General features: G+C 38.6%; 3 protein-coding genes and 1 long non-coding RNA gene across 7 annotated transcripts in view; 3 read left to right on the forward strand and 1 right to left on the reverse strand.

Annotated features, from left to right (window-relative positions):
- ocrl (OCRL inositol polyphosphate-5-phosphatase) overlaps window positions 1-17,830 on the forward strand; it is a 20,840-nt gene extending 3,010 nt beyond the window's left edge. Inside the window, exons 3-24 of one of the 4 annotated variants that reach the window (XM_082177966.1) lie at window positions 1,361-1,452; window positions 1,733-1,771; window positions 2,195-2,308; window positions 3,946-4,095; window positions 4,194-4,434; window positions 4,514-4,672; window positions 4,759-4,860; window positions 5,754-5,868; window positions 6,039-6,155; window positions 6,394-6,575; window positions 6,692-6,803; window positions 8,351-8,460; window positions 8,602-8,737; window positions 8,813-8,923; window positions 9,466-9,631; window positions 10,127-10,362; window positions 10,945-10,968; window positions 12,745-12,861; window positions 12,949-13,033; window positions 13,447-13,574; window positions 14,620-14,731; window positions 15,427-17,830. In XM_082177966.1, the coding sequence (XP_082034092.1) occupies window positions 1,361-1,452; window positions 1,733-1,771; window positions 2,195-2,308; window positions 3,946-4,095; window positions 4,194-4,434; window positions 4,514-4,672; window positions 4,759-4,860; window positions 5,754-5,868; window positions 6,039-6,155; window positions 6,394-6,575; window positions 6,692-6,803; window positions 8,351-8,460; window positions 8,602-8,737; window positions 8,813-8,923; window positions 9,466-9,631; window positions 10,127-10,362; window positions 10,945-10,968; window positions 12,745-12,861; window positions 12,949-13,033; window positions 13,447-13,574; window positions 14,620-14,731; window positions 15,427-15,551 (2,773 nt within the window). In that variant the 3' untranslated portion in view covers window positions 15,552-17,830. Of the gene's footprint in view, window positions 1-1,360; window positions 1,453-1,732; window positions 1,772-2,194; window positions 2,309-3,945; window positions 4,096-4,193; window positions 4,435-4,510; window positions 4,673-4,758; window positions 4,861-5,753; window positions 5,869-6,038; window positions 6,156-6,393; window positions 6,576-6,691; window positions 6,804-8,350; window positions 8,461-8,601; window positions 8,738-8,812; window positions 8,924-9,465; window positions 9,632-10,126; window positions 10,363-10,944; window positions 10,969-12,744; window positions 12,862-12,948; window positions 13,034-13,446; window positions 13,575-14,619; window positions 14,732-15,426 lie in introns of all 4 variants that reach the window. The other 3 variants (XM_082177965.1, XM_082177968.1, XM_082177967.1) reach the window with 3 other exon arrangements.
- A 149-nt stretch (window positions 17,831-17,979) lies between these two features.
- On the forward strand, window positions 17,980-31,136 carry vimr2 (vimentin-related 2). Its single transcript, XM_082177980.1, has 10 exons — window positions 17,980-18,291; window positions 19,265-19,406; window positions 19,701-19,862; window positions 20,029-20,148; window positions 21,807-21,902; window positions 22,435-22,572; window positions 24,385-24,507; window positions 27,268-27,378; window positions 27,451-27,575; window positions 29,915-31,136. Exons 1-10 carry the CDS (start codon window positions 18,191-18,193, stop codon window positions 29,955-29,957), a joined length of 1,161 nt encoding a protein of 386 aa, XP_082034106.1. The 5' UTR covers window positions 17,980-18,190; the 3' UTR covers window positions 29,958-31,136.
- A 22,244-nt stretch (window positions 31,137-53,380) lies between these two features.
- Window positions 53,381-76,428, reverse strand: apln (apelin). The gene is made up of 3 exons (XM_082177981.1): window positions 76,015-76,428; window positions 62,910-63,082; window positions 53,381-57,497 (listed from the first exon to the last, which is right to left on the reverse strand). The coding sequence occupies exons 1-2, from the start codon at window positions 76,079-76,081 to the stop codon at window positions 62,916-62,918; spliced, it is 234 nt and encodes a 77-aa protein (XP_082034107.1). The 5' UTR covers window positions 76,082-76,428; the 3' UTR covers window positions 53,381-57,497; window positions 62,910-62,915.
- A 367-nt stretch (window positions 76,429-76,795) lies between these two features.
- Window positions 76,796-103,624, forward strand: LOC309504732. Its single transcript, XR_014208153.1, has 7 exons — window positions 76,796-79,274; window positions 87,119-87,154; window positions 87,319-87,526; window positions 91,003-92,432; window positions 94,825-94,956; window positions 95,375-95,494; window positions 103,053-103,624. It is a non-coding gene; the product is annotated as an uncharacterized lncRNA (long non-coding RNA).
- Window positions 103,625-124,763: the final 21,139 nt, after the last annotated feature.

Below are 124,763 nucleotides of genomic sequence, written 5' to 3' on the forward strand. Positions count from 1 at the left end.
CAACAAAAACAATGTGATTCTCAGAATCTATCCAGAATCGTGCAGCTCTATATTACAGTATGTTCCATTTAGCCTGACAGACCTTTGGGGTGGATTTTTGAGCTACATTGTCAATTGAACTTTGATGTGGCAACGAGTGCCATGGTTTAACCTCAGAAAGGAAGGAGATATTTTTGGCATGAGCAGATTATAACCATCATCACTACATTAGGCTATTATTTGTATTGATTGAATATGAGATTGCTTAGTAAGTCTAGGCCAAATTTCCCTTGTTCATGAGTGCTGTGTTTCCTGGCAACAGCATCCATTACAGCAATTATCGTCTTCTGAGACTGAGAGAGAGCGGGCTCACTGGCAGCACAGAGGGGTTCTAGTCTTGCCTCCATGTGTTTGCATGGCATACTCAGGCAGGGAAATCTGAAGGTTTTTCCAATAATCCACTGTAATTTAATTTCCCATTGAGTGAAATGGAGGCAAGACCATAAGAGGAACCTGATGCCCTGGGGTTGGCACTGTTATTGTCAGAGAGTGAAATATGGTCTGCAATTAGCCCTCCTCTGTATTTAGCTGCATTTCTATAAGCTTCCCTCCACCCTCTGTATTCTGAAGCTTTGTTTTTGATGAGATAAGATTATGCTGGACCATAGTGTGTGGAAATATGAGAGCTGCATTACCGTTTAAAAGTTTAGGGTCAGTACGATTTTCTCATGTTTTTGACAGAATTCTCTTTTGCTCACCAAGGCTGCATTTATTTGAGCACAAATACAGTAAAAACTGTGATATTGTGTAATATTATTGCAATTTAAAATAATTGTTTTCTATTGTTGTATATTTTGAAATGTAATAATTCCTATGAATTTTCAGCATCATTACTCCAGTCAGTGTCACATGATCCTTCAGAAATCATTCTAAAATGATGATTTGCTGCTCAGGAAACATTTCTTATTATCGTCAATGTTGAAAACATTGTCAATGTTAGAAACTGTGATACAATTTATTTCCGAAGTTCACAAGAACAGCATTTATTTGAAGTGGAAATCTTTTGTAACATTTTAAATGTATTCACTGTCACTTTTGATAAATTTTAATTCCTTAAAAAAAAAAAAAAATTCTTTACAAAAAAGATATTACTGACCCCAAACATTTGAACGGTAGTGTATCATTCTCAGTGTGCTGTACGCTAAACTTATTAAGCCATCAGAAATGGTGTTATCACCCTGTTTTTGAGTTTGTTTCTTTCAAAAACCTAAATGTATGAACCGACTATGTTAATATCCTGGAGCAATAAGTACAAGGAAATCTTATGAGATGGGTTATTTGCTCTTGTAGGACTTTTCATGAATGAGTCTCTTGTTGTTAGGTTGGATATTTTGGAAAACCCTGAAGCAATTGTATTAAGCCAAGTGCCCCAGCTGTCCATCCCCATCAATAACCATTTTCAGTTAGTTCGAGGTAAGTTTCTAATGACTATTTATAGTTTACAGAAGGACTTTGTAATAGTGTAAATACATTTGCTCTCTTCTCACTATAATATTTTTCACCTTTGGTCTCTGTGAGTGAGGCTTAGAAAACAAGCACTGTGTTTGCATGATAAAATCTCTCTCCCATGATCAAATATTTGAAAACCATTTGTCACCATAGACAGCAGCTATGTTTTATATATCCTGGTACAGTCCCCTGAAAACCTGTATAACATACCTCTCTCTGACTTTCTTTCATTTTTCCCTTTTAGAGGCTGAAGAAGCGCTTCTCATTGACATCTCGATAAACAGTAAGTTTTTTTTTTTATGAGCCAGCTTTTGTAAAATGAATTTCTTTCCTTCTTGACCCTTTTACCAAGTGTTAATGTAGTGTTTTTGAACTATTACATCAGCATAGGATATCATTTTAGTGCATCATTTTTCAAATAAATGTTACATAATTTTCAGTTGAATCATATCTATCTGGCCATAAGCAGTGTATAGTAGCAGCGTTCAGCTTAAGCAGCTTATTGCTACTTTTATCCATTTAATTTTCTTTTTATAAACTGTATGAAATTGCAAAAGATTATATGCACTGTCATTTATATGATTTGTAAATGGGAGGTTTCTTAATGCATACTGCTTTAATAAACTTAAGAAAAATGCTTTTGAAAAAGAATCAAATGTACAGCTGTGATGTTTGGATGTGAGAAAGTGACACTGTTCCTCAACAGCAACGGTACGGATTCGTCTTCGAGGCGAGCGAATGCCAGAGATTCTGCTTGAGCTGCAAGATGACGCGCACACTCAGTCTTTCTTACAACATGTGACGAAGGCCAAACAGCAAGGTGATATACCTCATTTGCCCTCCACAGGATGCTTCCACAAACATCAAGCCACATTTCTTATTTATTAACTACTCTAATCATTTATTTACCAGGGTAACCAACACCCAGTTTTATATGTTTGTCAGTAATGAATGCTTCTTGGAAGAATTTGACCTCAGTGTCGGCCAGAAAGTTTGACAGATATACATTTTTGGTGTTGGTTTACTTTAGTTTACATTGTTACAGCCACAATCGGGTCAAAGGTTAGACCACCTGCTGCATGATTTCTCTGATTTGTTTCCACACACCTTGTAATATTCAGCTCAGGGTATGTTTGTCCTTCAAACTCTTACCTTAGAGGCATAGGCTTCATTTCCTGATATCGTCCATTGGCCGATGTATCATGTTTGAGAGTGTGCTGAAGTCTACTTAAAGCTGGAATACACTACAGGGCTTTTAAAATCTGAAAAGTTTCTAAAACACTTGACATCATACACTTGCCAACTTTGTAAATGGCTATAGAGAAAGACTGGATGTCACACACTAAATGACTGATGATCACACACTACCAGACTTTAATGTCGCTCCAAAACACAACAAACTTGCTCTGAACTAAATGTGCTAGTTGCAAGGAAATGCATGACAGAAAACAAACATGGATGTGCAGGATTTGACTGCAGTAGTTGTAGCGACTTCTGAGTTGCAAAAAAAAAGGAAGAAACATCAAAATGGATTTGGATGAACTCTTGGGTGTAGACGCAGTCAGTATGACCTGTACAAATTGCGACACAAGTTTGAGACGAGTGTTATTAAGCCTATTATAAGTCGTATTACAATATGTCTGCTAAAATCACCTCAAAATATCATGTTTGATATCCTCTGACTGGATGGAATAGTCTGCTCATCTGTGCTCATACACTATTCGATTTACTGTGAAATCTGTCAGGTTAGAATGACAAATATTGAGGATGAAATAATCACTGGATTTTGACAGATTAGTGACATCAAATGTTTTTGTTTTTTTGAGGGAGCAGGTTATCTAGACATTAATGGGCAGAATGTATGCATGTTCTCGGAGTTTGTCTGTGACTCAAAGTCTGCAGACTGGTATTGACTTTAATTAACTAGCGTCCAGACTGCAAATTTAGGCATAAATCTAGTCAATAGTGGTGTATTCCAGCCTTCCAGCCAGGATACTTTATGCAATACTCTGAAATTATTAATTACTGAAGGTAAGACAACTCAAAAACATCATGTATAAAAAAAAATGTCAGTCAAAGATTTTCGTATTCATGACTTAATTTTTTTTTTTAAACAGATCATATCCAGACCAGGGAAACATTTAAAATAGAAAACCATAAAAACCTGCTTTTCTTGTTTTGGTTTTCGTTTCATTTTAGTTTATTCTGACATGTTGATTTTTAAAAAATGCATATCCCTCTGAGGTCACTTTGTGTACGGTACTCTGAATGTACAGATTTAGGGTCTTGCATCAAAGAGTTTGCCTGTACCTGAGCTTTACTGTTAAATATTATAAGTAGAGCTGCCTGTACTAAAATGATAATATTAAACCTTCATCAAACTACCACTGCTAAATATGTTTTGAAGGCCCCTTTCAATTTATATGTTAACATCACTGTTAAATGGTCCACCTTTAGCTGAGAGGAGGAGTTCACTGCCTAGGAAGATGGAGCCTGTTGTACCTATTCCAGTCAAAGACTGCATTCCTGTTCCACCTCAAAGAGGAACCTCCAAATCCACCTCAAACAACATCAACAACAGTGCTTTAGCAAAGTCCTCAAACACAGGTATGGAATTATTATTTTTTTTACATTGGGTTACATGGCCAGATGCACCAAAGACCGTGAACGTTCTGTAACTACTCTGTTCCTCTCTATGTTTATAGACTCCGCCCTCTCGCTTGCAACAGATTTTGGTTTTGAAGAAAATTTTAACCATTGTATAAAAGTGGAAGAGAAGAAGAACCAACAAAATCGTATGGTTGCACAACGAGAGCCGCCACCTCCACCAGTGCCCCCTCTTCCCCCTCGAAAAGGCACATACAAGCCATCGACTAACCTCACGGCAGGCCTGACTGCTAAAGAAAGGCCACCCTCTGCACTGAATGCCACACCTGTCAGAAATGAGTGAGTGCTCCTGGTTTTAAATGCAGAAGCCTTGTACATTTTCAACTTTGTTAAAGCTCTGTGTTGTTTTTTGTAGCAGATTTCAGTCTGTAGACCGCTCCGTTTCCTGGTCTGACAGCCCATCCAACTACACCATGAGACAGACCATGATGAGCAGCCAGTCAGGGTCAAGGGAAGGCCTGCTTAAGTATCGCCTCAGCAAGAAAGAGAAAGAATATGTGGACATTAAGAACTTTCGGTGAGTGTCACATGCCTGGAAACATAATGTCAATAATTTTGTTTTGACTGATTCCAGGTGTTTGAGTAAGTCACTGTATTTTACAGGTTCTTCTTGGGCACTTGGAATGTGAACGGTCAGTCCCCTGACAGCAGTCTTGAGCCCTGGCTGTGCTGTGATCCAGAACCTCCAGATGTCTACGCACTGGGGTGAGTGGCAAAGCAATAGCCCCTCCCTCCAAAATAATGAATCTGAAACATTAGCTGCGTTCCATTACCCTTCAAATTGCGAATTGAAAATACGGCAATGGAAAGTGCAAAAATTCCCATATATCGCAAAATAAGTTTTTACGCTCGCATGAGGTGTTTTTTTTGCAAAACTGCAATGGAAACAGTTTTTTCGCATTTACAGGTCACCTGCTGTACGTAAAAGTCAATCATTCTATAAAGAAGGCACGATATGTTTGGACAGAAGACGAGACAGAGTTCTTTATTAAACTCATAAAAGACAAAAGAATTACAGGAATACTGGATTCTAAACAACAGAGAAATGTCACTATTTATCAAGACCTCGGAGCAGATTGGAGGGTGGAACACCCAGAAACACCTCACATGTGGACTCTCCCAAGTATAAGGGGATTTCCCTGCCATTAATTCTTGAATAACAAGCCAACGTCTCCTTCGATTGAAAATATGGCTTGTGGCTGCAATTATACATAAACTTACTAAAATCCGTCACCATGATTTTTGGAATGACTTATCGCGAGAGAATTCTTTTTTAGTTTTTGTCACATAACATCGGTTAATGGAAACGTTACTATTTCGCAATCGTTTTTTTATCAACATTCAGAAAATATCGCAAAGTTTTTGCGCAAGTCTGTAATGAAAACCAGAGGCTATTGTTAGATCTGGAAATGCATGTGCAGCATGCAAATGGAGCCATGTTTGGGAAACCCCATTTTTTGGCAGTTTTGTGACAAGCATTAATGTATTTCACCCTTAATAGATCATTTGACATTATACATTGTCCATTAATTGGTTTAATTGATTAAGGTCATAGTGCTTTATGCTTTGTCTAATTATTTTCTTGTGTTTTTTGTCAGATTTCAGGAGCTGGACCTGAGCACAGAGGCATTTTTCTATATGGACTCATCCAAAGAACAGTTATGGGTTGATGCAGTAGAGAAAAGCCTTCACCATAAAGCCAGATACATACAGGTGAGTGAACGACAGCTGATTTATGCTATTCAGCGTTTAAAATGCAAAGAACAGTCTTATCATTCCTGTGGCACCCTGAAAGTAGCATTTGGCAGTCAACTGGAGAAAGTATGTGCAGCTCGCTTTCATTGTTTGTGGACTTTTCATGAAGTTCTGTATGCTGTCTTCAGGTCCGTATCATTCGCCTAGTGGGAATGATGTTGGTGGTGTATGTCAACAAGGTGCACAAAGATCACATTAGAGAGGTGGCTTCTGAGTCTGTGGGAACTGGCCTCATGAATAAAATGGTATGTTTGCATTTGTTAAAATAGGAAGTGGTTTGTCAAAACTGGAAGTCATTTTAGCCTATCTTTTGGCATAGAATGCATATCTTTTGTTGTTGTATTTGTATTATATATGGTGTAAATCTTAGAGTGGTATTGATTACACAAATGACAGAAATTACCACAAATCGAATGATTTATTAGTAGTTCAATCTCGGTTACCTGATAAGATTAACCTACTTTTATTACTCCATTACTATAGGGAAATAAAGGAGGAGTGGCTGTGCGTTTTGTGTTTCACAATACCAGCTTCTGCTTCGTGAACTCTCACTTGGCGGCTCATGTGGATGACTTTGAGAGGCGGAACCAGGACTACAAAGACATCTGTGCCCGCATGAGTTTCCACCTGCTGGAATACCCCCCTCTCAATATAGTGAAACATGAGTGAGTGTCACTGTCATCCAGTGTAGCCATTGTGAACCCATGATTAGATAACTATATTTTAAGCTAATATTGTACTTATATTTAAATGCTTCAATGCTTATGATTTCTCCTCTAAGTGTGGTGATTTGGCTTGGAGATCTTAACTACAGACTATGTTTGAATGATACCATGGAAGTGAAGAGACTTATTGCTGAGAATGAATTACGGAGGCTTCAGGAGTATGATCAGGTGAGACCTGGGGATGATGCCTCTTTATTATAATATAATATTTTATCCTTTATTCATATATATATATATATATATATATATATATATACAAAATACGGGTATACACTCGCTGGCTACTTTATTAGTACAATAATTCAACTGCTCATTAACGCAGGTATCTAATCAGCCAATAGCATAGCAGAAACTCAATGCATTTAAGCATGTGGAGAAGAATAGAATAGAATGTCCCGAAATAGAGAAAATATCCAGTTTTGTGGGTGAATTTGCTTTGTTAATGCCAGAGATCAGAGGAGAATGGTCAGACTGGTTGGAGCTGATAGAAAGGTAACAGAAATACAAAAATACACTCGTTACAACCAAGGTTTGCAGAAGAGGAATTCTGAACACACAAAATGTCAAACCATAAGGCAGATGTGCTACAGCAGCAGGAGACAAACCGGGTGCCACTTTATCAGCTTCACACAGGCTCACCAAAATTGGACAATAGAACATTAGAGCAACAGTGCCTGGTCTGATGAGTCTCGATTTCTACTACGACATTCAGATAGTAGGGTCAGAATTTGGCATAAATAACATGAAAGCATGGATTCATTCTGCCTTGTATCAACAGTTCAGGCTGCTGCTGGTGGTGTGGGATATTTTCCTGGAGCAGTTTGGGCCCCTTAGTACCAATTGAGCATTATTTAAATGCCACAGCCTACCTGAGTATTGTTGCTGACAATGTCCATCCCTTTATGACCACAGTGTACCCATCTTCTGATGGCTACTTCCAGCAGGACAAAGTGCCATGTCCCAAAGTTCAAATCATCTCAAACTGGTTTCTTGATCATGACAATGAGTTCACTAAACTCAAATGGCCTCCACAGGCACTGGATCTCAAACCTTTGTGCTCAATTTGATTGTGTGGTGGAACCTTTGTGTGGTGGAACTGGAGATTTGCATCATGAATGTGCAGCCTACAAATCTGGAGCAACTGCGTGATACTATCATGTCAACGGACAATCAAAATCTCTGAGGAATGTTTCTAGCACTGTGTTGAATCTATGCCATGAAGAATTAAGGCAGTTCTGAAGGCAAAATGGGGTCCAACCCGGTACTAACAAGGTGTTCCTAATAAAGTGGCCAGTTGTGATAAATAGTATTATTAGCACAACAATTTGAGTCTAAAGTTCTGAATAGAAAAAGCTTTTTATATATTTAATTTATATACATATTTGAATTATAAATATGTAATGTTTATATGCATATAAATGTATAAAATTCTGAAAAATTGTTTTTTTCAATCCACAACATTTCAATCAAACTATAATGTTATTAATATTATTTTATTAACATTTTTTAATGAAAAAACACAAAGATATTTTCCACTAGTGTTCTCTTTTACTAATGCACCCCACTGTATTTATCTGTTTTTTTGTTATTCTTTGTTGCTTCCTCTTCTTTTTCCTGTGTGTGTATGTGGCAGTTCTTTAAGTGGTAGCCAAATATAGACTTCCATTTTTGCTCTGAAAGCACACTTAATTGTATCTTCTGTTTCACTTTGCCAGCTGAATATCCAGAGAAAGACTAAACGTGCCTTCGCTGATTTCATGGAAGGGGATATTACTTTCATCCCAACTTACAAATATGATGCTAAATCCGATGGATGGGACTCAAGGTAAAGTTTTTGGACATCAGGACATCTTCCTTTATACATCATTGTTTGAAGATCACTTGCTGTTAAAATGCTCTTAAAGTAAAAAAAAAAATGAAAATGTCACGTCATAATTTGGTTTTGTTCTCTGGGGTGCGTTGACAGTGGGAAATGTCGAGTACCTGCCTGGTGCGACCGTATCCTCTGGAGGGGGAGCAACGTAAAGCAACTTCACTACCGCAGTCACATGGACCTAAAGACCAGTGACCACAAACCTGTCAGCTCTGTCTTTAGTGTCGGGGTGAGGATAACTCCATTCATCATGCTCCAATAAAGGAGTTGAGACCATCACATTAATTGTATGTGTGTGCTGCAGGTGAAAATGGTGATAGAGCAGCGCTACAAGAAGGTGTTTGAAGAAATTGTGCGGGACATGGACAGAATGGAAAATGACTTTCTGCCCTCTTTGTCCCTAACCCGACGGGAGGTAAGTAATGACAGGGAGACAGACAGGTCAGTGTATCCTCTGACAAACTGCATTGATCCTCTGGCCTGCCTCCATTCTCTCTGAGATCCCACCATATATCAGTGGAGGGTCGATAATGTTTGCACAATCTTAGCACTTCTCTGGACTGTGAGTGGATTATAGGCTAATCACATGTGCAATTGCTTGTAGACTGAATGCACTGGGGCAGTGTCTTTAAAATAGAAAAGACTATAAAAATAAACTGATCAGCATCACCTGGAATCACTTCATCAGTGCATACTAAGGGTATTATTTGTAATACCCATGCAAATACTAATACCATGCAAAAGTTGGGGTCAGTGTGTAGATTTGTTTTTGTTTTTAAAGGATGCATTAAATTGATCCAAAGTTACAGTTAAGACATTTATTATGTTATAAAAGATTGAAAGATTTCTATTTTAAACTGACATCTTTTCATCTTTTCTTCTGGTAGTATATGTTTACAGCTTCATACACTACCATTCAAACACATTTTCATATTATCTCTGTTCTTTATTCCATAGTTCACCTTTGAGAATGTGAAGTTCCGTCAGCTGCAGCGTCAGAGTTTTCTCATCACTAATGATGGACAAGTTGCTTGCACCTTTGCCTTCATTCCCAAACTTAATGACACTCAATACTGTAAGCCCTGGCTACGTGCTGAGCCCAACGAAGGGGTACTAGACCCTAGTGAGTATCTCATTTCAGTCCTGTATTTTTGTCATAAAAAAGAATTACACATTCTTTTAATGTTTGATAATGTCTTTCTTTACTTCCTGATTATCAAGATACAATAAGACACTATAGTTGGGCAGTATGTAATTTCATTTGTTGTATTTTTTTGAAAATATATCCCATTTTGATAATAAATATACCTAATTTGTATCCACATTGTACATTCACAAAGGACCACAACATTTTACTGGGAAATATTTGGCCAAAATAATTTTGGAGTGTATTTTAAAACTTTAATTTTAGTTTTGGAGAAAGAATTCTAATGCATCACAAATTTAAACAATTATGGATAATTTTGCCAAATTATGAAAATAGAAGAAATAAAAGGATGTTTTCTGTGAAGAAATGTCATGTCAACTGCCCAATATGATGTCATCTGAATTTGTTAATTTATGATGCAGACTGCGCCCATCTACCAGACTGTCTCAAATATTCCTGTTTTTTATATAGATGAGACAATGGAGATCTTCCTAGAGGTGTATGTCAGTAAAGATTCTGTAACACTACTAAACTCTGGTGAGGATAAAATCGAGGACATTCTGGTGCTTCATCTGGACCGGGGAAAAGACTACTTCATCACTTTCTCTGGAAACTATCTGCCCAGCTGTTTTGGCACATCTCTGGAGACTCTGTGCCGTATGAAGAAGCCCATCCGTGAGATCCCCATCACCAAACTCATCGATCTGGTGAGGCACAGGCCACAGCTGCAGTTGGTTAGATGGATTATTATCACAGGATACATGGCTAAGTAAAGATTAGTGGCTGCCATTACAAAAACGAAAGTCGTCTTCTCACTTTCTTGGCAGTGGAAAGTAATGACAGACAGTGGAGAGGAATTTTGTCCCCAGATTTTAGATAAGGAAATACCTTCAGGGTTGACATGATTCTGACATGAGGCTACAAGGAAGAAGTCATGTACAAAGAGAATTTTTTGATGAGATACAGCTTGTTCAGGAGCAGTTTGTCATCATGCAAATGTTCTGTGTTGTTCATCACTGTTCCATTCTCCACTATATTCTCAAAATAGAATTAGTTTTTAATTTAGAGAGTAGTCAATCATCTTTAGTAATTTTATGTTTCTATCTCTGCTGTTCACTGATCACTGTTGATAGCTGAAAGCTGCTTATTTGTAATTATGCAATACTGTCTCTGTCTTCTCAGTGATTACGCAATGTTTCTCTATTGTCTCATCTCTCCTCCCTACTTTACTCCTTTCTGCTCTGACCACTCCTTTCCGACCAATCATTCTGGGTCTGCATGATTCTCAGGGAGAGGATAGCTGCATGGAAAAGGTAAAGTTCCTCTTCATGCACAGAAAAGACTCATTAGATCATGCAATAGGAAAGCTGCTATTATCAGGGCCTACATGTATGATTGAGGGTGACTGTCCTGTTTTTAAATGTTTGTCCCAGTGTGACAGCCTTTGGTGCTTGCCGGTTCACACAGGTCAGCTTGCTGCAGTCACTCTGCAGGTTCAGGCTAATGAATGCCACTGAGGCTTGAATCTCTCAGCTTGTATTCTCCCCCTCCTTTCCCCACCCAACTCACTGCTCACCAGCCAACGATATTAGATAAGCAGGGAGAGGAAGCAGCTCACAGCATGGTGAAACCAGCCTCACAAATCAGTGTTTGTAATTTGGAGTCAGCCGTTCTTCACAGTTGTTTTTGACTCTGATCTTGCTTCTGTGGCTCAGCATGAGTTGCATTCCTGCTAATTGCATGAGTCCCCTTATATTGTTTAGCGGTCTTGGGGCTGTCACTGTTCTCCACATAACACGTTTCTGTGTGTGTATGAGAGAGGAATGTTATTTGTGGCCCCTTTTCAAAGACAACGTGGCTGAATTTATGCCTGTTATGTTCTTTAAAGTGCCCCTTTTTTGATTTTAAAGGTTTTTCATTTTGTTTTGGAGGTCTACTACAAAAGGTTTACATGCCTCCAATGTCGATAAACACAAGTTTGATCATACATTGCAGCATCACCTGTTTTCTCACAGTGTCTGAAACTGTTTGATAAAAGATTCCGTCTCTCTAAACCCCTTTTTTCCGAGAGCCTACTCTGCTCTGATTGGTCAGATGGCCCAGTCTGTTGTGATTGGTCTATCGCTTTACAATATCTGAATATAACACACTCATTACAATATCTGAATTTCAGCCCCGGAGGCTTCCTCAGCCCTTGATAAACAGTGATACAAACCCTGTCCCAAATGGAACCCTTATCCAGAGGTACCCAATCCTGTTCTTGGAGATCTACCGAAAGTTCAGCTCCAACCCTGCTCAAACACAACTGAAGAAGCTAATTAAGATCTTCAGGAACACTTGATAATTACAGACAGGTGTGTTAGTTCAAGGTTGGATCTGAACTCTGCAGGTAGGTAGATCTCCAGGAACAGAATTGGCCACCCTTACCCTAAGCCCTTGTGATCTTCCTCCGAGTCCACACGTTTAGATTGAAAAAAAAATGAAAAGCAGCGAAGAGCATCATCATTGCATCTCGTGCGCCATTGATAAGGCTGCCTGCCTGATGCACGCCTAACATTTGAATGTTTTTGCTGTCAAATGTGGATATTTTATTTTTTATTCTATTAATATTTGGAATTAATTTTAATTTAACAGGCCTAGCAGCCAATGAAGACCATAGGCTGGCATTATGCTAATATGAGATTGGCATTATGCTAAAAACAGGAATTACTTACAACTTGTTACAGCATGTTCAGAATCGGTTCTTTGTTTTGGGAAACAATAACCCCATTTATCGTGCTTTGATCTTTGAAACTTTGCAGACCTTTTACATTCACTAGCAGCTATATTACAGACTACATGAAATGTAATATCCGAAAATTTTTAATGGGGGACTTTAAACAAAGTGATCATGATGATAATAATGTCTGATAATCTGCATATTTAAAGGCACTTTCCAAACATTGGATCTAGTGCTTTAAAAAAAGAATAATAATGAGGCCCCAAAGTGTACTGAATTGTGCAGAGTGCTACAAGATATTTTATATCGCGCTTCTGGAATTTAATACAGAATTAAATATAGCTTTTAAGACAATTCTCAATTTTCTCAGGAGAAATCCCGGATGTATTCCTTGTTGGACAATTCTGGAACAGAGGATAAACCTCTGAAGATTCCCAAAGAGGTCTGGTTGCTTGTTAATCACCTCTACACCAAGGCCTGCCAGCAGGTAAACAAAATAAAGCATGAATGCACCAATGATTAGCCATAACATCTCAAATTACTAATTAGATTATTTTCTTTTTCTTTATTAAAGGAGGACCTTTTCCAGACCCCTGGCCTGCAAGACGAGCTACAAAGTATTATTGACTGCTTGGACACCAGCATTCCTGAATCCATCCGTATCCTTTCCCACAAAAAAAATAAAAATGTTTATATATAGAAAGAGCTAGAGATTTTCCCAGCAGATTGATTACTAGTGGATTGTCTGGACAAATCTCTTTCAGGGCTCTCAGAGTTACTTAGCATAGAAATGCTAATGCCTGTCACTTCAGTGAATGTGACCGAGTGGCTCCCTTTAAAACTGCTCTGACTGGCTGGACTCTCCCACACAATTCTTCCCTGTGCTACCGAGAGACTGAGAATGTGCCTTCTGTCTTACTGTAATGCTCCTTGAAATATCCCTAGAGACACTGTGTTCTTTCTTTCTTTTCTCTCCCTGTCTTTTCCTTTTTCTCACTGCCATATGTTTTCTTCCTGTAGCTAAAATGTGCATTCTCACTGTTCACCGTGGTTCTCCTTGACTGCTGGTTAGCTGGCTGTAATCACTCAGTTGCTGAAGCACTATTGATCTTCTTGGAGGCTCTTCCTGAACCTGTGCTGTGTTATGAACTCTATCAGCGCTGTCTTGAATGCTCTCATGACAGCCGCCTCTGCAAACAGGTACAAATTATATTTGTAGTGTCCTGACAATATAGTTCATATGCTATTTGTGGTAGTAGGGCTTGGTATCTATCTATATTCTTGATTCAGTTCGTATTTACAAGTTCTCAATTTGATTTTGTGTTCAATGTGATTAGATTCCGATTAATTTGGGTATATTTCAGTTACAATGTACATTTTGCTTAAATGAAAGGAATTGTCTCTCAGCTATTGATGTAAATTAGATGGAACCTTCTAAGTTGGTACATACAAAAACATTATTTCAAAAAATTAAGAACAGGGGTCTAAACTATGCAGTTCAATTGCTATTTATTTATAATAATCAACACGAGATGCAAAGAAACAAAAATTCAACTTTAAATTGCATTTATTATTTTATAAAACTGTTAATATAATGTGCAAATATTATAAATATTACAAACTCATGAACATATAAATTCCCATGAAAAAACCTGAAATGGGTCGATGTACTGCTGTTCATAAGTTTGGGGGCAGTATATATATTTTTTTCAGCAAGGATGAATTAAATTGATCAAAAGTGACAGAAAGACATTTATAATGTTTCTGTTACAAATAAATGCTGTCATTTAACATTCTATTGAAAGAAAACAATTCTATTAAATTATAAAAAATTCAGCTTTGTCATCACATATGTTAAAATAGACAGAAGTTATTTTAAATTGTAATAATATTTCACAGTATTATGTTTTTTACGTTTTTTTTTTAAATCAAATAAATGCAGCCTTTTTGAGAAACAGATACTTTTTTCAAAAACATTATAAAAATCCTACTGACCCCAAACTTTTGAACAGTAGTGTATGTATAGGGCAGTGTATATATACGTACAGTATTAACTATCCAACCATATTTATACATAATACACAAGATCATTCAAATGATTAATCAAAACTATTTTAAATGTTGATCATGGAATTATATCTAAAATGCTCATATCACATTGAAAAATCTAAGTTAAAATTTTTATTTTAAACCTAGAAGTAAACAAAGTTTAAGAATTAATTGTTTGTTTTCCTCTAAACAACAGCTAATATCTCAGCTCCCACGAGCCCATCGCAATGTGTTCCGCTACCTGATGGCCTTCTTGAGAGAATTACTCAAACACTCTTTTGACAACAACCTGAACGCCAACCTCCTAGGTGAGTCTGACTTGAGACCCTTTCACACGGGAATGTGATGCAATGGGAGACGGGCAAAAAGTAGCAAAACGCTTTCACTGGCGTTGCTCGAGCACCCAAAATCCTGCCTCTTCCACAAGCACATCTCTTTGCGTTTTATCTTTTTTGTGAGCGGCAGCGCAGCTGTATAGGCTTTAACCAATTATTGAACAGATTTTTTAACAACCAATCAATCATTGAACATTTCACTGAGCTCATATCAGACTGTTCAAAACATGATGGAGAAGATCGTTTTAAATGTAGTGGAATTTCCCAATCAAAAATATCATACAGAGATATAAACGAAAAAATAAAATCCAAGTTGTTTTGCCAGAAAAAAAAGCTAACTGTGTCTGACATGAAAACTATGCTAGTCATATTCCCATGAAGTGATAAATAACACAAACACACCATTTTTGTTATGTTTAATCTATTTAGTTTTTAGTAAATACAAATGTTACCTTGTCGATTGTAAATATGGCAACGTTCACTCTGAGACCGCGACGCGAGCACCGCCACAACTGCACAAAGCGCTTCCACTATGAGAGAAAGCAGCAGCCAGATGGCGATTCCACCACTTGCCATGTCCCGTGTGAAATGGCCTTTATTCTATTGGCAGCAGATTGCAAACATTCAGGTGCGTTACTGTTGTATTGTTTCTTGTACCTCTTGTCCAGCTACTCTCTTCGCAAGCCTCCTCATTCGGCCTCCTCCCAACCTTGCTGGCAAACAGACACCACACGATCGTCAGAAAGCCAATGACTTCATACTGGGGTTCCTGATGGGAGGCGATGAAGACTGAGGGAGAGGACTGCAGAATGAGGTGTAAATGAAGGAATGAAGCAAAAAAGACTCTTGAGGTGTGTTTGTGGCTGGTCTTCTGGGAGATAAATGGGGCCCCCCTGCACTAAGATGGCTAACAGCCTCCATGATGAAAGTTTGGCACTGTTGGATAGTTCTGTTTTGCACAGACATTGCCCATTGGTTACGCTACGCTGTTCTTCTGTTGCTGCTTCAGAGGAATAGATGTCAGTTTATCTCTGCTCCCTGAATGTGTTGTTCTGGGAGTATTTATAACTACACTTTAACCCTTACAAACCTCATCTTTTTGACTAGCATCCATAATCCTACGTGCAGCCCCAGTTTCTCTGGTTTTGACCTCTGGATCAATGCTGTAATGCCAAATCCGATATTCCCGACCATATTTGACTGAATGCGACTTATTGTTACTCAAAAGAAGGTCTTTGTTACACTAAAGGAAAGTCATGTATTGGAGATTGTATTGACTGCTGCTGCCAGTTTAAACGCTCCCTCAGAGCCCAGAGCACATTTTTCCACCTGTCTCACGCTTCCTTTTCTCCTTCGAAAAATGACCTTCACAAAGAAATGTTTCTGACAAGGTGACTTAGACAATCGACTACCTTTCAGAGTGGAGAAGTCTGGACTATGATCTTTACTCACAGTTCTATCTGAATCATGATGAATCAGCGGACTTTGTCCATTGTGGTGTGCACGTTATTTATGTTTTCCAGTCTCATACATCCTTGTTGTCCTCAGCATTTGGGCATTTGTATGTCCTCCACAGATGAATATCTGTTATCCTTCAGAATAGACTCTTCAGTCTGTTTTGATTGCACATCCAAACCCATAATCCTTAGTCATCTTCAATAATAGCAATGAGCGTCAACATCAGATGTGGTTGTCTTTATCAGATCTGGACTCTGGGGCTGATACTTTTATTCTTTTGAGGTCTTATTCTTTTACAGATCTTCTCTGGATCCTGTTGTGCTACAGAGACGTTAACATTTTAACTGATGTGGTCACTGGATCTTTTATTGTTCTGTCATGTCCTGTAATGATGATGCAAACGTGGTCCTTCTATATGTATGCTGTGTGTTATACTAACCCAGACTGGGATAATTTTGTGTATGTTTATAGTCTTTGTGTCCTTTGTTGGTGTTGTTTCATGTTACATTTACACTTTATATTTCCATGAAGTGACTTACTGGCATATGTTTCTCTCTCTTGAACTCATAGTACATATTGGGATTCTGTTGATCTTATTTGTGAGTGCCGACTGAAATTCTGCTGGTTTTTACTCCTGACGCCAGTCAGTCTGGTTTTGTTGAACAGTGTGTGAAGAGGAAGTCTCTTCTGCTATACCAGCATTAATCATCACCCCAATGCTAAAATATTATTGTAACACAAACCACTAAAGCTGTTTCTCCACGTAATGCGTGTGACATGTTGCCCCTGTCCACTTGCGATATTTCCTCAGAATCTCACAGGAAATGTTTTGTGTGAGTCTTGCAAATTGGAAAAAGAGTTGTAATCAGTTTCCGACCTACTCTGTGTCCTGCCTTCCTTTACTTTTAGACATAAATATGCAAAAATGGTTGCTTTAGGGGCACAACAGCTTGTCACTGGGACAGTGCTTTTAAAGGGATGACTTTGTATCTTATCTACCCCTAAAAGGTGCATATTAGTACCTTAGAGTAGTCATACATTATGTATCTTTAAGGTACTGCTGTTAACGTTTTAGGGCTAAATAAGGTACAAAAATGTCCTTTGGGCGCTGCCCTAGTAACAAGCTTGTACAATTTTTTGCACTTTTCTTTTTCTGATAGTGTTAAACTCTAAGTAGTGATGTTCTGTGAATGATATTGTCTGTGGCTCAATGTCCTTCAACGATCCACTCTCAAATCTCAGTCTAAATCACTTCACTTCATCTGCTGCCATATTTACAAGCTTGTGTCTTTGTCTGAGCTTTCTTGTTGGGTTTATGTTTTCTAATTTCTGCTTTGGAGAGGGCCACCATAGAACTCGGCTGAAATCACTTTTTTCAATGCCAATAGATGATGTTTCTGGGAGGACCTCATTGCAGATGGCCATTATACAGATTTCTGGTGTTCTGTGATCACCACCCCATCTGTTTGTTTATTTCTGTGTCTTGTCTTTCTTTCCATTCAGTTTTTGGAATGATCCTGGTACTTTGCAGCTGGGTACTTGCACATACTTTGTTTTATTTTTGGGGGGTGGGACATCTAATTTATTCAATAAAATAAAGACATTATGAACCTATTATTGGGATTTCCTGAATTCTTTTTTAGCTAATGTCGATTACTATTGCTCAACCTTATTACTGGAGTTTGTTCAAATAATACTAAGTAATACTAGTGCAAGCTCTTCAGACCTGACCTGTCACTGTCCCGTCTGCACTTGTGTAACTGCTCTCTGAAGGAGCGGCCTGCAATCATGTTGCAGTGGCTGAATTGTTTCTGTTCCATGTGAAAGGTTGATCTTCTGACACTGTTCCCCTAGTTAGTCTACTTTGTGTTCGGTGAGAGATCCCACAAGCGTGTGTGACATTCTCACCCCCGATGTCTATATAGACCCCCGGCTTGTGCGGTTGTCATCATCTTTTGCTTTCCTGCTGCTGTCATGGCCCTGCTGAGAGTGTCATCGTACCGTAAGCTGTTTGAGGAGGAGCAGTGGAGCCAGGCTGCAGGACGCTGTGGAGTCCAGGCCCGCTCCGCTGCCAGGTCAGTGCTTTTAGATCTGAGAGCCTTACACATATTGCTGGTACATTTGAAATTAATGTATTGTAATCAGCATAGAGTTGCTATTTTGGCATTTCAAAGCATTCTTCCATATAAAAATGTATTGGCTAAACATCTACAAAATCAAGATTGTTGGCCGAGTAAAATTTTCATTTTGCTTTGTTTCTTAGAGAAATTATTTATGATTCACATCTGGAGTGGTTATCATTATTATTGTATGAAAAAGTTTTGGGTCAGTAAGTCTCTTATGCTCACCAATGCTGCTTTTATTTATTTAAAAAAAAAAAAACTCTAATATTGTGAAATATTACAATTTAAAAGCTGGTTTCTATTTGAATATATTTTCAGGAAAGTCATTCCTCTAGTCTTAGTGTCACATGATCTTTCAGAAATCATTCTAATATGCTGATTTGCTTCTCAAGAAACATTTCTTACTATCAATGTTGAAAGCAGTTGTGCTGCTTAGTATTTTTGTGGAAACCGTGATACAAGTTCTTCTTTCTAGGATTCTTTAAGCATTTATTTGAAATGTAATTTTTTTTTTCTTCGTCTCACTTTGACCAATTGAATGCAAAATGTTTTAATTAAAGTATAAATTAAAAACAAATAAACACTTACTGACCCTTAACTTTTGAACTGTGGTGTGTATATACTGTATATTTCTCAGTTTCCTAAAATATTTGACACTGATAAAATATTTACTCATTTAACTCTTTTTTTATTTTTATTTTTTATTGTTTTAACTGTACCATGTTGTCACACTAGGAGTTCTGTGTGAATGATTTGAATCATTTAAACTATGACTTCACTCTTTATTCTTTGAATTATAAATACACTGCATAAATGTGTTATTAGTTAAGCTCTTTTGTGTACTTCCTCTTTTCCTTTAATATTGTTTGCTTAGAAAATAAACATGCCATTTCAGACATTGGAAAGCTTTCAGTCTGTTTGACAGGGGTAGAGTGCCTGTGAGTGAATGTCCTGAGCTGGATTTTGCTGCAGCTCGTGCCCTAAACAAGGAGGGTGTGGCTCGATTTGTCAGTGAGCGCTCTGTCATCGCTGCCCTCAACGATCGCCTGGCCGGCCTCATCAATGTGGTGAGACATGAAAATGTTCACACTCACACCCAAGGTTCTGCTGGGTAACAACCAGCTGTGCTCATGCTGAATCTAATGGTCTCCCTGTGTGTGGCCCAATTATCATATTTCCATGATGATGTTTAATGGGGTCAGTCATTTGCCAGAGGGTGTGAAGAAAATCATATTAAGGCCATGAAGATGCTGTCACGGTGTCCTCTACTGCATAGTGTAATATGATACAACATTTTGAGCATAAGCCATTACTCGCATGTCCTCTACTCTCATACGTTACCTTATGTGTGGCTGAGGTAGGTTTGGTCTCTAGAGGAGGAGAATGAATCTCTCGAGGCTGAAATCATTGAGCTGGAAGAGAGACTAGAGTCAGAGCAGATCACCACCACCACCACCGTCAGCATCAGCAGCCCTGCCGACTACAGCCTGGAGGCTGTGATAGAGAGGCTACGGAAAGAAAAGGTACCACTCAGAAACTCTTGCCTGAGTGGTGATGGATATTTATGCTTTACTTGATAACATTACATTGATTTAAGCTGTGTGTGTTTTCTCCTCAAGTGTCAGTTTCTTTAACACAATCTATTCTGTTGATTCTTTCCTTGCTGCTTACTGGTTGTTTACCTCTTAGGAGGAGATTTTATGTAACACAGAGGAGCTGAAGGGTGAGCTGCGGTGTCTGCAGATGAAATATGATCAGGTGGTTGAGCACAAGACTCTCATCCTGCAAGAGCGAGAAGATGTTTCTTTGGTAATGAAAAATGCCATGAAAACTGCTGATGTTATTTGATATGTGATACACTGAGCCACATTTAAAGATAGATATAGAAAAATATACATTTTACATTAACAAGTTTTTCAAACAGAACATATCCAATCAAGTGTTAATTTACTATTATTTATATACTATTATAGAATATTTATATACTTTTGTCAAATATTTTGAATTAGCTTTTTTTTGTATATTTTCAGTTTTCATTTTAATTTACAATTACTAAAAACTATTTTTAAGTTTTAGTTAACAATAAGCTTAACCATAAACACTGATCCAATCAAAATATACAAAAGTTTTTTGTCTTAAATAAGAAAAGTGTATCCTTCATTTTATGATAGGATGGTTTCTCAAGTTTAAAATAAATGTCACATGCCTTGTTTGATATTTTGTTATCTAATGTAATGAAATTCATACATTAAGTGTGGCTTAAGTGTATCCAAATACTTTTTGGATGTCACAATGCAGTATTGAACAGTAAGTAGTCATTTAACAGATAAGCAAAACAGAAACTGAATCACCATGCCACCTCCCCACCAGATTCAAATCTCTGCATTCATAGTGTAGAATATATAACTTTAGTGAAATTCTACACTTTCCCCACCACTAGATGGCAGTGTTAGCCTGTGCTGTGGGTGGGGTGTTCTGACTCCAGTGGTGTTTGTGAAAGTCCCTGGAGTGGCACAGCACAGCTGCTGCTCCCAGATCCGCTCTGGAGAGTCCTGATTACAGGCCCCGCTGACTCCCGGCCAGCGGCCATTCTGAAACCCGAACTGCTTTCTGTAGAAACCACTCCGTCACCCCACAGATGTCAGAGCACATCTCCAGTAAAAGAGCAGATGTGGGAAAGCTTTCACCGTGCCTAATAATTCACTCATTCAGCCTCTCATATCTCGTAGATGCAACAGAGCAGGGCTTAGCGCTCAGGCTGGGCTGAGATGAGAATAAAACAGGAAGAGATCCAAAGAGGTAGTTATGATGGAGCCACAAGTATAATATAGTTGCAGTTGCAGAAGTTAATATACTTTAGAGATATAAGCATGACGTTCAATATACAGTTTTGTATTGTCACTAGTTTAATTTCACTAAACTGGTTTTAACAATAGCAGTGGTTATATGAAAAAAAACTGGCATGAGAATGTATGATTTTAAGCACCAGTGCTGCATCTGGCTGGAATGTGTCCACCGTAGTGAAGTTCAGCCCTACGGTGGTGTGGAATAGAGGAAGCAAATCGGCATCGAAATGCTGTCTAGACTCTCCCGTACTGGGCTTGTGTTCAAGCTGAGATAACGGGAACAACGGCCACTGTGCCAATTCTGGGCTCCGGGGAAGCTTGTGTGTGTGCTGTGCGCGTCCTCTGCCGCCCAGACCCATCGTCACACTGCAGCATTCACATGCAAATGCTTTCATTCTGAGTAATTGAATTCATCGCCAATTAATCAGGCACTTAAGATACCCAGATGAGCCAAATAAAATCGGGGACGTTAGGCTACGTACTGTATGTGGATCTCCTCTCCCCTGCATTGCAGTCTTTGCCAGGGCACAACCTGGTGGCACTGAGGATGCTCGTGATAGAAGATGTAGAGGGTAAGTGCATTGTGTTTGAATTGACCTTTATTTCCGCTTCTCCACTCAGGAGGTGGATGTAATTACCACTGACTGCCTAGCCCTTCGAGAGCAAGTGGCCATCTATGAGGAGCAGCTGGCCGCCATGGAGAGGCAGCACCAAATGGTAAGGCCTATGGTAAGGTAAGGTAATGCAGAATGTGTTAGAATTGTTGCAGAATTGTTACTTCTTATTTGAAATCGGAAAATTTTGGCACGGGCTTGTGGGGTTTTTGCTATTTAAGGTGTCTCCTCTGATCGTAAGGGGAACAGGTTTAGGGGAACGGAGACTGACAGGAAACACGGTTCCTCAAACACAGAATGAAAGAATGTAGTACACGGGGAGTCTGCGGGTACGCAATGGCTGGAAACAGGGAAATATCTGTTGACCTCCCTCTGGGACGTGCGGTATAACTCACTCCTTGCGTATGAAATGAAAACAGAAGTTCTTCTTGTTTTATTAACTGCTATTATTATCTTGATACATCTGCCGCTCTCTCATTATTCATGTTGACGAGAACAAGCTGAGACTCAGACTCAATCTCCTTTTCATGAACACTTCATTGGGGCCAGATTAATGAACAGCTGCCCTATCTTGCGCAGGCAGATATTGTTACCTGAGTAGAAACCAAAAGCCATGATATTGCGTTTGTTCACAGAGACTGGAGAACCTGAGTGAGCCCAGGCCTCTGGATGAAGGTTCTCCCGCTGTATCCATGCAGTTCCCAACCTTTGATATCACTCCAGCCATCATGGACATCAAGGAGTACTACAGCGAGCTGGCTGAGAGTCTCACGGTGAATTACACACCAGTATATACTCCAGTGGTCTATACAAGCTAAATTGACAGCTTTGGTGGCATTTAGCCTACTGTTCAAAAGTGTCGGTTCAGTAAGATTTTTTTTTATAAATTATTAAGAAATACATTATTTTATTCGACAAAGATGCATTAAATTGATTAAAAGTGACAGTAAAGACAGTTATAATGTTACAGAAGATTCCTATTTCAAATAAATGTTGTTCTTTTGAACTTTCTATTCATCAAAGAATCCTGAAAAAATTGTATCATGGTTTCCACAAAAAGAAGCATCACATCTATTTCTAACATTGATAATAATCAGAAATGTTTCTTGAACAGCAAATCATCATATTATAATGATTTCTGAAGAGATCATGTGACACTAAGACTGGAGTAATTTAGCTTTGCCATCACAGGAATAAATTGCAGTTCAAAATATATTAAAATAGAAAACTGTTAAATTGCAATAATATTTTACAATATTACTGTTTTACTTTATTTTTGATCAAATAAATGCAGCCTTGGTGTCGTCTTTCAGAAACATGAAAAATTCTTAAGACGCCAAACTTTTGAATGGTAGTTAATGTTGATTGCCATAGAAAATAATACAAAAATAGATTAATAGTTAGAGAAAGGCAGTTACAATAAAAGTAAATGAAATGTGCAATGTAATGTTAAAAAAGTCTAAATTCTACATTTTTGCAGTGGGACTATTATTTTATTTTATGTCAGTTATTTTATAATTGTTTTCTGCTGTAATCAACATTGTGCCACATGCTGTCAATTGAGTTTGTATCAACTTGAAACATTCATTTTGAAGGATCTGGTCCCACACTCTCAAAAAAATTACTATTCTGTGGGACAGAAAGGAGAAATGTAGCATAATGTTCATGCTGCTCTTTTCCATATTATGAAAGTGAATGGGGATGGACACTATCCAGCACTGAGAAGGAACAAAAAAGTTCAATATTCCCTATAAATGAGGACAGAATTGTCTTTTTGGGTGAACTAACCTCTTAACACAACTTGTGCTTGTGCTTGTATTTTCCTTCCTCTTTCACACTTTACTTCAGGGGCAGTTTTGTGGGACAGAGAGCTCTGTCCACATCTAGCACAGAGCACTATTGTCCCCTCTGTGTCGTTTGAGGAGTGAGGGCTCCCTAAAGGTCATCCTACAGCACCAGTGCCCTCTGACCCTGTTTGCCCCAGGAGTGGCTGCTCTTGACTGGGGTCGCGGTGGTAATCAGAGCTCTGGAGCCCTTCCCAGGCTCCTATGCAGAATGGGTCTGGAGAGGAGAAGAGAGCATTTCTACACCAGGACACTGGAGAGCCTCTATTGGCTCAACAGTCTTCTAGTGTGTGTTTGTGTGTGGGTGTAAGATAAGCAGGCCAATAACAACTCCTGCTAGTGTGCTAGTAGTCGTACATACACAAAAACCAGTTCGCACACACACAAACACATCCTTTACCACCATTCCCTGTTTTCATTTGGTCTGCTTTTCTATTCATTGCTCTCTCAGGTGGTCTCAGAACCATAAACTGGTGCTTTGTTTCATTAGCACCGCACAAGGTCCAATTGTCTCACTCACAATTGATATTGATTGGGATTTAGGGGGAACAGTAATTTGAGGCTGATTTTTGACTGGTTGCACCTGCTCACCTGATGGGCCTTCATTTGCTCTTCTTTCTTCTGGGAATAATCAGTGATTCATCTTCACTGCCTGCTCTCTATAGAACTCTGCTTCATGGGTGGTAACTCTTCTTTAGAGATGCAAGAAACCTGAATCTCTAAACCTTTCCTGCATTTTAGTTTGAGTCCGCTGCCGCCGTTGATGCTGCAGGAAAGGGGAAGGAGGAGCAGCTGGCTAGGTTGACTGGAGGGAAAGTGAAGGACATCTCCAAAGAGACTGACGTGAATGTCCTCAAGAACTTGGTGAGTGAGTTTCCTCTCAATGACACAATTGAGCTCTGACCCATCAAAAGACACTCCAGCACTCCAGACTGCCATTAAAATGGTTGCAAATGAGGCCTAAAACAAAACTTTTTTGACAATAATTAAAAATTTAGTTTACATTGTCTATAAAATGTATCCAGTTTAATGATATTGTCTCATTAAAGTGCACAACACTGTTTTCTGTAATAACAAACACTGTATGAGTTGCAATGAAATTATTTTTATGAATTATTATGAAATGTCTCGAACTCACTCTTGAGTTAGTAGTTCAAATCAGACCCACTCGGTGAATCGATCAGATAAGTTACTGAGTTCACAAAAGACTCCCTCACTGAACTGCTAGTCATTATTTCAGTGATGATAGATTCTAAATGAACTGGGAACAATGTAAAAACTTTTAAATATTTCTCTAAAAGTATCATTGGTGTTTCACAATGCCATGTCCTCAGTCAGACTGACAGCGGTGGAATAAAGGAAGAGGACTCCTGCTGCCCAGAGTGTTTATTCTAAGAGATTGAACCAGGAGGATGTGAGGAGTGTATAGTCTATAACAGTGTTTATCTCTCTCACCGTCTTCCATTATGAACAATACATTTCACAGTCTGCCAACGCACTCTCTCCCCCAATCATAAACTTCATAAACTTCACACATTCCTGCAGTGCCTCGGGAGACAGCAAATCGTACTGAGCCGTAGTAATAAAATCTCACCTGTCAGCCTCCCTCACCGGCATGAAGAGAAACTTTAGGTTGAAAAAGAAAAGAGGCAGGGAAGAAAAAAGTGACTGATGCATTAGCGTACAGGGAAATCATTCAGGATTTATGTTTGAAATGATTAGGAGCCGCTTGCTGACTTAGTTTGCATCCTGAAGAGCAAGGAAATCATTGGTCAGCCACAACTCACACCTTTACATTTGAGAAAACAATCAGGGTGGTTAGGTTCTAATTATTGTGGTTGTGGTCGTAGTCCCTCTCTTAAAATAAACCGACCGTCTCTAACCACACTGCTCACTCTCATAACACAGGATTCTGTTCGCTGATCAGTGATGGACAGTCTGAACTGCTTCATCTTGCTTCCTCCCTTCATACTACATTCTCTTTTAGTTTGCTCTCCTCATTTCTCCTCTATCAGTTGTGTTTCCTACAGTAGCTTGTGTCAGAAAGCTTTGCAGGTAGGATAAGGAGTAGGAAGGCATCAATGCACATTTGAATCCAGTTTTTATGGTTATGTCATCTCTACTAAAATGCCTTCAAACAGTCAGTTTTTGAAAGCAGCATAAATGTCTCCTTCACAGTCTATGATATCCAATTCCTTGTTAGCAGTTCAGTGGTTGGTGGAAAGAATAATGACATCTAAAAGAGCAGTTGATTTAATTTCCAGAGTGAAATATGCATTGTTGTCAATAAATATTTTTATTTAGGAAGCTCACTTGAATTTGTTTTAGATAATGACTTGACGAGTGATTGACGATTTAGATAATTGTGACCCTGGATCACAAAACCAGTCACAAGTCGCACGGGTGTATTTTTGGCAATGGCCAACAATACATTGTATGGGTCAAAATTATTGATTTTTCTTTTATTCCAAAAATCATTAGGCTATTAAGTAAAGATCACGTTCCATGAAGATATTTAGTAAATTTCCTACCGTAAATATATAAAACATTTATTTTTGTGAGTGGATGCAGCACAATCGCAAACATAAATGGACAACTTTAAAGGCGATTTTCTCAATGTTTCGAATCTCGGCCAAATATTGTCATATCATAACAAACCATACATTAATGGAAAGCTTATATATTCAGATTTCATGTGATCTCAATTTAAAAAAAATTGACCCATATTTTGTGGTCCAGGTTCACAATTGTGTTGTCTTGGAAGACTATTTGAAGGGTCATTGACAAATAAGTGTCTCGGGTAAAGAAAAGGAACAATCTTTTGAAATTCTAATTTTAAGGCAACCAACCAGACCGCCTTACTCTTAATCGAGACCCAAAGCAGAGTAACAACCACTTTCATCGGTTGACGTATCATCAGCTTGTTAATAACAGAGCTCGGAGCCTCCCAGGATCTACCTGAAAGAGAAACAGAGCGTGCAATCTCCATCCATCTCTGACAGCTGACTGTTTAACTTACCTGATTACAGTAATTACTCACAGCAGGGCCGCTCGTGCACAGAGGTGTGGCTGACAGTTCTCTGTGTTGTGTTTGTTGAAAGGTGAATATGCAAAGTGAAATGTCAACAGTTTTCAGACATGCTCGCACAATTACTAATTTAAGACCAAAATAGGCATTAATTACAACATCATGTTTTGTTAAGCACAGCTCTTTGTTGTTATACATTGTGTATCAGCATCTTCATGTTTATGCACAGTGTCTTTGGACATACAATTTTTGTCCACATTGCAGTCATCAAAACAATGAAATAAATAGAATTATTGAAATTGCATGGTGACAAATCAAAACTATCCTTCAAATTGTATAAATCACAGCTCTGCACACTCTGGACAATCACACCAACTTCACATGATGCCATCTAAGGTGCTTTTTAAAGGGTATTGAAGGACCTCTCATATATGCTGGACACTTACTGGATGGTTTTCCTCTTTGGTGCAAATGCATACATTGATACATTATTTTAAGCATAAGCATTTAGATTAAAATGCTATTAAAGATCAGAAATACACATTCAGTCAGCTTTGCCCAAATGTTTGACTGGTGCTGTATATGTGTAATTGTAGATTGCAGAGCTGCAGAAAGAGGTGGCAGAGCTGGAGAAGCGTGAAGATGAGTTGGAGGCTGAAATAGAATCCAAGAAAGCCAAATACCTGGAGGAGATAGAAGAGCTGGAGGTACAAGCACTCGCTGTTCATATTTTTCTGCAGCAGCTCTCAGCATCTCACCAGTGTGTTGTTTCTGTCCAGAATTACATTTGTCAGCTGGAGGACGAGGAGGCTGATCTTCAGTTCCAGATGAAGGATCAAAGTGGGGACTATGAAGAACTGCTAAATCAGAAGATGAATCTAGACATTGAGATTGCTGCTTACAGGTGATACATGTTATCATCACTATCACTATTGCTCATACATGATACACTACCTTTGAAAGGTTTGGGGTTGGTACAATTTTTTTTAATGTTTTTAAAAGAAGTCTCTTATGCTCACCAAGACGCATTTATTTGATCTAAAACAGCAATATTGTGAAATATTATTATAATTATAATTTATTCCATTGATGGCAAAGCTGAATTTCCAGCAGCCATTACTCCAGTCTTCAGCGTTACATTATCCTTCACAAAGCTGAAAACAGTTTAATATATTTGTGAAAACCGTGATACAGTTTTTTAGGATTCTAGTTCGAAAGAACAGCTTTTATTTGAAATGGAAACATTTTTATAACGTTACAAATGCTTTTACTGTCACTTTTGAAAACGTAATTAATAAAAAGGAAAAAAATGTAAATCTTACTTACCCCAAACTTTGGAATGGTAGTGTAAATCTTGCAGCTTGTTGCAGAGAGGTGTGCTGTAACTTTTCTAAGTGATCAGACTGAAGATTTTACCCTGGTGGTTGATAAAATGGACAAACCAGAGTATCATAGATGTTTGAGGGTGGGCTCTTTTAGACATGAATCACTAAACAACAACTTAAACCAACCTTAGCAAAAGCCCTGTCAATCAACCCTAGCATTGTGACCGTTTTTAGTATAAAACAGTATTAGTATAAAATGTTAAATATGACAATAATGGAGGTAAGACCAAAAATAAATTGAAAGAAAGAAAATAAAAATAAATCATAAAATATAAACAATAATAATCCCCGCTCTTTTAAATGCATTTTTACAGGTAATAAAGGATATATGTGTTAAATTATGTCATTGCACTGCAGAGTAAATGACTGTGACACAATGAACTATTCCTGAGGCCAAGATGGGTCACAGGAAGCGCATCCCCTTACAGTCGCAGAAAGCATGAAGTAATTTCCTTCTTCCCTAAACGCGTGTCTTTTCATGGCATCACCGGATTGGGATGTGTGTGGCATGATGACGCATGCACAAGGCATCCCTTGAAATGCCCCTAAAATAGAGGTTCCTGGCCTTTGAGGTTCAGGAAGCGACCAACTTACAAACAAAGGCTCATTAAAATGGACAGAGGGAGCTGGTTTTGTCTTAGTCGACAGGCCATGCAGCTGTTATCCTAACTCTGTGCCTTCTGCATATGTACATCATTTTTATCAATTATAAACTAGATTTATATTACAGCTGCTTTCTCTTCCTTCATGAATAAGAGATGAAGGCTTGGCTTGTATGTTCTTGCAGACTTTAGAGAGCTGTCTGCTCGACAAACCCCTAATGACACCATGCTGCCTTCTCAATTGCCATTTGGCTTGGGAAAAATCCCAAATGCAGTTTTTGCCAAATGCCGAGCATCTCTGATGCCACATTCAGCATCATTATCAGTTCAAAACAGTACAGACTGCACATCATTCATTCCAGCATCTGTGCCGGCCTCTCGACAGACATTTTACCATGGTATACAGTTGCTTAAGATTATCCTTAGATCAGGGCTACATTGAACCCTGTGACACTATATGTTTCCATCCAAAGCTGCGAATTTAACTTTTATTACAGAAAACATTTGTAAATAAAGCACCTTTCCATCCCATCTGTTCAAGAGAACAAAACCGTCACTTCCTGGGAAAGTGGTGCAAAATATCTGTAATAAAAAGGGAAGTTGCTGCAATTAGAGAAGCCACTGTGGCTCTTTTTTCCAACATCATAAATGACTTGCGTCTCAGAACATGCAGACAAAATGCGATAAACACTGTCATGTTACCTTGCCTTCTGGTGCCTGGTGTTTGGGAACGCAATTGTTTGAGACGCTTCTGAGAGGGAGTTGAACCAAATCATTCTGATGACAGACTTTGGTCCAGGCATTTCAGAATTCAAACCAACATTTTAGATGCTGTGCAATGCGATTGGTCCACTGGTTAGTCCAGTTACCCAATCACATTCTCTGTTGAGGCAAAATCGAAAAGTTTTGTTTTGTTAATGTGAGGGATTTATTCGGGAAATGTGTTTTCATCGTAGTTTGTGCGCATGTTTTCTTGTCAGATAAAAAAATCTATCCGCCTCAATTGAGCGCAAAACTTTTTATATAGGCATTTTTAGAATTGATGTGTATCTTGGCATTTCCATTCAGTGTTTTTTTATGCAGTATCCCAAAATGTGCATAAAATAGGTGGATGGAAAAAGCTACTGAGATTCTGGTTAGTTAGCAGTGAAATAGTTACCCTAACCTTTCACTAGTGCAGATGAAAGGGGGGAAGCTCAAGCTACGGTTTGGGTTAAATAAATGCTGACTGATTTGTTGTATTTTCCCTGCTCCAGGGGTTTGGTTGAAGAAGAGGTGGAGAGACTGAGCTGCTTGTAAGATGCAAGAATGTGATGCTCTTCTCTGGACTGAAGCAAACACAAAGAAACGCTAAAACCACATACAGTTCAACCCTTAACAATGAGTCTCACAAATCAGGATAGTAAAGAAAACAGCTGTCAGACACACTTAACCTTCTGAGCAGATGTAAAGCTTCACTGACAGATGAACTTCAGGGAGTGTGTGCAAGCTCATTGATAACGGGTCAGTGGCAGGTAACCCGGGGTCTTCAAGAAGCAGAAGTGGGAGTGTTGGGGGATTTTCAGCACAGGAATCTTCTACTTCTACTTTCATCACTGATAACTGAACATACATGCACTATACTGTCAAAAAGTTTGAGATAAGTAAGATTTATTTTTAAAGAAATCAATACTTCTGTTCAGCAGGGATGCATTAAATTGAACAAAAGTGACAGTAAAAGGCATTTGTAAGCTTACAAAACATTTTATTTTAAAAAATGCTGTTCTTTTGAACATTCCATTCAACATAGAATTTTGAAAAATATTATCATAGTTTCCATAAAAATATTACGCAACTTAACTTTTCAACATTGATAATAATAAAAACTGTTTCTTGATCAGCAAATTATCTTATTAAAATGATTTCTGAAGGATTGCTTGACACTGAAGACTGGATTAATGACGCATCACATGAATAAATGACATGTTAAAAGATATATATTGAAACACAAAGCAGTTATTTTTAATTGTTATAATATTTCACAATTCACAGTTTTTACTGTATTTTGATTAAATAAATGCAGCTTTGGTAAGCAGAAGAGGCTTTTTCAACAACAACAAAAAAATCTTACCAACCCCAAACTTTTGAATGGTAGTATACGTTCATGTTTCATTCACACTAGAGTTGTATCACTCTGCAGATAGAGCCTGATGACAGACACTTTACCTTTAACCTTTCCTGTTCTGTCAAAAGCTGTCATGTGTACTTAAACAGATGAAGATTGTAGCTTGACTCCACAAAAACTTTTGATTGGATAAAACATACATATTGACAGATAAGGTAACTAAAATTCACGAATAACTCTAGTACTCCACATTTTTCATTGACTTGTTGGACTTTTTGCTTGTCCCTTATGATCTGCAGCTAGTTTTTAATTAAACATACTGACTCTCTTCTGTGCAACAGCGTTTAAATAAATATTTGCCTTTAAAAAAATCATTCAGTCTTTTTTCTTCTGAACTCTAAGGTGAGTAAATTTCACTTTTTATGGGAGTGTTTTCTGCCGACATGGACTTGAAAGAGACCGCAATCGTCCTTCTGTCAGTCAAGTGCCGTATCGTTTCACCACCTTTGAAGTCTTGGAGAGGAGCGCTGTGGAGTTTTACCCAGCAAGCCCTTCAATCTTCATACTGACCCTCACTTGTAAGCGCCCTCTGCTATTAACCCTATCAGAGGCTTGTTATCTGTGCATTTAAGATGAAAAATGCAGCTAATAATGGATTAGATAAGATTATCCAGGACCCGTAAATTCCTGTTGAATTGAAGCCCATCCGTAAGGGCTGCGGTGTGGCTGAACTGACCTGTGCAGCCAAACTGACTCCTTTAATTCTGTGGATATGAAACATGGCCAGCAGGAGAGGAAGTCACTCTGTCTTTGGGGCCCTTATTTTCACTGCTGAGGTACTTAGTCATTCTTGTTGCCCAAGGGCACCAGATCACCCTGAACCTCCCCCTCTTTAAATACACTCACCCCAAAGCCTTCAGGGTGCTTCTGATGAAGTATGGGACCCTGGGCCTGGTCTGCTGGCCTGTGGGGACTTTAGTTTGCTTCTGGCCCTTTCCTGAGGTTTGACAATGGGAAAGAGGAGGGAAGGATCTGACATCAGCAGGAGGGGATCAAAAGGCCATGCGGGGAAATCTGGCTGGGCATTTTCTTATTCGATGCACATTGTTTTGCATCTTTTTCCAGCTTGTTTCTGTCTCTAATGTGATGAATAATGTGTTCTCATTATTTGCTAATTTGTTTACCGCGTGCTGATGTACCTCAAATTAAATTTGATCAATGAAACATTTCTTAAACACAGGCAATGTCTTTTTAAATCAATTTGCACTACATTGTTAATTTCGTAGGGATGGTGGGTACGTCATTTACAATTTCATTTTGTCAATGTTCCCAAATTGAAAAACAACAACTTATCCAGGCTGAAAACAAATGATTAAAACAGAAACAACTGCTCTTTAAAACATTAACAGAATTATTTTGATGATAATGGCAGGTTTGGACATGATGTATTAGTATGGGAGTTTTTACCCCTCTCAGTGGACCCATATGGGAGGTTTGAGGGGCTATTAACCCCTTGTAGGCCAGCAGTGACATTGAGAGGTCAGAGGCCGGTCTTCCTTTTAGCTTTCAAACCTTGACAACTTGGCAGTAGGGGTCATTCATCAAAGCTGAGGTTTGGGTCAGCGGTCAGTGACACCCCTGGCCTTTTAATCCTGATGTCCTTGATGAGAAGTGAAAATGGAGGCAGAGATCGAGGGAGAGACATCTATGAATAACAAAGATTAAAAACCAGCTCCTAATCTTCACTAATACTAATGCTAATGAAAGTTTGCACACCTGAGTCTGGTCAGTGTTATTGCTACCCCAGAAGGCCAGCCTGTGTGTAAGAATGAATACACTGTTGTAAGTAATAAGGTTTAAACTAAGAATAAGACGTTAAATAATTCATAATTAAAAATGTATTCATTAAAAAATTGGAAATTATATTTTGCATAAACAAAATGGAGCCTTTTAGGGCCATAAAGATTCATTAATTTCATTGTGACATTTTCTCCCCAAATGTTCATTACCTTGCCTAGTGCATTCAGAGTATTATTTTATTTTGGTAGTTAACTTTTTTTCTGTTGTTGCTGGTATAATCCAAAATATTTTCAATGGTAGTAATCATTATTGTAATACAGTTTTTTTTTTCAAAATCATACTTCCATGCTTTATTTATTAAATATATTTAAATATAGATCATTGTAATTGTATATCATTTAATATATATATATATATATATATATATATATATATATATATAAAAAACATTTTACATATTCTTTTACATAATTTTACTATTTATTATTATTTAATACAAGAAAACAATGTCATAATGGCAAAAAAAGAAATAAGACCCGGACATGTTTAAATTTTCTCGGACATGTTTAAATTTTCCCAGTCATGTTTAGATTTACTCTGTTCCCCACACATATTACAGGGGAATTTCACATGAAGAATGGCATCCAACCTTGCATAAAGTAGTCATTGGCAATACCTTATGATATATGAGCCAAACAGAACATGCTGTTTCGGTCATGAAAAATTGGATTAGGAATTTAAGGTAATGTTCACAACGAGAGCAGCTTGTGATTCAATTCAGCGTTCACCTCTTGATAGACACACTTGGCTGTTTTATCCCAACCTGACCGACTGAACAAATAATCAAAGTCCCTTTGAAAGAGAAAACTCATTTTTAAGGTTCAAGTATGATGTGTCTGAAAACGAGACCAAGCATGTTATTACAGCAAATAAACAAAGACAGGGAGGGGGGGAGAGTAAAGAAAGAAAATAACGACTGTGAAAATATACAAAAGTGAGAGTCAATTGAGAAAGTATTTCCATAATAAGAACCGAACAAATAATAAATGACAGAGGTTGCCTTAGCTACAGGGAATCGGCAAGATGTTGCCAGCCGAAGAAAGAAGGCATCACTCTTTCACTTTCTCACTATAGGATCATGCTGCATATAACAGTGAGAACATCAAACACCATTCTACATCATGGTTGTCTTTATTTTTTCTTGTTTATTCTGATGATAATGCACAAGTGAAAAAGTCTTCTTGGCTTTTTGGTTCACATTTGATAAAGAATCTCATCATTCATGAGGTTACTTTGTTTCTTTGTGACATACATTCAATTGGGATGTTGAAGGTTAATGATTTTGCAATCAGTGACTCTGTCCAGGTGCTTCTTTCATCTGGCTGATGGATCAACATAGCAGGATGGATTTAGAGCCTGACTTTGACAGGATCTCAAGTGTAAATTTCATCGTCACAACCATCTAAACAACTTTTTGGCAGTATTGGCCCATTCACACCAAAAAAGCATTATTAGCATCCATACCAACAGACGATAACATCCTGTTTATTATAAACAAAAGTTGCAGTTTTGTCATCTGCTCAAGCTCTTTAAAGTCGAGGGATTCTGATTGGCTGTCAATGTTTATCAGCTGAAATAAAAAATCATTCTGGAAGTGATTCCCACCATATTGTTCCTCAGTGTAATTATCGTTGTGGTGTTGACTTGTGCTGCGTTCCAGTCCACTTTTAGACACGCACTTGCGAACTTCCCTGCCGCCATTTTGAAGTGCGTTCCACTTCGTGAAGTGGACGAGGGAAGTTTATATGGACAGACCCTCGTTCCCTCGATTTTGACCGAGGGAGCGAGTCTGCTTCAAATGTACACTTCAGGCACCTATATGTCCCACAATGCAGTACGATTGTGACGTCACCACATATCTCGTCTAATCACCACCACACAGACAACTCTATGATATATTAATTATAATGTTTTAAATTTAAAACAACCCAAACACACCTATAAACATTTGGATGTTGCATTAAACAAATTATTAAAGGGAAAAAAAATTAAATAATAAATCAACTCCACAGCTGATTCCAAGTGATCAAGGGCTTAGGACGTTCCAGTTCAGCCCATTGCAGTTTCCGCCAGTAGTGGGCACTCGCAATGACGTACATCCGAGTGAACGAGACGAAGGGAAGTTAGCGAGTGAAGGGCATGACAATTTTGGACTGGAACGCAGCACTGGTCCATGTGGTCCATGAAAGGTCAAATATTACCTTTCAATGGGATTTACTTAAAGGACAAGTTCGGTATTTTACACTTAAAGCCCTGTTTACAGATCGTATCTGATGAAATAGAACGGTTAAGATTAAAATTTGGACACATGCTGCTGTCCGGAGAATTTTAGGTTTATTTCGCTTCCCCCCACCACCCCCACAATGGTTGTCTATGTGCACTGGAAGATTCCGTCCTAAAAACACATTAAACTTTCGTTTACAAAGACGTGAAACTCACCGAGTGGTCAGGGGGTGTTCACTGATATGTTCCATCAAAAATCGCTGAAAAAGATGCATTCCAACAGGTTTTATCGTAGTTTTTGTCCAACTCCATTGACTTAATAGAACGTGCTGTGAGACCGCAGCACCTTTACGGTATTACTCCGCCGCTTCTTCTTCTGCTTCTGCTTCTTCTGTGTATTCAATGAAATGCCTGTGGTTTGCTTGCAATTGGCAAAGGTGCATTATCGCCACCAACTGGGCTGGAGTGTCTATTATTCAAGCTCTCAACGGAAGAATCACGGGTGTGACGCGTTTGGCAAAATAGGTCCACAAAAGCGAAATAAACCTAAAATTCTCGGGACAGGAGCATGTGTCCAAATTTTAATCTTAACCGTTCTATTTCATCAGATACGATCTGTAAACAGGGCTTTAAGTGTAAATTACCGAACTTGTCCTTTAATGCTTTTCCATTAAAGATAGTACAGTACCCACTTTTTTTGGACCACCTTGCTCCTCAGAATTACGACCCGTAAGTATGATTAATTATTGATGTATATATTTTCTACAGTGTGTTCAAAATGTTGTGTTTTATATTGTGTGTCTCGGCTAACTCACATTATTACTGTCTTACTGAACTAGTTCTGCTAATAGTCGGTCACTATTTCCTAAAACTGTGTGTGTCTATTAATGCAGATTGTCTGTTGTTCTTACTACTTTGAGTAATGATAAAGGATTGAGCAAGATTTGTTTTACAAACTTTAATGTTACATCAGTCATTCACGTTAGTGCTCGTTTAACGTATGATACAGTTCACCACCATAAATTTGAAATATACACATCGATTTGTTGATGGACATGCACTTGTTAATGCTGATGGTGAGGAATTACAGTTGCAGCATCTCATGTTGAACATCGAACTGAGTAGGGTATCACAGAGAAACGTCCGGCTCAAGTCGTCTTTGCGATGGAGGTTCGGGTTGAACAACTATTCTTCGAATGTTTCATCATCGGACTTACACTCGGATTGATATGGTAAAATCGATGCCATCGTTACTATCTTTACAGTGTTTACAATCCCTGAGCTTCAGGAAGCCTCTGGAGCAGAAATTCAGTTATGGTAAGGGACGTTTTGTTTCCAACACGCGGTGTACGGGGTAGACCAAAAACAACAGACTGGGCCATCTGGCCAATCAGAGCAGAGCAGGCTCTCGGAAAGGAGGGGTTTAGAGAGATTGAATCATCAGACAAGTGTTGTTTTTTTACCTTTTCATGCGTGCAAACCTGTTGTAGGAGACCTTCAAAACAAAATTAGGAACCTTTAAAATAGCATAATTGGGTCACTTTAAAACTTAAGTTATAGTTATTGTCTTTTGTGTGAACGCCAACAGTTTATCCAAAATTTTAAATTCTGTCATAATTTACACACACTCAAGTTGTTCGAAACCTGCATGAACACAAAAAAAGATATTTTGAAGAATATGGGTAACCAAACAGTTGATGGGCCCCACTGACTTCCATAGTTTGGAGGGGCAAAAAATACGGAAATCAATGGGGCCCATCAACTCTTTGGTTACCGACATTCTTCAAAATATTGTTCAGCAGAAGAAAGAAATTTATACAGGTTTGTAACAATTTTAGGATGAGTAAATGATGACAGAATTTAAAGGGTTAGTTCACCCAAAAATTTAAATTACCCCATGATTTACTCACCCTCAAGCCATCCTTGGTGTATATGACATTCTTCTTTCAGATGAATACAATCGGAGTTATATAAAAAAATGTCCTTGCTCTTCCAAGCTTTATAACAGCAGTGAATGGCCGTTTATGTTTTGAAGTCCATCAGTGCATCCATCCATGATAAAAGTGCTCCACACGGCTCTGGGGGGTTAATTAAGGCCTTCTGAAGCGAAGCGATGCGTTTGTGTAAGAAAAATATCCATATTTAAAACTTTATACTACAACTAAAATAACTAGCTTCCGGCAGACAGTCTACGCAAGTCGACCTATGCCCAAAGAATAACACTTGACAATGTATGACGTAGGATGAAGGAGTAGCGTAAACTTTGATGCCTCTCGCGGTTCAAACAAACAGGGCTGTGCAACAAACTCAAGCTCCTCCGACATTTCACTTTAAAAATTATAGTTTTAGACTCTTTAGACTCTAGTTCGTGAATGGTGTTTTGTTTTTCTTTATCCTCTGCGCTGTACGTTTGTCAATGTGGCATGTGTGTCAGGTCAAGTGTTACTCTTTCACCATAAATCGATGCGTACGGCCGTCTGCCAGAAGCTAGTTATTTTAGTCAATAAAGTTTTAAATATGGATATTTTTCTTACGTGAACGCATCACTATAAAGCTTGGAAGAGCAAGGACAAGGTGGCTTGAGGGTGAGTAAATCATGGGGTAATTTTCATTTTTGGGTGAACTATCCCTTTAAGGCCACAATAAGCAAGGCTTTTGCATACCCAAAAGTAATTTCCAAGATATTTTAATACCGACGCAAATATGAATTTTGCATGATGGAAAAGATTTTGCAGCAGGCTTAAGTTTACATATTGATAATAGACAAATTACCTTTTTTTCTTTTTCTGATTTCGCTAATGACTGGACCTTTATGCACCATATGCACAATTTACAGTAGGCTAAGCTTGCCTTGCCTATTATGCGCGACGCGTCTCGTGTTTTTAAAAGCAAAAACGTTCTGTTTGATCTTCCCTTATGTCTTTCACTCAGATGTCAATTTTTTTTGTTAAATTAAACAGATTGAGCGCTTCTCATGCGGGCGGATGAAGACAACGGCGCTGCGTTAAAAGAGGGCTCTCACTATAGATGTTTCCAGGCATGTTTACCCATAATGCTCTGCTTTGCGTCATGCTTGAATATTTAGTTGTCCTTTTAACCCCAAAATATGCATTTCTAGGCTGGTTCCATCAATCCTATCAATGTCCTATAATTAATATAAATGCATATAGCCTACAGTGTACATAAAACATTCTCATTCTGTGCTATGTAAAAAATAAACTGTTTCTTGTAGCATCTGCTTTTATCATCACAGCAATTATTAGTATTTATATGGAGTGAAAAGAAGGATATAAACTGTATAAATCCCTAAAAATGCGTTTGCATGCTTCTAGTTTCATCCTTCGAAGCCATTTCCTTTCTTTGGTCTCGCTGAGTTTGATACAGCATTAGCCTGAAGGTATGACTGCTGCTGGATCTTAAACAGACTCAGAAATGATTTTCCACTAGTTACTCATTCATCTTACTCCATATACTGGTCTGGTTCCTCTCAGAGCTGGAAGGTCAAGCAGGTGACCAGGAGGTTGTACTGACTGTTTTAGTATTCAGTTTTGGCAGCTTAAGCTGGCATGAGTTGGCACCCCTCTACTCTTTTAGTAAATAATGTTATCTGACACATCTTGTATAAAGAGATTATGGCAGACTTTATATCCCCTATTACCAGAGTAAATCTGCAGGATAATGTTCCTAAGGAACTTTAACAACATATGGAGCTTATAGTGATTACCAACAGATGAAAAGATACTTACACTCAACCTCTGAGGTTTATGCAGTTACCATATGGTTTGTAAATATTCGATAAAAGGGTTTGATGAGGTCAAAGTCATCTGTAACCATTATGTTTTGGTGAAAACTCTGGTCACTGATCTTTAGTGGTAACATGCTGTGAAGTGTTGTCAACTGGCAATATCCAAACTCCATTTGAAGACAAAACAATCTCACCTCTGCTTCGAACAACATCTGCTGCCCATTTGGGAGCCATTCCTGCAGTCGGTGCTGTTTAATATTCACAAAGTCTTTGGAATCCGGCTGGTGCTAAAAACAGGAGAACGACCTGGAAGAACACCCAGATGCTTGGAGAAACGAGGGGGTTAAACAGGAATTTTTGAACTCTGGTAATTTGGACGGATGGTAACTGCAATGGCGCTCGGCCCTCTTGGGGGGCCCAGAGGCGAGGCCAGACCCGAGGGTTAGCCACACAGGAAGTTTACACAGCAGCATGCCAAATCAAAATCTATTTAATCATCAAACCGAACGAATAGGAGCTGTCCGCCAGACATAGCTCAGCAGCTGCCTCAGATGAAGACAAATGTTCTGCGGAGCTGCTGGGGCAAAAGGCAAATGCGCTCCATGATGATACGACATAGCACAGGTCCGCGTTTCACGAAGAAATTCGCCAAGCCTTTTGGTGGCACGTTAATACAATTGAAGAGCTTTTAAATGCGTTTAATTGTTTGCATGTGAACTGCATTTGAAAAGAGATATTATTTTGCCATTGTTAAAATCATGGAGCTGATTCACGGCATGCTTGGGAATTACTTGCATGTGGAATTGTGACATAAACAATGTTAATTGCCGTTTTTAAACTGCACAAACACTTCCCATATGTTTTACTGTAAGCCAAATACATTGACCTCGTTAGACGCACTTTTGTGCAGAGTAGTGCAGTTTGACTTAAATATGAGAATATTTAATGATTGATGGCCGTAACGATGCGAGTTGAATTCCAAGCAATAGAAGCTCATTGTTTCATTTCCACATAGGATGAATATAATTTGTTTACGCATATGGATGTCTCTCAGGAGCGCTTGTTTTCTTTACACGCTGTGTTTGGTTTTCTCATGAATCTGATATCCAAGTTTAAGAATGCATGTCTCTCAAGAGACGGAAAATAAAGAAAGGTAACCTAAATAATGCAACCAGTCTGATATGTATAGACTTCAAGACATTTCATATGCATGAGAACATTATCTCTTTGTCAACAGCTTCAGTAGTAATCATCAGGATGGTATTAGGCTTCTGGGTGGTATTGAAGCTGAAAAAAAAAAATCCCTTTTTTGGTCCTCAGCCAACGATCATTGGTTATCCTGCTGAGAAGAGAGAAGCGCTTGTGTATGTTTGAGACTGATGCTATAATGGTTGTCTAAACCTGAGGGTGGCGAAGATCATTAAACACCTCCTCAGTCTCTCTCTAAAGGACATCTCTCGTCATGGCAACTACATAAACATCATGCACTTTCTCCCAGGGTAAATGTGGAAAGAACATGCAAGGGTGCTACTTCTGAAGTCCACTAGGGACTTGTACTCTTTATAGAGTGCACAGATAAATATGGAGTTATGCAGAGTCAGGCTCTTTGACATTATACGTGATATTTTCTAGTTAGAAAAGAAAATAGGCTCCACTGATCGTTAATAACTTTAAAAAGCATCATTGACTTTCTGGGAGAGCATGCAAAGAGTATAGGCTCCATAGTTTCATACTTAATTATGCAGAAGTTGTTCAGCTGAGAGAACTGACCACATTTGGGGCCTCTGAAACAGCTCTCAAAACCAGTTCTGTGGACGCTATCTTGAAAGCTACAAGCTAATCATAATTTAAAGTAATTCAAAACGAATGTTTTGAAAAGATTTTTTTTTACATGAACTGGAAGTTGCAACCGACTTATTGTCACTTTTGATTTTTAGAGAGGGCAATGTGGTTTTTATAATGAAAAAGTAGCCTATAACCTAACTGTCTAATTTATAATTGAATAAAAACTGTATTTCTGCTTTGAATTAATTAACAGTATCAGTTAGGGTTTCAGTATCAAACTTGGAACAGGAAAATGTATCCTAACCTAAATACAACAAAAACACCTTGGGCTAATTTGCATAACTAGGGTAAATTATTTTTGTGAATCTGTTCATTCCAATTAACTGGTAGGCCATTCCCTTCCGCTGTTTGACCGAGTCTAGCATGAACTGATTCACAATAATGAATTGGATTTTTCAACTCTAAAAATTAAAGAAGAGAGGACCACGACCGTTTCATTAGAGAATAAACAGATTGACCTGAATGAATCGGACTTTCCAACACTACAGTAAATATTCGAGATGACAGTTTAGGATGAACAGATTCACTAAAATGAGTCAAACTTTTCCAAGTATCCGGGAGGAGCGTTTAGGATAAACAGATGCAATAGAATGAATCGGTCGTTGTGCTGCACGTAGGCCTACTGTGAGGGAGAGAACAGGTGAGCACGTTTGTTTATTTCGAAAGCGATGTTCGTTAGCGTTTTAACGCGCAATTCGTTCGATAAAGTAACGTTTGCTCGTTACTGGAAAAACTAAACTGTTATGAAAATAACCGAGCTACCGAAAACAGGTAAGTTTGTCGCGTCGCTATATTGTAAAAACTCTGACTAAATATTACAATTTTGGTCAACAAGCTTCTCAAGATTTCCTTTTTCACTTCTAGGCCTACTAAATTTGTTAGTCTTTGTCTTCACTTGTTTTGTTCAATGTGTCGTAGTCATTCAGTGTTCGTTTAGCAGATTGTTGCCCAGCTTGTACGTTTAGAATCGATGTTATCACCTCTGTTGCAGTTAACACTCCAAGTAAGTTACGGTTCATCGTGTTGACTAGAAGAAATGGACCGTGTCAAATGGGGCTCATTTAGTGTTGAAAATCTCCAGCCAGGCAAAGCACAGTAAATTATTTTGCAGCAGATGTTGTCTGGCTACTTCAAATTGGCTTGTTTGTTTGTCAAAGATGTCTCGACTGTCTGAGGCTCTCAGTTGGTCATGTTGTTCAGGGCTACGGCCAGTAGCAGAGGAGCTGGGGTCACTGCATCACTCCGCCAAACTGTAGTCATGGCAACAACCACAGTGGTAATCATGGCTGATCATGCTGATATAAACTCCGCTGCCTATCGGTGATGAATCAGATGCCAGCTGTTTGTTATCATAACAAAATAAGCAATCATTGCAAGTTGCAACACTCAAACATGTGGTTGTAGTTTGAAGATTCACTTGCTTTCTGTGGATTCTGGCTGAGATTAGAATACAAACATCACATTAAACACAGAGAGCTAACCTTTTTTTGTTGATTACTTATATAGCTTAGCCAAGACTCTTATCCAGGCAAATAAATCTGGATTGTAATTATATGCCTCAAAGTAGCTGTAATAATGAAAATACCCACTGTTCTCAGGGAAAGAGAGGATCTACTACACTACTGTTCAAAAGATTTGGGCCAAAAGTAACAGTGAAGACATGTTAAAAAATATTTGAATGGTAAAAATGTATCATGGTTTCAAAAAATATTAAGCAGCACGTTTTTTCAGCATTGATAATAATCTGAAATGTTTCTTGAGCAGCAAATCAGTATATTAGAATGATTTCTGAAGGATCATGTGACACTGAAAACTGGAGTAATGATGCTGAAAATTCAGCTTTGCCATCACAGGAATACATATATTAAAAGTTATGTTAAATTGTAAAAATATTAAGGATTTTGATTGGTGAGCAGAAGAGTCTTCTTTCAAAAACATTACAAAATCTTACCGCCCAAAACACTTATGATCGGTAGTGTAGGAAGGATAAATAGTTTCTTTCATTACCGTCTGAAAAAAATTGCTGCATCCAAAATCAAATACTTCCCTGCTATATAGTATGCGAAAAACAGTACGCCAAAAGAGTAGTATGTCTGAATGCTTAGAATTTAAAAAACAGTAGGCGAAACGTCCCTGGATGACCTACTACTTCCGCTGCGATTCTGAAGTGTGCAGTCAAAGGACACTTTACTATCCCGTGAGGCCGCAGGAGAGGATTTATAAATAGAAATGAAGAGCTGCTAGGTCACGTGACAGTAACAACATGGCAGATGTAGTAATTTCATTCATACTACCCATATTCATACTATATAGAGCATACTTTTTAACGGTCGCAAAGTAAATTCAAATTCAAATGTAGTACCTACTCCTAGACACAGTAATTCTCTGTTTTCACATTCTTTAACACGACTGTAAAGATTATGTACTTTATTAAGATTAAACACCCTATGTGACTTTCAATTATCAATGAAACAATAATGGTTTTTATTTTTTATTTTTTTCTAGAATCATTCAAAAACAATTTTTAAAAAATAAAATAGTGTATTGTCCCTTATCAGTGCAAAGTTTACATCATTAAATAATTTATGCTAACATTGTTTTCAAACTAGGCCTATCTTTAAAAAGCATATTTAGTTATCTAGCACAAATATGGATTTATTGCCTTATAGACAGCAGCAGTGACCTGCAGCGGTCAGATTAGTTTGTGCAATATTTTTTTAAATAGCTGAGATGGTACCAAATAATTTTATTTTTTATTTTATTTATTTTATTTATTTTTTTAGATTGAAAATGTAGCCTAGTTAATTTATGAAAATATTGCCCTAATAGTAAAGTTTTAACACTGTGCACTCTCACTTTACTTGACCTTTGGAAATCAGGGCGTCTCTACATTTCAATACAGCCCTTAATATTTTTTCTCTGTTGCTCCCTTCCTGTTTGATGGTCTTGTTGTGGTGCTGTCTACTGCATGCTGTAATCCACACAGCAGGCTCCTCAGACCAGGACGAGGGGTGGAGGTCCTCAGCACCACTCTGCCTGTGTCATTTTATACTTCCCTTGTCTATGTTTACAGGCTGTCTCGAACAGACCCAGACCCTGCCTGCCATCACAACACACTCCAAAAAAGCAGAAAGGAAGGTCTTCGGGTTCATGTTTAATAAACAATCCACTGAAAAATAATTAGCTGATAAGGCGCATGCTTTGATTCAGCGTGGAGGTGAAGTTTTACATATCTTCTCTAAGCTCAGCTGCATTTTTAATATACATCCTGAATATTTAATACATTTACAACCTAAAGGAACCGTGATGAAATGCAGATTTATTCCTTCGGGAGAGTTGAGGGAAGGACAGTGCACATGGATTTGCATATCTGTCAGCATCACTGCACATCTTGACTTCCTCGTGATATTCTGTTTACGCATGGCACGATACAGGTCTCTGTAATCATCCAGACAACAGGTTTGCTCCAGATGTGCTAAGATTTAGTCTGTGGTGGGGCTGTTTCTCTATGTGGTATAGACTGTGCCAAGAAAGCCTGGCTGGTTGTTGAGCGGCGGTGTCTGAGAGGGGCTCAGCTGGCTGTGCTATAAGATAAGAAAAAGAGAACGGAAAGCTTGCTCTATCCATTTCTCTCTCTCTAAAACCCAGAGGAGCTGACCTGCATTAAGACATCAGGAAGAGTTGGGCAGTTAATAGGATGGATACAGGCAAACATCCTCAGAAGCTTGTTAAAGAGAGGAGCATTGGCAGCGATTTAGAAAATCAGCTATTACCGTTTAATGGGGTTCATCAAATCCGAGTTGGCAAATTATAGCAGTCTGGCCCCCTCCCAAAAAGCATCTCCTTTGCTCCGTGACATCTCCATCTCTGTATACTAATGCGTTTATAAGCTGTGTAGTGTTCACAAAGGCAGTCAGTTTGAGCCTTATCGCATGAATGAAGCGTCTCCGGCCAAGATTTTCCAGCCATTACATCAGAACCTCCTCCAGCTCTGAGAGGTAAAGGATGATATAGCCAGTGCAGTTTGTGCTTTAATGTGCCTCTCCTCCAAAAACAGGTCTGTTTCTCATTGAGCTCAGTTTGTTGTAATGTTTCATGTATGACATATGTAATGTTCTACAGAAAAGATTGTTTCTGCATTCCTTGAACTTGCAGCATTCCTTGATGCTTCTGTTGTTCTTTATGTTTGACATTGGACTATCACAGTGATTTCAACAGCCAGTGTAATTTCAGGATGACCTCTGCTCTCCAAAGCTTTATTGTCATATACTTACCAATTGTAAACATGTGAACAAGTGATATCAGTATTTTAGACAAAACATTTTTTTCCCACAATAATTGTGCAACATAATTTTCGTGCACAGAACCCCCCAAAAAAGAGAAGTAAATGCATATGCACTAGATGGATGTTGCGCCATGAACATTGCAGTGCGTGCTTTAAAACAACAAGGATTTTGATAATTGATCAGCTGGAAAAAAAGAAAATCTGAATTTAATTATTGTAATTTGTTCCTTTGTCTCGTTGTTATTGTTGTGGTGTGAACTCTGCTATTCTATAGAGTTAGTAAAACTTGCATCTAACCCTATGATACTCCAAATGCAGATGAAGTTTTTGATCATGGCATCTATATTCAGCTTTTGTGGTCGTGGCCAGCATTTACCCGCTATATCTCTATAGTTACCATAAACTTCGCAGCTTTAAAAAAACAATCATCATTCCTAATGCCGAAACCTGACAGCCAATCCGAGTCAGAGTAAAAGGCAGAATTGTTTTCAAAGTCTTTTACACCGCGAGTCTGACAACTGGACACACTGCCGAACAAAGAACCGCTCGTCGGAAAGCAAGCCTTAGGTAAGTTAGCTTACAATGTTAACTGTCCCGATGTTGCTAATGTCATTTCAAATTTTGACATAGAAGAGGGCGGGATAATATCGCGAGCGGGCGCGGGCGCCGTGAGCGCTGAGCGTGAGCGAGCAGGAACGAGTAACGTTAGTGAGTTGTAGAAAAAGATGGATAGCGCAAAAAAGCTGTCGGGGGCTAAAAATAGAAAAAGAAAGAGTGGGAAGGAGATGGCATGTCAATTGATGCGGCAGTACCTAAATAAGTGCGAAATAAACCTAAAATTCTCGGGACAGCAGCATGTGTCCAAATTTTAATCTTAACCGTTCTATTTCATCAGATACGATCTGTAAACAGGGCTTTAAGTGTAAAATACCGAACTTGTCCTTTAAATCTTTCAACCTTCTTTTAACCTTCAATCTTCTTACGACTTCCATCTATCAACTTTCCTTTAACTTTCTTTTCTCCCTCATTTACTCACACGTTCTTTTCACTTTCTTTAGCACTGCGTTCACATTCTTTCTCAGACGAAAACTTTAATATCGTCATTTAAATACTGTTCTACTTTCTAACCCACATTAATACACGTCACTTTCACATTATCACTTTCTTTTACACCTTCTGAGTGGGCATTTACAGTTACGGGTTAAATGCCCTGCTGACATAGGAGAAATTAAAATAATTAAAAGAAATAAGAATAATTAAAACAGTTTAGAAAAATAAAATACAGTACAGTACAAACAGTCGGACGAACAGCGGCACAGTGCTCATTCAGTAAATGCATAGCTAAACAGAAGTGTTTTGAGTCTGGATTTGAATGTGACTACTGTAGGAGCACATCTGATCTCTTCTGGAAGCTGGTTCCAGCTGCGGCTGGCATAATAGCTAAAAGCAGACTCGCCATGTTTAGAGTGAACCCTTGGTAATTCTAGCTGATATGATCCTAATGATCTGAGTGATCTGTTGGGTTTATATTCAGTGAGCATATCTGCAATGTATTGAGGTCCTAGGCCATTGAATGATTTATATACCAGTAATAATACTTTAAAATCAATCCTAAATCTAACTGGGAGCCAGTGTAAAGACCTGAGGACTGGTGTGATATGTTCATATTTCCTGGTTCTGCTCAGAATCCTGGCGGCAGCGTTCTGTATGAGCTGCAACTGTCTTATGGTCTTTTTGGGAAGGCCAGTGAGGAGTCCATTACAATAATCCACCCTGCTGGTGATGAAAGCATGCACAAGTTTCTCTAAGTCTTGTCTGGAAACAATGCATCTAATTCTTGCAATATTTTTCAGATGATAGTATGCTGATTTAGTTATTGCTTTGACATGACTACTGAAACTAAGGTCTGACTCTAGTGTCACACCAAGATTCCTGACTTGATGTTTAGTTGTTTGACCCCTAGAGTGAAGGTATGCGTTCACCTTGAGAACTTCATCTTTGTTTCCAAACGCAATAACTTCAGTTTTGTCTTTGTTTAATTGAAGAAAGTTTTGACACATCCAACTGTTGACTTCGTCAATGCATCGGCACAAGGAGTCAATGGGGCTGTAATCATTAGGCGATAGGGCTAAGTACAGCTGTGTGTCGTCTGCATAGCTGTGGTAAGCAATTTGTTTTTTTCTCATTATTTGGCTCATTGGGAGCATATACAGGTTGAACAGGAGTGGCGCAAGAATTGAGCCTTGAGGGACTCCGCATGTCATGGATGTCCACTCAGACTTATGGTCTCCTATACTAACATAATAACCTCTCCCATCTAAGTATGACCTGAACCATTTTAGGACTATCCCAGAAAGCCCCACCCAGTTTTCCAGCCTGTCAAGAAGTATGTTATGATCGACAGTGTCAAATGCAGCACTGAGGTCGAGTAGTACCAGCACTGATAATTTTCCTGAATCAGTATTTAAGCGAATATCGTTTATTATCTTTATGAGCGCTGTCTCTGTGCTGTGGTGCGGTCGGAAACCAGATTGAAAATTGTCAAAGTATCCATTCGAGCTTAAGAATTTGTTCAGCTGATTGAAGACAACTTTTTCAATGATCTTGCCTATGAAAGGAAGATTTGAGATCGGTCTATAGTTGCTTAATATGGTCTTATCCAGATTGCTCTTTTTCAGGAGGGGCTTGACAACTGCAGTTTTCAGGGAGTTTGGAAAACTCCCAGAGAGAAGTGAGGCATTTACCACTTCTAGAAGATCTGCTTCTAAACTGTTTAGCACACTTTTGAAAAAAGATGTGGGAAGTGTGTCAAGGGCGCATGTTGATGTTTTAAGGTGTTGTACGGTTTCTTCCAAAATTTTGCCATCAATTTCTTTGAAGTCAGACTTAGTAACTACTTTCTCAGGTGGTCTGATCTGTCTGACCCCAGCGCAACTCAAGGATGTGCTGATCACCTTTCTGATATTATTGATTTTGTCAGAGAAGAAAGAAGCAAACTCACTGCACTTGCTGTTTGAGAGCATTTCACTGGGAATCTGGCTTGGGGGGTTTGTCAGTCTCTCTACAGTAGCAAAAAGAGTGCGTGTGTTGTTTAAATTGCTGTTTATAATATTTGAGAAGAAAGTCTGTCTAGCTTTGCCTAGTTCCATATTGAAAGCATGCAGGCTGTCTTTGTAGATGTTATAATGGACTACAAGTTTTGTCTTCCGCCCTAGTAACTGAGTTAGGTCTGGCAAAGCTTCATTAATAACTAATTTCCAAAGGGGCGTCACCAACGGATGTCGCTCAAATGCCTCTGGGCGCAATTAGATAGACCTAAAACCAATCATAGCGATCGTCATCGTGTAAAGCCATATGCTGCGCCCCAATTCGCCTAAGTTACACTACGCCATAAAAGTATGTAGGCCTACTCTTTTTGTGAAGAAAAGGTATAATGTGTAGCAAAAAAGTAGGCAAGCTTTGGGACATACTACTTCGTCATCTTTATCGGACGGATCTGTCGCGTGCCTCCTGTCACGTAAACTGCCCTGTCAATCATCTTGTCACAGTTAAAATCCATTAAATTAAATTAAATTTCCTACCGTTTCGGAGAGAAATGTAGTAGCACGTTCATCTGCCAGTGGGTCTTTCATGGAGACTGTCCTCATGTGTTTGCAATTTGAATATAATAATACATTTAAAAGTTGGTGCGCTTCACCAACAGACGTCGCTCAAATGCCTCTGGGCGCAATTGGATAGACCTAAAACCAATCAGAGCGATCGTCATCGTGTAAAGCCCGCCCCAATGTTTCTAATTGGTGCCGCGACTTCGACGGATTAGAAATGGGCTTGAATGAGCTCTTTGCCAGACTACTTGCAGAGCAAATCTAAATTTGCGGAAGTTGTCTGGGTTTTCCCAGGCTACCCCTGACCTGTTTTCATGCCTGTAATTGACAATCATTATTAATCGATCACTGATCAATAAAGCTCTAAAGGAAGGGTATCATTGCACCACTTTATGCATTTGCCTCTTTCGTTGAGTTGATTTTAATATTATGGGATCGAATTAGAGATCCATTTTAAGGATCTTTTGCAAAATGATGGCCAATTCCTCATGCACACAGCCCTGTTTTTTGGTGGTGTGGTGTAGTCTCAGGGCCAGTAACTGGTAGGGTCCTGGTTTTATTCAAGTTCACCATTTAAGTGCCTTTCTCAAGGGCACAAAACAGTCACCAATGTGCGTTTAGTAGGGTACTTGACCCCAGGTTGCTCCTGGGGATTATCTCTGTTGTGAGTATATGGTCCCGTTCTATGGTTTCATCATATGAAAGTTGTGGAAATAAAATTCATCTGCCCAATCGTTGTACTTTTTTAACACAAATTTTCTCCTTGTGTCAGATGGTTTATGTAATTTTGGCAAAAAAAGGAAAAATGTAAATAAGAAAAGAGTTCACTGCATTGTCAACTCAAACTTCCCAACTTTAGTTAAGCTGCGCTATGGTAAACTTCACTAGGTTCAGACAAAATGGCCTTTATTCTTCTCTCTGAGCAGTAGGAAGATTAATTTCCCACTTGAAAGATTAGTTGAATACCTTGAGGGTACTAGTGACTTGTGCTGCTGTCTATCTGTCTGTCTAAGCGGTGACTGTGCCGTTAACGTCTGCCGGTTTGCAGCCGCAAACCACAGCCCTCCCTCAGGGCCTGACATTCCCTTCAAGATGTGGCGTCCCCCCTACAGATAATTACTCTCCTTAGCTGTCAATAATTTTGCACTTGTTCTGAGATAAGCTGGAAAGTGCATCTCTACGCTTTTTGGAGGAGCCACACTATGGTGCCCCTCAATGAAGTTCATCAGTGGTCTTTCCTGGATCAGGATGTTTTATTGTTAGATATCTGACAATCTCTCATGGTGCGCAGCACTGATAACCTTCTCTCTGGGGTGGCTTCCTCCTAATCTGCTTCCTTTGGGCCCTCGTGAGACTTATGCCTGGGTGTAAAATCACATTGAGTGCTAGTTAACATTTAGAAGAGCTCAAGCATATGCTGATGTTTAAAGTGTTGCCATAATTAATTTATGTGTAGGCCAAGGCAACTGTAAATGGTTCAATAAAAGTTCCTTAAGCACAAGCCCTTGCTCCATTTTACAATGTCACAGGATCCCCGTGGGCAGAGTCTTGTTTACTGCTTGAAATGCAAAGCAGTAAGATTGGAAGATTGGGGAAGAATGGAAGCTCTACCTCATAAAGACTGAGGTAGAGCTTCCAATCTTCCCCACTCCCATAACAATCTCAAGAGCACCCTCTGAACCAGTGCTTCGAAACCAGAGACCACTGGAGATCCGTGAAAGATCTGCAAATTGATTGGTGAGTTAAGTAGAATACACACGAAAGTGTCAACATTGAATTAATTTATTTGATTAATATGCTTCTAATATTGTAATTTTATAAATGTATAAATGTAACCATGTTATAGGGTTATGAAATTTTACATTTTTTTTCAGGATTCTTTGATTTATAGAAAGTCCAAAGGAACTGCGTTTAATTTATTTGAAATGGGAATCTAAATGCATTTACTGTCATTTTTTATCAGTTTAATGCATAAAGATTTTTAGGTGTAGATGCTGTCAAAACATCCGAATTGTACTTATCAACATATATACAAATGTACAAAAACTTAACACAGTAGTACCTATGATTACTAATGAGATCAAGCTGAAGTCGTTCCCTGTGTGTTTAATCCTGGACTATGGTTTTTGAATCAGTGGTGAGACAAATTCCCTCTTCTCTCCTTCTCACCTTCTCCTTTACTGGTCCATCAGAGTAGGTCCTCCCCAGGGGGCTCTTTGAGCAAATCACAAGATTTTGGCACCCTGATTAGAGCAGTAACTGAATATCAAGCGTACTACCTTCTCAAAATGGCACGGACGCTCCTACACCACTCCCTGGTGGCTCGCCACAACCCCTTCACCCACAACCTTTAGCATTTGCTGCTTTTGTTGTTTTTGTCCACGTTAGTGATCCACCCTCTCCGCAGGACGGCCACTGTTAACACAGCTGAGGTGCATTAGGCCTGTGTTGTTCTTGCTCCTTACCTGACTCCAGGCTCTGTTTGCTGTCCCCTGTGTTTTCCTTCCACTTCAGTGCAGCCGCAGACCCCGCGCAGGAGTCCAAGTGGCAGCTCTTGGAGGCTGTAATGCGTTTAATTGCCCGTGATGTTGTTCTTTCTGCAGTTTTGACGTTTGGAATGGCAGTGATTTGACAACATGCTGTCAGATCCACTATGTATCAGTGTGGCTGATTAATTAGAAATGACTGCGTTGGAAACCAGAAAACACCCACCAATATTACCGCTGGTGGTACTTTCAGACAGCCGGTTGATAATAATAAGGCTTTTATGGTGTGGCAGAAGAGACTGGAGGCTTGTTGCCAGGGCCGCTCCAGATGTGACTGCTGTGTCTTGGCTTGAAGTTCGTGTTGTAACATCTTGGCTTTTATTTTTCCATTACCTCAATCGTTATTGATCATTTAGAACACCACGTGATAGCTAATAAGCGTCTAACAGACTTTACGTCTTCATGGGTCCAGGGTTGTCAACTCAGTCCATGAGTTAGCTTTAATGGGATTCTGTGACACCTTTTATTGCAGTGAGAGTGAGCAGACTCCTTGCTGATCCCTGAACAGTCTGGGGTAAATAACTGCCTCTTGGAGTCACCTCCACTGTAACTCTAGAGCTTCATTGTCACGCTCCATATCACCTCACTGGCCGCCGGCCCAATTATACAGCTGACCCGGGTTTGATGACATAACCTCTCCGGATCGGGGTGCGATCACCTCGTGGGGTACCCTACTGCCTGTCAGCCCATGTCAGCTCACCATGCTAAGCAGACACTTCCCAGAGCTGCTCCCAATGGACGGAGCAATGAGGGGCTGCAGACGGACCATTTCTTCTGGTCGATTTCTCTTTTTCTCTTTTTTTTTTTTTGTTTCTCTCCCTCAGTTTCTGTTTTCAATCATATAAGCAGTTGCAATAATATTTGTATTTTTAATTAATGTTTTAGGGTTAATTTTCTGTCCTTGTTATTAAAGAAAGTTTTAGTCCATAGCCATACTTTGAAAGTCAGTGGGGTGCAAAACAACACTGGACCCTCTTTGACTCATTAGATGGATAAAAAACTGACTTTTAAAAAATATATCTTCTTTGGTGTTGGACAGAAGAAAGAAAGGCACACGTATGGGAACCCATTTTCACCACATAAGAAAAAATGTATTCTTTGGTAAATCATAATTTATCATATCCTAATATAATTTTAGTAAGTCATACTTGGCATCTCATAATTTAATCTTTTTATTTCCTAACTTTTACTTTATATTTCATAATTATGATTTAATATCTCAAAATGTCAACTTTTGTGTCATAAATATTATTGAAGTTATAGCATGTTTAAGTTTCTGTTCTTTTTTTTGCTAAATGTTTTTGTTCATACAATAAAACTCATTGTCTAAAAGTATAATGGACCCCTCTGACTTTCATTGTATTGACAAAATGATTTTCTTTTTTTTTAAATGTCGAATTTGGTGTTCCACAGAAGAAAGTCATACATATGGAAGCCCATTTCCACCACATAAGAAAAAGTTTTAATTTATTTATCTCATAATTTCAATTTTTTGTCATTATTATGATTTACCAAAGGATAGTTTGTTTTTGTTGTTCTTTTCATTGAAGAAAGTTTTAGTCCACACTTTAGTCAGTGTAGTGTAAATCAACATTAGACCATTTTCACTTATTTTGACATTTTGTCTGATAAAAAACAGACTTAAAAAAAAAAAAATATTGATAACACTTTATAATAAGTATACATTTATAAAGTACTTAAAAATCATTTGGAAACTGTTAGTTTATAGTTCATTCATAGTTAGTATATTGTAGTCTCTACATTGTTAATATATTAATAATCTATATAGAGAGTTTTTTATTCATTGTCACTGTAATTAACACAATAATTATTGTTTAATTAGATCATATTTAAAGAGTTAGATAACGTTTTTTTAATGCTTTAAAAACGTATTAACCATAAATAGTTCTCACTTTAGATTAGGTCATGGAAAATGTCATTAAGTGCTTTAAACCAACATTTATTGGATATTAACTGCATTAGTATTGTGTTCTTTAAAAAAAAGAAACTATGGCTAACACTTTATAATAAGTATACAATAGTAAAGTGTGTGTGTGTGTGTGTGTGTGTGTAATACCTATTAATGTATTAACAATGTAGAGACTACAATATATGAGTTAACTATAATTTGTAAGTACTTTATCACTGTATACTTATTATAAAGTGTTACCAGAATATATTTTGTGTCCCATAGAAGAAAGTTAGCGTGCTACGTGTGATTTAATTTTTTTTTCTCTTTTTTTTTTCTTAGTGGAAAAGATTAGAAAATGATGATAGAATTTTCATTTTTAGATGAACTATCCCTTAGAGTAAGTCTGACCAATCAAGATTTCTAAAGTGACCTGTGGTTAAACTGTCATTATTAACTGGATAATGCTAGTTCAGCTTGTCATGTATTAATATCATGTGGAAGAAAAAAATGTATCTTTGTATTTTTGTCTTAAATTGTGAAAATGATTGAATGACTAATATTTTCTGTAACATTTTTATAAAAAGAACAAACTCACACTTGTTTCTTAAAATAAGATTTTTAATATTACTTATTATCATAAAGATATATTTACACACTTTACAGAAATAGAAAATAAAAACACAAAGCTACGCATGAAAGGAAAAAAAATAAAAATAAGTACTCCAAGAGCTAAAGCTTATCTTTTATAAATTAGAAACCAAAAGTTCAAATATGTACACAGTATTTCAACCATTTCTGATACACTTGTTTAATTCATTTATTTATTCATTTGTTTTTGCCCAGGTCAACATCAAAACAGAGACAGGGACTGTACATTTGGCCAGGTGAGTTTGATGAGCACACACCTCCAACAGGAATAAAGAGGAGGAATAATACCTTGCCGTTACGCTGCTTTTCACATGGCCCACTAATACTGTTGAAATGCCAGGCCTGACTACAGATTTTGAGATTTGAAATGGATGAGTGTGCTGAACAAACAGGCCATGTGTATGGATGCATGTTTTGGATAGAGGTTAGAGCTCTTTATGGGTGTGAAATCTTATTTGAAGTAACAGAATAATCAGATCATTCTTAGCATCCCAACCAGTTGGTGGACATTTGTGAATTGTTGGGATTGGATTTCAGTTACTTGATCTGGTCGCCACATTTTACATGCACCGTGACAAGCTAATTGAAAACAAGCGGCCAAATGGGTATTTTCTCTTGTGAGAAAATATATGAAAGCAGAGCAGTTTGCCCTAATGAATGTCTTGGTAAAACCAATGTATCACAATGGTAAAGAGGAGTTTTGTATTGTTTTCGGGGCTTTTATCCTTCCTCTCTAAATGATTAAGATGCAAGGGAACTCATTTCACTTTCCACAGCTCTGTTTTCAACATACAAATACCTTCTGAATACCTTTCTCCCATGCAAAAGTCTGTACTCAAACAAAAGACCTCCGAATGATCAAGTGGAACGTGCATACAAGTGCATAGGACTAGATGAAGCCAAATTGGGCAGAAACACATGATAGATTAGGAATGAGTTTCTCATGTGAGCTCTTTAAAGAAAAGCAAAACATTTGTACAAAATGATTTGTGCTCTGTAAGTATAATGCATGTGTTTGCCATTTCAGTATTGAGTCTGGACGTGCTTGTACTCCTGGTGCCGCAAGCTCCATTAACCTGATGTGCTGACGGAGACGATGGACCGAGTTCGACTACGGAGGAGGGTGAGAAAGCTTTTTTGTGTCCACGACATTTTTTGCAGCAGACTATTTTTTCTACACTTTTTTTTTTACGACCTTACACACAAAAATAAAATACAGCTTTCCAAACTCTATCGAAAAGTAAGCTTTGGACAACCAGCTAGACAAGAATCAGTCAATTAAATTGTCACAAGACACTGGAAAACCATTACATGCCAAAAGACTTGTTTTCAGGATTTAATTTTCCAGCAGCATAATGGAATTGCAAAAGTGCAGCCTTGCATGTCCGTACAGAGAACTGTTGGAGGAAAGCCAAGTGATTGATAGGGGTCTCTGCTATAGCGAGCTTTGGATTTTGTCATATTTGTCTTTGGATGTTTGATGAAACAGATAACCATCACCATCGGTGGGAAGGGGGGTCGGTTGTCGTAAGTAGCAGTGACGGGCTAGTTTTTCAAGATTCAAGACTTGAACTGAACTGAAACACTGCTCGATGGCCCTCCCTGGAGGGGCAGCTCAGGTCTGGTGAGGATGGTGAAGATACATTCATGAACAACAGTGTGGATACAGGCATTACTCTGCACCTCTAACAGACTCTTCAGACGGAGTGTACGGCAACTCAGCCGCCCAAACTTAGATCTTCTCTGCTTTCTGACCTACTGATCCATGAAGCAGAGCTCTCGGGAGCACTATCGTTCTGAGAAAGCGTTAATGAAATCCACATCTCTGTCTGAGAGGGTGTAAAATAATCATGGCGTGACTGGAATTATTAGTATTCACAGTGCCCTAAGATTCGATACATTTTTAATCGAGGTGAGCTCGGCTGGGTGTTTTACCGCTGTGGTTTTTAGGCACTCTCTTATGAAGATCTGATTTTGCCGCGAGGCTGTGTTTGCGGATATACGCGGCGGCTCTCTGTTTCCATATCCACAGACAAACGGTGAACAGGAAATCGGGGGAGGGACTCATATGCTAATTTACAATTACTTGCTGTGTTGTCTAATTAATGAGTGTAGCTAACAGTGTCATAAAAGCCTCTAATCTCAGCCTCATAATTTGTGTCTGACTGAAAGTTATGAAGGTTTGAAGATGCCCATGCCAAGGATTGTTCCTATTTATAGATTATTACATCATTAATCAGTCGAACGATAAGGTAGTGTGGTCATTCTATGCCAATTTGACTTGTGAGCTCTATCAGACTTGAAAGAGATTTTAGCGATTCCAATCTAAAACCGATTAGCAATGGGGTTTAATAACCGTCACAGCCGTCTGTGCTAAAGAGGCTCAAACTCAAAAGGCAACTGCTCCCACTGGGGAGAGAACAATAATGGCTTGTAAAAACTTAGTCTGAATATGTAGCTAAAGTGGTGGATACATAAGCATGAAGCTAAATGGTGCAGATACAAATAATGTGTGTTTCTTAAATAAATGCATGTAATATAGACCATACAGGCTTCTGTCACAGCACCCTGAGAAATGAATTGAAATATAACAAAAATAACACCAAAAGAATGAGGACTAAACAAGAAATCATTTCCAGTATGATGTCAAATAAAGGCATAGAGTTCTGTCAGTCAAAGAATCTGGTCAAGGGGACAATCAGGCTAAATCATCAGATCTGTATGGAATTTTCTTTTTCTCTTTTTGGTCTAATGTCTTCAAACCATGCTACCATTGCCTTTACATTGGATGTTCAAACAAATGGCAAAATGCATACATGTGGTTAGATGTTATGCTTCCCCTAAGATAAGAGGTAACATTAACTTTTCTTCTCCGGGCAGCACTGTGGAGTAGATTTGCTATTTGGCACTTCATTAAAAGGAGAGATGATCCGCCATATGAAGCAGATCACCCTGGCCAGTTAACAGTCATGTATCTCTGCTGTAAAGCAGCGTGTGTCATGGGGGAGGAGAAGAGGGCTCAGGACCGATGATCTCACGCTCATGGAAGTGGAGTGTGATTTTGATAATGAGACACTGTGGCTTTATCCTTAAGCTTCGGATGACTGACAACTCTTAGGCTCATTGGTAGGATGAAGTGTAATGACCGTTGGACAGCACAATGAGATGCAATCAAGCTGTTTTACATGGATGTGCCAATGAATTATATTCATTTAATATTTTAGAGGTAATTATAAATGAACCTACATTGAATGCATTTACATGCACAATCTGCGTTCTGGAGGTGCATACTTATTGTGCACGCGTGTGTGTGTTCACATTTTGGCGCCAAAACTTGATTTAAAGAGTTTATCTCATTTAAACATGTTTTCTTGCATTGTCAGGCTTCTAGAAAGTTTTTTGTGAGTGGTTTTCATGTAAATGCACTCATGATATTATTAAGCTAACTGTCCATTTTTTTATTGTAGGCAGATGATAAAAATTGTGCCAAATGTGAAAGATTCATGTTGCTGACTTGGCCATAATGGGCCTGAGCTGTTAGTTGTGCCTTATTTTAGTTTCCCTACCACTTTCTTCCCTCATAAACACAGTTTATAAGCCAAGAGTTGCCAACAAGTAGCAATATGAAAAAGCGCTGTGGTCACCTTCACGCTGGAGAGAATGGGACTAGCACACCTCGGAGAAGAAATGCTTTTCGGACTATAACTGTTTGGACCAGGCTCCCCACTGCTCACACATCATGCAAAGTGTGGCCATGAAAGGGCTCTAGAAAGCAAATGAGAAAAAACCACAGGAGGAGAGAGACAGACAGAGAGAGACAGAATCTGATAGCTCGGGCTCAATACCCCCCCACCCCCGTTCCCGGCCCACAATTCTTCGTAGAGCTGAGGGTGAGTGGCTTGTCCTGGTTTTTTGTGGACAGAAGAAGAGTTGCTTGAAGAACCAGCAGGTGCTATGGACATCACTCTTCAGGCTGGGCTAGCAAAGGCCCCTTGTTGCAAGGCCCCCCAAGGCAAAGGAAGAGCATAGAAATCAGAACCAAGGGGGAGGGCACTCTAAGCTGTGCCTGTGGACAAAAGAAAAGATACATGAATAAAGTACAATGCAGGGGTTTTCTGTACTTTTACTAATTGCCACAGGTAGTGGGTACCAAACGTATGACACAGCCAAAAAAAGAACGGTTAGAGCAAGTCTTTAAATATCCTAAAGGTTACTCAAAAAACATCAAACTAGTTATTTCAGTATGCAGTATGGATCATCAAGAAAGACATGCATACAGGATTGGAATGGCATAAGGGTGAGTAAGTGATGACAGAATTTGTTTTTAGGTGAACTAACTACAAGATAAAGATACATTGTTTTAGGAAAATGTGCGAAGGCAGCTGCATAACGCATTTGGACGAACTCAGTAAAAAAAACAAGATGGTAGATGAGACGAGTGAATTGTTTCATTCTGTATTCAAAGGTATCAATAAAAGCAGTTCAGTGCAAGTCAAATTGTTAGTTTACTCTATATTTATTTGTCCAACAGTATGTATTTTTAAGCTTATTGAAGACATCATTTACTCACCCTCATGTCGTTCCAAACCTGAATGCATTTCTTTCTTCTGCAAAACACAAAAGAAGATATTTTGAATGTCTTCTTTTATGTTCCACAAAACAAAGAAAGTCATGCAGGTTTGGATCGACATGAGGGTGAGTAAATGATGACAGAATTTTCATCATTCTTTAGCTTAACAAAATTATTATGCCAAACCACTGAAATGAATGGCAGAGTCAAGTCTGTCACGCATGACATTCCATGATGATTAGGATTCTGCCTTTATAAATTGATCAAATTCATGCATCTGGACTTTTAACACAAAAAAAATTATTTCTATTTTTCACTTTGAGCAAGGAATCTATGTAAATCAGTGAGGTCATCTTTTAGTGTTTGGTTCATGACTTCACAATGATTTCAGATAATTGTAGCTGTCAATGAGCTTTATTCTTCCAGTACAACAGTGCCCATTGAGCGATAAGAACCATCTTTTTACTTTGTATTACACCTGCATAGTTCTGTGTTGTACAGTAATGTAAAGTGATTCTTATCTGAACCATGTTTTGTTTGTGACTCATCACGATTGTGATGCTCTGTCTATGACATCATGCTGATTGTCAGAAAATACCAACAACAGCGAGCTGCGTGCATTTTAAAAGAGAAACGCTGTGTCAGACAGTTGTTTTCTAATCATCCAGTGTGCCCCTTGGTACTTAATGAGGCAGATTTTCAATGTCTAGCTCTCTGCAGTGCAATGCCTTTGTGCTAGGAAGTCTTTGAAGAGGAGGTCTCTCAACATGTGTTGTTCCTCTTATATGTTGTGGCATCTGGATCTTGTAACGGGTTATTCATTCTTGTGTTCTATTACCACAACCTTCAGTTCTCATAATCTTCAGCTGAGCTTTTAACCTCCTTTTCCATTTACTTCCCAGAGCATTCACAATGAAGAAGCCCTGTCCAATGTGTTGTTTAGTTAGACCCCAGCAAGCAATAGCCGTCATTTCACCGTCTAGATTAACTATAGACCCGTTATAGTCTGGTTATGAGTAACCCACTTCTAGCCAAAATAACCTTGAATTTGGTCGAATGTCGTTTTTTGCCAAAATAACTTGCGAGATGTATGATATTCCATCATTGTAAGCAAAGTCAACAGTGATAACAAGGCGTTTGGTTTCATTTCTTTTACATGTTCTATGTAGTGGTGGGAGAAAAAATCGATCCATCGATGCATCGCGATTCTCTCTCCAACGATTCTGGATCGATTCTGAGAATTTCAGAATCGATTCTGAGCTTAGTTTTTTACCAGATGTGCGATGACGCTGAGTTTGCTTTAGAAACACCCGTCTTCTGCTTGCTAACAATTCCTCACACACGCACACAACTCGAACCTTCCGTAAAAGAATCTTTCATAAAGTTCGGAAAGGTTGAAGCGAATTACAAGGACATTCACAGGCTTCATTGCACAGGATGCACTGTGAGAGACGCGCGCTTGTTTTGATGTTACACTTAAAGTGTGCTGTCTCGCCCGTCTGTATTTTCCTTACAAATGCTCTACGAAGTCATCATTTATGTGGTTTGGAATGCAGTGGACTTATATATTTAAAATATGAATCTCACTAACAGAAGGCTGCTTTCAATTTTAAATGCTGACGCACGCTTTGTTTGTGTACGAGACTGCTCGCGCAAGCGGCTGTGCGACTCCGTGTAAGTGGTTTAATATACTCGTGCAAAATGAACGTAAACACAGCCAGTTATGTCTTAAGGGATTAAACGGACAGGACAAACCACATTACTTCTTATATTTCAAAAGAGATCCGAGCGTGAATGCAGCTTAATAGATCTCCCGCAGTCTATGTCATAGTAAAATACAAAAGTACGATGAAGAAAAATCACTCACAGTTCTTGAATGGAAAATGTTCAGATAATCTTAAATACTGAAAGCACTCTTTGTTTGTTGTTTGCCATGTTTCTTTGCTCCTCTTTATTATTTGCTACTTGCTTGTATGGTTTGAAGTTATATAAGTTTAAAATTCTTAAAATACAACTGTTTTAATGATTTTTTTTAATTTGTAATTATTTAAAAAAAAGTACTTAATTACTTATGTAAACTAATGAATTAATAAGGGGGGAAAAGTAGATAAAGAATCGATCTGGAATCGGATCGTGACCTCCAGAATCGGAATCGGATCGGATCGTGAGGTGACTAAAGATTCCCACCTCTAGTTCTATGCGTAGCTTAGACTATGGTTAGACATCTATTACATTTTCACTGACAGGCCAGATTTTGCCTTGTTTTAGCCTATACGTCAGGGCTGTGTTTGGACGGCTATTAGACGTCTTTTGAACACAAAATTGCTTGCTGGCACTGGTTGGTCTTAAAGGAATATTCAGAGTGTCAGGCAAGTTAAGCTCAATCAACAACTCTTGTGGCGTAATGTTGATTTACCACAACATTTATTTTTAACTTCCCTCTCATTTTCTTTAAAAAAAAAACTGGATTATAGTGAGGCATTTACAATTGCAGTGAATGGAGCCAATTTGTAAATGCTAAAATACTCTCAATAGTACAGCCACAAGATTAAACAATATGAATGTTAACAAGATTTTTGTGTGAAAAAGGAAATCAACAACGAGAACAACTTTATAGCTAAAATAATACACAAGTTTTAAAAGATAAATTAATACAAGTGCTTTTATGAATGTAGTAGCTTGACATTTTTGCATTATAATTCTGCAGAAATTGGCCCCATTTATTTCCATTTACTTTTTTTACTTTTATTTATAACATTGAAATGCTGTTGATTGAGCTTAACTTTGAACTGTGAATATTCCTTAAAGGAGAATAAAAAAATTAAAAAAATGTATTCGTACAAGTCAGTCTAATTCAAAGACATCCCCTTGGTGTTAACTTAAGCTCTCAATTCTACTCAAGCAATGATTTCCTTCTCTGACATCCTTCTCATCTCCAAGCACGATGGTGCTGCATAATGAAAAAAGAGAAAAGGCCTTTCAAGTGCCTCCACTGTGGCCTTATTCGGTGGTTCTCTGTCTGTTATCAGCCCTTGAGGAGAGTTAATTGCCCCGGTCAGTCTGTGCCCCGTTTTAGCCATAGATGATGAAGTGTGAGGCTACATTTCTCACACTGCACAAAATGTGAGATGTTGTACACAAGCCAGATGCAGGTCAAACACTTTAGTGGGAGTCCCATCTGGGCCATGGACTGATTTACTGTACTGTGTCATACAGTAATTATCACAACATGTTCTCTTTAGCGATAAAATGTCTGTCAAGGAAATGAATATTAATGTAAATGTGTTACATTGTGGATATAATGAACTGTGAGTGGATTAGGAGAAGAATTTTTGGGTTTGGTACCGCAGGATTGATTGGCACATTAGTCGCCTCAAATGAACTGGTTCACCAAAGCGGGCCCAAAGGAATGTGGGTGAATGTGCTAAAAGACGTGAACTTTGAACCCTAGTACGGCATGAAGGGAGCTGAAGAAGGAGCCGAATGAAAGAGAAATCTTCGTCTTGTTTGGGGTTGAAGTGCTGTTTGTGGACTCTACATTGTGAGTCACTGAGCCGTTCCATTTAATGGAGCTACACAACTTCCTGCAGTTCCCCTCATTGTGCTGCCAGTATTCTGGAGATCAAAACAAGCATTGACTGCCTAAATCACACAAATAATCTGTGCATTTTATTGGTCGGGATGAGAGTACATACATAGGCCTTGCTCTTTGTGTCATTTAGACATTTAGATTTTTTTTTTTTTTCTTAGATTGATGAAGCAAATTAATAGTAATTGTTTACCGAGTTGAACTTTTTTTAAATTTGCTATAGGAGGATTTGAGGGTTTGGGATTTCTCACTTTTCATTGCCTTCATCTCTCAGCTTTTAAAGACGATTAACTGTGCCATAAAGAGCTGACTTGTCCTTATCCATAGACTCTGGCCCTATATAATGTTAATTTATGGCAAGACTCTGCAGGCTTGTATTGTGAACTCCTGTGGGGTCATTGTACCCTGTTTAGTCATCTTACTCTGTGGACTATGTAAAAAAGCTGTGAATGAGTTCTTGAATATCTCTCTGCCATCCACCAAAAAACGTTGAATCTTTTTTTGTTAATAAAAACCACTCAGTTTTCGGGAAAAACTGTGGGTCAGTATTTCAGCACGAAGCCTGCAAGTAATAAAACATAAACGTGCTGATAACATCTGTCAGATACAGTTCTCTTTTATTTATTGCCGTTGTAACTTGAATGTTTCCTTAATGAAGGCCACATTAAAATATAGGCTTTGGTGCTGCATCACTGAAAATTTCTCTTTGTAAGAAGAGAAAAAAACTTTTATTAAACGTAAAAAAAAATGTTGCCGGAGGAATTGTTTATCTAGACGTTAAGTTAAATATCCTTTTTATGTGGAAAAACTAGCTGTAGCGGTTCAGACGAGAATCTGGAGTATTATCTTTGGATAGGGAATTTAATTGGCATTATTAGGATAACGGAAACATGTTGACTCAGATTAAATACAACATTTACATTGTATTATATTCCACTCTGAATAGGTTTTGTAGATCTGCTGGAGAAGATTGGGACCACAGAAGCTGGCAGTCTAAAGTCCAGTAATCTCATAAAGACATGCAGTTTTTCTGTGCCAGCAGTAATCTATAATTCATGAAAGAAGTGAATGAGCGAGCAGGTTTCTGTCAATCACAGTCTCCCTTTTTTCATGTTATTCCCCTGCATTTCCAACCTTCCTCAGTATGCACTCGATGATTGAAACAGGTGCTTCCCTCAAGGCCTATCCAGAACTGCTCCATTTATAGATGAAAATTAGATTGTTTTTTCGTTTTTTTCCTCTTATTGGTTACTCATATTCTGTTCTGTGCTTATTGTTGCTTTTAGGCTATTGCATTGGTACAGTAATGTCAAACTGACCTTGCTCTAAAATGGCATGGGCCCCTTATGGGAGAGACGGGGTCGAGGGCGTCTCCTCCTCCAGCCAGAGGGTCTTTGGCTCCGACCGGCTCGAGCAGTATTCTGCCGTAAAGGAGTCCTCATGCTGCCCACCTCCTCCAGCTCTTTGCTATGCTCGGTGGAGGCCATTGGACCTGCGGACAGAAAAGGTACATGTGAATTCTGAAACCCAACATAAAATGATAAAATGGACAATGCACTTGTCTATTTTCAAAGTATCTTGGTCACTTTGGTTAAACTGAATTGCAAAAAACGATGTCTTCAAACAATTTTTTTTCCAGTGGTTGGATAAAGACTTAGCCCCCCCCCCAAAATCACAACATTGGCTGAGCCAGAGTTACATATTACATATTTCACCTTTAAGATTTATTAGCATAGTTTATTGCTGCAAAAAAAACAACTACCAGAAAGTCCCTCAGCACTATCACAGACACTGTTTACATGCAAATCTTTGAACTTCTCACATCATGTGAAGAGTATCTGTCTCAAGAACAATGGACAGACGCTCGTCCTGAACACATATTTGTCTGTGCGTCTATGTGCACTTCGCTGCTCGCTTGTCAGTGTGCTCAGATGTTTCCAGTCATCTCTCAATAAGTGCGAGTAGATCCTTTAAACCCGTCTCATATCCACAGCTTGATCCACATCAGTGCGTCTCTAACCTCTAACCTCTTTAGAAAAATCAAACAAGTCCTCCGAGGAGAGCAAACATTCTGGGAGGTTTTGGGGAGACCTTGATCTGTGCAGTACTATCTGATGTCAGTGATCTCCCATTCAAGTCCTGAATTGGCTTTCTAAGGGTGTTTTGTTTGAGTTCATCATAGGTATTGGATGTCTTTACATGGAAAGTTCCTAGTCTTCCTAATGACAGAAGCAAGAATCAATGAGTCCCGTTTTTTTCCATACATTATTGAAGGGGATGAATGGGAAAACACACTTGGTCAATCATCATTCCCGTTTCAGGCCACTGCTCTCCAATCCTTCTTTCCATAGTATACACATGCCATACTATCCTCTTTCCGCTGAAGCTCATGAAGATAATTCACCCCGTTCTTCCAAATTCATCTCCCCTTTATGCATACGTCTTTCTGCCTTTTTTGTCTATGTTTGTCTTTAACCGCCAGAAATGTCTTAAAAAAGGAATCTTTCAGTGAGAGCTCAACAAATGCCTATCCTACAGAGTAAACAGAGAATCCCATTAACCTTTCCCAGCAAGAACTTGAATGAGATTATTCTCGTTGGGTCAAGACATTCCTAACATCTCCCTGGGGAGTGACAGACAACCTAAATTAAGAAGACAACAGGGAGCAGATGTTTTTTTTTTTACGTTTTTAAAAAAAATATCATAGCACAAACAATTCTTGTAAATTAAACAAAAAAGTCATTGTAAGAATAAGCTAAATTTTAGGGCGCTTTCACACTGGCAGTTTAGTGCGGACCGGGGCACGGTTCGCATGAAAAATCGTTAATGTGAACGCTGTCATCGGACCCGGGTGCGCACTAGAGTACCGAACCCGAGACTAGCTGGAGGAGGTGGTCTGAGCTCGGTTGCTCCCGAACCGTGGTGCGGTTCGCGTTAATGTGCAAGCAACACGGACTCGGGTGCGCGCTTGTTCAGGAAGTATAGTATCCCGCGCATGCGTATCACTGTCGATATCATTGTTTGATTGCGTTTGCGATGACGTAAGATCACTGCAAATGCACCTGGGTTCGATACAACTAATTGAGTGTGAAACCAGACCAACGCTGCGGGGGGCGCCGGGAACTAGCGCACTCGGGTTCGGACCGCAGCAAACGAACCCAGTGGAAAAACGCCCTTAGACCTTCTAGACATATGCTTGTTTTGGAACATGGTAGCCGGTTTCTAGCTTTTTTTGAGCTGGTCCAGGCTGATAGACCAACTTCAAACAGCTGGTAGACCATCTTGGATGTAAAAAAAAACTGTTTGGGGAAGCTAGAAACCTGCTTGGACCAGGTAGAAACCAGAAAATATGTTACAAAACACATCTATTAGCTTAATATGGATTTTTCAGCAGGAAAATGTAAATTAATAACTAATAGCTTACAGCTATTTTCTATTTATAACAGTCTGTTTTTTTCACAGAGAGGATCAAGCAGCTAACGCCATACGATTTGAGTTGGTAATCATACAGCCTTGTAATTACTTAAATCTTTGACGGTTAGTACATGTAGTGACTGGACGACGTGAGGCCAAACACGTTGCCTGTAAGTCTGCTTATGAGTTAAATATCCTCAAACTATATTTTTAAATTCCTGACAGCTCAAATTACATTTACAAACTAATCGCCTTTAGCTGACACATTACACATTCACAGCGGACTGATTCGACGAACAGTGGACTAATTCATTTGCCCCACAGAAAGACTTCATTGCATACTTCAACATCTCATGGAAAAAGGGAACCATGCTAAAACCCATCTATCCACCAGGCCTGCTAATCCGAGCATTAACCTCCTGTTATTTCTTCACAAAAAGAAGGAAGCAAGTTTACACATTCTGTCTGCATTCAAGTCATTTCTTTCTAATCTGAGGGGTTTAACATTTAAAAAGTCTCCATGTGATCAGAAATTTCCCCCACCTGATTGGTCCTTTAAAACACTTAGGATCAGCTGTGAGAAACAGGCCAGAAGTCTTTTTGCTTAATCACTCAACCCAGTATATTGTTCTCTACAGCGTGAGGAATAGTCTTGAAATGTGGGGGGCAAAAACACAATGTTTTTCGGCCAGGCAGGCAGAAGTGGCTGTAATTACACCTGGCTGAGCTGAACGCAGCACATCACCGCAGCTCTACTATCAGCGTCTGTCATAAACCTCTCCATAATGACACAATTTAGATGTTTCCTGCCATCACCATCTGACAGGCAGCGTTTGCTGCCTGCTTAGCTTTGAGGGGAGCAAATCGCTCAGAAAATTGTCAGCACAGGCCGCAAACAAGAAGAATTGCTAAAAATAATCTCTGTTTGTGATAAGAACAGCATTTATGAATCAACTCAAGACATGCATTGGATTGATGAAGAGGGAGGTCTATTTTAAGCACTCAGAATCACTCCATTGTCTGTTTTACGACTCTTTGCTGCTTCTTAATCTGCATAGCTCCTTGTGTGACTCTGCGGGTCGTATCTTTCCACGCTTCGTGGCGAATACAAAGTGACAGGAGCAATAACCGTGGATATACTATAATAGATGGCATATGCTGATGGGATCTTCCTCTAACTTGCTGCTTGTTTACCAGACCCACTCAGGGATGAAAACGCTCTAGCTCCCTTATTGCATTAGATCTGATGGCGCTGATAGTGGGCCTCCTTCTCACCAACATAATTTCTTCCAGGTTCACCACCTAATAACAAGCAAGTCAGGAGGAAGTAATATTCCACTTGATGCTTCTCACGATACCAGCAGTCTTATCTGCAGACGGCAAACTCTTAAAGTGAAAGTTCATCCAAAAATGAAAAATCTGTAATCATTTACTCATCCTCATGTCGTTTCAAATTTGTATCGCTTAATTTTTCTGAGGAACACAAGAAAGACTTGTCTCAGTTTTTTTATTTATTTATTTATTTATTTTTGTCCACACAATGAAATTAATTGAGGTCCAGTGTTGCTTTGGACCCCATTGATGTTCATTGTATGGTAAAAAAACAACAACAACTGTTTCTCTGAATGTGGACGTAATTATATTACTGGTATTTTGGTTGTTGTACGTATTGCGGCACATATTCACAATTTTAAAATAATGTACCACCTACATTAAACCCTGCCCTAAACCTACTGTAACTGACAGTCTGAGCAAAAGCATATGTGAGATGAAAACGCATTTGCTAAACTAACCATGCCATTTTAGCTTACTTCTACACATTTTAGCTTACAGTCTTTGATCTCTTTTGTCAAGTGATGTGACTTGTACTTGAGTGCAATACTATACCAGGTGAGCTACCGAGCAAGTTTACTGCATCAGGAGCTTGTTATGTGATGCAGATGTCAAAATGTACTAGTTTACAAATCATGCATTATGGTACTGTACATAATTGTTCACGCACAACATTTGTGTGAAAAGGAATAAAAGTTGTTGCCGTTTTACTGCCACTGGTGCTGGAAACTGCAGTGAATTGTATAGTTATGTTTTTGCAGTTTTAGGCAAAGGCGCTTTTTTACAAGCCTATGCTGAAATTTTCATTTTGTGAGGTGTTTGACAGAGTTTAAAAAAATGAGAATTCTGGCACTAAAATGCTGAAGTCACCACAGCTTGCTCACACGGAGATGGTGGCTTTACAGGAAGTGTTCAGATTGGTCAGATTCATCCAGGCTAATGATAAATAGCCAGATCGTTGCCATCTCATCCTCTAGTACCACACTCCTTAGGTTCATCCATTATGTTGACTTTTTAACACGACTGCCTCGCCGTGCCTCGCCTCCGCTGGACACCTTGTGTCTGATAGTGTGTCCCTGTAAATCCCAGGGCTGCCTCTTAGCCGAGAGAGTTATCCATCACCCAGCACTTTCCTGACAGGGAGAGAGAGGCCCAGGCTAGGCAACGTTTATAAAGGGCCGAGCTCAATCTGATGAATAGTTCACCGAATTTCTCTGACTGGCCTAAATTTACAATACACTCCCTGTGCAAACACACAACATGAAAAATAAAGAGCAGAGGCTTCCAATAGATACAAAGTTTAGGCTAGTCGGAAGACCTTTTAAACTCGGGGCACCAGATGGATCTAATCTTTTACTCACTACTCCAGGAAGTGAGAGATTAGATCTACTTACACGCAAAGCAGAACCAGGTGAGGAGAGGGCAACACTTATTTATGGCTGGTTGTACTACATGCATTATCTCTGCTTATACGTTTGCCCTTCTAGCACCTCCACCACCTCCCATCTTAAATCAACCAAATTCAATGACCAATCAACGTGTAATATAATTGGTCTGTCTATGCAAATCAAAACCGTCTTGCTTGGTTAGTTTGTTTGCACAACGTTTTATAGGAGTATTGATTTGTTTGTCATTGCTTACAGAATATTCTGCTTGACGTACCCCATCTATTTATTGTGGAGACATGGATGCAACGGGGCCTAGGTGTTTGTCTGACATCCAGCCTTTCACTCTCTCCACAGCTTGAGACTGCAGTCATAACAGCTCTTGTAAGGGCGTCTCCACAAACATGCATAATGGATACCGGCAACGCAGCCACATCATAAGTCAAAGGTGACACAAAATGTTATGGAGGTTTGTGTATTTTCTTATCTTTTGTTTTTAATAGCAGCCTGAGGCTAATGAGGTTTTGTGTGTGGCTCTATCTAAAGAATTAGAGTATGTCTAAACAGATCCTGTTTATACTGTACTTCAAATGTAAAAAGTTAACAGGCCTTTAGATGAAATTGAGTGTGTTTACATGCATCTTAAACTTAATAAGCAAACAATGTGTAAGGTCATGTATGAACTGTGATTTATAGGAGTATTACTAGATAAAGTGTGGTTTTAGAAGGCATGCATGCAGTGAAAACAGTGAAACAAATATATATATATGTTTATATTTTTAGGTTAATAGAATATTGAATTCATGGAAGTAATAAGTAGATTTTATTGTTTTTAATCAGTGAAATATGATATTCATGTCAAATGAAAAAAATTTCAAATGTGTCTGTATAAATGTATTTATAATATTAAGTATTCATAATTATTTTAAGCTGTGTACTGTATATGTAAATACATTTAGAGCACTTTAGATGTTTGTTAATATTTACAGAAATGGCCAAACATACAATAATATATGTGCAAACATGACGTACAAATACCTATAAATACTAATGAGATCAGGCTGGTCAGATTTTTTTTTCTGTTAGCCCAATTAGCCTCTCTGTCCTTGTGGCTTACTCAATGCATGCACATCTTGTATGCATATCTGTCTGTTTCAGAAAAACCAAAGAAAAAACCAAATAATTTAAATTCTTCTTCTATTATCTTTTTTTATAATAAGCTTATTTCTGATAGTTGTCATCATAAAAACACATTAATTGATGCTCGGTTGCACATTCATCATTTTAGCTTATGTATGAAATTACACACAGAAAGGTGCTGCATTTATGCTGTGTGTGAGGCCAAATAATTTCCAAAAGCATTTTGTGAATGACTGTCGGTACTTTGTTTTGCCTTGCATATGTGCGAGAAGAGGCGTGGAGTCCCATGAGGGTGTAACCATGGCTGACGGTGTGTGACGTCAGAGGCGTGATCCCCAGTGTCTCAGAGGACATTCATTCAATGAAATAAGAGAGAGAGAGCTCCACACTTAGCTGCTTTTTTTCTCCGCCACACACGCAGGCATGACAATTTGATGCCCGCTAAGACTATCCTTTAGCTAGTCACACTTGATCATGAGCATTATGCTTAGAATGAGACACGTTAATTAGCATGAAACCCCGGTATGAATCACTTGCCAAGCTCATAAATAAGACCCTGTTACACTAAATTTCCTAACAGTGTGCTATTATGTCTCTAAATATACTACTTCTGATATGGAAATGATGTTAAAGAAGCCAGTAAGACTCCCCGAGCGGCGTCTTAAATCAGCAGCCTGGCCTTTTGAAGCCTGGAGTCGCGGCTCTGCTTATCGCATGCCTACCAGTAGTACAGGGCCTTGGCATAAACTGGTACCAGTCTCTAACGTGCTCTCAAACCACGTTTCCATGGCAGCCGCTGTGAAAGGCACTCACTGAGGAGCAAGAGAATGACATTGTCAGCTGGAATGGATCAGGTTTCCCAGTTTACAAATTTCAGCACAGGTCCATTAATAGATGGAGGTAGGCAGTAAGATTGCTTAACCCTTTCCCAGACCAGTCGTTGTATTTCATCACATCGGGGGCTGTTTGATATTCAGCATTGTGCTGCTGTGATAGCACGCGGCTTGCAAGAGAAAATGAAGGCGTGCATTGTGTTCTGCAACTCCACAGAGGAACAAAATCGCATGAAAAGTTCACAGACTTTCCCACACCTCCACTTTGAGCTCCATTACTGAAAATAAGAGCAGCGCTCTGATAAAAGTGGCTGAAGCTTCTTGTCACTGCTCTTTTCTCTGATCGTTTCTGACACCCTCAGATGGTGTGCAGCCTTGCAAGCAAACTACACATGACCCAAATTAGCGCTAAGCTATAATAATGTGGTTAGAAATGGCCCGGTTCCGAATGATCAGAGAGCTGCAGGTTCAAAGCGCTACGGCTGCTGCCTTGACTGCTAATGATGTGTTAAGAGAAAGAGAAAAGACGGGAAAAAAGGGGAGAAGGCTGATTAAGACTTGCTCAAGCTCTTGCACCAGCACTTCAGACTGGTAGGGGTGAATCACTGGGTAGAGGTTACTGCAGGTTGGACATTTAAGTACAAGAAAATCAAGAGAGCCGATCATGCAAAGCATCTTAAGTGCGATTTCTTCTGAATTGGCTTCCAGGGTAAAACAGCATGCCGTCTCAAAGAGGATTTACCTCCGAGGCGGGCAGCAAGGGCGATCGAGACCCGAATATTTTCGTCAGCAGTGATGAGCTCAAACTCAGCATGTTTGATAATCGTCAAGAAAGTGCTAGCTCTTAGCTACGGGATGCTCCGGCAGTCTTTTTCCAAGGGCTCTCTAATCGGTAATGAACCACATCCACCCCTTACTATTGTGCTGTGAGCTGTGAGCCCGCATGCATACTGTCTTTAAAGTGGACGTGTGATGGTATAGCTCCAATTCGCCTGCTTTGGGCCCAGTGCCTAGCTACTGAAAGGAGTGTCAACCGGTGCATGCTGGGATATTTCCAGCTGAGATCACACTAAACAATCAGTCATGAAAAGACACATATGTGTCATATGGATGAGAATGGACTGATGAAGCATGATTAACAGCTCAGATGTGAATGGCTGCTTGTGTTGTGTGATGGAGTGTTTTTGTTTAAGAAAATTTGCCCTGGTTCTCACAGTAACGTTGTGAGTCAAGTTACAGGCCATATTTAATTACTGACAGTCCATTTACCTTTTTTTGTTTATGTATGTTGGTATATTAACCACAGTGTTTAACCAGAATAAGATTAAATGTAAAGCTTCACAATCTTTGAGTAAACTCTCTGTCTGAATTGTATATGTATTTACAGAATCCGGTTCCAATTGCATGCTAGTTTAACAAACAAGACTTATTCATTCAACATGATGTTTTTCTCTAGTATGCTTTTTGTTTCCTTTGGGATATAAGACACGATATAAACTATCATGCATATACCTCATTTGTTCTATAATGAAAGCTGAAAGACGGGAATTTATATAGCATGATAAGATTTGCTTTGACACATAATATCTTTCAGTTTTGAATTGTTCCTTCTGGACATTTTAAAAACTATTTCCTATCAGCTGCCGTGTCTTTACAACAAATTGGATGACATTCAATATACTTATCAGAATTGGTTTTAGCTTCATAAGCAATAAATGTACTCTTAATTTACATTTAATGTGCACTGCCCTCTATCAAAGAGATCAGAGAATACATTGAGGCTTGAGTTTTTATTGGCGGTATAAGATTTAGTGCAATAAAATTGAAGGCATAACACACATCTTGTACCTTGAGGCTTGGAATTATGGGTAGTCCCAGTGGGGGAATCAGTAAAGTGTTCCAAAAACTCTTGAACACTTCCCATAAACAATCCAGTCAGTTTCTCACATCCATACTGCTCGGAGCAATAAGAACCTCGGCTCTGTGTTTCTGAACAGATTTACTGAAGTACCCACAGCAGAAGCCTTAAATCAGGCTAATGGTTTGATGTGATATACTTCTGAAATAATCTGGGAAAGCTCACAATAGAAGTACAAACAACAATGTGCTATTTTTCTGCCGTTAGCTGCGAACAGAACCGGGCTGCAAATGTGTTTTTCATTCCTTGCTCTTCAAATTGAGCATGAAAATAATTAAAGCACATTTATTCCTCGACTTGAAATATTTATACAGCATTTCGCCTTGCTGTTCATAAAAATGTCCACTCTGATCGTATCTGATCAGCAACCACAATAAACGTAATGCTTAATATTTGAAAAGGGAGCTATAAATCAGGTTAATATCGGGCCCCTGTGGACGCAGCTAGGCGTTCGATATATCTGGCTTTAATTAAAAAGTTGGGGAAAGAGGGAGATTTTGGGGGTGTTGAGGGGATATGTTTTCTGATGTTTAGAGGAAGGGGCCTAGCTAATGGTTTGTCATCTTGCTTGTGGGTACAGGAGGCATGTAGCTAGCCAGATGCAGAAGTGTGATTCTGAGAGAGAGCAGTGAGCAAGCATCCATTTGAAGCAATTTTGGCACAGGGCCCTTTATATTCCCCGCATTTGTCCACCTGCAAATTCGGGAAGACCACCAGCTGTGAAGTTTTAAAGACCTTTTAATATTTTAGCGGCTGTGTTCCTCACCACATCAGAAGCCCGTATAATCGCTTTTTTCTTTTCTTTCTCCTCCATCAGCACCCTTCAGGATTTCTCCTCTGCATCTGATATATTCCGAGTGCTCTGAATGACATGTATGATTGCTATAGGCAAGCATAATGCAAAGACATCCACCGTACTGCAACGGGGGAGCTTTTCTCAAAGGTTACCCTATGTCTTTACCACATGAGTTATAATAGAGCTCAGAAAATGTACTGTTGTTTTATAAAGGGCACTGTTTTATTGGTTCTGCTCTGCCGGAAAAATAACCACTTCCACAGCTCCGAGCAGATATTTATGAAGTATTTATAAAATGGTGCAACAAGTTTTCAGAGACTGCAAATGACCCTTTGCTTGATCTGTTTGAATGGGCATTAATATAAAGTAGTAATTGTTCAGGGAATAGATCACCTTCATGCCATTCCAAACTTGTTTGATTTTCTTTCTTTCATGAAACACTTACATGTATGCATCTGGCAGACACTTTTATCCAAAACGTCTTGCATTTAATTCAAGGTAAACATTTTATCAGTTCCTGCATTCCCTGGGAATCAAACCCATGACATTGGCATTGCTAGCACCATTCTCAACTGTTTGAGCAACATAAAGTGTTCGCACTGCTATTTTCCTTTGCTCTAAGCTCCAAAAACTAAAGGCACTATAGAAATATATATAAAAAAAGGCCCATATGACTTGTGAATTATAGAAGTCTACTAATGCCATATGAAATTAACTTAAATGTAATAAATTTGATATTCACTGATAAATCTTCTTCACCACAGCTCATTCATGTTTGTACATAATAAACATGGTGCATTTGCGCATATTGTACATATGCACATATTCCAATTATGACATACATTGTCTTTTTTCAAAGTGAAGTATATAAAGGTCTCAGAACACTTGAAATTCAACGTACAAGTCATATGGATTACTTTTATGATAATTTTGTGGAGTTTTGTGTTCATTTTTGTTTTGTTTGTTTGACAGCATTGTCTGTTTCATTGCATGGGGAAAAACACTACCTAACATTTTCATTTGTAGTCAGAATCTGAAGAAAATTACATGATTTGGGAATGACAGGAGGGTGAGTAAATTATGTTATTATTTTATATTTTCAAACTGGTACATCACATTGAACTCTTCTTTATAGTTTATTTGCATATCTCTGACAAACCACACTGCAGACCTTACAGTTAGGCCATAGAGGATATCCAGGTTACTCATAAAATAGATCTGAGTCACTGACCCTCTGTCTGTGAGCATGTGCACGTATGTGTATGCATATGCATGCTTGTGAAAGAGATAGGGACTCTGCCAAAAATCCATCACGCCTCAAAGCATTGCTGAATGATTCTTCATAATCCTGTGATGACCTTTTCTGTAGTGCTCATCTCCTTCATGCTGCTTTGACACTATTATCATGTTATCGCTGGACATCTGGAAAAGTTTGCCTTTTTGTGTTCTCTCCATGGCCACTATAATCAAGTGCGTAACCTCAAACACCTCCTTCACGTTAAGTGAACTCATGGAATTATGATTTAATGCTTCCTGCATGCTTTTAGCACATGGCCACTGGTGTTATTTCACAAAATATCCTGCTCTTTCCCCTCATTTCTTCTAAAAAGAAACATTGTGTGGCTGAAGACTTCCTAATGAGCTTTATATTTGTTTTGTAGGGGTCTCACGCTGACCCTGGACAAGCCCACGCACGATCTCCAATGCTACTTCAAAGTTTAATACCGAATAATAGCGTTGTTGACAGCTCGCATGAAATCGCCCTTTTCCAAAGAGCTGATTTCAAACAGATAATGCCCGAGATCTGATCTCCACACCATCACCTGGACGAAGAGGACAAACCAAGCAGCTAAAATTACACCATCTCAGGACTTCTGTGCGTGTAAGTGTGTGCGTGTTTGCTCTCGAGACTGTATTTTTGAAAGGATTTATCCCGCGCTTCCGTGACTTTGAAAGATGAGGCGTCGATACCGGACTCGGACTGACAACCCAGAGTGGCTGAACTGTTTCCACAATATGAAGTGTTTACATACCAGACTTGAGAGTGGAAGACAGATTGCTTTCAGGATGAATTATGAGTGGCTCAATGCGCTCAAGATTTGCCCATTCTTGAGGGGAAGCCCATTACAAGAAGAGCAGATTGAGGTATGCGCAAACGAGATTAGCAGGGCCGCAGCCGTTCTGCTGGGTGACGCTCAATGCCTGCGGATGGCGAAGCCGCTGTCGCCTGTTGCACCATGACTTCTCTGCGTCCCCACCCTCTTTCAACCTCAGAGAAAGCAGTGCGCAGATCATCCCCATTGTACAGTTGAGACGGATGGCAATTTCCAGCAAACTCCCAGTGTACTGGAAAAGCGTTTGTCTGAAGATGAAAGGCTTCACACCCGCTGCCTACACACAGAGTCGCTTCCAACACCTTCCCGCGACAGCGCGCAGCTCCGGCTCCCCGCGGCTCCCTCACCCCCATCTCATGATGGAGATAATACTATACTAATAGCGCAAACAAGGCAGTCTGACCTGGATCACACGTTAGTAGCCTGTCCTTCTGAGGATCAGGCTCAGGCTCCACACACATGCAGGCAGAGTGAAAAACGACACTGACCGTAATGCAAGGTAATTGCTTCCCATTTACTCGTGCAGAGACCAAAATAGCAGCATCTTTGTAACAAACGTGTGTGGAAACGCAGGGCGTAAGGGGCCGTTTGATACGGCAAGTAGCCACTACCCAGCACCCTTCAACATGCACACACTCTCAAACACACATGCTTCCCAGCAGTTGGACTTTAGAGAGATGTGAGCGTTTACACAAGGGCCACAGTTGTTTTTTAACACAACCCTGTTACCTGCATCACATCTGCAGGGTGGCCACCAGTCACCTGACTCGAGCTCACAGCTTTAAGACTTGCATGTCATCTTTGATAAAAGGTTTTATTGTGGAGGTAGATGAAAAATAACATGGTGTTTGAGCAAGAATTACATAACAGCACAATAGCAGATTGTTTTTGGAATAAATCATATGGAGGTTAAGCACAATAACTCTGATCTATGTAGCTTCAGCCCAGAGAGACTGAGAATCCATCAATGATGTGGCACAGCCCAAAAGACATGGATCAAATCCACCTTTAAACATCTACAGGAACCGTAAGTGCCAAGAGCATATCAGCGTTTTCCTTGTGAAATCCAAATTAAACAACCATCTGCTGTTTTTAACACCTCATTACATGCACCACAATACCGTATAGAAAAACACCTTACATTTACGACATCCAGGAGTACATAATCCTAGAAAGCCAAGCGTTACATGACACCAGGAAGAATCATCATCATCATCATCGCTGTTATTTTCCTACATATGTCATGGTAAAGTCAGCAAGTAATCCACCAATGGCACAATTAACTTCATTAAATGGGCACAATAACAAGCCAAACCTCTGCAGTGCAGTACAGCGCGCAGCCAGGTGCCGTTTTCCTCCTCTCCCCAGCCCCAGAAGGCTAACCATGCTGGGTAACTGATCAACTACAGCTGCCCATTCCCGTTCCCAAGGCTAACAGCAGAGAGAAAAAGATAAACACGAGGAGGCAACAGCCGTCACGCTCCGTACTTACCAGCACTGGCTGAACACAGCAGAGAAACCACCAGCACAATCACCAGCGTCAAGATCTTCACATTCATTTCTGCTCTCCCCTCCGTTTCCCTGCCAGTCGCTAGCTGATATACTGTAGTGGTGTGTGTGTGTGGATGGGAGGGAGAGGAGAGTGGGTGAGCGAGAGTGAGAGAGAAAGGGAGAGAGACTGTTTGCTCTTCGGTGCGCGCGTGTGTCTATGTGTGTGTGTGCGCGGCTGCGTGCGTGTGTGGCTGTGAGTGTGTTTGTATATCTGTGTGCAAGTGTGTGACAGCGCTGAGATTGAGGGCAGGTTTCTGTCTGAGTTATCCTGCCGTAATGTGCAAATTTCCCTTTTGTGAATTGGAAGTCCAGTAGAATGAGTGTAAAAAGAGTCTGTTTCTATCAGGGCGGTTTGCCTTGAATTAGGAGCCCAAGTCCCTCGTGTTGCTTATGTATCCCTGACTCTGGGGGTCACGGAAAAGGGGGCTTCCTCCTCCTCGGTATTAACCTTCCCACTCAGAGAGAGAGAGAGAAAGAGAGAGAGGAAGAGGAAGAGGGTAGCTCTATGATATTAGTCAAACAGATACCCTTCTCAGAATTAAGTTGTGCGTGTCCGGAAACAACATCACATGAAGTAAAGATGGTTTTCTTCTCTCAAACATCTCCTCATATATAGGTAGATGAGTTAAACAGACCAACACAGTTCACTTCCATATCCTTGGTGGCACTTTTTTTTTGTATCCATTTTGTGTGTGCCAGAGAAAGACTTATCAGGTCCTCTGTTGTTTTGTTTGATTTGCTGATTCTGAGTCATTTGTTTTGCTCTGTGTATAGATTTCCATTCTCTGCAAGAACAAAAGGTTTGATGAAAATCTGAGCGGAGGTACATTTGGTACTGCATGAATTTTCTGTCGTCCAATAAACAGGAAGGGTTTCATTTCTCATGCTGAATGTTGAGTGATATGAAAAAGCCTTAAAGCAGTAAAAACGTTTTAATATATATTTCCCATCAATTATATGGATGTAAAGTTGATGTATATTGTAATTTCATGTTTTTTGCTTTAAATATTTGTTTTCCTTTGTATTTGTATTTACAAACTTTGGTAACATTAATCTAGCTCAATTTAAACTGTTTATGACCCACCCTCTTCATTTTCAATGCCTAAATGAACGTTCCCATAATCAAGTCAATTAAATACAAGTGTTGCTAGAGGCCAAGAAACTGTGGCAGTTGAGGACGGATGGACGTATTATGTGCTGTATTTTTGTCAGTATTGTTCTAATCAAGATGCCTACCATATGGTTTTGTTACAAAAATATCTTCTCATTACTTAGTACACTAGCTCAGTGCGTCATTCTGTCTTTCAAGACTAAATATAATGATTCAAAACACTTTGTGTTAAATATTTTCATAAAACAATTATTGCCACTGTTAAACGGCATTTTTGTTTCCAAGGGACTAAAGAAGCAGTAGTCTAAATTCCACTGACACCCATTCAGTAAGTATACTAAACAAATTAAGTGTCTGCTTGAATCACTGAGCATTCATAACCTGAATTTTGCTCATTTATATTCTGATTTCTGGGACCGTGGCTGCATGTGCCATTGTTTTCTGTGGTCATGCGTCCCAGGCAAGCATGTCCGTAGCACCCTCTTCAGACCTTACAACAGGAGCACCTTCCATTTTAGCATGGTCCACTTGAAGCCTTCACTCTTTGTGAAGTAATCCTCTCGTCTGGTACTGTCCAATGCAAAGTCTGAAGGTGCTTATCCTCCACCGACCTAATTTTAGCTTGGAGATAATTTGTTGAAGAACACTGTCCAGCTTTTTTGTATGGCTGGTATCTGCTAAAACATGCTTGACTCGATTTAGTTGTTTTCGTGAGAGGATTAATGCAACAGTTAACACACAGTAAACATACATTTATATTAATTTGCAGAATGCAACTAAACTGTAATTTCCAGTAGAGTATGAATGGCATGTTGTAATGCTCTCAAGAAAGATACATAAGAGCATTTGTGACTTATAAAGGTTTTAAAGTCTCCCCAAAATTGCACCAAATTACCTCTAATCCTCTTTGGGTGTTTTAAGTACCTTGCATATGGGCATTTAAGTTTCTGCTTCTTCCATTTTAAATTCAGAGCTGCAAATTTTCCTTATTGGTTGTTAGACATGTTCATAACTGATGCACCTGGCATAGCTGACCTCACGGGAAGTACTTGGATGTTTACAGGAAGTGCTTTAAGAGTAAAGGAATGCCATGCATTTTACGTGCCAATCCCATTCATCATCCGAAACCCTTCCTGATTTACCGTTTTATTAATAGTGAAGAATGTGTGTCCTCACTGCAAGTTAAACTTAATTCAATCTGGATCGTAGAAAACAAAGCTGTCCCCCACTCATGTTTAGTGATATCTATCAATACGGAAAAATCAACAGGTGTTTTTTCATCCGAAGCTATAAAAGGCAGCTTATCACATAAAATGTTTACTTTATTATTTGCCTCCATTCATGATTAATGTTCTTCCTGTTTGTTATCCGCCTCTTAATTGTTTCTGTGTTTAGCACACAGTACCTGAATAAACGTGGACGGATGTTTGTTAGTGTTGTCGAGTGATCTGGTTTAAAATAGTCGGGGCTACTGAATCATGCCATCATTTAGTGAGTATTGTTTTCAAGGCCTGTAAACATTGAAGGCCAAGAACTAGTTAAAATGATATGGTAGTTTATGCCCACTGTAATGTTTAGCTATTTTTGGCAGCAACAGGCTTAATTAGTGAAATATTGAAAAATACACACATTGCCCTTATCACACTTCAGGTCAGTGGATTAAACTTTCATCCCATAACCTTGTCTCCAGTCGTGTCTTTCCAGTTGAGACAATCATGCCATTTCTACCACTCTCGAATTTGTTCCAGTGATTTACTTAACTAATGTGCAATTTGTTTTTGTCTTTTTTCTGGAGCCTTGAGTTGCTTTCATGGAAATTTATTGCGAAGGATTTGCAGGAACTGCAGACAGTTGTTAATTTCTAGCTCATTATTTACCCTGGACCAGCCAATTATCTCCAGTGAACACTGGCTCTAGTGTTGCGTGACTCAGCAGCTGCTGTCTCCGTAATCCAGGTTATCCGGCCCATCAGCGAGAAAGCGCTAACTTGGCTAACATGGGATGACAGTTTAGGGTCACTGTCAATTCAATAGTGCAGTTTTCAAATGCTTTTCACTTTATAGACAAAATAAGGAATTCAAAAATCTCAGGTATTTTCACCTTTGCATAGACACTGAGTTGCATTATGTCAATCTGTACTATTTTATTTTTAATAATACAGATCAAATTTTTATTTTATTTTTAGGTAACACTTTATTTCACAGTGTCCTTGTTACACATGTTACTTGTAGTTACTATAGTAATAACTATAAATTATGCATAATTACATGCAACTAAGCCTACAACAAACCTAATCCTAATCCTCCCAAAACCCTATAGTAATACACAATTAATATTACTCAGTAATTAAATGTATAATTACACTGTAACAAGGACACCTTAAAATGAACCTTTTTCACCTTTGCATGGTTACTGAGTTACATTGTGTTGATTTGTAATAGTACAGATCAATATTTTTTTTTCCTTTATTTTATTTTCATCTTTGTGTGCATATTGATTTGCAGTGTTGATCTGTACTATTTTATTTTAATAACTCAGCTCTACATTTATTTTATTTTATTGCTCTTGTATAGACAGTACATAATGCAGTTAGAGACATTAAAGGAAAAAAACAGTTGTCTTTTTGCATAATCAATGAGCTGTCTTGCGTTTAAACAAAGAGATGTCTTTATGCAGTCTTAAGCCCACATACTCCTTGTCATAGATTTACTCCAGAAACCTTAAAAAAACAAACTCACAACAGCTTTGACAGTGCAGCCAGTATCTAATCAGAGATGTGCATCTCTAGGATAGTTTCACAGGTGCCAGATAATGCAAGCGCTGATTTTGAAGTCACCCAGCTGTCTCTGTCTCAAAGGCTCTGATGAATACATCTCGGGGATCCTTTATAGCCGTGTGCTTAGTGGACTTTTGTGTTCTTTGGAGATACATGCCAACTTTTCTCATGGTCCTTTGGACTTCTAATGGTGCTGTTGTTCTTCTACATGCACTTCTTCCAGAGCCTTCCTTCCTTTAGCAGTGTTTTTTCATCTCTGCTTTCTCTCCTGTCTCTATCATGTAAAAAAAAAAAAAAAAAAAAACCCGGATCTAAAAGAAGAGATATGCTGTTCATCCAGATCCGGAGTTCATTTATTGTAGCAGTAAGATGAAAAGAAGTCAAAACAAATTGAGAGATCGCAGCGAAAGCCATAGCAGAGTGCGTTCCCTTTTCCTCCCTGATGATATTCTGCTAATCGGAATTTGGATCAGTTCACACCGTCGCACGCAGTTTAGAAACGGCCGGCTTGGTTTGAATGGATGGTGGTTGTAAGTTCTCGGAGTTGGAAAGTAGAGTGTCAGCCTGGCTGTGGATCAGAGTCTGTGGGACTGATGCAAGCCTAGAGATAAGAGACTGTTTTCAGGAAGAGCGGTAGCGGCACGCGGGCATTTGGTGTTCCTGAACAGGACTTTGAAGTCGGACAATGCCCACTCCTCCACAATCTCTAATGATCTTCATCTTTATGAATGATCTGCAAATGACCAAGCAATCCTTCCTTGAAAATTTGTCCTGTTTACAGTTTCCACTGCCAAGCTAATCTTAAATCCCGTTAATGTTAAATAACCGATATTCCAGGTGTTATGTGCCTCGTGTTTAGTCTGGAATGTGTCTGAAAATGTGAGGTTACAGTCAGGCGACTCAAAAAATTGCAACTGTTGCACAGTTGTTAAACGACAAAGGAAAGTGCTAATTATGCTAAAAAGAGTGTTACAGCATGTTGAAGATTTTCATCTTCCGATAATTTTCCTGTCCTCATTAGTGGTCTGCATTCTTAATTTCGTCATTAACATCAGTTAAACGTCTGCCGTTCTCTCCTCTGTGTATTGCAGCGGCAGTCTGCCAGCACAGGGGACTTTTGCAGGAAAATTACAGTCATTTTCATGAAGAGGTCATTATTTGCTCTGATGCAATCAGGCCAAGGTGAACAAAAGACAAGGAGAGGAGTCAATAAAGAAATGGATGTATCAAGTGCAGTTACAGGGTCATCTGCCATAAAAGCAGTAGCCTGTTTTTACCCTACATTCGCCATGGCCACGCTGATGGATTACTCTTTCACTCACTGCCCTCAAAGTCATTGTCAGAAGCTCAGTCTGTTTTTTTCTGGAGGTGAGACACTGTTTTAGAAATGAAGGCAAGAATGTGAGGTGTGGAAATGTGGTGGATGCCGCCTTTTAGCTTTGAGTGAATAGGAAATAAGAAGCCTCCATTAAAGCTATGGTGGAGTGGCAGTGTTTTGAACCCCGTCTTTGTTTCTTATATCTGTGAAATTCGCCTTTGATGCGCTGACACCTTCCCTGTTATGAATTCTCTTTGCTCTGTCTGTGAAGAATAGCATAACAATTCACACTTCACCGTGTAAAGTTGCCTTAGTGCACAGAGCCATAAATATCATTTATTTTGTGTCACACATAAAGTCAAAAGCGATAGTTCTTGAGGTGGTTTTACCCCAGCTGTGTATTGTTATCAGCTGGAATGGGCAACAAAAAGGCTAATGACCCGTACTACTTAATGACCAGCTCAGAGGCCGCCGAATCCATATCATAAATCGTTCCTGTGGGTCGTGCCTCGGTTTCCACCTGTAAGGGGGAGTGCAAGTTCGGGTCATTTTTCAACATGTGATCAGGGACTCATTAGCAGCGGTTTTGTTCTGCTCTCATAGCGATGGAGTACATATGATATTAAATCTCTTTCCTATTGTACAGAGTTCTAATTAGCTAGGTCATTCGGGAACCTTAAGTGGGGGATTTTATATGACCAAACATGGAAATTTAAAAAAATCTTCATTTTAAGGTATCCCTGGTGTCCCGTTCCCATGTTTAGCTAACATATAACAACTCATCTGGAATTTCGAAGTAGTTTGAGTTGTATTTGTGAACTTTTTGTCAGATATAAGGGGCAAAGGGGCTTCGAAAGAAACCATGAAAAGGAACAGGATCTAGCGGTGGATGTGTTGTCCTTTGTGTGTTTGGCATGTTGGCAGCACTTGATAAATGGACTGTTCTGGAGGAATCCATTCACCCTTCACAGTGCCACTGACCCTTCTCTGTTACGTAGCAACTAGACCTTCAGTGGAGGAATCAGTATAGTCCGCATAGCTCAAACCTAGAGGAATATGTTTAAATCTCTTATGTCTTTTGACATGCATTTGTGTGTATATAAATATAGCTTACAGGATAGCATTTGTCTGGCTGTTTGCTATATCCACCAAACTTTTAATGTATTCTTTTTTCTCATGTTCAGGTTGAATTCATGCAATAGTCTGAAGAATTGTTTTTTGTTTTGTTTTTGAGTGATACCTGTGATTGGAAGGGGGAGACTTAAATGGTTTGCTTCACATTGTGCAAATTTTTCAATTTCACACAAGTCAGCACACAACTCAAGGCTACTGACCAGCATTTCGAAATAGCACAGAGAAATCTTTCATCTGTCTTGTGCTAAGACACTTTTTGTTATCTGTGATTTTCTATCTTGAGTACTTTTCACAGCTGTTTTACCTCAGTCTCCTAAAGGATCTACATTAATATGAAACATTTTTATGATGTGCACTCATTAAAAAAAAAAACTGCTTGAAATTGCTTTTCACATGCATTCAACCTTATATACAGTATATTAAAATGTAATTTATTTATTTATTTGATGGTAAAGATGAATTTTCAGCAGCCATTACTCCTAATATGCTGATTTGATGCTCAAGAAACATTTTTTATTATCATCAATCAAGGGTGTAGGTTTGATTTTGACATTGGTTGGTACATACGAGCATCCCCCTTTATTTATAGATATGGTAGCCAACACTCATTGGCATAAAAAACTCTCTTTATGAGTTAATGTTAAATAGACAATAATTACACAATTTTGATTATGTAAACCATTACAATTTAGCTTTCATACTTCGTGATAAATGATGTAATGCTATAAGTTAAAGGTAACTAATGAGGACGAGGAGGAAGTTTAGAAGTGATGGGCCTAATAATGTCACTGTACATTTTAATATTGAAAATGAATTAGACCGATGATGATTCTGGAAGGAATCGATTTTGATCATTTGAATGCATAATTGAAAATTCTTTTTTAAAACATTAACTGACCCAAACTTATTAACTCTGATGTATAAGCTCTGGAATCAAGAAATGGTTAATGTATTCTATTTCCCCAACCAAGAAGTGATTTCAGATGTGAAGAATGTTACTACATAAATTTACATTTCCTTTACAATAACATGCACTAATGAAATAAGACATTTATTAAGACATTAAATTGTCAATTAAATTTTTACCTTCACATTTGAGTCTGCATTTGTAAGAGGTTGAGGGGAGTATTGTTTATCGAGTTATGGTTTGGGACACCATTTTAATGTGGTCACATTAAACAGGATTATGCATCTCTGACCAAAACTATGAATTCAGGCCCCCCACACCCACTGAGCCCTTTGTTCTGTGATTGTTAGTACTGATGTAAGGCAACGCCTAAGATCCTTCAGATTAATGACAGACATATGGACACTCATATGCAAGGGTGTGACCCAACTGAATATGTTAATATTTCTAACGCAATGTGTGTGTGAATATTTTCTGCTGGTGTTCATGCTGTCTGATAATCACCCTGCATTGGATTTCAGACATAAAGGTCATGTCTCATTTTGCCTCAGGCCAAGATGACCCGTTCTCCTCCGATTCAGCATGTTGTAGAAGTGGCACTCCGCCATCGGATCACCGGATCATAACACACAGTTTGTCCACTCGTAGCTTGCAAATGAACTTCAGTGTTCGATTTAGTTTGGATCAATGAGCTGTTCCTAATTGTCCCATTCCAGCCCAAATGCAGTAGAAGATTTGAGCTCAGGGACAGAAAAGCAGTCAAGTTTAAGTAAGGGATGTGCACTGGATGAATCATTACGCCAGTCAGCCATGAGCTGATTGATTATGTCCTTAAGCTTTTCTGAGGCATTGTGGACCTGGACACTAACCCTATACTGACAGCCAGACCTGACCCAGAAGCATCTGACTTTGGGAAGCATGACATTACATAGCACACTACACTATCCAGTACAGGACAGTAGTGAGTGCTGAGTGGCTCAAAAATAGGAGCACATTCTCGGATCACACTAACTCGGATCATCACATTAAGAGCTGCCAAAACAGTCTGAGCCAACGGGAGGTACTATCAGAGTATCATCATCATCTCAGCCTGGCAATGAGTGCCAAATATGTCATATAAAGCTTCTCAGCGATTAGAGGGAGGCTACAGGTTTTAAATGTGGGAGGTAAAAGACGTAGCTGTCCATCTAGGAGATGTTTTTAGATCTGCTTTACAGCAGAATTTGAATTTGTCTCATATTTGTTCAAGATTGCGTCATTGATTCTGTTATTTTCTTGTTTATTACTGTAAAGCTGTTTGAAAAACGTTTTATAAATAAAGGTAACTTGACTTGACATCACAATACGAGGTCCATGGTTTTCTGGGCCTGGTGAAGAAGAATTTGGCTGGCTTTCATAAAAACCAGACCTGAACTCTAGTGAACACCTCTGGGATGAATTAGACCTGTGACTCTGAGCCAGGCCTGATCACCCAATATCACTGGCTGACCTCACTGATGCTCATGAGTCTGAATGTGAGTAAATCCCTCAAGCCATTGTCAACTCTAGTGAAAACATTCCCAAGAGAGTGAGCTATTATAGGAGCAAAGGGATCCTTGATGAGTGCTTCAGGTACCCTTCAGTGGACCGTCACAAAGTGATTTTTATTTTGTCGTACATGAGAATGTCTTGTTTGTTTATAGCCCGGGACACACCAAACCGATGCCAAAGAACTAGTGCTGATGAAAGCTGACTGTGTTGTCGCCTCGCGTCGCCTGCGTCTGGGGAAAAAACCTGCACTTGAACACACCGAGAGAACTACAGCCGACTGTCAGCTAGAATGCGTGTTCTGCGCCTGCGTGTTAATGAGACAACTGTCTATTTATGAAGATATATTAATCTATTTTCGTCATTCAAAAAGGGAAACCGATGCTGCAGGCTGCAGATACACAAACCATAAACAATGCAGTGCGTGCTTACCGTTTTGAATATCAATCCTTCTAAACACTTTCTTTATTCCACTCCGCTGATGAAATATTCGCCAAGGAACACTCAGGTAAGATGACGTAACATTGGAACAGCCTTCTATCTGTACCGTTTTGACTTCTTTGCTCACTGTTTTGTTATTATTCTTGTGCATTGACTCGTTCACTAAGATGAACAGCCAATCAGAGTTCTCTCTCTCACCGACGGCCCGACGCCGATTCAACATGTCGAATCGGCCAATAAAAAGCCGCCGAGGACCAATTTCAGCCGACTGTGCGGAACCGTGCGGAACACACTGAGAAAACTTAGTCGGCCGACGCGCTAAAACTGACAGTCGGCTTGGTGTGTCGCGGGCTTTAGCTGACATTGATTAGAGATGGCACAAATAATATGAAATATCTTGACAAGAGACTTCTCCCAGTATTGCTAACAGTTGATAAATTGAATTATTTGAGAGAGAATCCATTTATATGAGATGATAAATTATTTCCATGTATCAGCACATCTTTTGGACCTCATATACTACCCTCACATAACAGGATACATAAACCCACCGGTACATATAATTTCAAACAGTAAATTATAATGTTTATGAATATTTATTTTACTCTCAAGGTTTTTCCCTCTTCACGTGAACTTCTTATGCAGTTTTTTTCCTTTCCATGAACACTTTGAAGAAAAAGTCTAATTTCAGACAGGTCCATTTTACTTGCTTCATTTAGAAAAAGATAAATTATGTTTTTCTCCATTGTGCAGATGAGCAGAGTGACAGAATATTGCAAGAGATATAGCTGAGGATCATCAGCACCATCACTCATGAGAAACAGGCCGGTTTAAATCTGTTGTGTGTTGTAATACTTTTTATGTATGTATATGTGCGTACGCAGAGTCTGTCCTATTCATTTTTTGCAAATAATTATATAAAAATGAAATTAGGAAATTCATATTTATAATGATGTGACATAATATATGAATGGCAACTTAAAGGGATAGTCCACCCAAAAAATATTCTCTCATCATTTACTCACCCTCACGTTGTTCTAAATATGACTTGATCTGCGGAACCCAAAATAAAAAAATGTTGGGAAGCAAACAACATTGGAACCTAGTGACTTCCATTAAATAAAATATTTCTCAAAATATCTTATTTTATGTTCCACAGATGAAAGTCATAGAGGTTTGGAATAACATGAGGGTGAGTAAATGATGACAGCAGTTTCATAATTGGTTGAACTATCCCTTTAATTTTGATCAGCAATCATTTTGTGAACCTTTGGCGGCCAAGCGAAACAAACAGGCAAAAAGCACTATATCCAGAATAGCTGTTTTGAGAGCAGTGTTCCTGAGATAGTAAACTAGATCCCATATGCAAGTGCTTAGGGGTAGAAAAGGAGAGAAAAATAGTGTTGGCCATCTGTGTGCTATTTAGATTGATCCCAGCAGCCATGGCTGTTTAATTCAAAAACTGTCAAGGAGTGTCATTAGGTGCGGCCATTTTCAGGCTTCAGATTTCATTAGCCACAGGAAGGCCCACATTACCCTCAGGATTAATGTCAAGCCTCCCGATACAGCTCTGGAGCTGTGGAGTGCTTAGAGGAACATCCCTGACCTTTTTGCGTAAATACACTGTGATTCATTAAAGATTATGTAGACCACGGGAAAACTCTTAAACAGTTGAAGAGTGATACACATTTGCCCTGTAAAGTTATCCTTGCTGCTCTGGGAAAAGAAAATTGGTTCCTGAAGCCTTATTTTTATTTATTTATTTCAAATAAAAGTCCAATGTTGTGTGAACCACAATGTTCTTCAAAATATCTTCATTTGTCTTCCACAGAAGATAGAAAGTCATACATGTTTGGGACGACATGGGGTAAGTAAATGTTTGGGTGAACCCTCCCTTAAACAAAAAATATCCAAAACATCCTGCTTTTTTTTTTTTGTTGTTGTTTGCTCATTCAAAATTGCATCATGAGTTAAAACCGCAACAGCCTAGGTGATAGTGTCTTTGGCCTTCCTTCCTTTTTTCTCCTAAAGCGTCTTTCTTGCAGTTATCAGAAGGAAGGAGCAGTTGCTACGTCAAGGCCAAAGCCAACAGCGAGCATGATAACTCAGTGAGGATGAGAGGAGTCATCACTTTTCCTGTTTTAATTAGTAACATCAGCTCCTCAACTGGCAATCATGTCATCTGCTTCCTTCCAGGCGTTGATTATAAATTGAGGACTGCGTCACACAGACCACACTGGTAAGATATGCTGTGTTTTTAAGGCGAAATACTGTTTTTTTTGCTCCCAGTTTCAAGTGAGAGATATTTCACAGAGCCTGGAATATGATAAATTCAGAAGTGCAATATTCTGACAGCTGCAATAATGGAATACAATTTTCACACGGGCCCAATTGAGACATAATCAAGCCCTTGCTCGCTAACCCAGGCTCAACGTGTTGATGTTTCTAGAAGCTTGCTGAATTATAAACCTGCTTCCACTCATGGGGTTTTGATTTTACCTGATTCAGGAGGTTGTTAAATGTGCACGATCATGGAGTCATTTATCACACGCTCACTGTGCACCGCTCACAGTCCCGGAACACAGCTCCAGGTGCACTGGTACTGCACACAAATCAGGGAATGGTCACAACTACATGTGATTCAGAGCAGTCTGGATGTCATAAAGAATATGCATCATACCCCTGTTTTAAGGTCAAACATATGTAAGGTCTGAAAAGATCTGTTTTGCCTTCTGCTTCACTGTAGTTGTGTGCATTAACCTCACCCAGGATCTGAAAACCTTCAAGAGTATGACCCAATATATATGTCTAGAATGCTTTTAAAGGGAGAAGACCTTTTGAACTGTGAATTTTCATCTTTTTTAGTCATTTAAAACACAGAAGACTTCTTGACAGGTTTTAAACAGTACTCAAGACAAAGCTGAAGAGATCTCTCTATGTTCATGTTCAGACTCAAATTTGAGTGCATGTATTGCACAAATTGTGTAAGAGGTCTTGTGCAAACCTATTTCTTCAGTGTAGCGTATCACATATACCGATTTGTAAAGAACTGAACTGTTCCAGTCTCAATACCTCTTAACAATCCCAGTTCCTTAAAGGGTTAGTTCACCCAAAATTTTTATTTACTCACCCTCAAGCCATCCTAGGTGTATATGACGTTCTTCTTTCAGCCAAACACAATGGGAGTTATATAAAAAAATACCCTGTCTTTTCCAAGCTTTATAATGGGAGTGATTAGTATTTGAGATTTTGAAGCCCAAAAAAGCTCATTTATCCATCTTAAAAGTAATTCTTACGGCTCCTTGGGGTTAATAAAGGCCTTCTGCGGCAAAGCAATGCGTTTTTGTAAGAAATATATCCATAATTATAACTTTAAAAAATGTCATTTTTTTATGTTTATCTTTACAGATTACTACTACTACTACACATTGTCATATAAACAGCCAACACTGATTTAAGTCTCATGACATGTATGAAAGCGAGGCTGTGAGGGACAGACTTACCGTGTTTTCATTGGCATTCGTAGTAAAAAGCTATATAAGGCTCTTAGATCACTTATAAGATCACAGCTCATGTTATCTGGAGTTTTTTGTCTGCTGAAATTTCTTGCAAGTGTTTTGTCAGCAGAACAATCCAAAAACACATTAAATAACAGTAAAACCCACTGAAGAGATGTATGTCTATCCCTCACAGCCTCGCTTTCATTCCTGTTAAAAATCATAGAGATGGCACTGCTGAGAATAAGGTCTATAAGAGTCATTTGCTGTGTCCAAAATCACATACTACATAGTATGCTAAATTAGTTTGAAACATCCGACCATAAAAAAGTATGTTCTATATAGTATGAATATCTGGAGTATCGGATATACTACATCCGCTGTGTTGTCAATGTCATGTGACCTATGGTGTCAGTCATGTTGCTTCACTGTCGTTCACAAGTCCTCTCCTGTGGCCTCATGGGATAATAAAGTCTCCAGTGGATGCACACTTCAGAATTTTGATGGAAGTAGTAGGTCATCCTACAAAAGTAGGTACTTTTCGTCTACTGTTTTATGAATACTATGATTTCTGACATACTCTTACATACATACTGTACTGTTTTTGCTTAGTATATAGTGTGGAAGCAGGCATATTCAGGATTATATACTTGGATTCAATCAGGAATCACTAGTTATGCTGGATGTTTGACCAGCTCGTAAGATTCATCCATTTAGGAACCGGTTCTGATTAAGAAGGTAAAGGTAAAAAAAATTCTCGCTATAAAAATAGTTTCACATAAAGAAATTAATAGTACTTTAAAAAAATTTTTTAAATGATTCTTTATTTTCATGTGATGAATACTCCAGTCTGGTATTATCACCAGCATAATACTAATACCTTCTCTCAATTCAAACATTGACTTTTATTAATCTGAGTGATGTTCTGTGAGCATCTCTGCCCCTGAATGAATTACCCACATGCTCCTTGAATCCTGTATTGGTATTATCAGTTTTGTCATAGGTCACGCTTCCTGATGCTATTTTGAGATGCTGTCAACAAGTGTTGTTCTACATCCTGTGGTGGAAAAAGTCTGATGATGACTATAGTTAACGCTGAGCAGCTTATTGAGTTTCCCCCAGGAAACCTCCCCCGTGAATCACTAAAAGCTGTGCTGAAGGCAGTCACTGTGGAGACTTCAATTACTGGCGTGTCCCAGTCGGCTGATTTCTAACTGTGGCCAGCAAATTAGAAAAAGGTGGAGGGAGGCAGAGAGAGAGTAAGAAAAACTTAAAAATCATTTGGAAAAGGATGGTTTAAAAATTGGATACAGAGGAACGACAGGATACTAAAGGGGACCAGTCACAAGGGTTTCACTAAGTGAAACGTTTCTGGTTAGAAGTGGAGAGGTAACCTTTTGTTCACATGTTGGCTATAGGCCAGACGTCTGCACCATAGGATTCAGTTCATAATCCTGCGTATGACTGATTTATGGCTCACATTATCAACTGTTGACTAAACGTCCCCAACTGAGTCTTTTTCCTATGTAGAGACAGGTCTGTGAAAATGCATAATGTCCTACATATTTTCTAATTTAGGGCAGCACACTTCATCATCGGTGTAATTGTGTGGTTTTTAAAGATGATTAGGGAGGGTTCATTGAGGCAGTAGGTTATTAGATCTTCACAGTAAAACTTTACGTGCAGCAGTGTGGCCAGAATGGGCTTGTTCACAGATATGTAGACATGTAGAAGATCATGTGTTCAATTCTAACTGTAAAGAAGAAATGAGAATTTACTGTTCACTACTGTTCAAAAGTGTGGGGTAATTAAGATTTTACTGTATTTGACATGTTGTCTTTTGATATATATCAATATGTGTGTATATATATTAAGTAGCACAACTGATTTCAACAGTATTAATGTTCCTTAAAAGAAAAAAAAGAAATGTTCCTTGTGTAGCAAATCAGCATATTAGAATGATTTCGGAAGAATCATGTGACACCGAAGACTGGAGAATTGATGCTGAAAATTCAGCTTTGCCTTCACAGGAATAGATTACATTTTAAAATATATTCACATAGATACCAGTTATTTTTAATTATTATAATAGTTCACAATATCTGTTTTTAATGTATGTAGTTTTGATCGAATAAATATCTTGGTGAGCATAAAAGACCTCTTAAAGGGTATATATTGCATGTTTCCTAACATTATATGTATTTTTTGTCTTCCACAGAAGAAAGTATCACTCAGGTTTGGAACGACATAATGGTGAGTGTATGATGACAGAATGTTTCATTTTTAGGTGAACGGTTCCTTTAAGATGTGTGTGTGAGGGACAGTTGTTGGAGTCATTACTGCTTATGAAGATGATTTGCAAGAGTTTCAGCTTTTATTAGTTTTAAATCAAGCCTAAAGTCTGTAATCCAAATCAAATAATTTTCCATAATATGGTTTATCTAAATTTGTTCAAAATGCCATGTTTTATCCTTTCGTGATTATATTTGGACTCATCCGCTCTTCATATAGGCATTTATGGCTGATTAGTTTGAGAATACCACTTATTTTAATGCAGTCTCAACTAAAACAGCACATCTAGCTATTTATAGTGAACGTGTCATAGTTTGTGCTATTCAGGATACAGTTTTTCTATTTTTAACATCTTTTAACACCTCCACAGATTTTAATTTTCCCCAGTGCCCATGCTGAGACATGAGAGCACTATTTACCTTTAGATGACTGTATAGGCCAGAATATGTGGTGTTTCTTTTTCAATGTCCTCTTACAACACACAAGAACGATTGACTTAATCCTAGCAGATGTTTTTAGTGCATCTTTCACTGTCAGTTGTGGAAACTTGAAGGCGGCGGCTACACATGGCTGCCTCTGTGAACCCACAGCACTCCTCCGTCTGGATGGGAGGATTTGGGGTAAAATGCTATAGTGACTAGCAGTGGCATGTTAACCCATTGATGGCCAGGAGTCACTTACCTTACCTGCACTAGGAGAATGTGAGATTCTTCTCCAGGACAAGGTGATCAGGACTTCCACACTCTTCAAAACACTCGAGAATAGATGGAGCGGATCTCAGAGTGAAGCACTGTGAATAATCTTCCTTGTGTGAGATAGTGATTCTATCTCGCTTTGGTGAGTGAAAATTCAGATATTAATCTGATTCATATAAAAGATATGGCAAATTTTCTGAAATTATTCAGTAAGAGCTTGAGTAATTTAGGCCGCGTGCAATGCGTGAGCTGAACTGTATAGCACGTGGGCTAAACTTACCACATGGAAACATGCTAATTTTGTCATAAAATGTGAGCGATTGATTTATAAGCGTCGATGAGTTTAATAACTGTCAAGAAGCTAGATTGATGTGTTATTTTAGACATGTATATGATTTGTTACGGGAATGTTTGAATCAGAGATTAATTATTGTGTTTGCCTTGTATTTTGCAAGGCTGTTTTTTTTTTTTTTTTTTTTTTTTTTTAGTGTTTATGTCTGTGTGAACGTGATCTCCTGCGAGGGTTTCCTGCTTTGTGCCAAATATAATCTCCTGGAGAGGAATCATCTGATTAAACGACACGATTATATGTGCACAAATGGCGAGCTGGCTGCCCACGGACCTGTTTCCACTTTAAACTGTGCTTTGAAACCATCAAATGGTAGGATAATTCTATGAAAAACTCTATTTCTTCGAATTTGTTTGATTTTTACCTTCAAAAACTTGAACTGATCAAAAGAGAGTTACACAACTCTGAACTGAGACATTTGATTTGCGAACTCTGATCAATTGAGTCGTTTGATTCATGAATTTTGTTCAACTGAATCAAATTCGTTGGTTTCTGTATTTCAAATTCATATTGTTGAACACAGTTTGTTTTGAAAAGAAAAGTGGATTATTGGAAGAAATTCTGAATTTAATCTGTGTTGGGTTTACACATTGAATGAAAAGTGTGAAACTTCATCAAATTGAATTGAAGCTGTTAAGCTGTTGAATCTTTCAGCCTTGAAGAAACAACAGAAGAGTTGATGACAATGTTTTTGATTTACTGACTGTCATTGATTAATTGTTAATATGTGATTAATCTAATTGAAGCAAACTACAAAGAGAACACTTTCTTTTAATATAATCTCTTATCTGAATCAGAACAAAATTGTCGACTATTCATTTTCAATGCTGTTTCACCATTTCCTCCCTCCAGTAGACGTTCATTACTTCTGATCATATAGTGGCCCATACTGAACATCATTACTGGGTGTATCACGTCAGTTACATTACACGCTACACAGATGTAGCAGTCTCTCTCTCTCACTGGATCAGGGGAGCTGGATGTCTGCCAAGCAGTGAATGTGCTTCCTGGTGTCTTTGGCCAGTAGAGAGAGTAAACACACACAGGTACTAGAACTTGAGCCAAAAGCCATCAGCACCCCAACTGCAAGAGGCCAGGCCTCAGTGATGTGGGTGATCACTTCAAACAGAATCTAAAGAATGTTTAAAACACATGGCATTCAATCACAGGCGTTTGTGACCAGGTGCAGAGAGGTGTGCAATAGTACAGCCCAATGCCAAAACGCTGATTAAACCTATGGAACATGTCAAAGATCATAAGCATAATGCATAAGACAGATTTGCAAATCAAAGTCAACTGAGGTCAAGCTCATGTCACCTTTGAAATGTTTTTCCCCACTGAGTTACATTGCAGTGCAGTGAGGTATTTCTTTAACGTCACTCAGGTGTAGAGTAATGCAATATATAGGCCTGGTTTCACAAACAGGTCTTAGATTAAGGCAGTATTAGGCCTTAGTTTAATGGACATTTAAGTAGCTTTTATAAACGTGCCTTAGAAAAAAACATTACTGTGCATATTGAGACAAAACAATGGCACCGACATATTTTAAGATATGTCAGTGCAATTTGCTCTTAGTTATAACAGCTCATATATGCATTTTAGTCTGGGACTATCTTAAGCCTTGTCTGTGAAACTGGGGGAATATAATTATTTCATGTTATGTAGAAATGTGTCACTTATTTACTGTCGTTATGGCTTTTACACACACACACACACACACACACTGGTTCTGAGACAGAGCTCTGACACTCCTGTTTTGTCATGTCTTTGTGTGGGCGCGCGGCTTCGAGCGTCCTCGAGCCATGCGCTCTCTTGTTCTTTGTTCTTTGGATCCCGGCACATCTATCTAGTTTGGTTTCGGGATTCGGACATTTATGCTCCGTGTGTTTGTCCTCTGTTGTGAGCGCACAGGATGAGCTTTCGCTCGTTCTTCGAAAATAACGTTTTCGTGCGCGCTTGTCGTGTGAGCGTGCGGTTTTGAGTTCGCTCGGACCGTACGCTCCTGTCTGCATCTGTTGTGTTCTGTGTATCACGCGGTTCATGTTTTCATCGGCCGCGTGCTTTCGTGTCATATTTTGTGTGAACACGTGGCTTATGAGTGTTCTCATTGGCTGCGTGTTCGTGTCTCGTTTTGTGTGAGCACATGGCTTGTGATTTGTTTTACTGACCATGTGCTTATTTTTTGTTTTATGTTTGGTGTGAGCACATGGCTTGTCATGTGTTTCCTTCTGCCATGTGCTCTCCTGTCGATTTTCTAGCCATCTTGTTACTGTTACTGGATTGATTGATTTGCCCCACCTGTCCTCCCACATTACCTGCTTTGTTTGCTCTCTCTATTTATTCTCCCTGTGTTTGCAGTCCTGTGCTGGTTCGTTGTCATATGTACGTTGTATGTCATGTTTTCCCCCTCGGGGTAGTTTTGTTTGCATTGTTTTATTTTTTGCTTAAATAAAAGCCTTTTATTTCTTCTGTGTTTGAGTCCTTGCCTCATCTCCTCAACCCCAAACCATGACAGAGGATACTACTTAATTATTTAATTTTTTTCAGTTGGTTATAACAAGATTTAAAGATTTATTTATTTTTTTACTCAAAAAAAAACTTCTAAACTTTGATTCATGTAATTCTTTCACTGACCTTCTCTTTTATCCTCCTTCCTCCAAAACAGCCTGAAGATATGTGATATTTTGTCCTTTTACCCTGGCAGACATCACAGAGGAGACAGATGTGATGGCTGTTTCAGAAGATCAGAGAGTGAGAAGCCCAAAACGCTGCTCCACAAGCTCCAAAGCTCAACGGGGAGCTCCTCATATGTCTACATGAAAAACCAAACTGGCTGGTGAGCGTTGGTCTTTGTGATTCAGTCTGTTAGATTCTGAGATGCCCCATGCCTGCAAAAGATCAAATCATTTCCTCCCGACCAGATTAGACATGTTAGCAGGGGGTATGAAACATGCTCACAAGCTTATATTAAAATGCCTTCATCCTCTCAGACAAGCCTCTATGAATGGAAGAACACTGACTCTTAAAAGATTAACCAGTGGCAAAATATCTCAGAAGAACTAATAAAGAATTTGTTGGAGGATTTTCTTCCTTTTAGGAAAAAATATGTTTGTGTGCTATTTTAGGCCACTTCTAGTACTGAACTTGATACAGTGAAGAAAAGATCTTCTCAGATGTTGTATGATGGTCAGTGTATTAGTTCGAGAGAGGATTACTGCTTAAATCTGTTTGGGTATGTGCCCCGTTTAATCTAGCTGAGAAGAGCAAATGAGTCCTGACCATTGATCCCTCTTAGATGGCTAATTGCCTAAATCTGATTGGTGTGAACATGCTGCGTGCCATTCATCTGAAACTGACTCGTCCTGGCCTAAAAGGTGAGGCCCAGTTCAACCTTCATTCACTTAACACGTTTTGTGTAGCTAACCAGATACAAACCAAAGCCTTGTTAAAACATCACAGCATATGTTGGATAATGAGACTCAGCTGTCCCGTCGGTTTCTCTGACATACCCTTCTTAATCTCATGATGGCTCTGAGGATAATGGGGATATTTCGCTGGAGATACAGACAGACAGATAGCGGGCACTGTCGCAGGCTAACGCTAGCCAGCAAAGTTAATGCTCTGGGCGGGTTCCTCTGCATTTGCCTGCCATCTGTCGCTCAGGCAGAAGTCCAGGAGTACGACAGGGCGTCCACCTGGGAATGTAGTTGCATGCACCATCATTCTCTATATGTCTGTATATTCTCACCACTGCCCCCTAGTTAGATCTTGAATTTGGAAAAGGGATGTGCAAATCTACATATATTCATATTTGATGCATTCACAAAGTCAAGTCACATTTGTTTATATAGCACTTCATACATTACAGATTTTTTCAATGCAGCTTACCATAATAAACAAGAAAAATAACAGTGGGAATGTTGCAAAATTCAGCAATTATGGAACAAATTAAATTTTAGCTGGAAAGCAGCTTTACAGAAGACAACCGTGTCATTATTTAGCTCAAGTTGGTTCAGAACAGCCTTGAGATTTTGGAATAGGGATACAATGTTCGCCATGCGTGGGAATTTCACAGCAATGGGGGAACGCTGGTTTGCTTTGTTGTGGTTGGTACAAATCTTTGGTTTTGTTGTGTTTGACATCAGAAAAAAAAGGAACTGTCCTTAATATGCTTCTGTGGTTTTGACATAAAAACTTTATTGCAAAATATCGCCAGGACGTAGCCTGCCATGATTATGTGAGCATTTTTCCATTGTTTTATGGACAATAAGTGTGGAAAGGGCCCTAATTCGTACCCTATAAAGCACCTACATACAAACTGTGAAAGATATACATTAAACCTCTTATCAACTTATCAACCTCACTAATCGGTTTGTTAGTCATCCATTCTGTCCCATCCCTAATTGTAATAGAACTAATTTTGACTTAAAAACGGACTTAAAGTGATGGTTTACCCAAATATGTATGTTCTGTAATCACTTTTAATCACAATTACTCATAATATCATTCCAAACCTGTATGACTTTCTTCTGCGAAACACAAAAGAAGATATTTTGATGAATGTTGGGAACCAAACAGTTTTGGTTACCATTGACTTTCATTATATGGACAGAAGCACTGACACATTTCTCAATTTTTATATTAGGTGTCCTTAACTACTATGTACTTACATAAAACAGTAAATACAATGTAGTTATTGTGTTGATGTTGTATTGGAAAACACAAAACGCTGCTATTGAGATGGGATATGGGTTCGGTAAGACACGTTTTGGTGGTATGGGTAGGTTTAAGGGTGGAATGAGGGCTAAGGGTGTAATTATAGATGTAATGACAGAGATTAATTACAGCTGTAATTACATGCAGGTATTTTTTTAAAGTTATAAGTACATTGAAAAAACATGTACACAATAATTGCATTGTATCAAATTATTAATTTAAATGTTAGTACATAGTAGTTAAAGGCAACTTATATAAGGTGGGACCCAAAATATAATCTTTTATGTTCTACCAGAAAGACTCGGGAGATAAAAATGATATAACAAGTGTAAATTTATTAATAGCTCAGCAAGCATAATTTTATAAAGTCTTTGGCGTAGGCCCCGTCCTTAGCAAGCAATGCGAGGGTAACGGAATCTGCAAATCCCGCCTGAAGATGAAGGCAGGGGCGCAGCCGACCCCCTGGAGGTAAAGGAAGGGACCATCCTGGTGGTGGTGGGGAGGATGGAGGGAAAGGACCATCTTGGAGGTGGTTGGGGAGGATGGAGGTAATTGGCGCCGTCAGTATCTGCGAACTCAGACGAATGTAAGTACCATTCTTTTATACTGAGAGTGTTAACACATGATTGGTTAGAAGTGAGTTAATACATGACGCGCTGATTGAGTCTTCCTGGCAGAACTTAACGCTAAGCTTACATTTCCACAGAAAAATTTTTTTTTTTACAGTGTCTTTTTTACATATGTTACATGTACTTACCATAGTAATAACAGTAAATGACGCATAATTACATGCAATTAACCCTCAACCAAATTCTAATCCTACCCTAACCCTATAGTAAGTACATGTAGTTACTTAATATTACTCAGTACTTAATATATAATTATAATTATAAAATATATAATTACACTGTTACATTGACACCTTAAAATAAAGTGTAACCAAAAAGTCATATAGGTTTGGAACAACATGAGGGTGAGTAAATTATAACAGATTTTCCATTTTGGGGTGAAATATATCCTTTTAATCTTTATCATGGACTGGTTTCTTCAGAAACTTCTTTAAAAATGTCCAAAACATAGCATGAAGATTTAGCTGTTTGGATCTCTTATGTTACGGAATACAATCTTGGAAATGTAGTGAAGCTGTGTGATGGGCAAAGTTCTTTGCTATCTAGTAGAATTTCCTAGATCTGCTCCTAATTTCCTGTCAGCACCCTGCCTTTCTCTCTGATGATTGGACACGGGATAGATTGGCTATGTAGAACTCAGCAGCTGTCAGTTGCTCAGCAGTGTATATAATATTAGCACATAACTTGCAAACATCAGAAGAATATTATGAGAGTCAATGGGGTCCCTTAACGCTGCCTCAATACAAGCTCACCAAAGTTTCTCTTGGATCTGTCACCTTGTAGAGATGAGGAGGGGGGGGGAGGCGTCATAAATCACTTTGTCAGGCACAGGGTCTTTAGCCTGAGGTCTCCCCTCAGCCATGCACCATCACTTTGTATGTTGCTGTTTTGCTCCAGGAGGCTGCTAGTGTGTTCCTGAAAGCATTGCATGTTCCCTACAGATGATCTTGCGTGGGAATCCGACTGTCAAAAACCCTCCATGAACTGGGTAGCAATGTCTTCATGACTGAGCATGTGTTAGCGTATTAGACCTGCCTCACGGGTTTAGATGCTGTATGTACACTTTTTAATGTTATTATAGAATAGATTTTTGGGGAAAAAACATATTTCAGAAGTGACCATTTAAATCATGCTGCGGTTTAGTTGACAACTCTTTACAGTCTAAACAATAGCAGCCATGGTGTAAGTGTGAGCATGCATAATTGCAATTACTCTTAAGTCAGCATTGCTCTGAGGATTCTTTGATTTGGATCAGGTGCTGTTGGACAAAGCTGCATTGCAATATCTTTTAAATAGGGCTATAAATTGATTAAAAAGTTTACCGGTAATTGAATTAATTACATAAAATACCTATTCATTTAAATTAATTATGTCTTTTTGTTTTTCAGTGTTTTGTGCCATAAGCACTTTCTTTAAAACATTGTTAAAGTATAAAAAATTTGGCCATTGGCTCTGCTCCAATGGTAGAAATTTCTCAAAATGTATGTTGAGGGGGCATGATTAATTGATAATGGAAAAATTATAATCACAGTATAATAATTATTTTGTGTTTTTAATGAGTTCAGTGATTTCAAAAATCATTGAAAATACCTTTTTAAAAAGCACTATTAATTAAAAAATACATTGATAAATACTTTTTATATTATTATCAATCATAATTGATTTTTTTGTTAAGATTTATTAAAGGAAGCATGACTGATTTATAATCAATAAATTGCTATTTATATATATTTTTTGTTATTTTCTAAAGGAGGCCTAAGTAATTGATGGTGAATATTTATTTTAATTAGTGTTTTATTTTATTTTTACTTGTTACATTTTGTAAATATTAAAATATAAAAATAAATGTATGAGTAAGTGAGTATTTATTAATGTTTAACATTAATAAATTGACAGCCTTAATTTTGGAAATGATTAATATACATGCAACTTTTTGCAAATGTCTGTCTCAGACTTTTTAGGTGAGAAAGTGCAGCTGGTCTCAGGTCTGAGGCTCCTGGGTCATTTTCTCTGCATACATTTTTTAAGCAAGTTGGTGTTGATTGACAGGCAAACTTTCTGCCCCTTTTCGGTCAGGGTTCAATGCGGATGTCTGGTTAATGAGGTTGACTTCAAGGATTAAAATCAGAGGGGGGATATTACTGACCATATGTGTCAGCGCAGATGAGCGAACCTCCCAGGCTCAAGGTGTCAAAAGGATATTTTTTGTTTCCTCTCAGTTCTTATTTACCATAGAGCTATACAGATCTGCGTCACTGCCCCCCAGGGGGGACTTAAACAGCCTAACGTCTATGACAGATAAGTTATGCTAAACAGATTATTCATGTTTGCAAGACCTTCGAGGCACAGCATGGCCCTTCTGGAGAACCAGATCATCATATCTTTGCTTTCAGCATCCATGGCAAGGCCTGAAAATTTATTGTAATAGGTTCATAAAGGGCATAATAACTCAACTAACAAATCTAAGGTGCTTCTCTCCACTGGGATGATTAAAGGAATAATTTACTCAATGTAATTTCAAACCCATATAACTTTAATAGTTTATGGGTGAACTGTTCCTTTAAATTGCCATTTTTGAGCTCCAATTACATTTGTCTGTGGGTATGTTCACCTATTACACTTTGAACAAAACATTTGATGAGAAAACCAGAGAGAAAAAAGAGAGAAACAGAAATGTGAAAAGTAAAAAATAAAAAGGCGCCCTCAGAAGCGCACTGTGACATATGGAAGCTATCACAGGGCTACGCTCCCATCTGTGTCCACAGCCACGGCTCGCTGGCACCCAAAAGCCACTGCGCAGGATGGGAGTAATCCATGGAAGAGGATCCATGGGATTGTGATGGGACTCAAAGTTCCCTGGAGACAGAGATTTAACCAGGAAGAGGGGAAGAAGTAGATGGATTATACTGGCGTTAGGTGAAGTGCAGATGTTCAGAGCTATTTACAGAAAACAGGTGCCCAGGCACTGAGAAAGGTTCAGCAAGGCCTTGCTTTTTGTCTGTCATGAATACTCTTCTTATGATGTTAGTGCCAAATCTTGTGTTTGGAAATGTTGCAACACATTTGCGCTGTATGTGTGTACAGTGGAATTTAATTGACTGTCTGTTCCAAAAAAAAAGTCCTTATGTTTAAGTAAGGGATCCTAAAGGCATGAGTCAAAACCACACAAATATGACCAGAATCCACATAATGTAAGATTCCCATGACTAAAACTTTGGGGAATGCTTTATTCCTGCAGGTTTAATCATAGTCTAACATTGCATTTCACCTCTTTACCATTTTATGTTCCTTTGTTGGTAAGAAATGAAAAATGACTAGCGATACAGGGAACATTTAACGCAACATAAGTTTGAGAATTCCATGCACAGTTTCTAAATGCTCTTGAAGGCACCGGTTAAGTGTTTGGTTCATGTGCGGTTTTGCTCTACTTGTCTGGTGCTTCGTGAGTCATTGGGATGTCGAGTGCCCCTGTCTCAACCTCTTTTCCTGGCCTGTTACTCACTGGACCACTTCAAGTTTTCTCGGAGTGAAAAATTTATTGCAGGTTGGTAAATTTTTTATGGCTCCATTTCAGTGGACCTTTGATGGCGTGCTGCGTTCTGTATCAACCCGGCGGCGACCAGCCCTTAACATTCTCACAAGCAGTCCCGTGAGGCCGTCTGACGCACACGCACCGAGTGAGCGCTGTCCTGGCTGATAAATCCCTGCGGACCAGACCTCAGTGATTTACTGCATGTCAAGAGTTGAGTTTCTCTGGAACCAATGGCCCTACCAGACAAGTGAAGTTTGTCGTTCTAAACACACCACACACTACAAATGATCTGTAAAGGAGAATGTATTCTGTTCTGTTTTGGGCGCCCTTTCGGATGGCCTCCTCTCTGAACATCTTTTCACTCTTACGTCTGCAGAACATTTGTCTTGATTTATTTATTTTTGCACTATTTATCTCAAACTATTTATAATTTTGCCACATTTGTCTGCTAAACATTGTTATTTTAGAATATACGACTCCTAAACTGTGCATTAAGTGTCAAGTACAAAAACTGATTTTGCGACAACCTTCAGTACCCTGTCACACTATTAGAAAACATGATGTACGTATTTCTATAAAAAATACCTTTTTCTGAATTTTTTTAATATCAACCCCCATCAAGCCTTTTTTTAAACTCCACCCAATTTCATTTTAAGTAACAAAAAGAAAACATTGTATTCCAAAATAGCAAATGAGTACATAAAACAGGAACTATTAAAAACATAATAGAAAGTGCATGTTGGAGTTTTTATTTTATTTTTTGTGTGCTTGAGCATTTAGAAAGAAATGTTATATAGTATATTACTTAAAGGTCCCCAGAATGTGTCTGTGAAATTTCAGCTCAAAATACCCACCAGATCATTTATTATAGCTTGTTAAAGTTGCCCCTTTTTGGGGGTGAGCAAAAACGCACCAAACGCATGATGGTTTTTGTGTGTGTCCCTTTAAATGCAAATGAGCTGCTGCTTCCCGCCTCCGTTCAGAAGACGCACGATCCTTCGAGCTTCAGATACTCCGGCAATAACAAAACACGAATTTCAGACAAATTTCTGAAATAACAGTAGCAGAGTGCAGCCTTACAGAGAGACTCAGGAAGAGGTTGCAACTTTTAGACTGCACCTGGACGTTTCTGAATGATTAGTGGATACATTTGTGTAGTTGTTGTGGAGTTACATTGATTCATCTCATCGACTTGCATGTACAGTCATGTTGGCACAGTTCCCTGAGGTCTTTATTAGACAGCTGTGACATTTTTTGGCCAAACAGTGTGCCGTGCTGTGCAGCCAACGACAGAACAGTTTGCGTGCTTTGCTCGAACTTTTGCCACTGCATTAGAACTGGTTACTATGGAAGCCCTGAATCGCAACGTAAAAAAAAGTAAGTGTGTGTGTGTGTATTCCCTCTGTTATGGGACCCAATATCCCTACAAGTATAGTAATACAAGTAAAGTTTTACTTTGTGGGGACATTTCTTTGGTCCCCATGAGGAAACAATCTTGTAAATCATACAGAATTATTAGAAAAATCTAAAATAGCAGAACGTTTTCTAGGTTAGGGTTAGTGTAGGGTGATAGAATATACAGTTTGTACAGTAAAAAAAATTGTGTCTGAATGTCCCCCTTAAACATGGAAACCGTGTGTGTGTGTGTGTGTGAGAGAGAGAGAGAGAGTTTGACCGGAACTCGTAGACCTCCCCTAAGGCTACACTGCATGGGCCCCCCTGTGTTAACACCTCTCAGGGCTGGACACACCTGTCATTGATTATTAGCATGAGTGTGTAACCAATGCGGTATGCCTTCCCTCATAAAACAATACATCCAATTTCAGCTTTACTACAAGCTGACCCAATGTATATACTTATTTTAAACATAAGTACCACCATACCAACTTGTAGTTTTCCTCCCTGAAGCCACGAACATTCTATTGGTTGTAAAGCAGTTTGTTGTGTGTGTGAGTGCATGTGTATGTGCTTATAGAGGCCCCACTAATGTGGCTCATATAACATGCAGCATGATGATGGTAAACCTTCATTTCTGCACTATATTTGTTGTTGCAGCTCTAGTCTGAGACCACATCCCTCAACTACAGCGCTCTGCATTGACGGAGCATGTAAAAAAATAACAGCTGCTCCTCTTCGCACCATGCTTTGAATGTATGCACCAGTCCCCGGCCCGCAAAGTAGATCCCCATGTCAAAACCTCAGGAAGATGCCGGTCCCACAGGAACCGGGCTGACCAGCGCCATCTGCACTTGACGAGCAGGCCAGCTTCTTTTCTTATCGTCAGGAAGTTGTGAGGTGGGAGGTATTTCTGTTTGTTTGTTTTGCAAATGTATTTGTTTCCACTAATGCAAACAATTAGGTGACATCCTATGACAGAACGAGCACTAGTCCGGCTGCAGATGGACATGCTGCGTGGCGCTCTACAGTAATAGGCTCATCAATCAACACAGTCTGATGAAACACTGTGACAACTTGGCAGAGGCTTCACCAGTGACTAAGGTGACCACATTCAAGGTTGACATTTTGGACAACAAACAGGAAGCTGAGATGCTTTAATACTTCAATAGATCTTTCCCCATAACATGGTAACGAAGCAGCAGAAACACAAATATGGCTAATTAATCTCAAAGGACAGGGATTATTTTGGGGGAGGGGAGGGAATATACATTTGAGCATTAAAAAAATAAAAAAATATTATTATTATTTTTTATATATATATATATATATATATAGTTTTTTTTATATAAAGCTTAAATGTTTCAATTTAATATGATTTAATTAATTGTTATATATAAAATATAATAATAATGTAAATAATTACACAACCTTTCAAGGTTTTGGGCTGGTAATATTTTTAATGTTTTTGTGTCCTATGCTATACTCACCAAGGCTGCATTTATTTGATCAAATAAAAATAGTAATATTGTATAATATTATTGCAATTTAAAATAGCTGTTTTCTATTTTTAGTACATTTTAAAAGCGGATTTATTCCTGTGATGTGAAGCTGAATTTTCAGCTGCCATTTCTCCAGTCCTCAGTGTCACATGATCCTTCAGAAATCATTCTAATATACTGATTTGGTGATCAAGGTTTCCACAATTTTATTATGGCAACCATAATAAAAAAAAAAAAATCAGGATTCTTTGATGAATAGAAAGTTGAAAAGAACTTTTCATTTAAAAAAATCTTACTGGCCCCAAACATTTGAACAGTAGTGTATATAATTTAAATATTTATGTTTATTTTTAACTATATTAATATTTGAAGCCTATTATAAAATATATAGACAACAAGCACTTCCAGTGGAGGTCACTCAAATGCAATTTACAAACTGGGATAGAATAATATCCAGATTTATTTGGGAAAGTAAGAGGCCTCGGGTGAAGTATGGAACTCTTCAGTTACCCAAAGAGGAAGGAGGGATGGCATTACCAAAGTTAAGAGACTATTATAATGCGGCACAATTGAAATATGTATATGGTTGGTGTAATCCAAATTGTGACGGTAAATGGAAAGCGATTGAAATGGGGACAATGAAACAGCCAATTCAAAACTTCCTTGGAGATAAAGACACATATGAACAAAACAAAAGCTGCCTAGATGTAATAACTAAACATACACTTAGTGTATGGTATAGAATACTTAAGAGATATAAACTCCAAAAACAGGCAGCAAAATTAAAATGGATAGCATACGATAATAAATTTACTCCGGCTAAATTAGATTACAATTATAAATACTGGATAACTAGGGGAGTCACAGCATGGTGTGTTTTGGAGAATAATGGGAAGTTGGAGAGTTTACAAAGTCTGACACGGAAATACTTATTTGACAAACAGGTTTTTTTTCGTTATCTTCAAATGAGAGACTATTATAGAAGAGAGATTCAGGTTGATCCCTCCATAGAAGAGAGCGGTGTTGTTCAAATAATGGCAAAAGCTTACAAAGATAGTAGTATTAGGATCATTTCTGCATTATATAAAGAATTAATAAAAAATGATAAACATACAACTCAAAAAGTAAAATTAAAATGGGAAAAAGAATTTAACATAGAAATTGAAGATACGGATTGGCTAGATATGTGGAAATTACATCATACAACAACCGGCTCTCGGACATGGAGGGAGTTTGCCTGGAAAAATCTGATACGATTTTTTATCACAGCCAAATTAAAAAGTAAACAATTACAGAGGCAACAGATATGTTGGAGAGAATGTGGGGAGACAGACGCTGACCATTCACACATTTTCTGGAAATGTCCGAAACTTCTAGAGTTTTGGGAAAATACTTGTAATGTCATGTGCCAAGTCTTGGGATATACAATTCCTTTGAAACCCGAGGTTTTATATTTGTGTAATTTTTGTGATGGTACTATACATAAATGTGATGAATATTTGGTAAAAATAATGTTGATAGCTGCAAAAAAATCTATCACAAGGAAATGGGGGAAAGCTACGGTGCCATCAAAGGAGCAATGGATAACTACAATTGAGGACTTATTCCTAATGGAGAAAATGACATACAGACTGAGACTACAAGAACCACAATTGGAAAGGAAATGGGAAAAATGGTCACTGTACAAACAAAGTAATTAATAATGATGTAATACCCAGTCATGTTAATATTGTTATTGTTCTGGTTAAAAAGTTCAATAAAATATAAGTAAAAAAAAAAATATATATATATAGACAACGTGGTTAGTTTATAGACATGATTTTTGAATCCATATCTCATTATCTATTGTGTATTTATGACATATCAGCATAAACTGAGCAGTTAATATAATAATGTATCTCTTTACAATGCATCAAACTCCAAAATTTCAGTTCCTTTTGGACTGAGTGAAAAGTTGTCTGCCCACTGTAGTGTTTGTTATTGTTAATCAGCACCTTGTGGTCCAAAGTCCAATATTCAAACCATGCTGTTTTCCTGGAGTTTACTCTGTCTACCAGCAATACCTTTTCAAACTCATGGCCAAAAAACACATAGGTGCTCCATTAATAATTAGTTTTTTGCTTAACAGTAGAAAGAACGGTATACATGTGGTGTTTACCTCCTGTGGCATAAAGCTTTGATTTGAATGAGTTTGCTGTTTCCCACTCAGAATCAACCCATTCAATACATTTACAGAAATATATTGTAAATCTGAAATGGCTTTTCTGCTGTCATCACAGCCATTTATGCATGCTGTGGGCTTATTTGTTTGGCCCAGTGTCATATGCATTCATGCAGAGAAAGAACCAATTATGTGTAATTTCTGCTTTTAAGCCCATCTCCCATAATCACCATGGTGATATTTTAAATGTGATTAAACACACTGGAGTACTTCCGTGCACAAATGTTCCTTCATCTTCACAGAACTGGAACAGATTAGCTGTTTTATTTTCATTTTAAAGACAGCTGGACGGAGCACATCAGAATAAAACAGAAGCATGGAGTCTTGATATACATTTTCGAACCACTTTTAACTTGACACATGGTCTAAAAACTGCAGCACTCATGGTGTGAGATGCTGTAAAATAGACCAACAATTAAAACATAGCACACAGAACGACCCCAAAGTCTACCTCAGACAGATATGATATGGAACTATAAATTATAAATAATTTTTTTCTGTCTGTTTCTCAAGGACAACACCATAATAGGCCTCTTAGACTAATAAAGTTATCTGTTTATCTGAAGCAGATGAAAAACTTCCTCTGAATGAATATACACAATATCTTGGCACACCAGTCAGGATTCAGCACAGAGGAACCTATCTTTAAAATCACAGGCATGTAAGTATGCATCCTCCTGAATTCCAGTCCCTTTGTTTTTAGATGTAAGGGAAGAGCAGTAATGAGTCTTCTGTTGACTTGACATCCTTGGAAAGTCCGCCTGGACCGCGCACCTGCTGTCCATCCAGACCTGTGGAATCTCTGTATGGATACAGAGGATGCAAGATCTGGAAAGTATGCCGGCGGCCGAAGACCCTTAAGGCAGCACAGCGTGCGTCGAGGAAATGGCCAGGAATGTCAATGCAACCATTCCTTCCATATCCTCCGTCGCAGCATTGTTTGAATGGCCGTGCCGTTAATCATTAATATAAACACCTGTAAACTTAATATAATTATACGGGCCTTTTGTTGAGGGTTTTCCCCTTGTTTTGACGGGACACTCAAAGCAGGAGATCATGAGGTCTTTCTCTTCCATGATAACCGGAGTGTAACACTCATGGGTGGTTTTGGTTTATGTATTAATTCATTGCAGTCAGCAGACAGTGTGCTGTGAAGGGTAGTGTCACCGGGTGCACTGGCAGCTTGACAAGTGACAGAGGCCAGACTGAATGTCCTTGACAGTAGCATAACGCTGCCAGGAGTGCTTCAGTGGCAGCAGAATGCATAATTGGTGACATGATGAGCAAAGAGGACACTTGACAGAAGTCCTGGGCTGGAGAGAGAAAGGCTTTACAAGCTCAAAGATGTCTGATCAGCACATGGTTGAATGAAACTTGGTTTTTGGTTTCTCGGTTCAAAGTACAATCTGTGATGGCTGTCAGTTATATGCCATTCATGGGTTACCTTTTTAAAGAATTAGTTTACTTCAAAAAAATCCAGAAACGTATTCACTGATTAACACACCCTTTAGTGGACTGTTGAAACAGTTCACAAATCGTACAAACCACTGGTATGATGTTGCAGTCTGTCCTTTATGGAGATTAACTTTGAAAGCTTCTAGGAAGTTTAAGAATGACGTTATGATGACAGAATTTTTCATTTTGGTATCAACTGTCCTTTTAAACTACAATACATCCAAATGTATTATCAAGAATTCAGACTTATAGACTGAAATGGTTTTGGAAAAAACAACACTCTCATGGCAATATATAACAATTTTGTTTCTGCGAAAAATGCCACATTTGTTACTATTCATTCATACAATCTCTTTTATACATTTTCACATGATCATACGTGTCAGGGTTTAAGGATGGAATTAGGCATGGACATTCATGCTAAGTTTTTTTTATTAAAACAAACCGAACAAATACATACGGAATTGCCAACTTCCGACATAAGATTTAAAAAAATATATATTTTTAATAAAACGAAATATTTTTTGTAATTGTTTATATTTTTAATTATAATTATTTTATTTATTTGTTTTTGAAATTTTATTTTTGAAAATAGATAGTGAAGGACAAGCAACCATTAAGTGGGCAGCATGAAAACCTCTTTTAATATAGTTTAAAAAGCATCCCAGCCCAGGTGGGATTTACTGCATATTTCCCATACTTCCATTTGTGTTACCTCATTGATTTGAATGAGGAGGTCTGTGCAAACTTGTGTCTGCAGAAATTGTTCTCACATATTTTTTCTTCTCTTGTCACACATTCTTTTTCTTGTGTTCTTCTTGTGAGTCTTTCTGTTCAGGCTAGAGTGTTTTATGAACTGTTACCTCACTTTTATGTTTTCAGAGCAGAACACCACATTTTTCTTCTCATGATTCCCGTGTTAACGTTCGGCATTTTATTAAGTACTTTTTTCTCTGTTCATAATTTGTGTTTTGAATCTGATGTGATTATGAGAAAGAGGCAGAATGTGGCTCCCATGAGAAAGATATGAAACATTGATCAATTCTGTGACAGTCCCAAACTCATCTTTTTGATAAAGGGCTCCATTATCCTTCTTAAGTCCAGCTGCAGGATTTTCATGTCATAAACACTGCAGAGTCATTGCCGTTAGCGTCAGTGCACGGCTGAGAAAAAAATAAAAATACTCAGGAACTTATGGGTTGACTTTTTTTAGCCTAAAACATGCGTATTCTGAGCACTCATGATTGTCCATGATATACAATCTTTGTAAACCACTTCTGTCAGTGTAAGTTAAAGAACGTCTTTGCTAATCTAAGCACCAGACATCTCTCCCAGCCATTATACCTTGAAGCTTTAGCCAAAAGATCAAGGGGAACGTTTAAGGTCATTTTCCCTCATTTGTTTTGTTTCAGGGCTTATTTCTGTTATTAGGAAGCTCAGATTTGAAACAATAGTTATAATTCTTCTATATTGATAAAAATCTTTAATTATAATTATAGTTATGATATAATAGCAATATGAGTTAAAATTGAAAAATGAACATTAATTTCAGGTTTAAATTGCAGTCTAGATTTTTTATGTGGTCTTAGACTTGTTATTTTAATGATTTGGATGGCTTAGAGAAGACTTGCAATTAATTTGATATTATTAGTTTAATTGTGTTGTGCTTTTCGTAACCTGTGCATATGATGAAGGACTGTGTCCATTAATGATGCCCAGTTGTGCTTCATTTCACTTATGTCATTCTTATGCTTTTATTCTGTACCTTAATTGCTGTACAGTCATTATGGACTCAGAGTTGATCTTATTTGTCATGCTGTAGTGAAATTCTGATTCACAGTCCCAACTGTTTGATTAATACAATACACTAAATTTACATAGAAACTGTCCGTCAGAATTTATGCAGAGCTAAAGTAAAGAATGCATTTGTTTAAAACCTGCTCTATACATTTCATATTGCATACTTGCATACAACTTTTTTGCTCACCAGCCACTTTGGCTAGTGGTTTTCCAAAGTTTCTAGCCACTCAGCATTTTCACTGGCCACAATTTTGACGTCGATACCATGGGGGAAAACTACCATATAGATATTTTTAATATCTCATAATTTGGCAGCAGGTATTTTAGGCTTCTGTCACTTTAAGACCTGACACACTGATCCATTATACAGTTACACATGCATTTTCTTTCTCAACTGTTTATGTTCACTTAAAACATAACTCACTGTGTTTTCGTGAATACTCACAAAGACCGGCATTTTACATTATTTTGTGTGTTTTTGACTGTTTAAGCACAATAAGCAGCGAACAATAACTCAATTTAGTACTGAGAGGTGGCTTTATGTGTGCGCACTTTGGGTGTGAACACAAAATCTGCGGGAATGAGTAAAATTATGCGCAATACGTACAATCTGACGCCGAAGTTCAAGCCCTGTAACAGCAACAATATTCATCCCGTTCAAATGAAATGAGGCAGGTATCGGCTATCGGACAGATGAGAGAGAGAAAGTGCAGCCGGTATCGTGTATGTATTCTGCGGAAAATGAGTATTGGGAGTGTTTCAGATATTTCAGTACCAATATGTATAAAAAAATATATTTTTGATACGACATTGCACTCATTTCAGATGCCCTTTTAAATGACTACAATTGAAAACTATATATTATATATAAAATTCAACCTGTCAAAGTGGCTAGAATGACTGCGTTAAACACCACGGCTGAAATCCACCTTCATTTGGCAGGTTGGCAGGTGTTAATGTGAAGCCCTGCTGACTTTAATATGCAGTAGGCCTACATAATAAATGATCTGAAAAGCTTTATAGGGTTCGAGCTGCGTTTTGCTTTGGTTGTGTTGATCATTGGTCTTTTTCACACAGACTTGGCAACCCTTGGTTATGTGTGCAGGCCACAGGAGGAGGTGCTGAAAGGTTAGATGTACAATCAGGAAATTCTCTGTGATGGCTTCAGCTCCCTCAGTGGGTGTCTATATTCCCATGCCGGAGCTTTCCTTTTCCTTTTTCATTCACACGGCACCCAACGATCCCCATGACTTATTAGAGCTCTGCTTTGTTTAGCTTTGCTTTTCTCTTGTTTTGCTAGTCTTTAAGAGACTGCAGGTTGACATAATGAATCATCTAGCAGAGAGAGGAGGCCAGGCATCAGAGGGACACTTATGTTAACCGGTCATCTGCTTTGACCATTTGTCCAGTGGCAGGAGACTTCTGGACAACTGCTAACCACAATGTTCTCAAGATGATAGAGCAAGTCAGAACGTATACGTCGGCCTCATGCAAACTAATAAACATACTTGTTCTGATTTAAACATGATGTGATGGATGATGCAGCATGAGCATCTGTCTGTGAGCTGTAAGGGTCCAATCAACTTTAATCAGCATGCTTCAGCCTCTCCAAGAAACACAGTTGGAGAACTACAGCCATCTCGCAACGGCCCATTTGCACCACAGTTTACTTTAACCTAGCAAGTTCTGAGGAGCCCTCAAGGCCACAAAACCTAAAAGTAAACACGCCGCACACGGAATGTGTTTACCAATCTGCCACTGACCTTTTACTACATGCTTCAAATGTGTTTTTGAGAATTTTAATCTGAAATCGACATTGCATATGCGCGTTTGCTTATCAGATTGTTGAATTTAAGGCTAATGGAAGGGAGTGCACTTTTAATGTCTTTAAATGTTAAATGAGCGAGTGAAAACTGATAGGCGAAGTGTACGAGTGCCAGGAATATAATGGCCTAAAAATAGAGTTTGTCACCAGATGAGTGGAAAGAAAGTGTTAGAGGGGTCAGAACTAGCAGTCTGGCCGTGTGTTTGAAGTGTGTGTGTGTGTGTGTGCGTGCCAGTGGCTGTGCTTCTCCTTTCTCCGGGTCAACGGGGATGCACACTCAGGGTTTGACAGGATGTCAGGTCGATCCTTCTGCCTTCATGTCCATCTATGTTGAATTCTCTCTGTGTTGTCTGTTTGTTTCTTTCTTACTCTCATTCGCTCTGTCCCAGTGGAGAGCAAAAATCAATGTGTCCCTGTCTGTCAGTATGATATTGCCTCGCAGGCCTCAATTTTCCAACAAAATGAGTGCAGTGGATGTTGGAGTTTTGATATTGATGTACCACCCAATATAAAAGCTGCAACATGATTTCAACTTCAGTTGATGGATCACCAGTTGTACATGAAAAATCAGGGACATTTTATTCTTTCTTTTTTTTATGAAAACCAAATGTTTTTGTACAAAAATGTTGGTAGCACTTTACAATAAAAATGAAAGCATTTAGTAAAGGTTAATTTTAATGTTAATGTTTAATGTTAGTGGTATTAAAAGAAACTGTTTAAAAGATTTATATTTCTAATAAATGTTGTTCTTTTAAACAGACAACCATCTTCAACATTGAAAAGCATATTAGAATGATTTCCGAAGGTTCATGTGACATGGAAGACTGGAGTAATAATGCTGAAAATTCAGCTTTGCCATCACAGGAATAAATTACATTTTAAAGTATATTAAAATAGAAAAAAACTTTGAATGGTAGTGTATATTGATCACCGTAGAAAATAATCAAAAAGAGTAAGAGTTAGAGAAACGTAGTTACAATAAAAGTAAGAGTACTTTTAAAAACATAAAAATAAGAGAAATACCAACCCCAAACATTTAAACAGTTGTGTACATTAAGTTTTCAAGTAACATTACCCAAGATTAACATTCTCTAAAGGTACTTACATTCATTCTTGTTATTTCATGTTAGCTATTGCATTAACAAATGTTAACATAAAGAATTGTGAAGTGTTACCAAGGTATTTTTTAAGTATCTGAGGTTATTAAAATAATCAGTCATGTCTATGTACAGAGATATTTCTACTTTTCCCAGTAGTATGAGTAAAACTTAATTCAGAAGAAGTGAAAATAACTTAATGTCACAATAATGCAATATTGTGAACTTTGTATGGATGTTTTTCATCTGGTACAGTGAAGTTCACACACACAGAAAATAGTAATCAGCCAGTCTCACAGTCACATCTTCACTGGCCGTCCTGGGGTCTTGTACCTCTATTATGTCCAGTCTGTGGCCCGCTGGGACAGTCTCAAAAGTCCCTCAATGGAATTTAGAGGGGGGGGGGGGATCATTTTGTCTTTCAGCAGTGGATTTTTTTTTTGCATGTGCCGTCTGTTAGTAGAAGTCTCAGGCCATTATTCACAAAGCTTACAAAGGTCGGGTTAGGCTGCAAGCAAATCCCTCTTCAAGCTAATTATTGTTCTCTGAATACATGGATCAGATCGCTGTGCTGGGTTCAGTGCAGACTTATTGATTTTAATTATTTCTTTAAGAGAAATATTTCACTGTGAAAACTTCCTCACATGGTGTGTTGTGTGTCAATAAAACCCAGTTAATTGTGAATCAAAGGGACACCTTATTGTTAGTCATGCTAACATGCTTAGTCCCTTGAATATGCAGTCACTTATCCAAGATTAGGCTTTAGGGAAAGGAGGAGGAATTTTAAAATATCCTGCCTTAATCAAGCTGTAGAGTCCATTTGGCCAGCTGTGAACCTCTATACGGTCCAGACGTGTGTGTGTGTGGTTCAGGTCAACTCTACGTTATGGGGGAAAATATTTCCCACAAAGATGGCAATATCTAAAAATCCTTGTCCTTGTGGGGACATTTTTTGGTCCCCATTAGGAAAACACTTGTGGGGCAAAATCATACTAAGTGAAGTTTTTTTAATGTAAAAACGCAGAACGTGTGACGGGTAAGGTTAGGGGTAGGGTTAGGTAATAGAGTATACAGTTTGTACAGTAGAGTATAAAGTTTGTGTGTGTGTGTGTGTGTGTGTGTGTTTGAGCTGTTGGTCTGATTATGGTCACCATGAAGTATTGCAGTATTCCCCAGCTGAGAGTATAGCAACATCCTCTGTGATTGGAAAGTGGAAAATGTCCAATGGCAAATAAAGAGGCAATTAATTACATTATCATTTAACAAACAGAGACACAAACATACACAAATGAGCCAAGAGACAGGATGCCAAAGAGAGGGGAAGCTTGAGCCGGCCGATAGGAAGCGAGGACAGTAGCGGTTGGAGTGCGGGCCTGTCCCTGAAACCAGCATGCACTCGATACCTCCCTTCCTCCCTGTATTTTCCTGTTTACCAACCTGCTCGTTTGCTTGTTTGGATGTTTTCCTTCAGTCCCCCGAGTCGATATCTTCCTGTGGCGCACGGCCACTCACCTGACTTAATCGCTCCGGTCTGGCTGCCGGACGTCATTAAAAGGCTCAGAATATCGACTCCGGGAAGTCTGATGGAGTCTGGTGTGCGGTGCATTGTTTGGAAAATGCCTTGGATTTTTCCTTTATCATATTTTAGAGTCTCGTCTTGCTTCATTCATCTCATCTTCCCTTCATTTTGACTCTGTGTAACTAAAAGAGGCTGTGATTTTCCACCAATTCAGTGTCAAGGAATTAATGCCACTTGAAAGTGCTGAAGGGATTTTATTTTTGCAACTGACCTGAACCTTATAATACAATGCCTTCAAACGACTGTTTTATTTAACTGTCAGACATAAGTGTGAACTAATGAGTGCAAGCAAGAATGTGAAGCATTGAACAATTGTGTTTGGATGCCAAAATCACTGCTGTTGTACCTCTCAAAGTGATGGCATGTCCGTCTTTTGTCTGCTGCGTACAGTCTGAGTATCATTTAGATTAGTCTTTCCTCCCATCTTATCACCGGTGACCTCGTGACCCCCATGTCTGGAGGAGCTCTCAGATGCAGCGTGGTTTGAACAAGGTCACACAGGTCTCTGGCCAATAATGCCATCTGTTAGATGTGGTGAGTGTCTTCATATCAGCCTAGTCTGTTTGGAAATGGAGAGTGACTTATCATGTAGTCAGAGATGAGGTTTAGCCCACTAGCTCAGTGCTTTTCATAATTTTCAGGTCAAATACCACTTTTTGATCAAATCGCAGCAAACGTTTTCTGAAATTACCTCTTTAAATTAACCTAAATTAAATGTTTACGAACTATCTCCAACAAAGATATTTACTCCTTAATCAACAGTTTACAAAAATACTGGCAACACTGTACAAGGTTCCACTGTACATGGAACCGATCCAACCGATATAGATATCATTCCACAAAGTGATGAAGTCACTGATCACTACATGGTAACTTGCATATTACGTACTGCTGTAATATGTCATGCGGCGTCGCGTTATCAACCAGGCAGAACAATCCTCCCATCCACCATAGATAATTTCTCAAATTGCTTATCTAATCTGTCTCAGCTGCTGCCTGAACCCAAACAAACAGATGAACTAGAAGAACTAACTAGCACTATGAGCACCATTCTCTCTAGAACATTGGATGTGGTTGCACCTATTAAATTAAAAAAGGTCAGAGAGAAAAATAAAGCACCATGGTATAACAATACTACGCATGTTTTAAAGAGAGAAACGCGTATTTTAGAGCGTAAATGGAAACAAACTAATTTAGAGGTCTTTAGAATCGCGTGGAAAGACAGTATGTCACGTTATAAAAAGGCCCTAAAAGCGGCCAGGGCTGAGCACCTCCGCAAACTAATAGAAAACAACCAAAACAATCCAAGGTTTTTATTTAACACCGTGGCTAGACTAACAAATAAACAGACGTCACCCGAACAAAATATCCCGTTACAGTTCAGTAGTAATGATTTCATGAACTTCTTCACTGAGAAAATAGAAAGCATCAGAACCACAATTGTAAACGTTCAATCTTCAATCGCGCCTTATAATTCAGCTTCAATTATCACCCCGAAAGAACAATTACAGTGCTTTACAACTATAGAACAAAAAGAGTTAAATAAACTTATCACTTCATCTAAAACAACAACATGTTTATTAGATCCTATACCAACTAAACTACTGAAAGAAGTGTTACCTGTAGTGGAAGATCCTCTCCTCAATATTATTAACTCGTCTTTATCTTTAGGTCATGTTCCAAGAACATTTAAACTGGCAGTTATAAAACCTCTCATTAAGAAACCACAATTAGATCATAATAATCTAGCAAATTATAGACCCATTTCAAATCTTCCATTTATGTCTAAAATATTAGAAAAAGTGGTGTCCGCTCAACTGGGCTCTTTCTTGCAACAAAATGAGATCTATGAAAAGTTTCAGTCTGGATTCAGACCGCATCATAGCACTGAAACTGCGCTCGTTAAAATCACAAATGATTTACTTTTAGCTTCTGACCAAGGCTGTATCTCAATACTAGTTTTACTTGATCTTAGTGCTGCGTTCGATACTATAGATCATACATTACTCTTAGATCGACTACAAAATTATACTGGTGTTCAAGGACAAGCACTAAGCTGGTTCAAATCATACCTATCTGACCGCTACCATTTTGTCTATTTAAATGGAGAAAAATCGATCATAACTCCAGTAAACTATGGAGTGCCGCAGGGATCTGTATTAGGCCCTCTGTTATTTTCAATATATATGATGCCACTTGGAAATATTATAAGGAAACATGGAATTAGTTTCCATTGTTATGCTGATGACACTCAAATATATATTTCATCACGGCCGGATGAAAACGCAAAATTTTCCAAATTGACAGAGTGTGTTAAAGATATAAAAGATTGGATGACCCGTAATTTTCTTTTATTAAATCCAGACAAGACAGAGGTAATACTTATCGGTTCAAAAAAACGCCCACAAAACCTCGCACAATACAACTTTAACATCATAGGATGTCCTGTTACTTTATCCTCTACAGTAAAAGACCTGGGTGTTATACTCGATTGCAACCTGTCTTTTGAAAATCATATTTCATATGTTACAAAAACAGCATTTTTCCACCTTAGAAACATTGCTAAGCTACGTAATATGCTATCAGTTTCTGATGCAGAAAAGTTAGTTCATGCATTCATGACCTCAAGACTGGATTACTGTAATGCCTTATTAGCTGGTTGTCCTGCATCCTCAATAAACAAGCTACAGTTAGTCCAAAATGCCGCCGCTAGAGTTCTTACTAGATCAAGAAAATATGATCATATAACACCGATTTTATCATCACTGCATTGGTTACCTATAAAGTTCCGTATTAATTACAAGGTATTGCTACTGACCTATAAAGCCCTAAACGGCTTAGCTCCAGTCTATTTAACGGATCTTTTATCACCCTATAATCCATCGCGCTCTTTAAGATCACTAAATTCAAGGCTTTTGGTCATACCTAGGATATCCAGAACCACCAAAGGAGGGAGAGCATTCTCACATTTGGCTCCAAAACTCTGGAATAGTCTTCCTGATACTGTTCGTTGCTCAGACTCGCTCTCCCAGTTTAAAACTAGATTAAAGTCGCATCTCTTCAGCCAGGCATTCATATAATCCTACAGTTCAAACTACAATCCGGCCTCTAGCTCATAAATGCCAGAGGAGAACTGGCCCCCGACTGAGCCTGGGTTCTCCCAAGGTTTTTTTTTCTCCATTAGGTCACCTGATGGAGTTTTAGGACACCATTAGGTCACTTGATGAAGTTTTTCGGTACCTTGCCACTGTTGCCTTTGGCTTGCTCAGTTGGGGATATTTTGGGGATATTTAATTTAATTTTATCAATCAATAAATTCCTCTTGAAACAAACTTTGTTGTATTATTTTAATTTAATACTGTGAAGCTGCTTTGATACAATCTGTATTGTGAAAAGCGCTATACAAATAAACTTGACTTGACTTGACTTGACTTGACTGTAATATCAGGTTTTTTTTGTCATTTTTTCTTTTTATGCATGGACGAATATGTTGATTGCTTTAGACTAGAAGATCATTTTTTTTCGGTATTCTTTGATTAATAGAATGTTCCAAAGAACAGCATTTATTTAAATTTTTTTTTAAAGTAACAGTCTTAAGTCTTTATGTCAGGTATTGCAGACCGAACCCAAACGCAGTACAGCTGTGAGTTTATAACAGATCTTTATTAACCCCTTTGGGGTCGAGGAACGCGCCGGCACGTTTTGGTGGATTTTTTCCACTTAGCAGCTAAATCGACTTAAAATACTCCATCATTTTTTGTTCCACAGAAACGAGTAATACATCATTTGAAACTGGGTCTACTTTTATTTGTGTACACTCACAAAAATGGCAAAACTTAGTGCTTTTGTAAAATAAAGAAATAAAGAAAACAAACAGGGTGCGCTTTCGGTCTCAGTGAACTTATCTCTGAAACACATTTAAAAAATGAACCGAAACTCAGCGAATACTTGCCACACGGATTTGAGCGATGTCTTTTGAAAGCTTGAAGTGTCTACTATTAAATTAATTATTTTATATCGAAAAACAAATGTTCTCTTTTTATGTAATCAGTATGGGGCTGTTTACACCTGGCCACTTCATGCGTTTTCTCAGATCGGATAGCTATCCGATCGTGAAAAGACCAGGTGTAAATGCCCTCCGAAAAGCATTCGAGACAGATTTGAATCCGATCGCTCAAACCACTTCAGGAGGTGGTCTGGGCCGCATTCCAGACGAAACTGGACAAGTGTAAATGCATCTGGTTGTTAAAACCACATATGCAAATTGTACTCCTCCCAAAAATGCTAAAAAAATAAACGTGTGAGAGCGTGTTATAGGCTATATGTAATGTTATAGCCAGATATGACGAGCTACTGGAACACGCATCACCGCAGATGAGAAGCTGAGCATCTATTCATTAAGCCAACGTGCGAACTATCGCAAATCAAAGTGAAAGTAAGTCGCAGACGCTTAACACACAATCATCATCATTAAAAGTAAAGAAATGAAATGATCTTACCAGGGCTGTTACTGCTCTCTCTTATTGCGGTCTTTGATTTAGAAATTTTAGCTGATGATCAATAAACTGCAGCTCATATCTGTTGCTTTCGGTGACGTGCACTCCATTAAATCTGCATATAGCGCGGGAATTGAAGATCGGATTTAAATCCGTTATGCAAAAACACATTTATGTGACCAGGTGTAAATGGAATCGTTTTGATAAATCAGATAGCTATCTGATCTGTGAAAACACATAAAGTGACCAGGTGTAAACAGCCCCTATGAAACCAACGAGAGGTACCACAAGACAGTTGGGAGCTTCCACTTGACTCATGATCAATCAACACTGGCTTTCGTCAATGTTAAAGCTTCTTTTGTTTATTTCCAACAAAAATACATGCAAAACTGGCTAAATAAACTTTTGAAAAAAACAAAGTCTATCAGTTTGTTTGTTCTTTTGAGTGTGGAGCACGGTCAATGACCATTTTACCTACAGAGGGAGCACAAACTCAAATCAACAAATAATTGTTAAATAAAAAAAGAATTTAAATAAAGAAATGTAGACTTCAGATGCAAAAGCCTCTAAGTGCCTTCTGAAATTTTCTTTCACTTTTATCAAGCTCGTATATTTAGGTTCAGTAATTTCACTTTAATGACAATTAATAGGTCATTTTCATTGCCATTAAAGTGAAATAACTGAACATAAACATACAAGCTTGATAAAAATGATCATTCTAGAAGAAAATATCAGATGGCATTTAGAGGCTTTTGCATCTGAAGTCTTCAAATACATTTTAAGGAAAGTTAAATATAATACTTAAATTAGAATAAATAAACACTATGAACAAATATATATACAGCTCCTACAAACCGGCCCCTAAATTGTAAGTGTATATAATTACATTATATGTCTAAATAAGGAGCCAATGTTTCTATATAACAATATTATGAACATAAAAGTAAGAATACCTATCTAAGTCTGTCCAATCACTGTGGGCAAGCTTCCAAGTGTTAATAACCAGGCCGAAGTGACAGAACCATGACACTTATTTTTAAATCCTTTTAAAAAAGCCAAAGAAATCATACTGACCCCAAACTTTGGAACGCTAGTATGTATATGTAGTAATTTGAGGGGCTGCCTTGGCTTATTGCACAGCAGGTTACAGCCATTAACAGTCTTGTAAATATAGCTTCTGCTTGACCTTGTTCCTCTTGTGGTTAAAGGGCATAATAAATGTTCTTGAAAGTGTTTATCTGTGCATGTCTTAAAAGTTTAATTTAGCCTCAGTTTAGGTTAATATTCAGTGATGCACCTCATGTTCTGGTAACCACACTGACCGCATTCATAAACATAATGAGTGGCGTTTCCTCCTGGTAAACACTCAGACCCTGTGACAGGTCACCGCCCATTCTTCTCTCAGAGCATCGGAATGTGTCACTCTGGGTGCCGGAGACAAAAAGACACTCACTTTTCATGTGGCCCAAGCATCTAGTTCAGGCCAAAACAGGGGAGAGATGGGCAACATTCAGATAGTCTAGGTAGGCAGTTCACTAGATTTTGAAACGGCCATCGATAGGCACATTTGTTGACTTGAACTATGCCCATTTAGGACTGTGGGAAGGAGACAGCGGATGACTCTCATACCAGACTGAATATATGACTGCAATAAAGAGAGGAGAATTTTCTCATTCTGTGGTCAACCAGCTATTTCTGTTCATCAATGAACAAACAAGTATCTGCTTTTTTCTCTCTTGTCCCGCTTTCAAATAACACAGTGTAATGACATGATTGTCCAGCTGCTTCTCATTCTCTCTATATACCGTGAGGGCCTTCTGAGGGAAAATCTGAGTTTCAGCATAACAAAGGTTGTGTGGTTCTTTGTGTTCTTGACACACTTGTTTTAGTCTCTTTCTATGTGTTAGGAACAGAGGGCTTATGGGGTTGTCCTGTGAATCTGGAAGGATATTCTTTGTCATTGTGCTTTCTGGTATCACCAAATGCAACTCTTGACCCATAAATATTTAACACCATAGACTTAAATAGAAACTTCACTTTCACCTCTCCCTCTGCAAAAGACCCTCGGCTGGACTTTGTTTTCAGCACCCCTCACCCTCTCTCTCTCACACACACATAAATATTTATAAGGGAGTGAAGAGAGAGAAGTTTTATTAGGGCATCTGTGATTTAATGTGATGGACCAATCGCAGGAAGAGAATAAATTGCACTTCCACTACAAAGTAAATAAAAATAACCAGCAAACCTGAAATCATTAAAGACAGTTGACACATTCCACCAACACTTTGCAGTTACCCCTTATTTTGGTAACGCATTACACTGTTATGACAAGATATGTTTTTACTAAAACATTTAATTAATGTTAACTAAATGTAACTAAATTAATTTTTTTTTAAGTCAGTTCAAAATAATTTGTTAGAATTACTTAAACATCCAAGCTGATTGTACTTAAAAATTTAAGGCAGCAACTTCTTTTCTTTTTTTTTTTTTAACAGTGTAGAAGCACAAATTCTGTTTTGTACTATTGGGTATGTTTCATAAACATAAAATTAACCAATGAAACAGAAATGTCTGTGTCCACCTTTGAAATAGGGTTTCCTGTCTCACCTTAGAGTGAGTTTCTCTACTGTATTCAACAACAAAAAATCATACAATGTCATAATTTTGATCTATACAGTTAACGGGGTTTTAATTATTAACTCCATTTTAACGACCAACAACAAACTCTGTTATGCATAATTTTCTCCCAATTGCAAAAACCGTGAAATGTTTTCTTGTTCTTGTATTAGGGCATGTTTTGGTAACAGGGTTGTGAAAATTGCATATCTCATAGAAAATTATTTGAAGAAGACAGAAAAAAAAAGAGTGGTACAATATTTATTTTGACCTCCTGAGATTAAAATTTGACATTTTCCATATAGGTTATTATGTCCCATGTCAATGACTTGTGTTTGTTAAACTTGTTTTAGGCCCTACTTTATACCCAAATCATAGACAGTGCCTACATTTGTTTAAACAGAATACACTCCATATTTTCTTTCTTTCGAGGAGCACTGAGCTCAGCACTCTCTGTTATTCAAAACTAGAGCACTTCCACATACCTTCATTAATTCTGAGAAGTAGACGCACAGTGGGGTCTCTTCCTCTGGTGCGAGCAGCATGGGGTGTGTGTGTGTGTGTGTGTGTGTGTGTGTGTGTGTGTGTGTACAGCTCTACTCCTGCACCCCGGAGACCACCCGCTGATTATGTAAAACTCCTCCGCCTATGAGTGTCTAAGCACAGCCGAGAGGGAAGTTCAGCATCCATCTCCCCTGACCCTGTCTGACCCGTCTAATCCCGCCGTTTCTCAGGTTCTGATTACACAGATCAGGGACCAGCATCGGGATCCAACACCAGCCCCAATCATCAGTCACTCCGACTGGCATCTGACAGCTCCCATGGCCTGCTGGAACCTTCTCCATTCCCGCCCCACCCCGATACATCCACTTCAAAGTATCACAATCTATCGGAGGTTATCTTGTTTATTCGGCCATTGAACTCCCAGGAATATCAATTCGATTAATGGACAGATCTCATGACAGAATAAATGTGATTTGCTCAATTGAATTCTAATATGTCAGTAAGCATAGCTTAGCGTGTATAATTTGCTTGACGTGTCAATGAGATCACTCCATATGGTTTGATCGCACACTGCCGATGACATGCATCCGGTTTTCGTGATCCATTCCATGTGTTGGCTTCATGATCCTGTCTTCTTTCAGCACAATCTGGTGTATTGCAGCCCAAGGATGATGATTTCAACTGTCATTACTTCTTTTTGTAGCTTTGAAAACTGTATACTGCATGCTACATTGTATTATACAGAAACATTCAGAAAATATTTCATTTGCAGTGACGAAATATTTCCTCACAATGTTTGGCATTGGATGTTAAAAGCTAACTTCAAACATGCTCCAAGCTTTCACAAAACTTCCACCTGCTTTTAATCTGGCACACTTAGCAAAGTTTGCAGCAATTAGCATTTAGAAAGAGAAATTCCTGCTTGTCCATGCCAAAAACAGAGTAATCGATCTAATCTAAAGGGAAATCGTTGTATTCACAGTCTGTGACTTTGGGACCTAAAATTGTCTGTGTTGACAGAAGGGGCTCTGTAGTGCAATGGGTTCTGTTTCCTCGGCCCCGCGGACTGAAGTTGAGGTACAGACTCGATACGTGACCCAGCTCACAACCTTCGAATCTAAGGCATCACGTGTGCTACTCTTGAAGGATTTCCTCTGCACACTTCTCATTGTTTCTGTAGGCACATTCCTTAACTCTATCTCTTTTTTTCTCCTTCTCATTTGACATGGCATAACATATTTCAAGTGGGAAACATGCTGTGTGTCCTTGGTCTCTACTACTAGTGTTGATGTTTATGATTTACGTACCAGCACCTCCGGGCATTTGACAGTAACTACTGTAGTCATAGATAATGATTGACTGAGCGAGAGTGCGTCCTTACAGTGAGCAGCTGAGGAACATGGTCAGCATCATGGGAAACAATGTGAAGAGCAGCACAGTGTCAAGAGATATTTACACTTTCTGATGGAAATATGGTATTCTAATGGTCGCTAGGGCATTGCAGGGGTGACATGAGCTGTTGCTAGGTGGTTTCTTACTGAACCAAGTCAAAAGAGCCCACCTTCAGATCTCTAACTGGTTTAAAAACAAAGCTTTTTAAAGTTTAAACCAGCCTAAGTTGGTTCACTGGGATTAGCTGATTTAGTTGGTTCAGCTTTGCAGCAAAGTGATCTTCTAGTCCAAAAAATTTCTAAAACCAGCCAACAGACCAGCCTGATTTAAACAATTTTTTATTTTGTTTAGTTTTTGTTGCTTTACTTATATGTGCTTTGTTGTTTTGCTTTGTTTCTTTATTTTGATTTGATTTGCTTTGTTTTGCTTTGTTTCTTTATTTTGATTTGATTTGCTTTGTTTTGCTTTGCTGCTTAGCTTAGCTTTGTGTTTTGTTGCTTTGTTTTGTTTCGTTGTTTTGCTTTGCTTTGCTGCTTAGCTTTGTGTTTTGTTTCGTTGTTTTGCTTTGTTTTGCTGCTTAGCTTTGTGTTTTGTTTTGTTGCTTTGCTTTGTTTTGTTTTGTTTTGTTTTGTTGTTTTGCTTTGCTTTGTTTTGTTTTGTTGTTTTGCTTTGCTTTGCTGCCTTTTTCTTTTTTTCTTTTTTTTGTGTTGCTTTGTTTTTCTTATCTTTGCTGCTCAGCTCTGTGTTTTGTTTTGTTTCTTTGTTTTGCTTCGTTTTGCTTTGCTGCTTAGCTTTATTGTGTTTTGTTTTGTTTTGCTTCGTTTGCTTTGCTGCTTAGCTTTATTGTGTTTTTTTTTTTTGCTTCGTTTTGCTTTGCTGCTTAGCTTTATTGTGTTTTGTTTTATGTTGATTTTTGTGTATTGTTTTGTTTTGCTTTGTTTTATTTATTTATTTAATTTTCATATTCTTTCATTGTATCATATTCTTGTCCTTAGATATGACTCAGGTCCCTTCTTCAATGTCAGTCTATGGCATTTTTGTGCTTATTGTATTATCCACCAGTCAGAAATTGTATGTCTGATCAAAAGTAATAGCATAACTCATCAATCCACTATAAATATAACAGGATAGATTATTTTGTTGTAACAGGCTTACATGTGCGGTACCTGACACACATGTCATATGACTGTGCTGTGTTACCTACAGTGGGAAATGCAGTGTGTGACTGCATTGAGCTGCTCTCATGACTGAACTGAGATCAGTGATCTATGGATGTGAGTGCGAGGCCGTCTGAGCTCTGCTGCTCTGTGTCAGTGGAGGTATTGCTTGTGGCTCCCCGTGCTGCTCCACATTACCAGGGAACGGTTGCCAGGGCTACCATTTATTAATATCTATCTATAACTTTGAGCACTGTGCTCATTTGAGCAAATAATGAAGACAGCCGCTGGTTCCAGGGGAGGTTTGCTGGCATTTGAGCACGCAAATCTGCATACTTACAGGAGTCTGTCGGTGTGTTTACAAGCTTGTAAATAAGGGTGCAATTGAATAAAATATTGCATAAAGTATGTGCAATCGCATGTTTGTGTTTATGAAAAAATCAGCAATAGCAAAGTATTAACCAGGTAAATACAATCAACAAAAAAATATTTTAAAAGTACTGAGAAGCATGAGAAGAATGTAGGCCTATAATTCATGTTCTATAATTCTAGTTAAAAGCGTTCTATTTGCTTTTTTATTTTATTTTATTTTTTCTAATCTTTCCAGTCTTTTACTGCTTGGATTAATTTGATCAGCCATGTAGCGTTTTCATATCACTGTAATTCGTATTTCCAGTTGCATCACAACATAAAACAAGAATGTCGTTTTTAAGATAGGCTATTTTGA

The sequence above is a fragment of the Leuciscus leuciscus genome (assembly GCF_965113295.1).
Source record: "Leuciscus leuciscus genome assembly, chromosome: 8".
Lineage (NCBI taxonomy): Eukaryota > Metazoa > Chordata > Actinopteri > Cypriniformes > Leuciscidae > Leuciscus > Leuciscus leuciscus.

Coding starts and splice junctions, on each gene's coding strand:
- vimr2 (XM_082177980.1), top strand. CDS start 18,191: ATGGCCCTGCTGAGAGTGTCATCGTACCGTAAGCTGTTTGAGGAGGAG. Junction 22,573..24,384: donor AGCTGGCTGAGAGTCTCACG/GTGAATTACACA, acceptor CCTGCATTTTAG/TTTGAGTCCGCTGCCGCCGT. Junction 27,576..29,914: donor ATTGAGATTGCTGCTTACAG/GTGATACATGTT, acceptor TCCCTGCTCCAG/GGGTTTGGTTGAAGAAGAGG.
- apln (XM_082177981.1), bottom strand. CDS start 76,081: ATGAATGTGAAGATCTTGACGCTGGTGATTGTGCTGGTGGTTTCTCTG. Junction 63,083..76,014: donor GCTGTGTTCAGCCAGTGCTG/GTAAGTACGGAG, acceptor TTCTGTCCGCAG/GTCCAATGGCCTCCACCGAG.